Source organism: Diadema setosum, chromosome 8, assembly GCF_964275005.1.
Source record: "Diadema setosum chromosome 8, eeDiaSeto1, whole genome shotgun sequence".
NCBI lineage: Eukaryota > Metazoa > Echinodermata > Echinoidea > Diadematoida > Diadematidae > Diadema > Diadema setosum.
The window spans coordinates 28,666,181-28,802,268 of NC_092692.1; the positions used below are offsets into that span (position 1 = coordinate 28,666,181).

The 136,088-nt window shown below is 38.8% G+C and overlaps 3 protein-coding genes across 3 annotated transcripts; 1 reads left to right on the forward strand and 2 right to left on the reverse strand.

The window, feature by feature from the left end:
- Nucleotides 1–32,527: 32,527 nt before the first annotated feature.
- LOC140232187 (endonuclease V-like) lies at nucleotides 32,528–107,911 on the reverse strand. Its single transcript, XM_072312324.1, has 9 exons — nucleotides 107,852–107,911; nucleotides 105,825–105,916; nucleotides 104,052–104,226; nucleotides 89,884–90,018; nucleotides 89,098–89,137; nucleotides 87,985–88,097; nucleotides 75,153–75,221; nucleotides 55,696–55,824; nucleotides 32,528–32,929 (listed from the first exon to the last, which is right to left on the reverse strand). The coding sequence occupies exons 1-9, from the start codon at nucleotides 107,909–107,911 to the stop codon at nucleotides 32,528–32,530; spliced, it is 1,215 nt and encodes a 404-aa protein (XP_072168425.1).
- Nucleotides 107,912–108,067: 156 nt separating this feature from the next.
- LOC140231652 (dynein axonemal light chain 4-like) lies at nucleotides 108,068–113,829 on the forward strand. The gene is made up of 3 exons (XM_072311806.1): nucleotides 108,068–108,268; nucleotides 110,427–110,510; nucleotides 111,767–113,829. Exons 1-3 carry the CDS (start codon nucleotides 108,191–108,193, stop codon nucleotides 111,929–111,931), a joined length of 327 nt encoding a protein of 108 aa, XP_072167907.1. The 5' UTR covers nucleotides 108,068–108,190; the 3' UTR covers nucleotides 111,932–113,829.
- Nucleotides 113,830–125,076: 11,247 nt separating this feature from the next.
- LOC140232304 (uncharacterized) lies at nucleotides 125,077–127,483 on the reverse strand. The gene is made up of 2 exons (XM_072312432.1): nucleotides 127,375–127,483; nucleotides 125,077–125,512 (listed from the first exon to the last, which is right to left on the reverse strand). Exons 1-2 carry the CDS (start codon nucleotides 127,481–127,483, stop codon nucleotides 125,199–125,201), a joined length of 423 nt encoding a protein of 140 aa, XP_072168533.1. The 3' UTR covers nucleotides 125,077–125,198.
- Between the last annotated feature and the right edge of the window lie 8,605 nt (nucleotides 127,484–136,088).

The following is a 136,088-nucleotide window of genomic DNA, read 5'->3' on the forward strand; positions in this document are numbered from 1 at the left end:
CAAAATGTCGCGACAATCTGACAGCTGGGAAAAGTATCAGCGAAGAGCTATCGAAATTCTGTCTAAGAAAGGAGGATGATATTGGCCAAGAGATGAAGGCTAGCTGGTTATTTGACAAGTGCACCGTATGTTGATGAGGACTTGAGAGAGATACGCATTGCCACAGAATCAATAGTGCCTTTTCAATAAGAAAAAAGATATTCGGTGAGATTGAGATGTAAATGTGTATAATATTATGCTTAGTATACCACACTTAAATAGTAATTCGGGTCAAGTAGATTTTGTGAATAATTGATGTATACAAATATACAATGGTGCTGCGCTTGGGGTGATCAACTTGTGATTGATTGTTTGTTCAGAGCCTGTTGTGGCTAAGCAGGTGAAGTCATGTATGACTGCCGGTATGTTATCATCAGTTGGGATGTTTAGAATGTTGGTCTGTATCAGGCTCATTGCAAAGCCAAACTCTTGGCGGGGATGTGCATGCAATACGGATAATGAAATGTCACACGCCCTCATGTGTATGAACGACAATGACTGCATCATTTGCAAAGAGAGGATTCGAGAGATGGACTGGCTGTAGTTTGTTCTTTGCTCTCAGTCTGGTAAGGTCCAAGATGCCGCCAACGTTTCTTCTGTGGAGGCCGTTGGACCTGGTGAAGGCGGGTGGGAGCAGAGGAGAGGGGTTTGTCCTTCATAGGGTAGCACTGACTAACAGCCATGCTTCTCCACATGCATAACTGAGAGTAGGTCTATTAAAGATGGATCCGTCTTGTCGCATTCCTCACTACATAATAATCATCCATAAGGACTTAACGAGACTGCGAATCAAATCGGGGGGGGGGGGGGGCTGGTCTTTCCTATGAAAGTAAAGAAGTCTATTCTGCTCACCATACCGATGGTCCTCGCGAGAGCTAAAGGTTTAGTCGTTGTCTTTGCTCGCCACATTATTTCTGCAGCTGTTTTACCAAGATGGCAATTGTCAAGCGCTTGGCCCCGAACCCACTATGCTGGACCTCCGGGTACATTATCTTTCAAGCAAGTCTGCGAAGTTCCCAAGGACCACTCGAAAACCTACATAATATTTGCCGTCAGGTACACTCGCTCAGCCAGACGTTGAAGTCTGCCAATGTCTATACTCAAGACATGTCAAAGACACTCATACCTTGGTGGTCAGGTTGATGACCATTTCTTCCTGAAGCTTCATCTTGTGGCAGATGTTGTTGAGAAGTCAGTCCACACAACGTGGGTCGTGACGCTCTTAAATGCTGGCGAGGCTGGTAGTGTGGTGTCTTTATGACACCCATGAAGCGGTTCTACCTCACCTCTGCGATGACTGTGAGTACTTCAGCAAATAATTAGCTCACAGCTCTGGCTTTGAAGTCAAACAACTGTTGTGTGACTTTTGTTCAAGGATCAAATGATTTGCATGGGCTGAAGTTGCACCTTGCTACCAACAGTCAGTGGTCCCACGTAGTGATAAATGCTCGTGTTGATAGTGATCTTGGCAGTATTTGGAGACTAGGATGGTCATCAGCATGGAGGAGAGGAGTTCGAGGAGTCGCTGCTCATATTAGTTTTGCTCTCCTACGCCGACTTGGCTGTAGGTGCCAGGAAGTCATGATCTGCTTTAATGCAGCCTCTAATGTCCCCAGAACAGGTTAAGAGGTCTAGCTTCCTTGTACGAAATATCTTCGATGATTGCGGCAAGGTTCTTCACAAAATACATCCTCGCGTCTCAGCAGAGGATGATAATAATAAGAAGAACACGGTATTCTTTATCCAGGGTAGCCTCTTCAGTGTTGCCACTGATCTACCAGCTGCCATGATACCCATTTTTACACATAGGTCAAGAGGAACGTGGTGGTTAAAAACATCTTGCCCAAGGACGTAGACACGTGACAGGTTTCGAAATCGGGAGCTTCGATTGAAAGTGAAGAATCTTACCTACGATGGCACCACTGAGCCCCCACTGATCGTTTAAGCGTACAAGTGACTTGGCCCTAGGAAGGAGATAAGGAGAGGGGAGGATCAGGGCAGACCCCCTTATGAGAAGGTTTAACGGATCAGGATTCCATTCGCCCCCATTATGATCCCATTTGCTCTCATTTAACGAGAACGCTGAACCTTCGATGGATGATGGATACGTCGTTAGTCTGCTGTAAATTCTGTGTATAATTAAAATATGCACCTGACTACATTTTTTTTTTTGAGCCTACTACTGTACAAGGGAAACTTTCTACTTTGAACAGCGCTTCGTCTAGTTGACATTGTATGTTCTTCTGTGTCATATGAGGCCAATATATACATTGTATATTTCATTCCCACGCGATCTCGTCCGACGGTGAGAGCTTAGCATATAAAATAGTTTTGCTTCTGTATGTAAGATTTTGAATGCCGCATCTACCATTGTTTAAACCTTGACAAGTCGGGGCAAAATGACTTGGTTCGATGGCATGTGATACATATATATTCAAGGAGTAAACAGGGAAACTATGAAAATTCTTTAAAGGCAACGTTTCCTTCATGTTTACACTTACGCAGAAGTCTTACAATCCTTTTTTTTTTTCTTAAATTAACAAATACCATAACGTAAAGGAACCTGTCAAATCTTTACAAATAATCTGGTGGGTACACAAGTTGAAGGAGAGTGGTACATTATTGTGTAAATACACACACACACACACACACACACACACATACACACACACACATTTATTTATATGTACTGTACTAGTATATTACTTAGTTCTATGACATCGGCTCCTTCGACAATTGCTCCCATGAAATTCTATTATACACACATACATACATAACCCTAACTCTAATCCCTACCCTCACATCAAACACTGTAAATATAAAACCCTACAACAACCCTAACCAAAACCCTAAGTCCTTGGAGAAAACAAGACTGGAACAAATGTCGAAGGAGTAAATGTCGTGTCACCATATCACTTATAAGTATATATATATATATATATATATATATATATATATATATATACACACGTACAAGTATAAACAACACTCAAACATTCTAACGGTGTTTGGGTCGTTGTTATTTATTGTCTTCAATGTGTTTGTGCTTTCTTTCATGACGTACATCCTCATTTTCAAGATCTATGTTATAAAAATATGCAATCAATTAATAATGATAACTTGCAGTTTCAGTGTTATTACATTTTCTGATGTATTATATTACAATTCAGCAGAAACTATCATCGATGAGTTCGCACACGAAGTTGTAATTTTATGTGTTGCGTTTGTATGTGGTTTTGACATTTGTAAACTGATTTACCTTGTAGCTTATCACATATAAGGAATTGAACGTGTATTAACTATGTAATGATTCGTTTGCAGTTTGATTTTTATTTTTTGTTTCCAGTCAATGGAATGTGACCAAAACCCTGTTTCATAAAGCTGTTCTTAAAGTTACGCATGATTTTACGAACGGCTGGAATATGAAGTGCCAATATGTGTGCCCATTTACGTTCCAACGAAGTACGACATTACGTCATTATTTCATCTACGTTGGGGTAAAAATACACTTGCAACTAAAAACATGTGTTAACATGAATGAGTAATATTTATCATCTGCTAATTTCAACTTAAGCCATTGAAATTAATTAGCAATGATTAGGAAACCCACTTGGCTTGCCATACTAAAGTCGCTCTTAAAGTCATGCGTAACTTTTAAAAAAAAGTAAAAAAAAAAAAAAAAGCTTAATGAAACAGTGCCCAGGCCATATTATTTGCAGCTGTCATTTAACAAATGCTGTAGGCATTGTAAAGAAAATGATATGTGACGGTATATAAGACATTTTGTTGATAAGCAAAATTGGAGGCAGTCTAATCCTAATGGCTATCAATTACCAGGAATGACATGTACACAACATATTGGTTGTACTGTAGGTGATTATTCACGACTACCATCAGAAGACTACTCTGTCCATTTTCCTCATCAATTTATCAAAAGGAGAAGAAAAGTCGTAGGAAAGGACACGAGGATGAAATGTTTTTTTTTTTAATTGTCAATATTGTTATTATCATGGCATTCTATAGAGTCTATTCTCTCTGCGGCAACCTTCAGACTTCGGGCTGGCAGAAGATGACTATGATTACGTAGTGTGATCAGAACTTCATATTGCCCTAAACTGAGCAAGACTTCATAGACAAAAGTGTACTTGGCATCGGGAATGGAAGTCCCGCGATACGCTGCAGTGGGATTTAATGTAGTATTATTAAATGTGTTTCAAATGCTTTGTCCATTCAATATTGCTGTTGCGTCATGTGAGAGAAAATGAAATAAAGTCCTTGATGAAAAAAAAAATATGTATACGGTTTGCCACTGTCTTCCATTCCGCTATTGGCTTGCAAGTCCTGAAACAGTTCGACTTATCAGTTGGTTAAAGCAACATTAAAAAGGCTTTCATTTGGTCAAGCAACCACGTATCTCCATGTTTTTGCATATTCTAGGTATAAGATAAGCTCACGATCAATGACATTCTGATTCGGGTTTGAAACGGGACAATTAAAAAAAAAAAATCTGTAATCAACTTGGATACTTTATGCGTGTAAACATACATACAAATATCCACACAGATACACATACATACTCACGCCCAACCCCCACAATGTATATATATATATATATATACGTATATATATGTATATATATATATATATATATATATATATGTATATATATATATATATTATATATGTATATATACTATATATATATATATATATATTATATATATATATTATATATATATATATATATATTTGTATTATATATATATATACATTTATTCATCTAATATACATTATATATATATATATATATATATATATATATATATACATATATATATATTTGTATTATATATATACACATATATTCATCTAATATACATTACATATATATATATATATATATATATATATATATATATATATATATATCCTGTTTGAATTTTGTGCATATTAAGTTTCTATAAAAAAAGAAAGTAATGTGTGATGGTACAAAAGAGTATATTTTGGTAGCTCCTCATTACTGAAAGCAGATGCCAGAGATTTTATTTTTCTGGTGTATAGTGCCTATGTGACATTTATTGTCTTCGGTCAGGAGCTAAATCGTCAATCGTCCGCACAGGGACTGCATGATTTGGAAGACTAACAATACTGCATGAACGAGCAGGGAAAAATAACGAAATTGAAGACGAAAGCGAATGCGTTGAAATATGATCACCAAAAAAAAAAAAGACATTGAGAACAATATTACGTCCTTTGCAATAAAGTAAAGGTCCGGAGGGTATTGTTTTATTATCCAATCTATTATTCATTGTTCATGATAATCTGTCATTATATGTCATTTTATGATTATAAAGTTGAATATTTTCACTATACTACATGATACGGCACTGCTAATTGGTGCAGAATTTAGCGACTGTTAGAAGAGAGTGAGGGCGAAAATAATCATATCTCTAATTTGTTGCTCAGTTTGCATTACATTATTCTGCCTTAACATCTACATATCCTAACTCGATGCTGGCTGAAATAAATAAGGGGGGGGGGTGGTAAATGACAGTAAAAAGCGGGTGTTATACGGTAAACATTACAATTGTCATCTGCGTGAAATCTGGGTCAAATTTGTTACAATGAAGTAATAATGTCGTTTTGCTATTAAAAATGCGCTGTACTGCTGCAAAGCAATGATAGTCCTTGGTGTTGAAATTACAATTTGGATCGATAGGATGATAGGTTGTTTACTTTACCCATACAACCTCCCACAAACTCCCTACTCTTTTATTTTAGCCAAAGGTAGAACAAATAAGAAGAACGTGAATAAGAATATGAAGAACATTAACACATCTGAACTATGATACCTATGATTATGTCAAGTCTGCATTCAATAATAATCAAGGAAACTAAGAAATACCTTTGGTGACACTAAGCATCAATTCATTTACAGAGCAGAAAAAAAAAAAAAAAACATCTTTTCGGAATCAAAATGCTTTTGATGCGGTACGTTACTCCTACCAGTACACATTGGTGGAAGAGCGAAATCCGTGTGGTTTCTGCGGTACTGGTAACTATACACAGCCCTGTCGCTGTACACAAGTGTAAGTCGCGACAGGGCTGTACGGTGTGGACACTCCGTAATCTTTGTATTCCGGGGCGCCGACGCGATTTTGAATTTACTGCACCATATTTGTTACTAAGACTACATAAGGTGAAAACTTTATCTATTTAGCTACCGTTTTCAGCTATTGATATTGATATACTCATTTTATAACTTACCCAAAATTGCATCTTTTTTAATCCTGTACGCTGCAGAAATCGTAGAAATTGCAGAAATGATTCGAAATGTCGGCGCAGCACTGGGCAAAGAGGGCGCTGTCGACTTCGCGGGCGTACAAACTCTAGCAGCGCAATTTGCATCGTTCAAAGCTGGGAAAGGTTTATTTTGAATGGCCGCGCGATGATCACAGCATTCCGGGTTAAGATTGGACTTTTTGCTCAGTGTATGTTGCGTGAGGGCTCACTATGAACTGAAATACCATGCTCATAGTCCAAGTATCTCAATTCACGTGAGTGATTCGTAAAATTTGTGAAAAGAATGTAGAAATTTTCAATAGTTTTGTTGTTGTGTGGTCGTGTTCGAGGGGTTTAGTAGATATGCGTATGGGGTTCCGTAGATATGTGTATCACACACCGTCAGACCCCGTGCTAGCTTTGCGCACGGGGTCTGGTCGGGCTACGGTACTGGATGACCTATTAGTCCTCATTTGAGAAAAATAGAAGAAAAAACAAGACAGAGATCGTTCATTCTCCTGTCTGAAATCAAGCGGGTAAAGTTATTGATTGATTAGATCAGATAATGGACTTCAGTGGTTCTCAATCTTAAGTTTACAGACGGTACACATCAGCTATCAATCACCACATTTGTTTTTTGTTTTTTTCTCAAAGGCCTTTTACGTCACTGCCTCGGTTTACCAGGCTTCATGCTTCGCTCAATACGTAGAATACACTTTTTCTTGTCTACGTGTTGACCGTATGGGGAATAAGATGCGATTGCTAGAAATTTGATCATTTCTGTGTTGAAAGTATATTAATACATAAACGTAACAGAAAAATGTGAACAAAATGTCTTAACCAATTTTAGCCGATATGCACAGCATGAATGAATGAAATAATTCGTTTATATGTGGCATAAACTAATCAGGCTATTTTCACAGCTTTTCCCTGTACATAGGCCTGCTATGTTAGGGTCATAATCTTCTGTATACTTTCCACATTGCTGAATCCTATAATACAAGCTCTTGTTTAAGGATGTCGGCAAATGCATCCATCCTATGTCATTATACGATGTATATCGATATAATATGTAAATGGAATCAAATTCAAAGCGAACTTCTCGATACCCGGCTCTGAAGGGCAAAGGGGGATCATAGAGTCATCTAAGCTTGTCCATCCTAGCAAAAAAGGTTTCACAAGCGGAATCTGATTACACTTCTTTTTTTTTTTTCTTCTGAATTCCTGACCCCTGCAGAGTGATTCTAACCTAGTTCCACGCTGCGGTTCGAATGCAGCAATAACAACATACCCGTATATGTTAATGATCCCTCGGAGTAACAGTGGTTATTCATTGATCTGAGTCGGCTGATTTTCGTAGTGACAAAAACCCCCAAACAAACAAAAACAATTAAAAAAAACTGCCTTTTCTTCTTACTGCCCTGAAAACAGGTAAGTTTCGCATTGGAACTTGGGTTATCATTTTCCGAAGAGTTAAACATGAAAGCTCCGTTGGAACATGCATACAAAGAGATTAAACCATACTGTGTATTACGCTTCACCGTTTAATTCATCTGTGTTTGTTTGGGTTTTTTTATGTCTTTTCCTTTCCCTTGTGTCCCCGAAGAAAAGCGAGGAGGATGGTATACTACAAGCCTCCAATAAATGCTGACACGAAATCGCTCGAGCAAGATAAAAGCTCTACCTTTCGTTGGTTGTAATGGAGGCAGCCTGCAGATATGTGTATAATGCGTAAGCACATTGCAATTCAGTACGGGGCTCTTTCCTAAAGACGTATACCACTAAATACTGAACCATGATATCTTGAAAGTAGTGTATCATGGGAAATCAAGATCGCTTCATGACTTGGATAAGCACTATCCATATCCGGAATCGAAATTCAATGATTTAATTACCTTTTCTTTTCTCATCGATAACGCTCCAGTTGGCCGTTTGATCAAAAAATAACTCCACCTGAATTTTTCATTTTGTCACTGGTGGCTAGAATTCAATGAAGATTTTGAATCAACGCAACAGGGCAGATACTAGGTAGTAGATAGCAGAGAACTGCGTACAAGGAGTGACACTTTGTGAGCTTGGGCACGCAAAATCCCGAGTACAGCGATGTCACCGAGAACCAGTATAACAAATTGTATAAAGTTAAAATTCGCTCATTGGCAAATTAGCATACATGTTTGACATAATGATTATTATTTGAGGTACAAAACATGTTGGCAACCTCAGGCAAGTTTAGCTCTAATCATGCAATGTTTTGTTCATGGACTGTTCAACTCCATATTTTTCACTTGCACATACAATGTAACAATGCAAATAAGAAAACGAGATGTTGGAAATCCGTGGCAAGTTACGACGATTTTGTTCTAATCATGTTGTAACTGTTTCACATGAATGTTTCGTTCATAATCAGTTCAATTCCATGTTTGTTCGTTTTTTGCCTACACATAACAATCAAAACAAGAAAACATGATGTTGGCAATCCGTGGCAAGTTACGACAATTTAGCTCTGATCATATTGTAATTGCTTCACATCAATATTTCGTTCATGATTTGTTCAAGTCCATGTTTTTTTTTACCTGCACATAACAATCCAAACAAGAAAACAAGATGTTGGCAATCCGTGGCAAGTTACGACAATTTAGCTCTAATCATGTTGTAATTGCTTCACATCAGTATTTCGTTCATGATTTGTTCGAGTCCATGTTTTTTACCTGCACATAACAGTCCAAACAAGAAAAGAAGATGTTGGAAATCTGTGGAAAGTTACGACAATTTAGCTCTCATCATGTTGTAATTGCTTCACATCAATGTTTCTTTCATGGTCTATTCAAGTCCATGTTTTTGCCTGTGCATAACAATCTAAACAAGAAAACAAGATGTTGGAAATCCGTGGCAAGTTGCGACAATTTAGCTCAAATCATGTTGTAATTGCTTCACATCAATGTTTCGTTCACGGTCTGTTCAATTTCATGTTTTTCACCTGCACATAATTAAGCAATCCAAAAAAGAAAACAAGATGTTGGCAATCCGTGGCAAGTTACAACAATTTAGCTCTAATCATGACGTAATTGCTTCACATCAATGTTTTGCTCATGATCTGTTTAAGTCCATGTTTTTCACCTGCACATAACAATCCAAACAAGAAAAGAGATGTTGGAAATCTGTGGAAAGTTGCGACAATTTAGCTCTCATCATGTTGTAATAATTGTTTCACATCAATGTTTCGTTCATGATTCGTTCAACTCCATATTTTTCTATCTGCACATAACAATCCGAATAAAGAAGACACTTGTACTACTACTTTACCCCTTTCAGAAAGACATATACGGACATGTTTCAACATAATGACAGTCTCTTTGTAGCTTTCTGGACATGAATTTCCAATATATCATGAAGTCTGTGAGTACAATTGTTTTTTAGCGAGTGTCATATCAACTGCAAGACTTCTTAAAATTGTGTATGAAACCCACACAAACCACACACTACACCCACACGCAGCCGCACACACACACACACACTTACACTCTAAATTCTTTAGATTGAGATGAGGGACCAAACCAAATTTAGATTGAAAATCTAAATCTAATAGATTTAGAAGTCAATCTTTTTCTCAATCTAACAAATTATTTTGGATTGGTCCCTCACATCAGTCTTATAGATTGATTTCTAATCTAATGAATTCTTTAGAGAGCATACGCGTAAAACGTAATCGCAATACTGGTATCTAGTTAAATAAAGATTTATTTATGTATATTTTACGCGAGAATGACATTCAGAATGTCAAATAATTTTCATGAACTCTTTGTGCGTTTTTATTTGTCCTCACTGCTTATATATAAATTGTAATTACGTAATTTTAAAGAAGTCAGAGGTCAAAAGTATATAAGAATTATTTCTGCGACAAACAAGACTCTTTATAAAGGCCCGGTCCCACTGCACTTACGGATGCAAAGAGGATGTAAAGCGTACAAAAAATCTTGCCATCCGTTGGAAAACGCTACGAATCCGCTGTGTACCCATCGCATACGTGTTTCATCCGCTCTATCCATCGAGCATCCGTCCACTGTGATTTCATCCGCGCAAAAAGTTTTAAGCTGCTTAAAGGCCCGGTCCCACTGCACTTACGGATGCAAAGAGGATGTAAAGCGTACAAAAAATCTTGCCATCCGTTGGAAAACGCTACAAATCCGCTGTGTACCCATCGCATACGTGTTTCATCCGCTCTATCCATCGAGCATCCGTCCACTGTGATTTCATCCGCGCAAAAAGTTTTAAGCTGCTTAAAACTTTTAGAACGGATGAACTTTCCGCTGTGTACGATGTAAATCCGCGACATACGAGCAACAAACGTTGTATGTCCGTGCGGCATCCCTTAAACGTCCGCTGCATCCTCTCTACATCCTCTGGGCATCCTCGCAACTCACATCCGCTGCAGCTAAAAACGGAAAGAGGGAGGAAAAATATGGTACGTGGAACGTCTTTACATCGTTAATAGCACGTTGATAGAAAGGATGTAAGCGTATGCATCTCGTATATAAAGCATTTCGAAAGCATCCCCCCTGCATCCGCTCTGCATCCGCTCTGCATCCACTCTGCATCCGCTTTTTCTGCTATGCGTCCGTTTCGCAATTATCTCCGGTAACCCCTTCGGAGCTGTCATCCCCTTCCATCCGATTTCATCCGCTAGGCTTCCGATGAACATCCGTTTAACATCCCCGCTACATACTACCCACGTCCGTTCTATTTCCGTTCTGTTACCGCCAATTTTCGCCAATTTTGTTAATTTCTGGAGCGGATGAAAGCGGATGAAGCCATCCCCGAAATTTTGCTCGTCCGCTGTGTCCTTTCTGCATACGCTTTGTGTCCGTCGGCCAGTGGGACCGGGCCTTAAAACTTTTAGAACGGATGAACTTTCCGCTGTGTACGATGTAAATCCGCGACCTACGAGCAACAAACGATGTATGTCCGTGCGGCATCCCTTAAACGTCCGCTGCATCCTTTCTGCATCCTCTGGGCATCCTTGCAACTCACATCCGCTGCAGCTAAAAACGGAAAGAGGGAGGAAAGATATGGTACGTGGATCGTCTTTACATCGTTAATAGCACTTTAATAGAAAGGATGTAAGCGTATGCATCTCGTATCTAAAGCATTTCGAAAGCATCCTTTCTGCATCCGCTCTGCATCCGCTCTGCATCCACTCTGCATCCGCTTTTTCTGCTATGCGTCCGTTTCGCAATTATCTCCGGTAACCCCTTCGGAGCTGTCATCCCCTTCCATCCGCTTTCATCCGCTAGGCTTCCGATGAACATCCGTTTGACATCCCCACTACATACTACCCACGTCCGTTCTATTTCCGTTCTGTTACCGCAAATTTTCGCCAATTTTATCAATTTCTGGAGCGGATAAAAGCGGATGAAGCCATCCCCGAAATTTTTCTCGTCCGCTGTGTCCTTTCTGCATACGCTTTGTGTCCGTCGGCCAGTGGGACCGGGCCTTTAAGTCATAATAGGTTTTCAAATAAACATAAGTATTATCATAGACAAAAAATAAGCAAGCAATGATCTATTTTGCATGATTTAAAACAAAATTGTCGAAATTAGAGTAATATTGCTGTACCTTCCAGGAAATAATAGGCCATTATGTAAGGAATCGTCAGTTGCTAAGGGGTTAATAGAAGACAGCCGTCACCTTGACCCGGCTAGTCGAAGCCGCTTTCATATCCAGTTCACCCTACCCTATCATTACAACGGCGGAGGAGAGTAAAAAGCATGGGCTTGCAGAATAATTTCCTTTTAATAGAAATCCATTCTAGAGTCCTAATTGACGGCGAAACGCATTTCCAATATGGTAAAATGGACAAAGAGCGCGCCCGGTTTATTTTTCCCTCCTTTTCTCCTTTTGTTTCTATTCCTCTGTTTAGATACTTTCCCCTGATGCTCTGTAATGAGAAATACATATGCCATGCGCCATCAGTGAAATAAGCTTGTAACCGGAAACAGAACCATCATCGTGTAATACTCCCTAATTACAATCGACGGTGCCCTATCCCCTGAATAATGGGCTATTCATCGTTTCCATGAACGCTGCCGGATTTTAATCAGATATGTCCTATATTGGGGAGAAAGAACCATACCAGGCGTAACTAGCCGAGGGTATAGGAATTCCTCAGAGTGAAACATTACCGTAACTGTGCACGAGTCCGTCTTCAATGCATATTCATTCTTTTTCACAAAGGTTAATCGAAAAAAAAAATCATATCAACATAAAAGAATGGTAGATGGTTCCCTTTTTGCTTGTCTTTTTTGTTTGTTTTTGTCTTACTTACAAAAAGGGAACGGCCTTATTGATTCATCCGGAAATTACAAATACGGTCTATTCAATGAAAAATCTACTAACAGAAGAAAATGCATTTTTTATTTAAAAGCAAAGCAAAATTAAAGTGTTTAGGTGTGTGTGTGTGTGTATATATGTGTGTCTACAAAAAAATAAAGAAGTCCTTTTATTCAGTCGAGGAGCTCCACTTTAATAACGAACATATTGAGAAATCCGATTTATTTTGTTGCAAGATTTAGTTTACACTGAAGAACGCTTAATGCAGTTCGGTTTTGTATTAAACACACAATCTCTACTTATTTTGCCAACAGGGATCTGAAACTTATTTCCATCTTTCTATTTTTATACTATGATATGGTTAAGCCCTTTGGGAATTTGCAATAATTCATTTTGGAATGCATTGATATTAAAGACACATGGTTTGGAGGGATAATATTCTGTAGAATTTCGGGTTATTCAAATGGATCGAAGTGTATAAACCGTTTGATTATGCTAACAAAACATGCCTTTTTCAGATTTGGGGTAGCAAAAAGGATGCCTAACCTCCCCCCCCCCCCCCAAAAAAAAACAAACAAACAAACAAACAAACAAACAAACAAACACAAACAAACAAACAGTACGAGAAATTATCGTCGAACTAATAGACGCGGAAAAGAATTTAGCGACCAAGGCTGGAAAGTTGCATTTATATTTACAGAAATGGGAAACTTTACACAATCTGGTAATATAAAAGAATATGAAAGACTCCCTATTTTCAGTAGAGTCACGGCCACAGCGGAGCTCCTGGCAACTGAAAGACACATTGCTCAGAGCTGATGGGGGAGTGGGCTTGTTGGGTCTTGCATGTCACATGATTCCACTCTGTTTTACTATACATTTTTTTTTCTATTTCAATCATTACCAGTCGGACAAATGAGATGCTATTTGCTTGTGTTTTCAAGTGATAATTTCTTATTCTGAGAAAAAAAAAAAAAAAGTTGTTCAGGGGAAGGAAATAATTCTTTCTAGTTACTTGCGTCCAAGTTATGTTACTTAATTACAACAGTACCAGTGTAAGACATTGCTTTTGCTTCATTTGAAAAGAAAGTGTTCGTGTGTGCGTGCGTATTGTGTGTGTATGTGTGTTTGTTTGTGTGTCTTCATTCTACTTGATACTTGAAGAATGCAATGGCCATCAATTTGTGATTGCTGTTGGATGACGGAAATACATTAACTTGGCGGACGTCTTGCATTTCTAACACAATGAGGGGCAAAAACCTCAGCAGACATCTCGTTCCGATTCTCACAGTCAAAAATAGAAAGTTGCTGATGGTTCTGGTGCAAGTTTTCTACTGGCAATCAATCCCAGCACAATCCTTCCTACCGATATCACCCCGGGATGTTAACCACGAATATCAGTCAACCCACTGTCCCTGATACCCTCTCCCTCCCAGTAAACAGAGTAAAAGCGTACATTTCCCCACAATCTTCATTCCGGACAATCACTCTCGGGAGAAAAGAGAAGCTGTTGTAAGTATCAGCCAACACCATCCTGAGCCAATTATGTTGGATTGAGCACCTGTGGGACGTTTTCTAAATTTGGCCGTGGTGGTTACTGCTTTGGCTACCGTTTACTGTTGAGGTAAACGTCGTTGGAACTCCCTGGAGGAGGCACAACTCAAACCATTCCATGACCATGTCTATCGGCGTGAGATCCCATGAGCTTTCCCTATCGAATCAGTTAATGAAATGTAATTGCACTACATTTAGAAAAAAAAAAGACAACACAAACGAAGTTGGGTAAGAAAGGGTTTGTTATTTCGACAACCATGAAACACGCTGCACTGGTTCTATTTATTTTCGACGACGAATTTGCCAGAGGACGATTCAACCACAGCAAACGTGAGTGTTTGGCCATACGCGTTTCTGGTCTGTTTGGAAATCTTAACTAAAATACCTCTTTTTCAGTAGATTAATTGTCTTGTTGCTATTGTCACATGAGAGCCTCAGTTCGGTAATCATGGAAAAACAAAAATTTACATAATACGAAGAACATGTTGACACTCAACTGCAAGGAATTCGACGCTAACGAAATAAAAAGCAGTACAGTTCCTTCTGAAGCATTTTCTGATCTATTTAATTACACAGATCTTTTTTTAGATGTTTGGAGATGATTTTAATACGTAACAGGAGGTTACGACTTCTACAAACTTTAGACACTTAATTTGTACTATTATTTTTTTTTTTTTTTGGGGGGGGGGGCGAGCTTTCGTCCACTCCTGTGGACTTTCTCAAGAAAAGTGTTCTGTACCTAGCAAGTTAACCCATTTCGAACCTGATGGCCTGTGTATTAAGTCGTTGGGCATTTCAGAATTCAATATGGAACGGATTAAGTAAGAGAGCAGGTGCCAAATACTGAGTTTCAAGTACAGAAAAAGTGCATGGTTTCTTCAAGGAATAAGCAGTCTTTTCATAGGAACACTTGCCAGGAATTGATATTGGAATACAGATATTTGCTGCCTCTAAAGGTTGAGTAAAGGCATACGAGGAAACGTTTTAATTGGACAAAACCTTCAAGAAAAGAATCCACTCCGCAGTATCACTCGCCGTCTCCTACATAAGGCGGGAAATAAAGACTTTCTCGCGCCACTTCGCTGGTACAGCGGTCAGATCACAGAGGAGGATAGCATCGCACAATCAGTATTGGGGGATGTTCGGCAGAAATATCATATAGACGGTGTTAGCAACAGGAGTGTTTCCGTTCCCGAAAGCAATTGCTTAGAAATCAGTAAAATAGATACAAGAGACCCAGTGGGTCTAATATACCTCTCATCTGACTATGGCATGTTTGCTGGGTCACAACGGGGACAGCCCTGGAACAAACTTAAAACTACATTAAAAATAAAGTAGTTACTAGCAGCATTTTAGCGTTGTCACTTGTTTTTGGATATATTCTAAGATTCTCTAATTCGGCGGTTCTTGTCCACCTGCCTTCATCCTTTCCCTAGCCAAGAAAGGTGCTGGTTTTCTACAAATATACTGTCATCCTAGCAATACTATGTGCCAACTAAACATAGCAAAAATTTGACGATGCGTTTTCCATCGAATAAGCGATTGATTATTTATAAATTAGAATTGTTGTTTAATTCACAGTGTCTTTATGACACCACCAAATGCATCCCTATAAATTTTCGTTTTAGCAAATAACTTTGAGTTTGAAATTTATCCATCATTGTTACACTTGTTCATTTCAAGTTTCAGGTCAGTTTGCAATCGCAAAATGACATTTTCCACACATCTAATAATGTACCGATGGGTCTCCGAGAGTCCAAACCCGTCTCATCGTGAGCGGCCTAAGACGGCACAGTCTCGGCACAGAGGAACAGAGGATCAAGGGATGTTCAGCCAGTTTTCCTCCGTTGAGACCGGTAAGTAGGCAACTACGAGGACGCTTTTTATAACCCTCGGAATATAATTCGGCTCGAGGAAAGGCAGTTTCATCAAACGTTAAAGATTAAAGCAAAGGTCTCGAGATTTAGTGAACCCGTCAGTTAATATGTGGCAGCGTATTTTTCAATATCGTACAGCCTCGTGCCATTTTAGGAATCATTGTGATGAATTTATCCGCGATAAACTGATAGAAAAAAACAAACTATAGTGATCCTATTCATTCAAGCGTACGGCACAGTGTGCCTGGTTGATACTGTTTGCTCACTATTACTAGTCACTTGTGGGGCGAACCACGAGGGGTCGGCATCATTCGCCCGTTTTCTTGTGTAGGTGGGTAGGGATCAAGACCACTTCACCGGGTTGGCACCCTGCTCATTGCGACGAATGAATGAAATGGGATCTTTCACGAACGTGCATGTATCGTGACTAACACACACAAGGGACCTCAATTTAATGTCCTATCCGAGGGACAGACTGTTTTTGCCTCTTACTAGAGGCTTCCAAAGTAGCTGAATTACAGGCGCATGCCACAACGCCCGGCCAGTGATCCTATGATTTGGGGAGCCCTCTTCATGGAGACAATGAACCAGAGCATTATGGTAATTCAAGCTTCGATTTAGCAGTACGGGTTGAAATGGCTAGGAATGACGGAAGGGTTTCAAAGATGCCAGAGAACCGCTACTAGCGTGAGACAGCTCTTATCGCTTAAGCCCCTTTTACACTTTCACGGATTGCTACACGGATGACCACGGGTCGTTGTCCGTGGTGTTCCGGCATGCAAAATATCGATTTTCATCTCAATGACGGTGTGAACACGATCCCAACTGGGTGTCTACACGGACAAGTACGGAGGCTACACGGACAAGTACGGTGCCTACACGGACAGACAAGGAATGAACGCGGACCACAGCGGAAACGATACGGAGGCAACACGGATATCAATTAAAGGAAGAGCGCGGATGCAACTCGGTCCCTTCACGGTCATTACACAGATATCCCTAAAATGTTGACAGATGACATTTGCTTTTGCTTTTGATACTTTATCATTCTCGGGCGACATGCCTCCAGAGCTAAATATAACAAGCACACCAGAAATCTGCAGCAGCGTACATACTTCTCTGCTTGTCGACACCATTAAGGCATATCTCTTTGTTTCAAACTCTCATTTTTCTGGAAAATCAAGATATAAACAAAGCAAAACAAAACAAATCAAAACACACACAAAGAAGAAAAAACAGCAAGGAGGTATGTGTGGGTCACTTAAGCTTCTCCGGCGACCACTTATACGAACAATATGAGGTGTTGATGGCTGTACTGATGGGGGAAGATGTGAGCAAATTTCACGGACTTTATGAACTTGTATTGGCAAAATACACGATTTTCATCCCGGATGGCGCCGATGCTAATACGGACGTCCCGATGTCTTCACGGATTGTCCCAGAATGAGTACGGAGGCAACACGGCGTAGCCAATGCCTACGAGGAAGGAATACGGAGGCAGCACGGAGTAGACGGTGCCAACAAGGAAGAGTTTGTATTGATTTTCATCCGTGATGTCCGGGATGAAAAATTAAGCAAGCTCATTTTTCCGCGGACATGCCGGATGATCAAGGATAATTCCGGATGACTTCACGGAGTCAATACGGTCATGCCGGAAACAGTACGAATGATCCCGGATGACGATCCGTGGTCATCCGTGATGCGATCCGTGAAAGTGTAAAAGGGGCTTTATGCTAGGAGTGACTCACCGTCAGAGGTGCAACGTGTACACAAGACAGCTCCTCATGCAGTAAAACGGACACAGCTGCGACCACAATGCGGACATTTATATATGCCTAAAAGCATGTTATGCTTTGGGGGAAAACTGTAATACATACCACAAAATGCATCATTTCGTGTAGATCCACGTAGAGAGAAAGCACCAGTTCCTCAGCTGGACAAAACGGTTACTGCCAAAACACTACAAATTGCGAGCTATAAGTATTGTACTATAATGTATATTCAACTGCTTATAGGTGTAAAAGCAACGTGTATTTTTACGTCATGTAACCGACCGTTGTGAAAGCCTCATGCTTGCAGCCTCATTTGATGCACCCGGTTTTCAGTTTCAGGAATAACCACAGGCGTAAATCCACTTGCTTGACTTGGATATCGTAGAGCAACTATCCTTCATGGCTTGACGGATTCTAGAATGTACAGAGTATTGTTATTGTAACTCTGTAAGTGGACTGCACCACGGGGGAGTGCCTTCAATGAGTTAAATGACGAGATTGTCTATTCATAGATCCTCGTTCATCGCGACCCTAACGCGCCTACACATGCTGCAAACGGACAAACTATGGGAAGGAACTGAATGCCCAACCAAGAACTCATCGAGGGGCCCACATCAAAACCACCAAAACCAGCAGGAGCCACACACCAAAAGCGGGGGAAATTCAAACTGAAGCGGGAGAGCGGAAGATTTTGCAAAAGTGGCCTTAAAAGGAAAATCTCCAGCCGAAAGCGACAGAGTGGGAGTCTCTGGATGAAAAAAGAAGAAGAAGAAAAAAAGATACATCCGGATTACCATATTCAGACTGAGGCACACCCAAATCACTACTATTCTTAAGTACATCAAATCTCGGTGAGCATTTGCTTATATTTGTTTATTCACATGCACATAAATATATAGTACAAGGTGATTGTTCTGAAAAAAAAAAAAAAAAAACGTCGCGGATGTTACTTGAGTGTTTCTTCAAACTATTAGGCAAAATAGATGTAGAGAATAGGAGAAGACGGAACAACAAAAAGATCTATCATATGTAATTATACCAAAAGAGCAAACATGGTCCAAGGCATTTGATTGTACCTGGTTTGTCCCATGTTTTTTGCAGGCCTGAAATACATCTGCATCTACCCAGAGGGTCTACAACTGGGTTCCCCAAACATTATCAGTGCTATAGCACCTGGAGGGGTAGTTATGCCTACGATCAATCCATTTCGCTTTTCCCCTTCACATGCCGACAATAGATAAGAAGAAGAAAATGAGCCATGTTTTAAAACCTTCGGGAGTCGGACGGAAAGAGGACAATCTACGGATGATTTTTCGTGGCAGGTGCGACTGTTTTGACAGGAAAGGCTATCTGAGCTTTAACAAAAACCAAAACAAATCAAAACAAAATGAAACAAATCAAGAGGAAGGGCAGACTGCAAAGTGTGTTGTCAAGGATGTAGTCCGATCAAAACTGAGATCATTATCGCTCAGTTTCTGTTAGTGCTTAACCTTTGATTTCTTATTTTTAAGCTCAATTTAACTGCAATTTGTTGAAATAACATTCTGTGTCAAAAACCTTTCTGGCACCCGCTGCGGAGCTCATCTGGGTGACATCTAACTCAGTGAAGTGTTTGTTACATCAGGCAGGTGTTATAAATGGAGTAGAATGAACGGTCGAAAAAAAAAAATCGAAATTTGGATGGCGATTGAAATTTCGATTTTCTTTGTTTGTGAACGGGCCTAGTGCGAGTTGGATCGCGATAAGGATCGCGGTAATTAGTGAGATTTTTCTGTCCACACTGGAAAAAATTTCGAAATTTTGATCGCGATAAGAAAATCGATTTTTAAATCGCACTTTTTCCCTTGTATGTGAACGGGCCCACTAACTGCTCTCCTTCCAAGTCATGCAAAGAGCCGCTGAGAAGTTATGCGCTTTACTTCAAGTGGAACCCCAGGTGCTTCGACAAAAGAGCGCATTAGTAATTAGGACTGGTGCTCTCACACCAGAAACGACCTCACCTGCAGAAGTTCGCTCGGCAACTCTGTCTTATGTGCCGGGAGCAATGAATGTGTGTGCTTTGAATGGAGCAGCAAATCAATAATAGGCCCGTTCACACACAAGGGAAAAAGTGCAATTTAAAAATCGATTTTCTTATCGCGATCAAAATTTCGAAATTTTTTCCAGTGTGGACAGAAAAATCTCACTAATTACCGCGATCCTTATCGCGATCCAACTCGATCCTTATCGCGATCCAACTCGCACTATTAGTGCGATTTTTCAGAATAATCGCGATTATTTTGCTAAGCGTCGTGTGTGTGAGCGCGATCGAGATTCGGAAATTGGTATTTTTAGTCCCATCGTTCGTAGCGCGTGCGAAACTCTATTGGGACTGCGGGGTCAGTCTTCGGTCATGCAAGATTCGCGCATGCGCAGTTTGGCCACTGATCGTTCTTTCCTTGCTGCGAAGTGCGATTTTTCCCTGTGTATGAACGGTCGGAAAAAAATCGAAATTTGGATCGCGATTGAAATTTCGATTTTCGTTGTTTGTGAATTGTAATGTACAGATCACACTTTTGACTGCAAAAACTATGAGAAACCGTTGGAACATGGTTCAGCGGAATACTTCATTTGTAAGATCAAATGGAGAGTACTACCTCCATAATTTCAAGTTCTAAGGAAAATTTGATTTTTTTTTTTATTAAATCATATTTAGCAATTTTAGATGGGAATGATACTTCCCCCATTGTACTGCTATATGATACAACACTAAACGCATGTTAACGCATTCTGATTCGCATTTCCATCTAGATAATACCACTTGCGTTACTTCAACTGTAGAATTACGAACTGCAGGTTAAAAATTTCACAGGTTCAAATTTTTAGCAAATTTGAACACACCAGGTGTGAATGCACTCCCACTAAATTACGACCATTCCTGCGCCCTTTAATACAACCCGTGCAGCGCTCTAACGAAAGGCTCTCTGGCCAAAATGTTTTTGACTATCACGGTCATCACTCTATTCCACTCAGAGTTACAGTCGGATATGATAAAATAATAACGAAGGGCCCGACTACGAGTTTGAAATTTGGCCAAAGTTCACTGTATTGTTGATACATTTTAATTTTTGCCTGAACGCAATGACCGTCTGTAATAAAAATCACTTTTTTCCCCCTATAGTGATGGAAATGTGAGGAACCCTACAAAGGAGATTTTGCTTTTCCCGGAAAAGAAAGAAATCGCTAAAAGCAATGAGATATGTGGCAAAACAAATACATTTTTTTTTTTTACGTAGGTGGAAAGAAGTAAATCTTTCCTTCAGAACTTATTGGATCTGGTAGCCGTAGGTGCTGTATCAAAATTTTCTCGTCACCTCTGTAGTCAATTTTCATCAATTTCAGTTCAGTTTCATTTGGAGACCCTTACTGCGTTCAAATCCTACGTTTATACTACATGTATTGTCAAACTGTCATTGGGTGATCCGTGTGATTCACATTACTTTTTTGTCAATGAAATTAGGACATTAACCCTTATACTAGACATTTGCTCGTTGTCTTTAAATCATGGGCGTAAATCCCGGGGGGGATGGGGGGGATATATCCCCCCCTGAAATGGAGGAGGGGGGGATGGCCTGTACAATCATCCCCCCCTGAATTTTGAAGGAAAAAAATGGAGGAAGCAGAAATGTGATTGTATCAATTTTGGCATATTGCATGACGTTTGTACGCCGGCCTTCAGACAGGTAACAGAGCTGAACAGTATTCTATCTTGTAGGAAATCGAATGCATAATTTTTTCAAGCGCTCGCTCGCTTCGCTCGCTCGCGGACATGGACATACACTGTAAGGTATGGCTCAGACGTTGACAACGTCAATAGTGTAGGCCTACATGTAAACATGCTAAGACGAGAGTAACTTGGGACCATCTGCAAAATATGTACGAAAACAAACAAACAAACAATAACAAAACTATATTGCCATAATTGAACCCCCTCCATTTCCTGAATCATTCATGAGGAACGACAGTGACTGATAATTCAGTCAAGATACATCTATGGGTATACCCAGGGAAGATCAGGGGCGTCGAAAATATCTCGGGGGGGGGGGGCAAAGGGCATTTGCCCCGCCCTACGAAAGTGTTTAGGCAGGCAAATCATTTATCCCCCAAGCAATTTCCGAGATGAGGACAAATTTCGAACTTTCTTAATGGAATTATTATCCAAATACCGCCAGAACTATGCACCAAATCGTTGAATTGCAATCATAAACATGCAAAAGCTCCGCTATACTGGATCCGGCCTTTCGATAAGTACACTGTTGAGATTGACGTATATTTCCCTAATTTGTCAAAGAGTGTGCAGCATATCTTTCACTTAACAAAAGGTCCCTCATATGCAGAGGCGTCGATGGGGGGGGGTGGTTCCCCCATAAAAGTGGGACAAACCAAATCGCAAAAATATAGCTAAAAACGGCAGTTTTTGGGGTGTAAAATGTCAAAATTTTAAAGCTCGCTCGCTCCGCTCGCTCACATTTAAGCGCTAAGCCATTCCCCTGATGTTGCTACCAGTGATTGACAGCAGTTGCGCCCGGTGCGCCCCCCCCCCCCCCCCCCCAATCTCCAAAGCAAAAAATATAGCTACAAATGGCAGTTTGGGGGACTGTAAGATGTCAAAATTTTTCAAGCTCGCTCGCTTCGCACACTCGCATTTAATCATTATGCCATTCTCATGATGTTGCTGCCATAAATTGCCAGCAGTTTTCGCCCGGTGCTCCCCCTTAATTTCCAAAGCTAAAAATAAAGCTACAAACGGCAGTTTTGGGACTGTAAAATGTCACAATTTCAAGGCTCGCTTGCTCCGCTCGCTCGCATTTAATCGCTATGGCATTCTCCTGATGTTGCTGCCAGTGATTGACAGCAGTTGTGCCCGGTGCGTCCCCTTTAATTTCCAAAGCGAAAAATATAGCTACAAATGGCAGTTTTGGGGACTGTAAGATGTCAAAATTTTCAAGCTCGCTCGCTTCGCACACTCGCATTTAATCATTATGCCATTCTCATGATGTTGCTGCCAGTAATTGCCACCAGTTTTCGCCCGGTGATCCCCCTTAAAGGGAAGGTAAACCCAAAGAGCAATGTGGATTGAGTGAAAGCAGCAACATTAGTAGAACACATCAGTGAAAGTTTGAGAAAAATCGGACAATCGATGCAAAAGTTATGAATTTTTAAAGTTTTGGTGTTGGAACTGCTGGATGAGGAGACTACTAGAGGATATGACGTATGAGTGGACAACAATACAAAGAGAATATAAAGGATATTCAACAAAAATTCACTTTTCTAGAATTATGAAAGAGCAGTGGACGAACCGCTTTCAGAAAGCAGGGGGAATAATTGCTTCCCTTAACATATGTCAATATCAAGTTGATGGAATTTGTAATTTTCATGAAAAATGGATTTTTGTAGTATTTTCTTTATATTTTCTTGATATTGTAGTCCACTCATACGTCATAACCTCTAGTAGTCTCCTCATCCAGCGGTTCCAACATCAAAACTTTAAAAATTCATAACTTTTGCATCGATTGTCCGATTTTCTTCAAACTTTCACTGATGTGTTCTACTAATGTTGCTGCTTTCACTCAATCCACATTGTTTTTGGGGTTTATCTTCCCTTTAATTTCCAAAGCTAAAAATAAAGCTACAAACGGCAGTTTTGGGACTGTAAGATGTCAAAATTTTGAAGCTCGCTTCACTCACTCGCATTTAATCATTATGCCATTCTCCTGATGTTGCTGCCAGTTATAAGCCAGCAGTTTTCGCCCGGTGCTCCCCCCCCCCCCCCTTAATTTCCAAAGCGAAAAATATAGCTACAAACGGCAGTTTTGGGACTGTAATAAGTCAAAATTTTGAAGCTCGCTCGCTTCGCTCGCTCGCGTTTAATCATTATGCCATTCTCCTGATGTTGCTGCCAGTTATTGCCAGCAGTTTTCGCCCGGTGCTCCCCCCTTAATTTCCAAAGCGAAAAATATAGCTACAAACGGCAGTTTTGGGACTGTAATAAGTCAAAATTTGGAAGCTCGCTCGCTTCGCTCGCTCGCATTTAATCATTATGCCATTCTCCTGATGTTGCTGCCAGTAATTGCCAGCAGTTTTCGCCCGGTGCTCCCCCTTAATTTCCAAAGCGACAAAATACAGCCACAAACGACAGTTTGGGGGACTGTAAAATGTCACAATTTTCAAGCTCACTCGCTTCGCTCGCTCGCATTTAATCGTTATGCCATTCTCCTGATGTTGCTGCCAGTACGAACTGCCAGCAGTTGAGCCCTGTGCGCCCCCTTAATTTCCAAAGCGAAAAAATACAGCCCAAAACGGCAGTTTTTTTTTACTGTAAAATGCCAAAATTTTCAAGCTCGCTCGCTTCGCTCGCTCGCATTTTATTGTTATGCCATTCTCTTGATGCTGCTGTCAGTAATTGCCAGCAGTTTCACCCGGTGCCCCCTTAATTTCCAAAGCTAAAAATAAAGCTACAAACGGCAGTTTTGGGACTGTAATAAGTCAAAAATTTTGAAGCTCGCTCGCTCCGCTCACTCGCTCAATCATTATGCCATTCTCCTGATGTTGCTGCCAGTAATTGCCAGCAGTTTTCGCCCGGTGCTCCCCCTTTATCTCCACAGCGAAAAACATAGCTACAAACGGCAGTTTTGGGACTGTAAGATGTCAAAATTTTGAAGCTCGCTTCACTCACTCGCATTTAATCATTATGCCATTCTCCTGATGTTGCTGCCAGTTATTGCCAGCAGTTTTCGCCCGGTGCTCCCCCCTTAATTTCCAAAGCGAAAAAAAAAAGCTACAAACGGCAGTTTTGGGACTGTAATAAGTCAAAATTTTGAAGCTCGCTCGCTTCGCTCGTTCGCATTTAATCATTATGCCATTCTCCTGATGTTGCTGCCAGTAATTGCCAGCAGTTTTCGCCCGGTGCTCCCCCTTAATTTCCAAAGCGACAAAATACAGCCATAAACGACAGTTTGGGGGACTGTAAAATGTCAAAATTTTCAAGCTCACTCGCTTCGCTCGCTCGCATTTAATCGTTATGCCATTCTCCTGATGTTGCTGCCAGTACGAACTGCCAGCAGTTGAGCCCTGTGCGCCCCCTTAATTTCCAAAGCGAAAAAATACAGCCCAAAACGGCAGTTTTTTACTGTAAAATGCCAAAATTTTCAAGCTCGCTCGCTTCGCTCGCTCGCATTATATTGTTATGCCATTCTCTTGATGTTGCTGTCAGTAATTGCCAGCAGTTTCACCCGGTGCCCCCCCCCCTTAATTTCCAAAGCTAAAAATAAAGCTACAAACGGCAGTTTTGGGACTGTAATAAGTCAAAAATTTTGAAGCTCGCTCGCTCCGCTCACTCGCTCAATCATTATGCCATTCTCCTGATGTTGCTGCCAGTAATTGCCAGCAGTTTTCGCCCGGTGCTCCCCCTTAATTTCCAAAGCGACAAAATACAGCCATAAACGACAGTTTGGGGGACTGTAAAATGCCAAAATTTTCAAGCTCGCTCGCTTCGCTCGCTCGCATTATATTGTTATGCCATTCTCTTGATGTTGCTGTCAGTAATTGCCAGCAGTTTCACCCGGTGCCCCCCCCCCTTAATTTCCAAAGCTAAAAATAAAGCTACAAACGGCAGTTTTGGGACTGTAATAAGTCAAAAATTTTGAAGCTCGCTCGCTCCGCTCACTCGCTCAATCATTATGCCATTCTCCTGATGTTGCTGCCAGTAATTGCCAGCAGTTTTCGCCCGGTGTGCCTCCCCTTAATTTCCAAAGCGAAAAAATGCAGCTACAAACGACATTGTCTGGGATTGCAAAATGTCAAAATTTTAAGGCTCGCTTGCTCCGCTGGCTCGCATTTAATCGCTATGGCATTCTCCTGATGTTGCTGCCAGTGATTGACAGCAGTTGTGCCCGGTACGTTCCCTTTAATTTCCAAAGCGAAAAATATAACTACAAATGGCAGTTTTGGGGACTGTAAGATGTCAAAATTTTCAAGCTCGCTCGCTTCGCACACTCGCATTTAATCATTATGCCATTCTCATGATGATGCTGCCAGTAATTGCCACCAGTTTTCGCCCGGTGATCCCCCTTAATTTCCAAAGCTAAAAATAAAGCTACAAACGGCAGTTTTGGGACTGTAATAAGTCAAAATTTTCAAGCTCACTCGCTTCGCTCGCTCGCATTTAATCGTTATGCCATTCTCCTGATGTTGCTGCCAGTACGAACTGCCAGCAGTTGCGCCCTGTGCGCCCCCCTTAATTTCCAAAGCGAAAAACATACAGCCCAAAACGGCAGTTTTTTTTTTACTGTAAAATGTCAAAATTTTCAAGCTCGCTCGCTTCGCTCGCTCGCATTTAATTGTTATGCCATTCTCTTGATGTTGCTGTCAGTAGTAATTGCCAGCAGTTTCACCTGGTGCCCCCCCCCTTAATTTCCAAAGCGGACAAAATACAGCCACAAACGACAGTTTTGGGACTGTTAAATGTCACAATTTTCAAGCTCGCTGGTTCATGGTAACAGTTTGTCAGAAATATATCACTCTCCTCCCACTTTATATTTCATGCAAAAGAGTGAGACATCCGATCCCTGTAAAGTGTGTGTGTGTGGGGGGGGGAGGGGGGGTTACCAAGCTTCTTTCACCCCCCGTCCCCCTCAAGGCTGCGCCGGTTCGGTTATGGGCTTGTAATCGTGGTGATGGTGACTATCGCCGATCATCCCCCCCACTCCTCAGTATGGATTTACGCCGTTGCTTTAAATCACACACAAACAACGCAAACGAGGTTGCAGAAAAAAACAACAACAAACAAACAACATATTGTACCAGAGAAGACCGTGTAATCGTGGCTGTCTAGCTCAAAGAAGACAGGAGGGGTGTTCGGCCGAGAAGGAACCCCCTTAATCAAGGTCAACCGGGAAATGAGGGATGAGATAGCACAATCTAGATTCTGGATGGTATACCCCACCTCTCGCTCTCGTCGACATTAACGGAAAAAACTGCGGAGTCGTCTATAGCATAGAGGCAGGCGATCTCAACCAGCATCCTCATTGGCACACTCGACAAAATACTGATGACCACCAAGCCTGCTCAAGGCGTAACCGGAGGCAAGATGGCGCCTGGATTTCTGGAACAGCGAACCGAGTATGCCCAGTTGTTTCTCGAAGACGACGTGCTAGGGCACTGCATCTGCATCGGCGAGTACGGCTTCAATACTTGGAGTCAAACAGGTTGCAACAGAGAACCGACAGAATATACGCAGCCGGGAGGATTGTCCACAACCAGCGAGAACTGCAACAGGGCAGTGAGTTAACTCATGCAGTCGGTAGTGCGTCTGCCTCGTGATCCAAAGGAGCCCGGTTCAGTTCCCCGAGTCCCACTAAGCAATGTTGTTGTAATCATACGGTCCCCTCTAGTAAGAGGCAAAACACTCAGTCCCTTGGATAGGAAATAAAATGCAGGTCCCGTGTGTGAGAGAGTCGCAACTCATGCACGTAAAAGATCCCGTTTCATTCATCACAAAGAGCAGGGTGTTTAACCCGGTGATGTGGTCGCGCCTTATACCCAACTGTGGACTCCATGGAAGACCAGCTATTGCAGTTGAACATGGGCTATCCAGCCATCTTCTCAGGTGGAAAACGAAACAAACCTCAACTTGGCGATTTCGAACGAAATTGGTGTGGAACATCATTCTGTTTGGGTGGCAACGACAATGCTCTAATGTTTCCAGCAATTTGAGCCGAGATGCCATTCCTGTAACTGATGGAGGCTGCTGTGTAGAGCGATCTAAGTCTTCCAGAGTGGCAAGCAAGAAGAGGGACCGTGCTGCTTCTATGCCTACAGGGGTCAACCTCCAAGTGCCAAGAGTAAGATGTCTTCAGGAAGTGGCGGGGCCAACGTCGAAGCCTAAACTGCCGACACGTGTATCCCCATGGTTGTGCCACACCCAAACCTACTTTACACGGTGTTAACACGTCGTGAAATAAATTGCAGGATAGAAGGCAGTAAAGGGGAACATCAAAGAATTGAGAAAATTGTCTGTGTGGTGATACATTTTACGTTGATAAAGACTTTTAATTCAACCTAGAATGTTGAAAAATCCGTCGTTTTATGTATATACATGTACATTGTATTAGAATAAACTATTTAATTGGAAATATAATGCTTCAACAACATTTTTCTCATCACTTTGCTTCAATTGGATTACCGTGTCACTGTACATGCTTGTGTGAGCACAATGATGTGTGTCGGTCGACTCGATAGGTGTGAGTCTGTGTTGTGAAAGGAAAATGACTATGTTTTTTACGTTCGAGTAAAGCGACGTAAATGTGTTGAGTAAACGATTCGATTAATGCAATGATAACACCATTATGCCGTATATCTGGCAGACGATTTTAAGTGAAACTTTGATGAAAATGAATGGCAACAGACGAAATTGATTTTGCCGTCTCGTGCACAGCTATTTAATGTGACCGACAACTTTGAATTGCAATTGACGCACATTGGTGACAAAGCACGAAATTGAATTGACACTGTTTTAAAATTGATCGACTAAAAGTGAAATTAAAATGAGCATTCGCACATTTCAGGGTGTCCGGAACGGAATTGAAAACGCATTTCTAAAAATTTAATGAAATGATGACAAAAGTGGGCGAGGAAAGTTATAGGGCCCTACTCATTTATAGGAGTTACTGTGGCACCTTTTAACACATTCTACGGCTGATATATTACGGTTTGCGTTATTTTATCTTTTTTTTATAGAAAGACTATCACCTGATATGAGGATGACGAATACGCGAGCATTAGACCAGATGCAGGAAATAAACACAAAATAGGTCACCACGATTGCAACCATTGTAAATGAAGTTAATTCCATGTTGAGCGAGGAAGCTGCGAAAAAAAAAAAAAATGAGTCTTGAGACTTGAACTGTTAAAGGGGATGGCTAGTAACTGATCAGTGGGAATCAGTGGGGATGCTGGAGGATGATTGTTCCAATCCTTGTGGGATTCATTTAAGAGTACATTATATATCTATTGTGTGAAAATTATTTGCTTCAGAATGGTCTCATATTCAAGTAATGTGCAGTTTAATGTTTCCAGGTTAGCGTGCCTGGTCAGTGACGGGGCACAGTTTTGTTTTTTTAAATCATGGCGACACATTGTATTTGTAGAGGGTGAAAAGTGGATCGAAGTGGTATCTGGTATTGAGAGATACGCATAACATATACTTTCTATACTCTTTACTTTCTTGTGCAAATTCGCCAAGAAATGCAATACATGTACACTAAAGCTGTAGACGGAAAATGATTAAAGGAATAATTTACCATTTGCAGATGAAACTAGAAATGTCGCTACAGCGACTGGTTATACCCCCGCCAAACAACATTTCATAAGCTTTGGTCAAAAAACTGAGGAAGTAGTTAAATCCGCAAGATTTTTCCTTGATCTTCTGCCATTAATATGCCGTTACCATGGCAACGTACTTTCGGGTACTGTCGAAAAATGCGTCTTGTACATCTACAACTAAAGGCACACATCTGTACCAAGTTTCATGGAAATTGGGCAAAAACTGAGGAAGTAGTTTGCAACACAAAATTTTCCATCATTTTGGCTCATAATATGTGAGCTGTTACCATGGCAACATACTTTTTGTCACTGTCAAGAAATGTGTCATGCTGACCTATATCCTAAGACAAACATTCAATATGAATTCCATGAGAATTGGAAGAACACTGATGAAGCAGTTTTGCCATGAAGCATTTTGCCCTATATTTTACCAATAGCATGCCGTTACCATGGCAACGCACTTTTTGCCACTGCGGAAATATGTGTCTTGCACATTAACATATTCCGATGAACATCTGTACCTAATTTCATAAAAATTGATCAAAAACTGTGGGAGGAGTTCGCGACGCAAGATTTGTACCCATTTTTGCCCATAATATGCCGTTACCATGGCAACGTACTTTTGGGTACTGTCAAAAAATACGTCTTGCACATCTACAACCCAAGGCACACATCTGTGCCAAGTTTTATGGGAATCGGTTGAAAACTGAGGAAGTAGTTCGCGACGCAAGATTTGCAACGGACCGACCGCCCGACCGACCGACCGACCGCCCGATCGCCCGACCGACCGCCCGACCGCCCGACCGTCCGACCGACCGCCCGACCGCCCGACCGTCCGCTGATTCCTATATACCCCCTTCAAACTTCGTTTGGCGGGGGTATAACAAAAACCAAGCATTAGTGCTTCAGAATTGTTTTAAAATGTGAGTTAGGGATAGAAACAATGTCAAGTATGTATGTATGTTAAGTATGGTTAAATATACAAAACGTGAACAATAGTTATGATTGAAATGTTTCCAGCCTAATTAAACCGTCTACAGTATTTGATAATTTGGAAAAATAGTGATATTTCAATAGGCTTTATTGCAAAATTTTTATATGGTAGGATGTTTAGTGATACAACTGACCTACACTTATGCATCAAATGTGATATCTCGAACATTTCTTAGGTCACTGTTTCCGATGGTAAACAGGACCTTTCAGGTGCACCAAATAAACATGTAATTCTCTCTTTCCCGACGAGTATCATTTTACTCCCACTTCTCAAGTTTACTAATAAAGTTTGAACTTTTTCCATCTTGGGTCATAATAACATGTACTAATTTGCAAATCATGGTTCTATTATGAACTTGGGGAAATGCGATACATGTATGAGCAGTCCCTTATACACTCTCATATTGATCTGATACTAGGAGTAGACCACTAAAGTAAAGTCGTGATTGAAACATTTGATACAACTATCATTATGTACTTGATTCCCTCATGCAATCTTATCCCCTCACTTTTGTAAAGTAATCAATATTCAAGAAAATGATATTTTCACACTCATTTTATAGAGCCTTTTATAAACACCTTCATGCAGAGGCATTTTTGTCTAGCACAGCTTGCTTTGTAAGTAGATAAATAGTACTGGCTGGAAATTTGCACGTAAGTAGGGCGAGTGCCTCGACAAAATATATTTCATTTCAGTTGTAAATTACCCGTTGTGTATAATGTGTAATATGGATTTTGGTCCCAAAGGTAAATGATAACACACATGAAACGAAAAAAACTGACGATCATGCCATCACGAGGCTCGCAACAAGAAGACCAAAGGTTGATGTGTCGCACTTAGTTAGACCCAGAACCTATAGGCCTACCACATCAACACTCAAAGACATCAAGAACTCAGTGCGTGGAAGCCGAGTAATGATCTACGTCAGTTGGCGCAAGAACGTGACCAACTTAACAAGTGGCGTACCGGAACCTGGTGGCCTGCGTAATAAGTCTATGGGCATTCCAGAATTCAGTACGGAACGGGTTAACACGTTTTGAGCGTAAATAGGAGAAATATGGGAACTTTCATCTCATCTGCATGAATGTGCGAAATCGCTCGATGGGAGGTTCAAGTTCACGCGAAAAGCCGTAAAGTAAGTTCTGAGGACGTTTGAGTTGATCTAATGTTTTCCCTGCTGGAAAGAACACAGTGCCTCACAGTGTGTTCAATGTGTTCACATAGTCGACTATGTAAACGCTCGAATTTAACTGTGAACATGATTCCAAACTGTGGCTTTTTTTTCACATGGTAATGTCTTGTTTTATACGCTGTGAATTAATTTACAATGTGTTCACCCTGTTAAAACGCCTGAATTTAACAATGTGAACAAATTTCACACTGTGTTTCACATTGTATTTCCAACTGTGGGTCACTGTGTTCTTTCCAGCAAAGTCGACATCGAGTAGAGTTCAAGTATACAAAGCGGCGCGTGTAGAAAAACACTGAAGAAAACAAAGATTGGACTGGGAAGGCAATCGCAACCTATCGTCTACGTATTGTATCTGACTTTTATGGAAATTAGGAGACTTGAATAAGTTGTTGCAAGCTGCTACCATGAACATGCAAAATAACCTCTACACGTTTATATCTTACGTCACTTTATATACACTGTTTAGACTTTATAAAAGTCGCGTTGGAAAGAAACATTTGCGCAACGCATTTATCTATTTATCTATTTATTTTTTGATATATTTTATCTATGAAGGATATCTCGATCAGCATGGTGATTTTCATAGAGGTCCTGGTACACACAACAGTATTATAAAATGTGAACATTACAATATGATAAAAATTACTCCAAATTAGTTGGAGCTTGTATTACAATAAAACAGTTCAAATCAGATAGATATATTTTCAATAAATACATATAAAAATGGAAAATGTAGTTAATTGCAAGGAATTTTCTTCAATCAATTTCACACTGAAACCAGGAGATGACTTATACGGATACTCACAAGCATACATTTCATACTCTATATACAACTGCACAACAAGGTAGTCGTTTTCATGAAAGAATGTGAGGTTAAACAAGGATAGGATGTATATCTGATAGAACAAAACGAATTATTAATGCAGACATTGCTTTAGACTATCACATAATGCAATTGATACAAAAATATAAAGATGATTTTGAAAAAAAAAAAACACCCACGGATAAAGTTCGTTTTATGTCAGCTCGACTCGAAATGCTCGAGACGCAGCTGACGATGTGCTCGCAACATCTAATCCGATATATGTGCTTTGGAAATGTGTCAAGTGTCCACGCGGCACGTGGGGGATCAACTACAAGCACAGCCATAAGCCCTGGTGGGCGACTCCGAGCCGTCTGGTAATCTCACGGCATTCCTGCTGTCCTCAAGTTGTCGCTCGTCAGAATTATGTCCTTCCTCGGCATGACGCTCTTCCCCCTGTTTATCCTCATTCGGCAATACCGTCTGTTCCGCCGAGCCAAGCCGGGTTGCTTCGCTCTCTGTTGATTCCACTCCATCTGCATCTGCGCTTTGAGCCCACTCGCTCCCTTCTGTCCGTCTCGAAGGAACCTGGTCGCTTGAGTTTCTACCTGTTGCTGATGCTCCGGAGGTTGATTTCAGCGATGTGGTTGCCCCTTTCTTTCCAGAAGCCGAAGCGGGATAGTGCTCGGGAAAGGTCTGTCGTAAAAATTCCCTTGAACGGATATCAGCCTACAGGATAGAGAGGTTCGAAAACTATTATGACTATTCTGATGGAATGTAAGTTAAGAAAAAAAAAATAGTGCGTTACAGCAAAGAACACGTAAATCTAAATCTGACAAATCATTGATATCCATGACTTGTAATCTTTGTAAACCTCTGATGATGTCAACATAAATAGACAACTGAAGAGAAAGAATAGATTGAACGTTACAGTGCTATGACTCTCAGCATGCAGCTGTGTCTCATGGCATCCACATAGCAGGGACCACATTGTAATTATTGAAAAGTTCGGAATTTCCTAACCGTACAGGGAAAGTTTCCCAAATTATGAATATGGATTGAGTGCATGCAGCACTATTTAGAAAAAAAAAAGTAGTGATAGTTTGAGGAAAATCGGAAAATCCATTTAAACAAATTTTGGTGCTGCCAATGCTGGATGAGAAGACTACAACAGTTGATGACGTCACTGCAGAATAACGATATAAAGAAAATCTAAAGAGAGTTTCACAAAATTTCCATTGTCATGAAAAGTACACATTTCTTTTATTTGTTACTGACATATGTTTAATATGATTCCACCTGCTTTCTAGAAGAGGTAAGTCAATTGTTCTTTCATTATGGTAAAAAAAAAAATTGAAATTTTGTGGAATTCTCTTTTAAAAATAAACATAAATACCGATGTCTGCATTGATGTCATCCAGTAATGGGGGCACCGAAATCCTTATATATCCTAACTTTTAAATGGATTGTCCGCTTTTCACTGGTGTGTACTAATATAGCTGCATTTACACAATTTACATTATAATATATATATATATATATATATATATATATATATATATATATATGTGTGTGTGTGTGTGTGTGTGTGTGTGTGTATATATTATATACAAATATATATATATATATATATATATATATATATATATATATATATATATATGACAATGAAAATGTCGCCAGACATAGATTTTTAGTAAAGGGCAGATTCTCAAAAAGCAAGCTCTAAGCTTTAAAATGACGTATAACTCAATTCAATTTAATAGACTCTCCTAATCCATCTAAATATGGGAAAGAAGGCACACTCTTTGGAATAGCGCGAACTGAGAAAAGAGGCTCTGATTAATAGGGTCTATTCAAGCGCTTCATCTTTACAAAGTTGTGCTTGCTGCGCAGTGAATGGGACGTAAATCAGGATGTAAATCACCGTAGCAACAACAATGAAGGGATTATCAGATTAAGCAGAAATTATGCATGCTATATTAGCTCATTCTGTCCATGATTAATGCCAACTTTCAGAGCAGTAGCATTATCCTTTCAAAGGTTAATTAAGTTGACGGCGAAGAGAGACTGAAGAATTTTTAAGAAATGAAAGGGGGCTTCGAAAAGACTTACCTAATAACACTACTCTACCGAAAAGGGGTGTAAAAAAAAAAACAACTGCTGAAAACACACTTTCCCATTCGTTCTATAATCCAAAAGAAATGAAAGGGGGCTTCGAAAAGACTTACCTAATAACACTACTCTACCGAAAAGGGGTGTAAAAAAAAAAACAACTGCTGAAAACACACTTTCCCATTCGTTCTATAATCCAAAACTTACGAATGATAAGAAGAATACATATAGTTTGGTTCTTTTTTTTTCAGAAAATATGAAAAACTCGAGATTGACGTGATTGACCCGTTTCACCTTTTATCAGTCCTCGCGTAAAATCGAGCGGTGTGACTTTGTTGGTTTTGTGATGCACGGTCACATATATATGATATATATATATATATATATATATATATATATATATATATATATATATATATATATATATATATATATATATATTCATCTTTGGAAAACATTATTTTGATGATTTCTGTCAAATCTGATATGAATTGGGTCATCACTGTAACTGAGATGAGCAACTTACTGTATTTTTTTTTCTGGGCCTCCACATCTCCCAAACGTACATACTCTTCGAAATTATATGCCCAATCACTTTTGACGGAAATCAGACCGTGGATTTTATAATTGTTTATTCGTCAAATGTTTATGAAAGACTTCTGGGACGACGTACAACGGACGGAAAGGGAAAGTAATAACAAGGAAAAGGATATGGATGATATGTCATTCGGTATTGACTGGGAAGATGCTTACAAAAGTGAAGAGGAAGGATATGTACAAACCATTAGAAGGAATTTAATAGTTGGGATATGAAATGACGAATATGATATTTACACAACTGCCTGTGGAAACCATCTAGTTATCAATAAAGATGGTCCTGCACTGATATTGATATGATTGACGTCCAGAAATGTAACTTCTAACACAATAATTGCTAGACAGGTAAAGAAGAGTACAACTTCGATTAAAAGCACTGGCAATTAGTTATAGCTTCGCTACCAAGTAACAGGTGTAGATTTATATTATCTGATACCAATCCTGTCAAAATTTATGTTATCTGATACCAAACCTGTCAAGGCACAGAGAAATCTCAGATCATACTAATATTTAATCGTGTGTCATTTCAGACAGCCATAATGACTTACGGCGGTTCACACGAGTAGTTTCCAAAAGTAGAAGTCTTTGAACGAATTTCGTTTCCTTGGTCACCAAATTGTGACCGTGATAACTCGCTCCGCGCAAGGTGGCCATATACTGTGGCAGTGACCTGGTTTACGGAAACAGCTATCGCTACAGCTATACCGCGATATTACTGTACATTCTAAAGTTCAGCAAGACGACTTTCTTAGAATACATTATTGTAGTAATCGCGGTGATCTCCCCCCCCCCCCCCCCCCCCCCATTTCACTTAACAACATCATCTTCAATTAGACTGGAAATCTCCGGCACTGCAACGTCTCATTCAATTTAATTCAAATTTTGACGCGTTGCTAAAACCATTCGCAATTGCTGCTGGCACAAAATAGTGTGTCATACATGTATATAATGCCTTTCCATGAGCTGCAAAAATGTCTCGGACACGCTGTTTATCGGCCGATGGGACTTTCAGGTCAAATTACCGCACTTAACCCATAGGGGAAAGAGCTCACTGTCATTAATACCAGGAGCTGATAGAGAAAACAGTCTAATGCATTATTGGTATGATATTTCATTACCCCGCCTCGCTACCAAAACATCAATGGGCAGAGATGATTGGAGAGAGAAAGAGGCTACAGAAAGACGGACAGACAGACAAACAGACAGGGGTGACAAGGATAGACCAGCATGATGTGTCGACGACTGCATCAATATTCAATGTAATATTATGAATTCAAGATACTTCTCTTCAAAATCCTGAAGAATGTGAAATTGTAGAACATAACATAAACTACATACTAGTATTAAGCGTCATCTTTCGCATGGCTGAACAGTGCGCGATATCAATAGCGCACCTAAATAATGCCTGATATTTTCATCATGTTTTTAATGCAACTTACAATCAACTGACCACAAGCATGTCTAATCTCTCGGGTAAATGTTAGACTGTGACCATCATGACCCTGAAGTTTCTTACATCTCGACGTCACTCACCGTTTCAAGTCTAGTTCCGGGCAGGAAAACCCCGAAATACTTTGAATAATTATGGGATAACTTCCCTCCCTATAGCTGACATCAAGCTGACAAATTGGTATCATGAACCCCATTCTGCCGGGAAACGCATTTTCAAGATACCACACGACAACAGCTTTAGAGTAATCGCATTCTTAATCAGCGATCATGATGCGACATTGATGTTAAACTTTACAATCCGTTTCTGAAGCAAACAAGCAAACAAAGGTTATACGTCTGCTCCTGACAGTACAGATTTCAAAGCTAACCTACTTGTGATGAAAATGCGTCTATAGTTGCATTATAGTATGCATTATAACCGCACAACCTGTGCTTGCGCGTTTCGTAGCAATGAAGCGTTGTCATGGCAATATTATACGGACATGTACACACACACACACACACACACACACACACACACACACACACATATATATATATATATATATATATATACATATATATATATATATATATATATATAATTTAAAAAAGTAAATTGATATGATAAAAATATATGTAATTACACGTCAGAAAAGTATCCACACCTCCGGAAGATCGGCTAAGCCTCCTGCTCTGACCAACATAAGGGATTAGTAACAAAAACCAAATAGTTATCCCCGGCATGTAATAGCCATAGCTGTTATTTCCTATCATCTGTCTATTACACTAACAAGCTAGGAAGAACCGAATGACGATGGGCATGTATACATGTTTTATTCTCATTTTCTCTTGCTGCATAAAAAACGTAGATAAAAAGAAGAGGAGGAAGCTCCAAAGTAAATTCAATCAACGCAGCTGGCAAGAAACGAATGTGCTTCCTTCTTCAGCCCGCCAGAATAGACTAAAGGAGATCAACTTGATGGAGATCATTACGGAAACCGAACCAAGGGAAGCGCTAAGTGGGAGAAGCTCCCACTGTGGACTGGCGGGAGGGGTGGGGTGGAAAGAGGCAGGCTGAAAAGATTGGGGGGGGGGGTAGCGTAATAGACACACCCCAGTATTCCGCACTCGGCAGAGACGAGAGAGGCGGAGGACGGGCTCTGCACTCTCCGTTGTCATGGCGACGTCTTCAGACAGCTGCTTGCCTGCACTTCTGTATAATCTTATCGTCATGTTCATGTAAGTTATGAGGCGTGGAGACATCGTATCCCTCCACAATTGCAAATCAGCAGATCAGTCATTATAATAGGGAAAATTTTCACTTGGATACCAAGAATCTCATTTTGACCACCACGACATTCACATCTACAGTTGACGAAGATATGGTCCGAAATGACGTGTCAGTATAACGTGTCCTTATAACGTGTTCATTGAGTGATGAGGCATTAAGATTGCGTTTCACACCTACTCCTAGAGAGCCCGTCTATAACTTAGACCGGGAAAAAAAGAAACTTAGGGGATTACGTTAGCATTTTTTTTTTTTTTTTTGTTCAAGTTCGAGGCCAATTTTACGACTGGTTATCGATCAAAACTGTAATAGATCCTTACGAGCTAAGTAGGTGTTGGATTATGGAAAATTCATCAAAACATTGTCATGACACTTCCCTTTTCCCTTGCGGATTTCTTCCATTCACTCTCCTTCTCAATCATTCTGTCAGTCGAAGAAAAAATACGCCGGGAACAAAAACTAAAACTGTGAGTGATACCACTTTCACATCTACCGTAGAAAGCGAATTCCGGAGGGAAGGAGAGTATTTTCATGTTTGTAAAAAAAAAAAAAACCCAATATTATTTTGATGCCAATCAACAAGGCAGTTAGTGTAAAGAGGTATATTCATATTCATATAAGCTAACAAGAATACGCCGGAAACTAAAACAAAATTGTGAGTACTACCACGTTCATATCTACACCAGAAAGGCAATTATGGAATGTAGATTATTTCATGTTTATACAACAACAACAAAAAAACCCCGCAATATTCTTTTGATGCCAATCTACAAGACAGCTAGTGTAAGAGGAATATTCATACAAGATTACAAGAGAACAATTACTACAAAAGTTTCAAAAAGAGGGCCAATAAAGCACTTGCAATCATGATATTGTAACTATACAGAAAGATAGCTGAAAGAGCTGCGATCGTACCATTAACGCTTTGGTCTTGATTTTTGTAGATACAATTATGACTTTGTTAGTCCAGCAACCAATATAGGTTTTCGGTATACCATGTGCCTCTCTCTCTACATGTGCATTCTATATTTACATGGCTGAGCTGGAAATGGCGAAATCGAGCGGAGTTACATGGACGATGACGCTTTTTTGGGGTGACGAGATACTTTCGGTGATGTAGGCAGGTGCTATAATTATAGTCCATGTCTTGGGGGAAGTGCACAGGTGAAATCCTGCGTGTAAAGAGATGGAGAATGTGGGGCAAAATTAGGAGGGGCATAGCACGAGTGATAGTCATATAGTTTATATCTAACATACATATGCCTAATCTAATTGCCAATATCAATCCCCAAGATCGAATATACATATATTTCTATGTATTTTGATACTTTTTTTGTTCAAGGAAATAGTTTCTTTGGAAGGCGTTTGGGAGGCGTTTCTAGGATATGAGTTTCAGGTTGTGAAGTTCGAGTGGAAAGGAATGGCGGTATCCTCTACTCATCGTCTGGCTCGTTCTACCACTTCACACGCTGATGGTCCGTCTTTGCTATTATACTTTCAATACTTCTCAGCGAGAGATCTCATCTCTTACAACTTCTCTATTCCCCCTTCATTCAAACTCAAACCATTTTTTTTTTTTTGTTCCCCCAACTCATGAGATAAAGTTTTTGTACTGTTTTCTTGATAAGCTTGTTAGTATCTTCATGTGCATTCTATATTTACATGGAGAGATTGTCCTAGACGAGGGCTGAGCGGACAGAAAAAGTTCGATCTTCGCGATTGATATTGGTAATTGGATCAGGTGCTAGCTGGAAATGGCGAAATCGAGCGGAGTTACATGGACGATGACGCTTTTTTGGGGTGACGAGATACTTTCGGTGATGTAGGCAGGTGCTATAATTATAGTCCATGTCTTGGGGGAAGTGCACAGGTGAAATCCTGCGTGTAAAGAGATGGAGAATGTGGGGCAAAATTAGGAGGGGCATAGCACGAGTGATAGTCATATAGTTTATATCTAACATACATATGCCTAATCTAATTGCCAATATCAATCCCCAAGATCGAATATACATATATTTCTATGTATTTTGATACTTTTTTTGTTCAAGGAAATAGTTTCTTTGGACGTCGGTGCACTTGTTCAGTGGTTATTTGGAATGTAATTGAATACAGATCGAAATCGAATCTGAAGCAAATTATCCTACACGTCGATACCTAGATCACCGCGTCGACAAGGTTATATACGATTAGCAGGAGACTCATCACGTCCCTTCAGCTGTGAGATAAATGAAGAATTCTCTTCTGTTGTCTATCTTTTTTTCTTTCTCGTTTTAGATGCGTTGTGAGCACGACAGGATTATGACTGCAGCCTAGAAATGTTTCTGCATGTGCGCTTTAAAGGCAGATGCCAAACATTAATGATTGTATTGGTCTTTTTCTGAGGACACACCTTTGGTCCTTTTTTTGAGGACACACCTTTATTTATTTATTATTATTTTTTTTTTTGAAGATGTAAGTTCGTGCAGAGGGCGATTCTGTCATTGAGTAAGGACGCTCCAATAAAGTTTCTGATTCACATCATGAAATAAGAAAAAAAAAGATGCAAATCGTAAGGAACTTATTAGCATGTTTCTATGTACACGATGTAGGTTCATGAGTGTGTAGGTCATATAATATATATAATGTACGTTAAACGTTAAATGTATAATATGTATGTACATCATTCGATGTACAGGCCTGCACTATACTCTACGGAATCCCTTGTTGAATATTTTCCACTCAAATTATCTCATGTGCAGATATCAACGGCGTACAGCACTTTCCCTACGGGAGAAAGGACATAAGTCATAGCCGAACAGGAAAACAAGATGTCTAAAACATACGTTAGCAATGAGAAGACAGTTACATTCGAAAGGGTGCATCCTTGTCGCTCCAGAAACATATTCTCCTTTAAGACAGTTTGCGGGAGGGAACTTGAATCCTTCCACTTATGGAGGGCAGGAAATGTAAATAAAAGTCGACAATGATACCTCCAAAAAAACTGGAGAGCTCAAATTTGCCCTATCAGCGCAAGAATGATAGGCCGACTCGTTGCCCAAAATCCCCCCCCCCCCTTCCCCGCATTATCCTTTTCCTTCTCCAAGCTGCCTATTTTAAAGTGACCATTCTCAATCAAGGGAAAATCACAACCGGCTGTAATCAGCTGCTGGCGGTTGAAAAACGAGGTCAGTTCAGCAGGTTCGAAGGACACTCTGCCGCTTGAGAAGTCATTCCCCTTATACGTTCGTAGGGATTGTCCTTTTCTTAAATAGGCGGATCTGTAATCACGTTAATCCCACATTTATAAGATATCAATAATAGATATACAATAATATGAACTAATATAATATCATACATACATATACATGTATATATACATATTATATATATATATACATTTATATAATATATATACATATCCATATACTAATATATATATATATATATTATATATATATATGTGTGTATATATATATATATATATATATATATATATATATATCCATATATATATATATATATGTGTATATATATACATATATATATACATATATATATATATATATATATATATATATATATATATATATATATATAAAATAACATGAAAGAATACATTAATGTGTGTATATACGTGTTTCTGTATCTGTCTAGTATGATCAGATATTCGGGCATTCATGTTTGTAAGTACATATAAATGTAAAAACACACATTAAGTGGAGAGCTGGTAAAATGTTGGTACATAAAGAAAATAATTCCTGCATTTTAACACAGATGCAGTTCAAGATCTTGTATTAGGTGACATAGAAGGGTGACATAAAGACTTAAATCTGTTTTGATGGTTCACGAACTTGGTTCGCAACATTTCCTTCTTCCACCCATGCACAGGTAGGCAGTTTGCGTATTTCATGACACTATTTGAAAAGTTTTGAACGAAGGTAAATAATGGTTAATGACCTGGTTGAGGAATGACTCCAAGCTGGATAGGAAATTTATGGTGCCGTCGTAAGATAAATTCTCACCGTGCGACCATAATTTTCTTCTCCTGCGCTTTTCCCTCGTTTACACGAAAGGATGTAAGGTTGTCTAGGGAATTCGGGGGGGGGGAGGCGTTTCTAGGATATGAGTTTCAGGTTGTGAAGTTCGAGTGGAAAGGAATGGCGGTATCCTCTACTCATCGTCTGGCTCGTTCTACCACTTCACACGCTGATGGTCCGTCTTTGCTATTATACTTTCAATACTTCTCAGCGAGAGATCTCATCTCTTACAACTTCTCTATTCCCCCTTCATTCAAACTCAAACCATTTTTTTTTTTTGTTCCCCCAACTCATGAGATAAAGTTTTTGTACTGTTTTCTTGATAAGCTTGTTAGTATCTTCATGTGTATTTTTTTTTAACGACGCCATCACTAATTTTATGACACTTTCAATCTATACGTTCTTTTCTTTCTCCTGCAGTCTTTTGTAGTCTGTTCTTATTCTATGTTTTTTTTTTTCAACCTACGTTTGCTTTCCTGTCACTTCGTTTGACTTCCCTCACTCTTGCTTTTATGTCATTTCCTTCTCGATGACGCAATAGCAGAAACTATCGCACCAAAACAGTCACAAACACTTTGGCGAAACGGAGAGGGAAATACATGAAAACTTCACATGACAAAAGTGATGTCCAATGATACATCTCTTCCGGATATAAGAGAGACGGGAGAGGGCCCTGTTGATATTACTCTCCTCCTTTAACTCTCACCTATCAGCTGCCTGTATATGTCAATTCACTTCTCCTCCAGCTCACTTCTGCAAAAGTTTGAAACCTCATCCTTAATTGAAACCCGTGTAACTGTAAACCATCAGATCTCCATTGAAGTTTCCCCCCCCCCCCTCTCTCTCCATCTCTCTTGATTTTTTCCACCCTCGGTGTTGTGGAAATAATCTGCCATTAGGCTGGCTTCAAGTGACGGGGGTAATAGCGTAGTAGTATTGGAGAGTGCTATATGTAAGTACACCGCGAAGTGTTGACGAGGCGCTATGCTATAAACCAAGTATCCTAGTTCTGTCTCTCGCTCTTACAAAAACTTGTAGCTACCTTGACCCCAACGAATTCTCACCATCACACATGTCTCCGATTTGGTGAGTGCACTTTCTTATGTAATGCATGCACGAGTTTCCCTTTCCATCCTTCCGGTAACTACCTCTATCTCGAATCACACTCTACCACCCCCATTCCCTGCAACCACTCACTCCCGGAGATCGACAACTACACATAATGTGCTTGTAATCCCCCTTTCCATTTTACTTCTTTCTCAAATCATCATCTTGTCTCGCTCCCCCCCCCCCCCGCCTCCTCGTCTATGATGTATACTCAATCCTAATTTTGTTGTTGTTATCGTTATTATTTCTGTATATCCGTTTAGAAACGCCAGTGATAAGCGCCATATAATTGTTATTTATTAAGTATACTGTATATATATATATATATATATATATATATATATATATATATATATGTATGTATACATATATTTATATATACACATATATATGTATATATATATATATATATATATATATATATATATATATATATATATGTTGAGAATTCACATTTTGGCTCCACGAAGAAATGAAGAAATAAACTGGTAATGCATTTTTTGGCCATAAAGCACGAGTTTATTCGACTCGAATTTTCAGCGGCCTCCGCTGTCAAGACTCCTGAAGAAGGCGGAGGCCGCTGAAAATTCGAGTCCAATAAACTCATGCTTTATTGGCCAAAATGCATTACTAGTTTATTTCCTCATTTCTACATGTATATGTATATGTACATATACATATATATACATATATTTATACACACTGCTGTGAGAGCAATCTTGTTCATCTGAAGGCTGAGTGACATTGTGGTTTTCCCCTTCTTTTATCTTCATTTCCACGGAAGATATTCCTTTTTAGCGCTTCTGTTGTTTTTTTTCCCCGTGGAGGGATAAAATCATATCTACTCGAGCAATACATGCAGCGTCACACCAAACAACCGTGAAACAAATCTGACATAGAGTGTATGACTTACCGTTAGCCGTGCCGATGTGATGGGAAACTGTTTGTCCGTGGCACGAGATTTGCGTTGTCAGGACAACAGAATCTGATGCAGAAAGGACGGGGAGACCCCTCCATGAGATCGCTACTGACACCAAGAGTGTCTTCATCTCACAGAACTCTTATCTATCACTACCTCATGTGCTCTTGCAGCTCATACGGTGTGCGTTCATAACATCACGGACTTGGTCGAATAAAATCAAGGCGCGAGGGTATACACTGTATAGGGTTATTTCCAATATTTCGACAGTACTAAATCGTTTATGATGCGTGTACAGTGCTCTAATTCTATACGATAAAATCAAAGAAACGCTCCCTCTGAACGTGCCAGGATTACGTTTAAGACCACGTATGATTACTACGGTGGAGCGCATCCGATATGATGGTGCGGCTTGCTCATTACATTGCAGTACCCCCCCCCCCCCGGCCTTTCCTTCCCCTGCCCTCAACTTCCTCCCCTCCCTAACAATCTCCTACCTTATACCCCACACTCCAGCTCAATCTCCCCCACCCTCGATTCCAGCACCCCTTCGTCACGCTTCAATAATCTTCACAATTTCTTCTCCTCTTTCTTCTCCCAAACACGCTCCTTATTTTCCCCCTACCCTCCAACCCAATCTCCCCACCCTGCACTCCAGTACCCCTTCGTCAAGCTTTATACTCTTCAAAATCTCTTCCCCTCCCTCCCTCCATCTCTCCCAGACGCCCTCTTTCCTTTTTCTCTACCCCAGCTCCTTCTCCCGTCGTTTTTATTATCTTCATTAGACTTTATTTTCTCAATCTCCTTAACTTTCTCCTCTCCCTACCCTCCTCAACTTCCTTACCCTACATCTCCAACCTCGACTTCCATTCCCCACTTTTTTAAAACATGATAATAACATTGTTTTCTTTATCCAGGGTAGCCTCTTCACAGAGTTGGCACTGATCTACCAAAAGACCTTGCATTATCATTACTGTATAGCGTTGCCAGGTTAACATTTAAACAACTAGGCCCTGCCGCATACAAAGATGCAATCAATCAGGTCAGGTATCAGCCAATCAGAATTGAGTATTCAGAGACTCATGTTTGATTTTCTGACCCATGTTACTTTGTTCTCAACTTTTATGCAACAGAGCCCTGGGGAGAGAGGAACATGGCGGGTAAAAACATTTTGCACTTTGCCCAAGGACGTCGGGTACGCACTACGTATGGACTAGGTTCGAACTAGGGACCTCGATTGGGGGTCAGGAGTCTTATCCTCTACCCCATAGTACCCATTTTTACCAGGCTTACCCTGTACACGATCTCCTTCCTGATCACCTTCCCTCCCTATACCCCTCCATCCCCCAATATTCCATCATCCACCCACCTCTTCACCAAGGTCTCTCTTTTCATGTCCTATTTTCCGCGCGACACCCAATAGCTCGCTCTTCAACCACAATACATGTATACCATCCCCATCCTCCCTCACCCGTTCACCTCTTCACACCAAATATCCTCTTCCCAAATCTTTACCCTCAGGGATATGTCTCGTCCCCGGGGCTCTTTTATAAGTCTAGTCTCCACTGACAAACAGATACAATGTCACAGAAATCGGTCGTCACCATTCCGTGGAGATATGAGATCGCCGGGTGAACCAGGCGGGCATCGCTGGGGACTTGGGCTGATGTATACCTCCATCCTTACCCACATTGATAACACATTACCTGTCCCACAGGATGTAACGAGTATATCCTCTTTGCACTCTGAATTCCGTTGGAACAGACACACGCAAACAAGTAGATCATTTTACACAACACATATATACAGGTAAGGTCCTAAACAGACGAACACATACACAAAATGAATGTGTTTACGAAGGCCTGCACACAAAACACGCACAATCGTTTAGCATGCATAGAAACAGACAGTTACACACATGCACACACACATACATACAGATACAGACAAAGACAAACAGACACACACATACATACATACATACACAAACACAATCTACATAGACACAAGTCTCCTCATTCCTTCCTGGATGTTGCTTTCGGCTGATTTACAATATACAGGCAAAGAAAAACACATATTGGCACATACAAACAAATAACATACCGCCAAAGAAAGCGGCACAAAGCGATACAGGCATACGAGATTTAGAATGCTTTCAAAAACAGCCATTCGCCCAAGGTATGTCCTTTTTTTTCTACATAGTCTGTGGCCTGCTCGGTTCAAACAAGGACAATTTGAATTCTATCACGGAGCATTGATAGTATGTTACATCGAGTCCCGTCCCAACCCTGACAGAAATAATAGAGCAAATATAGCGACCAAATCCTTGTGCATTGCTCGCCGTTATCATGTAGGCATACAATTTGTTGTAGCACAAGTTAGTGGGAGTTTGCTAAACAAAAGGGGAGGAGTAGAGAAACCTACTCATAATAATAATAATAATAATAATAACAATAATAATAATAATAATAATAATAATAATAATAATAATAATAATAATAATAAAATCGGTCTAGACCAAAGCCCGGATATGTTCAAACCAATGTTGTATTTTTTTACGTCATTAAAACGAGAGAAAAAAATATCCAAGGTGTGGATTAACTCTAACCGCGTGGATCAGATAAAGAACCATGCATGTTCACAAATACTGGTCTCTCCGTCAATTGAAAAAAAAAATGCACTCTTTTGTTGGCGTAAGGTTGCCCCATGTTCTTAATACGAAAGAAAGTGACAATTTATTGCGCTGGTAATGAGCTTTAGTAGAAGTTAATTTTATCAAAGAATTAACCTAGTATACTTTGTCGACATTGAATTCTAATAATTCACAACTACTTTTTTTTTTCAAGAACACTACTGAATAAATTTGAGAAAGAAAAATCCGCTTTCAGCATTTTAACCTAACCTTTGACCCTTCACGTTTGATCATATGACCCTGCAATTCCCATGAGAATCATTGTCAGGCAGTATATGCATATGTGATAAGTTTCATGAAGATACCATTTCCGAGATATGGAGAAGAAAAGTAAACATTTACCATTATGGTCGAGTGACAATGATTGTCACTCGACCATAGACCTTTGACCCCATGGCCCTAAACTTTCCCTAAAGAATCTTCATCTGGCAATGTATGCACTAAGTTTCAAGAAGAAACCTTCAGGCAATACAGGTATGGGCGAAATAATGAAATTTTACGTATTTGACCTCGAGCATGTGCAGCAACCCGAGATAAAAAAAATCACAGAGTGCCGATGTAGTTCACCCTGCATAAAGTTTGCAAAGGGTATACCAGCTGTTTACATGTACTAACTTCAACGTACCCAAACAAACTTCCTGTGTTGAGGATGTACCAAACACCAAGCAACAACAACAACAACAGCAACAACAACAACAACAAAGTTACTTACATATTGATCAGTAGGGCTATAACAGCGCAATGTGTGAAAGACGTAGAGATTTTGTGTAGCGCGCCGCCCACTGCTGGACGACGCGACGGTGACACCAATAGGTGGCGCCATTTAACGAGAGCTTTGCCTGCAGTCTAAATAATTGACGAGGCCGAAGTGACCAAATATCCGTGACATGGGTGTTTAATGAAGACCATACATCAAATGCGACTCATTCCCATTGAGGGTTGTTATGCTCAGTTTAACAATAAAACAAACGAATAATGAACAGCGAAATATAGGGATAAGATGAGAAGGACTGGACATTCCCACAACACATTCTGGTCGTGTGCCTGTGCCTACATTGAATATACACTATACAAAAGTAATTATAATGTGAAAGTTACCTATAGTTACTAAATTCCAGTTTTCCCTAGATATAACATTCGACTCCCCCCCCCAAAAAAAAAAAAAATAATAATAATAATAATTATAATAATCCATAGGTTAAACAATTTCCACACATTTTCCAAACAAAGTATTGTAATCATCAAAGAGAAAAATGCTCTAATTCAAACGGATATACAGAAACAAAACGTCCAACTTTTGACGTAATCACAGAGAAAGGAACAAAGAACTATGACATTTTCGTAGCCTTGTCTCCTCCAGTTTCGGTAAAGGCCTTGAATCTAGAAATATATATATATATATATATATATATATATATATATATATATATATATATATATACATATCTTATGAGGAAAATACTGATGAAAGAGGAGGTGTTTACCCACAATGCATCTGCGCTCATGACTCAAAGGGTATTATTCATAAACGCTCCCGATTCCCAGCCTCTCTCGACCCAAGAGGGGGGATCATAGGATTGCGGGATATACCAGGATAAATAGGGGGAGAAATCAGCTTCTCTTTTCTTTCAACCCCTCCCCCCCCCCCCCCCGTACCTGTTTTGATCGGTGAACTTGTGGTGTGATTTAGGAAAGGGTGCCGAATTTCATGCGGTAAAAACTCTGGTCTCAAAAGCTGGGTGCGTTCAACGGAATCGGGGCAAAGATCTTTGTTTCCGCCTATATATTATACGGCGGAATTTTCTGTCTCTCTTCCCTGCGGTCCCCTCTCGGCCCTCGACGATTTTTCCCCTAAATATTTCTGACAGTTATGAGCAGCATTTAACCAAGCGCCAGTAACGTTCCTGCCTGCGAGCGGATAACGCAATACTTATTAAGGTGCACATCGTGGCCATTTATCTTCAGCCAACATACAACGGCTCCGTGTGAGTATCTGTTTGTTTGTGAGTGTGTGGGTGTGTGTGTATGTGTGTTCTGCGATTCACGAGTATCAGGGAAAAAACTGGATGTTGCATTCCTCCCAAATTCTAGATCCTTTGTTACATTATACTAGAAATGCCGCAATGGCGACTTGTATGCACTCGCTCCGTCCATAGGTGTGTAGTAGACGCTGACAGTGTGAGACAACAGTTTCACATGACATGACAAATGAAATGAACTGACATTTTTGAAAGTTTTAGGTATACAACTTCGAATGTGTTTTACATTTCTTGAATCAGATTTTATTTGGATAGCTGATTGATACAGAAAGCAAGGATTCAGGAATTTGAGCATTTTCACTTGACCTTTGACCCTTGCCCTGTGACCCCATGGCATATACATCTTTCTTCAAATAATCACTGGCTGGTAATGTCCAAATTTCGCCACAATATTTTGAGCTATTTCAAAATTATCAGTGAGGGGGAAATCTTCACTTAACCTTTGACCTTACAAAACTACCATGAAGCAACGCATGCATACACACAGTTTAATTAAGTGTATGCACTGATTAATTTTCAAGGAAAATTATGGAGAAAAAAAAAACAATTTCATCATCAAGCAACAGAATCTTATCATTTACACCTAACCTTTGACTTTGGACCCCATGACATGAAAAAAAATCCCTTTTACGCAGTACATGCATATATCCTTGGTTTCATGAAGATAATTTGAGCCATTTCCGAGAAACGGAGAAAAAGTGAAATTTTAGCATTCTCAGTTGACCTTTGAACTTTGACCCCATGGCCAAAAACTTTCCCGAGTGAATCTTTACCTGGTAATACATGTTTACACTAAGTTTCATGAAAATACCTTCTAAGTTTCATGAAAATACCTTCAGAGAGATGTAGGGAAATGTTGTGATATCTTCAGAATTTGACCTTGACTTTTGGACTCTGACCTTGAGTGTGTGCACCCAAAAGTTGACATGCACAGCTGCGTTCACTCTTACATGCACATTGCATGCCAAGTTTCATTCGAATACCTCAAACGGTGCTTAAGTTACGCTGTCCACAAAATCTAATACGGACAGACGGACCGAAGGATGGACGGACAACCCGAAAATATAATGCTCCGTGGCAGAGTCATAAAAAAAGGCAGAAGATTACAGACTGAACCAGGTTTTCCAGCCGTGGACAGCTAAAGCCAAACAACTTTCACACAGGCAGAAAAGCATTTCACATTGACAGTACCAGTATGACATACAAGTATGTACAGCATCGTGAAATTACGTACACGCCTACAGATAGAAGCAACAGCGTGTGGATATTTCTGCAAAGAAATTGAAATAACCACAAAGAAAAACACTCCCCTAAAAACAAAACCAGGAAGGCTCCAACTGAAATAAGAGACAAAGAGTAAAATGGATGAAAGGCGCCGTTCAAACACAAAGTTTGTCTCGATTACGTTCACACGAGAAGTTTCACCCAATTTCCTTCTTTCCATGCCCCAGTTCCGTAGAGAGGCATCGGAGACTTATCATCGTCGTGTATGTTTGACCATGGTCTTTTCCCGAGCTCCTCAGCTAACCCTCTAAACACCACAGTGTCAAAATGCTAGTGCCGTTGCACGGCGAAACAGTTTGATGATGGAAACGAACGGCTGAAAGCTCGCAAAATTAGATCTAGATGGCTGCCCGTCCCGAAGACAATTATTCAGATGGGAGGCTGAGAGGGGAGTGTGCTGTAACCCATTTTTTCTTTTTCTTTTCGTTGTTTCTAATGAGGTGGGTAGGAGAAGGGGGTGAAATGCTGACAGGGATCGAGGTCACAGAATAACCAATAAAGGTAGATGTATAGCGCGTTCGACAAATCGAATGCAAATCATGTAATAGTTTCACTGGAGCATGGTGAGAAGGGACTGTACCCCCCATGGGCATCCGCAGGCGGATGGTGGGGTGGGGAGAAATCGGAGCATTCCCGCACCGGAAGGTAAGGGAGATGGTCTCTGAAATGCCATCGCAAAATAAATGCACACGAGTGATACATTGTAAACTAGTGTCAACATTTAAAGAGAGGCGAGAATGCAAGAGTCCCAAGGCGTAACTAGGTCTATAATGATGGCACCTGAATACGTCTGACCTTTAATCTACTTTGGGAGTTCCTTCTTTGAATTCTTCCCCTCACCTGCATGCTTCTCCGCATTACTCGTTACCATGGCAACCATGGCAACATCTCCCCATTCTCTTGGCCGATATTGCTCCCTGATCTGTGAGAGGTACGCCACAAACCGAGGGTTGAATTTAAATTTTTTTGATGACATTCTCTTGAATTATGGTAAGTGATGTATTCATGGTAACCATTTCATAATGTAATTCTGATATCGGAAGTGCATCATCATCCCCCCCCCCCCCCCCCACTTTTCGTTCAACCATGAGGATCCACTAAATGCACTCTGACGCATGAAGAGCAAGGCACGAAACACAGCCATTGTGTAAAGATCACAAGCCCCTTGCTGTCATTTTGTTGTAAAACATTGTGTATCAAGGAAACTTTTTAAGTTTGTTAAGTATACGTTTTAAAAATGTGCAAGAGGCAAAGTTTTCTTCACCCTTTTTTTTCTCCTTTGTCTCCCCGAAGGTAGATTCATGTTGCATGCTTTATGATTAGCTGTGTGATGTTGATGATTTATTCCAAATAACTGGCTTTCTTATGGCCTCCTTCTGAATGAGAAAAGACAATAGCAATCGATGATGAGTTATGGATATCACAAATGCTTCTTCCTGTCAAAATGATCTACGGAATAGAACATCCTCCTGTCAAAATATACATAAACAAACAAACAAAGACAAGATGGCGTCGAGGGAAAAATTTTGGCAGCGTGTCAGCTAACTCATCTTTGCGTGATATCATGCATGCAGGGCCTCCCTACGGAGGCAAAACATGCTGTCCCTCGGATGGGGAGGGACATAAATAAACGAGACATTCGGTGTGTTACGTGTGGGGCGTCAAGACACACACTCGTAAACAATCTCAATTCATGCCTCACGAGAGTTCGGCAGAAAAGAAAAGAAAAGAAAAATCTAGGTGAAGTGGTCTGTTTCACACACTTTTCCGGAAAATGGGTGAACGATTACCGACCCCGTGTGGATTACCGCGTAATAGATAGTCAGCGAATCGTATTAAGTAGATCAACCAGACATTAATGTGCCAAACCCTCAGGGGTGAAGACCTGTGATGAAACGGAGAAGATGTAGATGACACAGCAGCAAAAGAAGAAGGAGGAGAAGAGGACGACGACCACTCGACTACGATGAAGGAAAAGAAGAAATAAATGGATAGGAAGAAAAAAAAGAGTGATCGTAAGACTAGAAACAGTGAATGAAAACAGAAAAGAACCCTTAAACAAGAGGAATGAAGACGTTGCATTAAGTATAGCTGATGATGACGATGATGATGATGATGATGACGATGACGATGATGATGACAAAAGAGGAAGAGGACTAAAAAAGAAAAAGAGGAAAAAGAAAAGGAGAAGGACAAGAAATTGATGATGATGATGATGATGATGATGATGATGATGATGATGATGATGATGATGATGAAAGTGGCAGTGGTTGGTTGGCGTGGTGGTGTCAGTGACATTACGTCTTGGTGGCGGCAGTCATGGTGGTTTGCCGTAACGCAGAGTAAATTAACGGCATCATGTTCTCTTATCGGGTATAATGAGAAACTTTTTCTGGGAGCCTGTTGCATAAAACTTGTTACCTGAGAAAAATCAGGTTACTTTTTAACAGATCTTGTTTTTGTTTTTGTTTTCTTGTGCTAAAGTTTATGGCAGAATCATACCTGAGTTTTCATTTTTTACTAGAATTTTTCTCAGCTTAAAAGTTTTATGTAACAAGTAACCTGGCAAGTGGAAAGCAGTTCGAGCTTCAATACGGCGCAAGACTCTTTTGACGATCACCATGTAATTCATATACATCACAATTAGGAGATAATTTCAAAAGAACTCCCAGGGAAATGCGTGTTTGTTACCTACATCTCAATAAGCAATAGTCATTCCAAATTCAAGGAGACATACGTGCACATTTGTAAGGACTTTAAAAAAGAGTGGATGATTTTTCAGAGCGCCTCCGGCAAATCAGGGATACTTGGTAGTTCTGCAAATTACTTCCTCAGGCAAACATTTCCTTTTCACTCGTCATACATATTTTGCCAAAATCATACGCAGACGGCAACTTAATTGGACTCTATTCATGTAACCACTTGGTTGAAATAATAGATAACATTTTTACACAACGTTTTGTAGACATGTTAGATAACGTTTTAAATATCAAGGCAAAGCAATAGTTTGCAGCTGAGGTAAAGGCATAGTTATGATTTTCAACCGATATGCGTTATTTTCAAATGGCCCATCGGCAACCTATTATGATTTGAAAATTCCAGAGTTCGGCCATTCTACATCTAAATGAACTTGTGCTGCAGATGTGTTACTATCTTTGATTACGAGTAATTTTCTTCTTGATGAAAATTAATCCTGTAAAATGACTCCGACTGAATTGTTGATAACTACAAGTCTTTTTTCATACCAGCGAACGGCCAGCGCACTTTAAAGGACAAGTCCACCATCATATACAAGTGGATTGAGTGAATACAGCAATATTTGTAGAATACATCAGTGAAAGTTTGGTGAAAATCGCATAATCCGTTCAAAAGTTATGATTTTTTTAAGTAACTGCACAGTCACTGCTGGATGAGAAGACTACTAGAGTGTACGATGTCACATGCGTACAACAATATAAGTAAAATATAAAGAGAATATCACAAAATTGTACTTTTTGAAAAAAGTACACATTTTCCTAAACTCGTCACTGACACATATTATGGGTAATATCATTCCCCCTTGCCTTCTGAAAGAGGGAAGTCAAGTGTTCTTTTATTATGCGAGAAAAGTGAAAATATGTTGAATTTTCCTTATCCTTTCTTTATATCGTTGTACACATGTGACATCACAGGCTGTAGTAGTCTTCTCATCCAGCAGTGACTATGCAGAAAATTCAAAAATTCATAACTTTTAAACGGATTGTCCGATTTTCCTCAAACACTTGCTGGTGTGTTCTATTCATATTGCTGCATTTACTCAATCCCCATGTCTGTGAAGGTGAACTTGTCCTTTAAAAGCAAGTGACCGACACCCAAAGTTGTCAGGCTTTAAACGGCATGTCACAAACTAGAACACACCATCCCCGCAAAACGGACTGAATGTTTGAATATGTATATGCATGTAAATATATGATATTTTTTCATTTTTGAAGCGCCATGAGCACTGAAAAGTGGACCTGTGCGCTATACAAGTAGCCACTATTATTATTATTATTATTGTTATTATTAAATAGCGGGCGATTAAGCGAGGTGGATTTTCCTCTATGTGCGCGCATGCGCAATAGCGTTTCAGCTAGTCGGCACAGCTAAGACTGTTCTTTGATATAATTGTGAAGAAAGAAGAAATCCGCTGCCCGCAGCATCGAATTACACTCGAACGTCACGTTGTATCATGAAATAATCATAACTAAAACTGGTGGATCACATTGTTGGATATCAAATCGCAGATGACGAACAGGAAGCAATCACCGTCGTGCCGTCGAGAGAAGAAGTACAGGGAGAAAACTAATCGACTGCGTTGTAGGAGCATTTAAAACTTAAAGGCCCGGTCACACTGCCCAAAAGTCACACAATCAATGAATCACGCAAGAAATTTGGTTTTGCGTTCTTGTCCGTCGAGAATTTTCGCTAATTTACGCGATGAAAATCACCGATGAATTGCGCAAGAACTACGGAAAGATCACGCAAAAATCACTAACAAACCACGCACTTTCAGCGCATAGGCACGCAAAGGCCCCAAATACGGCAAATTCGTGGTTCGACGACTGAGGTCCACGGAAAACAACGCATAATCTGCGCATTATCACTAATGAACTGCGTATAAATCGCGCATGATTCGCGCATGAACGCGATAGCAGCAACATTTTCGCGAACGATCACTGATATTCCACGCATATTTCGCACATTGATCGCGTAAGAACTACGCAAACTAAGCAAAAATTACGTAAAACAGCACAATACTGCGTAAACTTTAACGCGAAGCCGAGTTTCGAGCTGCTCAAAACCTGGAATCGCGTAAAGCGCCGATGCGGCGCACATCGGTGGACAACTACGAAGGTTCCACGTCAGACAAACTTATGAAATGCGCAAATCGCGCATGTATCCCGTAAGGCTAGAATTTCTTACGTAATTTACTGGTATGCCTTTACGCGACTTTTGGGCAATGTGACCGAGACTTTATACTACAAATTATCTGTGTTTACACTGCATTTTGAAGTTTGGAGAAGGGTTGCTGCAGGAGTATCTTCACACAGACTACAAGAGATTCTCATAGCTTCCCGACAGGAAAATGCTACAAATACAACAAATAAGTACAGAAAAAAGGCATCCCAAGCTCTCAATGTATGAACATCCTTGCGTTAAAAAAAGTACAAATTTTAAAAAAAAATCAAAAAAGGGAACTATAATATTAGTAAGCCAGTTCGAAGTTACATTTTGTGCATTAGTAGATAAAGGTCATCCGAAAGAACTAAACGCACGATACATAGAGCTGTAATAATCAATGTCATGGACGGTGTCTGAACTGTTTCTTTACGCTGCAGTCAAAAAAACATTTTTTTAAACATTCACGTGAGCTCGTTATATAAAATAAAAGCAAGTTGTATTACGCCAGTTGGTGAAATTTAGCTTTACAATTACTCCTTCGTTTCGATGGTTCAAATTCGGGGTCATTTTAATCATTGCTGATTGGGAACTGGAATGTTACTATATCGCTTCTACATGAACGTTTTTCTGCCGACCACTTAATTCAACAATGCATTGGTGAAATTGGCTCTCTATCGGCTATAGTAGCCGAGAGCATTGTACCTTGTTAGAGCTGCATCAAAATAATTCTTTAACATGACCCAGTATTTTACTTGGGCCGGAAATAACTCGCTGTACATTTGCTTGTTTATTTTACGAGGGATTTTTTTTTTCTGTGCAACAGTTAATAGCTCTTATGGCAGCCAGTATTTGCAGACAAAGAAAAGCATAAAGCTCCGGCGCACAGGACATACACCTTGTATTCCGATGGAAACCCTCACCCCCACCAAAAGCACCAAAAGCAATTAATATTTCCGGAAAAACATGTAACTTTTTAATTTCAAAAGCATATATTCCTTTCTTTTAACACAAAAAGAAAAAAACATCAATGACGAGTTTTTGATTTATTCCAGGTGGCAGTTTTACTCCTACCAGGACCTACCTGTCTGACAGGCTCTGGTACTCGATGTAGGCAGCAGGCCTGGACGAGAGACACCGCAGTGTCCAGTGAGATGCGATGACCCACCGACACGAAGATTGGATTGGAGGACTTGCTACAGCTTCTCAGGGCCTGTATCAATATTAAGGAAAAAACATAAAAAACGATGATTAATGTAAGCATCAAAACACATTCCGTCACTCTTCTCTTTTATCTTTATCAGCACTTGAAGTACATTGTAAACAGTGATTCAAAAATGGAATCCTCTTTCTCTACGAAGTCAAAATGCACGTCGAGCGAATTGCTAACACTGCTGTTTTCGAGTTGTCGATTAGTTCGCCCTAAACCGCACCTACCGCAATTTAAGAGAACCGCTCTGTGAATTCTTTTGGTTCTTTGCCCAAGCAAATTATGCTACATGAAGTGTAGATACGCTTTTAAGTATTTCGGGGCAAAATTCCGAGACAACAGGTAAATGCATGGTTACTTAATTTGAGTTATAATGGTATTTTCAGGCTAAACTTCATCCAGGAATGTACAGTGGTAATGTACTGAATTGTGTAATAGGAAGGGTAAAAATGAATACGAAATCAGTACGAATTATCTAGAAGTGTAAAAACTTAAGGTCAAAGGTCACTATCTTGAGAAAACACACACACACACACACACACACACACACACACACACACATAAGAAAGTCATTAGCAGCCAATGTTAAGCCATGACTGTCCGACGAAGCGGGCGGATATCTTAGTCTGAGAATCTTTTCAGCATCCTACAATGCCTTCCAGCCACCACACGGAAACACAAAGGGGAACTGAAAAAAAAATGAATTACTTACTATCTACTGTAGATTATGCCAACTCTATCAATTATCATTCAAGGGGTACTTATTGTTTAAATCAATCCCCATCTCATTACTTTGCGATAAGTGTGTGACTCCAGCTTGATAGAGTAAAACGATAGCCCTTCCTTTCACATCATTTTCATTTTTTCAAGGGATCTTACAGTTTTGGTTGAGACCTTACTTCAGGTTTCTAGCATTTTGGGTGAGATGATGAGAAACCTTTGATGAGATAATTTATGAAAGAACATGTAATTCCAAGAGAATTTGATGAAAATTGTTTTTTAAATTGCTGAGATATCCAAAACAGAGCGATCCTAATAAAAGGTGGGACCCACCTTTAACATTTCGATTGCTTTGTTTTATTTTGTTTTTGGATGTCTCAGCCATTTCAAACCCGATATTCATCAAATAAACTTTGAATTCCTCTATAGAATGGCATGGTCTGTACTATTTCATAAGAGTTTGCTTGATATCTTGTAAAAAGTTAAAAGCCCAATTCTCATATCCACCAATACGATACCATCCCTTTAATATTTCAGAAAGCCATTTTTGTCAGCGTGAAAAAGCCTTATATAGGACCTGATCTTATATTTTCTCAATCTCGACGTTGTGCTGTTCACTTTCACTGGGTTGTCATTCTTGGTTTTATTTCATTTCTTTGACAATTTTTTTTTTTTTTTTCGGTTTATTCTCAGGGGCTGCTTATAACACCACACGCTTTCGAGCTAGATTTTGACAACGACGTGAATATTTCTAGAATATTGCAACCAAGACAAGAAAATATCAGTGTTTCCACGAATTCAAATTCACGGAGACGTCCTGAGATCGTATCAACATGTCACATAGCTGACCAGGCAAATAGTGACACAGGCTTCGTATTATTATTTTCTGTTCAAAATTATGTCACTGTTTCTCCCGCAAGCCCACTGTCTCACATCATTGTTGTGCTCTGTTCGTGAGATGAGGCGCATGGAGATTGGGTTTTGTTTGTGTATGACACTGCCCTAGAGATAAGTGCGCCGCTCTTTTAAGGTTTCGATAGCTGAAGAGTTTTGTTAAATTAAAGTTCGAGTTGTGCGTTAGGCGGGGGGGGGGGGGAGGGACAAAGCGAATATTGAATGACTTCCATCGACGAACATCCGGCGTGTTTTGTATTTCGCAAGATGTTAAAAAGACAGGCATGCGAGTATATATTTACGAAAGGCAAGTCAAATGATAACATTTATATGCATGTGAGTAATGACTCTGTGTTATACCGCAGCATCAAGAAGATTAAAAGGCTACAAACATTATCTGTGGAAGTATGCGACTAAATGCCTGCAGAAATACTGCGAGAATGCACTCTATTGAAACCTTTTGATTGATGGATGCAAGGCGCGGACAACTCGCAGTGATACATGAATACTTCGATCATAAAGAAGCCTTTTAAATGATACATCAAGGCCTGGCACATACACACACACAAACACACACACATAAAAAAACAACAACAGCAACAAAACACAGGGGCAGTTGTCAGAAGTTGTTACATAACAACTGCGTAACATCTGTCAGTGTAAGAACAAGCCAATGAAATGTCATTCCAAAATCACGCGGCAGATTTTGGCAGACGGTACTGGAAGATTTTGCTGCAATGGGAAGCGAGTATAACCCACTGGCAACATTGGGACCGGGCATACGCCAGCATGCAGTCATGCAATGGTCAACACCAGTGTGTGAGGAAATTATCATCCCTCGGAAAGGAAAGGGTTAATGTTGAGGAGAGAGTAAACATTCAGACGACAGAGAGGAAGAGATAGAAAGATATACAGTAGGACCTCGATTATCCGGCCACGTCGGGACCGGCGGGCGTCCGGATAATCGAGTTGGCCGGATACGAGAGATATGCTCAAATACAGCACTTTCTAGCATATCATGCTAGGGGCATACACATGTTATTACCAATAATTATTATGATTATCTGCATGGCATTGTCATGTTTCATACTTCAGATATTGATACAGAGATAAAACGAAATACAAGTAAAATATCCCTTCGTGTATTTTTGTTTTGCTTGATTGATATTGACCGACAATGAGATCAATATTGCGACTCGTTGAACACTGCCGCTGAGTTGTATTGTAACCATACTGTGCACTCGGAGCAAGTGACAAGTGCGGCACCAGTCATTAACATTGTCTCATGAAGTGACTTAGAAGTGACAGTCCGCTGCGATGATTGGAATATGATCCGTCGTGTATTTGCACGATAATTGTTGAACGTGTATTTGTTTTGAGTGAAATTTGGCACTGAAAATACATGAAAACATTAAAAAAAAAGAAAGTCAGCCGATCGACGTCCGGATAACAGAGAATCCGGATAATCGATGGCCAGATAATCGAGGAAGTATACTGTACTCAATATGTACGAATGTCTCTCTTTTCTACCGTGGACAGTTTAGGACAGTATAACACTCTGAAAGGAAAATGATGTCAACCATTTCATATAAATACGCATTTTGCTGCCAACTCCTGCAGATCAAACATCATTCTGCTGCACAGGATGAAATAATTATGATGATATTCCGAAGACAATACGTCAGGATTTACATTTCCTGATTTGGGATGACAAACCCTGGTATACTATACTAGTAACTGATATCGTACGAGCATAGTGGTTGGCAGTATAGGCTCTGGCGAGGTATTATAATGTCTGAACACTTACTACATATGCATCTCTGAGGAAGAATGAATCACCGTAAAAAATAAAAAAGTATTACACCATGGAAAGTCCGTAAGATTAAAATTGAAAATGGTTGATAGACAGTGCCCTTCCACACTGTGCAATCAAACATCCCACAAAGATGCAACTTTGTGGGGAAGGAGATGACACGTTTTTCCCAGCAGACAGACAATTTATACTGATGACAATTTTCCTAATGGTCGAAATCAACACTTAAACTAAGAATCTAGAATATTTTCATATTTTCTGAGTGATCAAAAGCTGCTCTACATTGAAATAAAGAAAGACAAACAACAGCGACAGGCTTGGAAGTTCTATTGATGGTCATGGGGGAGGGGCGCAGTTTGAGTCATATACCACGGTGTTGGGCGAGCTATCTTCCGGCTCCTTGGCCACACATACAGTATCTTTTAAAGTTCTAAAACCAGCTGTCGAGTATACAGACGGTATTATTACGCTGTCTACTGAGGCATTAACCTTGGCGGATGTCTCATATTCAGCAATGATCCACACATATCAAGGCTTGCATCTTTCAACTCTCAGTTCGTGTAGAACTAGCTCGCATCCGCACGGTCTGCTCCAGTGGACGCCGAGAGACGAGCCACATGCAGGGATAATGATGTGAAGACGTATTGTAATGAGAGTTGAGTATACTATTCGAGAGTTTTACCAAATCTTCCAGGTGTGCGACGAAATTTGAGATAACACGTGCCAACAATTCACGTTGACAAAGCTACCTGTTGCAACAAACAAAAGTCGGCTTTTAACTCTAATACTCCCATTTTCCGAAGGATATCACACACACACAAATACACACATACACACACATACACACACACACACACACACACATATATCCTTGGTAACACGGTTGCAATATTGTAATGGCTTGTTATTCTTCTCTAAGTATCAACACTTGAGAAAGAGCGAATTGCGCGAAAATTAGTGTGCAGAAATAAACTGTTGGTGAACACAGCATGAACTTTGTTTCATTTTTTTGTTCCTTTATTATCTCGCCAATACGTGGGCAACCTACTCAATATATCGATATCTATCTATCTATCTATCTATCTATACACACACACACACACACACACACATATATATATATATATATATATATATATATATATATAATACGTACAGTAAAAGAAAACAAAAATGACTGGTCATCTATTGAAGCAGCATTGGGCAATCATGGTAGATACATCACTACAAAGCGGAATAGCAGAAACATAGTCAGAACGTCAGCTGCACAGAGCAGCATCTTCCAAGAATTGAGAAAGCTCAATACGTGAGGAAACGTAAAACTTTTTTCTTTCTTTTATGACAGTAAGCCACAACGGAAGCCATACGAATTACGGGTGATGTTGCGGCTTTTCCGTCAGTCTCAAAATCCCTCGCCTACTCGATAATTACGACGAGGATGCGATGATGAACAATCACCATTATTATTACAGTTATCAACGTTATCATTATCACATAAGATCATTAGCATCATCATTCGTACCTTAAATTGATAAAATTTACTTTCTGGATATTTTTCTCTGAATATTTGAGATCAACGTACATTAATCTTCCTTGGTTAGCGGTAAGAAGTATAATGCGTTGTTCTTTGTATTCACGTGCTGGAGGCGTCGTTCTCTTTCATTTAATAGCAAAAGTGATGCCTTTATTGACAATTAATCTGGCAATGCTATATATTATACTTTAATATAAACTTGTATAATGATATGACTTATTTTCCCGAAGGTATATTACTTAGCCTCTTCAATGCCAGCATTGTTTTTCCACAGGGCTCTGTCATTATTGCAACATTAATTGCCAGGTACCCATCTTGTACACTTGGGTCGAGAGGGATTATCGTCCATGGGTAAATGCATCTTGTCCAATGACGTAAGCACTTGGCCGGACTCGAACTCGGGACTTCCGTTTCAAAGCCCAGAGTCCTATATATCCACTGTACCATACTGCCCCCATGACACGGCTTCAAAATCTTGTCAAAATTCTTATTTTTCTTTGACAGTTGCACAGCTGAGGTATACTCATTCAAAAGACTGCTAATACCTTTCCACCATATACTTTAAATGTTTTCTCTTGTCTTCTTACGTTTATGAAATAATATCTATATAATACAATGAAGAATCAAGAAATAAACTACTAATGCATTATTTCGCCAATAAGAATGAGTTTATTGAACAATCAAATTTTCGGTGGCCTCCACCTTCTTCAGGAGTCTCGACGGGGAATGTCAATACCAAAACATAAATTATGCTATTACTAGTTTATTTCTTGATTCTTCGTTATATTGGAGCCAATACGTGAATTCGCAACATAATACAATTATATAGGCTTATATATTGTTGTTGTTTGAACGATGAGTATAGTCATTTTACTGTGCTAATGTCCCGAAAATGTTGTGGAATCGTATTTGGATCTTTATAATTTTGTTTGGTTCTATTTTACACGAGGGATGGGGATAATTCAAGTTTGCATGGGCGATTGTATCTTGAGAGACACGTTCCAGAGACACTGGCAACATAACAACATTTATTACACTGGAATGCATGAGAGGCGGGGCATTAAAGGGTTTAAGGACGACGAAATTCCACACGTCAATATGCCCACCAAGCATCTGTGCAATAGCTGTTTGACAATGCCATGTGGCTCATTTCTTTTTGCATTCCAATGAATATATTCGACGAATGAATTCGAGGCTAGCTTGTGACGGTACAGAACCGCAAATGCCAAACAACTAGGCTCCCATGCTTGTTCACTCACTTGCCAATAGCTATTAGTCTTGTTTAAGCCGCAACAAAGTGTCTGATATAAATCTCGGCCAAATCTCAAGAATACTTACTGTTGGTTTTCAACTACGAGATCTTTCAATGATCTCTCTCTGATATCTGCATAACTGGGGCTGAAATTCACCAAAATAATTCGCATTTGCTGACAAATTGCTGTGAGATCATAGAATGATTGGTGAGACCATTATAGGCGCTCGTTGAAAGATCGTTGAGTTATATCCATTGGGAGCTCGGTTCCCTCAGAAACCACTGGAAGACTACTTTGAACCAGACCACAATTTGACTGAGACCATTTTGACCATAGCCTTTTGTCAAGGCCCTCTCGCTGTATGGTGGTGAGCGAACAGGGCGATCGAAGTGCGCTCAGCTTGCGCTGTTGCGCTCGGCTGGGATCGCTTCGCTCGCCCGTCATAGCCATCATACAGAGAGAGGGCCTTAACAAAAGGCTATGCTAACTATAGCATTCGCTGAAAGGAAAAAAAAAAATCAATGAGATATCATGGAAGACCTTGGGGATCATTAAGTGCCCACTGAAAAACAAAGAAAATAAAACCACTACTGTTATGACAGATACGTCAAATGTTTTTGAAAGGGAGGTGACGTCTCAATCGGGCTCGCCTCTGCGGCAACAATTGGGCAAGGCGAGAAATAAGGAAGTCATTTGCGGGCATGGGTATTTGACGCAACGGTGAACAACATGGCAGCATTTTCTGGCACGTGATCTGAACACCACATGTCACATAACTATCACTCTGCATGAAGCTGGCCGTTTATTAAACCGAGTCTTCCAAAAACGTCCTTGAAAGCTTTGCGTTCCGTCTCGTCACGACTTTAGATGAACGGAGATGGCATAAACTTGTTTACTGTCTTCATAATCAGCGATGACGATTTTAACATCATTGCTTTACCCCCCCCCCCTTATTTTTTTACAGCACTTTTCAACAACACTTTCCGCCCACAATATCTCATCTCCTGAATCCCAGCACAAACTTTTCTGCTGATTTATTTAGCATCTTATTATTCTTTGTCAGATCAGCATGCTGTCAAAATAAAGACCAATAAAAAAAAAACACGCACACACATGTGCGCGCACACAAACACCGCGGCCCCATTTCAATAAAACAAACAAACAAACAAACAAACAAAAATGCTATGACAGCTACTCTTGCTGGAATGGCAATGGATTGTCATGGTAACGACAAGAATCCAGCTTCCTGATTGGCTGTTGCTACGGGAAGTTGCTTATTCCAACAAGAGTTGCCATCCTAACATCTTTTTATGAAACGGGGCCCTGAACACACATGATGATACTGAATAATTATATTATATAGGTACTCCAATTTCCTTCTTGTTTTTGGTCTATCTTCCTTTAGTCTTGATCATCCAGGCTGCGTCTCTTTTTTTTTTCTCTTTACCTCCAGACTGTTCCCCAGGCGATACTAACATTATTCTAATATCTGAGTTTAAGTGATTTGTCGTGCACGTTATCCGATTGCTCTCGTCCAATTCATTTCGTCTCTACAGCCATTATATTTATATGAGAATCAATACGATATGACGCATAGATAATATGTCTTGACTGCTTGAACTAGTTCAGGATTTTTTTTTTTTTTTTTTTTGAGGGGGAGAGGGGTGGGAGAGTTGTGGATCTTTTTTCTTCGAAAGATGTTTCATTTTTTTCTTTTTTTTTTGCTTCTGTCGTGTGCGTGCATAATATGTGTGCCTCATTAATGATGACTCTTTTTATGTGATCATCTATTCATTCATTGAAGTTAAAAATTTGCTCTCGGCTTACAACTGTTTTTCAGTATGTCAATATGACGCTTCAATTTCAAACTCGGCGCCAATATGTTCTTAAGAAACAAACAAACAAACAAAGCTTGCCTGTCTACGTAGATCCGGATTCATCCATTTATCACGCGTGCTTGACCCTTACCCCACCCCCCACCCCCATTCCGAATTACACTGTCCAACGTGAGAATTTTCGTGATAAATTAGAAATTACTTGTGAAGGTCTGATATTGACATGCTTTCAAGCACCTCTCTTTACTTACTCTCTCTAAAAGAAAAGTGAAGATGCTCACTCTAAAAGGAGTGAAAGTTAGAAAAGAGTGAATTTAGAGTAAAATCGTAGTGAATTTGGCGTGAAAATATATATTCTTTTAAAATTATTATTTCGGAGTGACCTCAGGGATAACTCGAAAACCTTGGATTGACCCCTGAGGTCACTCCAAAATTAGTTATATGATAAACATTTTCACCCAAAATTCACTACAATTTCACTCTCAACTCACCCTTTTTTGTTATTCATTCCTTCAAGAGTGAACATTTTCACTCGTATCTTTTTTCTTTTTTTCTTTTTTTGAGAAAGAGAGACAGAGAGTATCGTATAGTTTCTATGCATGCTTGTCGGCGTCATTTTGCACTAAGCGTCAATAAAACTGATAAACAAATAAATGAGAACAGATAATGTATAGACATAGAGATCGAGAAAAGAGATCGAGGGAGAGAGAGTTATAGCTCGGATTGTAAATGCCGATACATCTCATGGGAAACCAACATACCTCTAAGTGATTTTAGATGACAGAAAGAGACGTATACACCTTATACTTTCAAGATAAAACTTCGCCAGTCAAAATTCCCCCGAGTACAAAATTACAGAAAAATCGAATCAATCGCTGATTGATTTTTGTCTCATTGCGCATCTCTGATGCATATAGTGTCTGATTAAATACCTAACAGCATAATTTTTTACTCTGACTTATTTTCCTCATTCTGACTTGAAACTTACAGCCGCGCGCGCACGCACGCACAGACACAGACACACAGACACACACACACACACACACACACAAGTGGGCGGATACACCAGTGACTTCTGCTTTCATTCTGTGACCATCCACATGTCATGTGTAACATATGAAAGAAAATATCGCACCAACAAAATAATTTTGCTCCAGGAAACACGAACGACAACAAGCCTAAAAACATGATACCTCCAGCAGACCAACAATAGTACTCAAAATAATGATCGTATTCATCAGATTCGTAATAATGACAGTGATAATAATAATAATAATAATAATAATAATAATAATAATAATAATAATAATGATAATAATAATAATAGTGGTGATGATGATGATGATGACGATACGTACAATAACGCAACACTAATTATAATCTGGGAGTAATAACAATGACAATGATAAGAGATAGAATAATGATTTGTTCCCTTTGATAACAATCTTCTTACGGACCTGCACATACTGTCTTCAAAAACAAATTCCATATGCTTGTGCAAAGTGAAAAAAAAGCAAAATAGTCAACAAACACAATCATGAATTGAAAAAGTAGACAAGCATGCAGACCAGTCAGTGATACGAATGCACTGTCAGGTAGAGGGCGCTACAACACAATAGACGTCAGCAGACCAATCTTCGATGAAAGGCACACGAAACGAAACTGTACACCATCAACCGGTATATAGCTGCAATTCTAAAATATGCAAAAGCCTAAAACAAGGAAGTGAATTTTATATTTCGCAAACTCCCCTAATTCCAACAGTACAAACAGTGCACAATGATGGTAGAATATTTGCTATTCTTTACCTTTAAAGAACATTCAATCATCAAAATTACTCTGTTATAGGACGTATACGTAGTAAGAATTGTGCCAGCATTTATGTACCATGATTTGATGAGTGCTGTTGTTGTTGGTGTGTGTGTGGGGGAGGGAAGGGGGGGGGGGGGGCAACCAAGCAAAATTCACAAAAGTTATTAGCCTCCGACATGAATCAGCTATACATCTACAAACAATGCATCTGAGGACAGGCTGTTCTTAACACCAATCATAATTTTCACTTCTTTACCTAACAGTAAAAACAGAAAGGAAGCGGGAAATAGAAGAGAAATACGAAGGCGAAAACATTTCTGCTGTCCTCAAGTACACCCATGCCTCGGTGCTGCACAAACGATCGTGTTCTTAACACTTTAACACGTAAACCACGAAATACCAGCTTCTTGTCCCGTACGAAGTGCTGAGCACTAAACCAATGTAGAATTCACAAAGTCCTTTCATCACTCTTCGCCCGGAACTATTTAGACAATTGCCAGATGAATAAAAATTCAAAAAGACAAGCGCAGAAGGATCCTTTGTTTACTCACGCATTCCCTTTTCGTATGATTTTGGAAAGTCTTGAAATGTACAAGGGAAGAACAAAACAAAACAACATTCCTGCTTTATCCCTTTGTAGACTGATGACCAGAATCTTCAAAGAGTTTTGTGAGACACAAAGAAGAAGAGCAAAAAAGCTGGAGATAGGGAAAAGCATACCTCCAGCATCCGAGGTGTGGACGTGCACAAAATGCATTCTAAACTGCCGCTGCCTTATTAAGGCAGTGTTCTTTATTTTGTGCTAGAAACCATTCCTACATCTGCGTATAAACACGTCAGTATCCAGTCATTTGTGCAGCGCTCAACACAAATTAACACAGTCTACACACAAAATAAATATGAATTGATGTTCCCACCTTCGAAAAACTTCCCCTGCTCACTGCGATCAACTCAAAATAGGCTTGATCGATTTGTGTTCAATTTTCCCTGCTAGGCCTGTGAAATCCATCGAAAGCGTCATGCTGACCTTTGATCTCTGAATAGTCATCAGTGAACTCTGACCCCTGACCGTGTGCATACATGGACAGTGATGTATAACTTTGATATGACTGTCCAGAGAGTTTGATCCTGTTAATTATAACTGAGGAGAGAGGACGACTGTACACGTATACATTCACACATCAACATCTACAAGATGTGAAATCGGGATACACTATACAGTAGTTTTCCTACCGGATATAGCGTTTTCATTGTCGTGCTCGTACGTCTTTCTGCGATCATGACAGTATGGCGCAGCAGATGACACAAAAGAATGGCGCTTGACGTACACGATTGTCATTGATCTCAGCGCGTTCGAAGTCTGTCCACTACATTTACCACGTTCAGAGTTGGCACCACACGCGACGGGGTCATCCCATGAGTCCGGCATCCACGAGTTATACGGCCCACGAGTTTGACATCGAAAAAAGGTCCACGAGCCATACAGCCCACAAGTCATACAGTCCATGAGCTCGACAATGGGCAGATAGGCCCATGAGTCCGACACTACGCAAACAAGGCCCATGAGTCCAACACTATAAGCAAACAATGCCCATGAGTCCGACACTAGGCAAAAAGGCCCACGAGACCAACGCTGCGTACATTAAGCCCCGTGGTGTAATGAGTTGCAGACTTGTGGGCCTTACTTGCCTAGTGGGCTGTATGACTTGTGGGTTTCAAACTCGTGATCGACGCGCACACCATGTGACATGCAAGCTTAAAAATCGTGGACAAAAGACAGAAAAAAAAATGTCCCTCTCGGTTGCTATCATTATCATACCAGGCAGGCATAATATAATATCATAATTTTGTATTTTTATATGTAACCTTCTATGTACTCTTTTTCTTTCTTACCTCTTTATAACTGGTCCCCACGGAAGACCAGCAGCACCAGAAAAGTGCAGCTGATTATGGGCCATCCAGCCATTATCTTTATCTTGAAGGCAAAAATCTCACTACATCAGTGAGTCAATCTTGCTCTAAAATCTCACCCCGTCAAACATCATTATTGCACCATTTTTCACAGGACGGTCACTCCATTTTCTGGGATATAAGTGGCCTCTATTTTGCTTTCTCTATCCTTGACCCTTTTAAGACATGCGGTAATCCACTTTCAACTGCGAGTCAATATACATTTTCTCTTTGTATTCCTTTAATCATCAAGCTTGTATGGCACGAAGACATTAGGCAGTATCTATTTCCGTAAAAATAAATGAGTGCACCGGAAAAGCTTCAAATATAGAAAACGAAAATGCAAATATGACTTGTACGACGCGAAGAATATTTGAATGTGCAAATGACCACAATTTCCGTGTCCTCAATTCCTGTCTTTCATTCTTGGATAAAGAGTAACATAAAAGAAAAACTATTAGGTAACAGTAAGTAGGGACTAAATAAAATTGGGAGTATACCTGATACGTGAAGGCTGGAAATCATTTTTTCTTTCAATCTGTGAGATCTTAGAGACTTTCAGATTTACACATATTGGACAAAATCCTAATGTAAGTGACTTAATTCCATTTTCCAACTCCTCAACCCTATATAAAAAAAAAGAACCTTTTCTTGTATTTGTGGTACAATATCTAACAGAGTCGTAACCACTTCAGAGCGAATATGACAGTGAGTGGTCTGGTTGCTCATGTAATGATAATATTCTATTGCTCAGCATTCGGGAAATCAGCCCGCTAATTTACAGCTTCCAACGTCTCCTTGTTTTGCAAATTCATGACTTCCGGATGCCACAGATATGTCATTCAACCAATCTCATTTTTGTCTCTGCCAATTTGCACGTGATATTGGTCTCTTAAAGGGATGGTACCGTTCCGGTTGAGATGGGGCTACAGGTTTCCAACGTATTCTTTTATGATTTTTTTTTTATATAGATAATGTGAAACCTCTTCTGAAAAATGAAAGGGCATAATGGAATTCAAAATTTATCTGATGAAAATTGGCTTTGAAATGGCTGAAATATCCAATACAAGCAATCCGAATAAAAGGTTGGACCCACCTTTTATTGGTTTCGCTCTGTTTTACTTTGTTTCTTTCGTAAAGTGTTTTTAAGTATCTTGCATAAAGTTAAAAGCTGAATCCTCAACTCAATCAATACTATACTATCCCTTTAATCTGAGACGTTCCGTCTTTCCTGTCTTGATGCTTGTGTGTGTGTGTGTGTGTGCGTGTGTATGTGTGTGTTAAAATCAAGGTATTCTAACGCTTCCCCTTCTCTAAGAAAACACTTCATGAATTCCGTAAAAGAGAGACGCCAATCAATCAGTGATGAATCGAACGCCAATTTATTTTAGTATGATGAAGTTGCGGTCTATTGGACCAAAACAGTCAAGCTCCCATTCCATTCTCATCTGATCCCCAAGATTCAAAGATTTTGGCGTTCCTATGATTTCCGATGAAATCTGATCCGACAAGCTCCGGAGACTCACACCAAGGCTCACCGAGGATGATATACCAATACCAGACATGCCAGAAGAGCCCCAGAACCAAGACTCAAGTTTACTTTGAGTTGGCTCAGTCGGTAGCGCGTCTGCCTCCGACCCAAGCGACCCGGGTTCAAACCCGAGTCTGGATTGAGCAATGCTGCTGGGTGTAATCATACCGTCCCCTCCTATAGCAAGAGGCAAAACACTCTGTCCCTCGGATAGGACATAAAATGGAGGTCCCGTGTATGAGAGAGTCACAACTCATGCACGTAAAAGAACCCGCTTCATTCATTCATCCCAAAGAGCAGGGTGTTTGAAGTGGTCCCGCCTCACATCCAACTGGACCCCATTGAAGATCAGCTTAGCGTAGCTGCATGATGGGCTACACTATCCAGCCATCTTCTCAGTTGGAAAATGAACAAACAAATAAACCTACGAGATGATTATTTAACTGTCGAAAACTCAACAGACTGTCATATAGGACGGCGGTTGGACACGTCCGATAGTCGCCTAACACAAGTCTAACACACATCGAACACTTATCGAACTGACTCGACACTTATCCGACACTGGGGGACAACACTGCTGCAATATCAGACGTTCTGTTCGAAGGATCCATGATAAGGATTCACTGTATATATGGATAGCAATTGTATCGTGTATAAAAAGTTGTGGCTGTTGATTTTTTTTTTCATCCACAACTATATTCACAACAGGCATTTTTGCACATGTTTCTGAGACCCGTTTTTTATCGAAGCCTGTTCAAAAACAATGCAATCTACCCGTGAATTATTACAGCATCAAGATTCTTTCTGTCTCTGATGTAAGCGACACCCATCAACCCTCACACGAAAAGCCTTTGAAAAACACTATAAGTATTCAGAATGTCTGTTTGTCTTTCTGTTTTTGTTTTTGCTTCTTCTTTTTTCTTTTCTTTTTTTTTTTTTTGGGGGGGGGGTCTTTCTGTCTCTCTTTGCTCGTCCTGATCAGGAGTTTTAAAGTAAAAGTTAACGCAAAAGACACAACTACACTAATTTACAATACTAGGGGAGTTCTATATCTTTCACTTTTCGAAAATAAAAGCGCAAACAACTTAACTGCCCTTGGGCATTTTGTGAGTCTTGAAATGGAGACAAAGGACAATGTGCTGGAAGCCAAACAGCATTCTAATAAGTCATCTAAAGGATAACATATAATTTACTGTGTCCTCGAAAAAAAAAATAAAAAAGACTTGTTTGTTTGTTAGCTTCATTTTCATCTGAGTAGATGGCTGGATAGCGCATATTCAGCTGCAACAACTGGTCTTCCATGGGACCCAATTAGATGTACGGCGGGACCACTTCACCGAGTTACACACCCTGCTCTTTGCGATGAATAAATGAAGCGGGATATTTTACGTGTGAATCTCTCACACACGGGACTTCCATTTTATGTCCTATCCGAGCGACAGAGTGTTTTGCCTCTTACTAGAGGGGGTGGTGTGATTGATTACACACAACATTGCTCAGTGGGACTCGGGAATCGAACCAGGGTCCTTTGGATCGTGAGGCAGACGTACTACCGACTGAGCTAACACACCGCCCTCAGTTACCAAGAAGCAGTTTGAAACTTCTTGCAAATTCACTCATTTATGTCCCTCTTTGAATATGTTGTAATGCCTGGTCAAACTACTCACAAAATACGAAAGACGTAATAATCATACAACATAAAAAAAGATGGCACGAGTTCTCACATGTGCTGATGTTCGATCTCCGACTCGGGCAATATTAAATGAATTGAGATGGGGTACACATTGAACAAAGGTGGACGTTTCACAAATGACCATGCTGAAGGGCCACATGTGTCCCAGCGAAATATACAAATTATGAACGGGAAGAGCCGTTCTCCATCCATCTTTATCAAGACACCGAATCCTGAATCGCCATATCATCTGTCAACCATGCTTGTCCGGTCTCGTTAACTACAAAGCCACAGAATTAGAAGCACAGTATAAAAATATGGGTGTGATCTTGCCAAAAACCTGGACATACTTGGGAAAAGGGAGATTTTCCCACTATGCCGTTTTAATCTGGAACCAAACAGGCACCCTCAAAACAAGCTTTTACCAATCTTTAATGCAGAAGATCGTGAGACAGATATAAAAATGAGCAAATACTATGCCTTTGATTGCCTCCGAATTCCTTTATTCATTCTGCACTCTTACTAACAGAATGTTGAGGGAATATATCCTCAAAGCTGCCACTATAATATTATAGAGGTTGTCTGATGCTACTTGTAGCGAAAGTGTTCATGACATTCGATGTCTTAATTAAGGATGGATGGATGCGGCTCTTCAGGTTCATATATCGCTGGGACACATGTGGCCTTCTTCCACTGATATTTTTTTTCCTCTGTGCATGTGATGGATTCTATATAAGAGACTAATCATTAGGCGTAATGCACAGACGGCATATATCTGTCACGTCATATGTCGGCCCTTACGGCGAGCACATTGCACAATATTTCGATCTGCGTCTTTTTCGTCACAGTTTGTGAAATCGATGAAATGAAATTGAATCCAGCTGCGCACTGGTCCATCAGTTCGCAGGTGGACATATCCTTACTTGGGGATACGCTATCTCTGATATGTGAGAGGAAAATCCATCCAGGTTCAAATTTCTTCCCCCGCTATGGTTTGTCTTACAACAATAAATTGAAAAGGATTAAATTTCCCATCTGTAGAAACCTGTCGTGAAGGACAAACCTTGACAAGTGCATGAAAATTACATATCTATTTTTTTTTTTTATTCCGGTCGGTGGGCTTCCGCAAAATGAACGATGGAATTATTTGAGTTTAATATCAAATTGTGGCAAAGAAGAGCTTTTCCAACGATCTATATTGAGACTGGATAACAGTTCTAAACCATGGGAATGTGATGAAATTAGTGAGTGTAAAAATGCCTCTTTTCACAATGCAAGAGTGTCGGACGTTTTGTACGTCACAAAACATGACCTACTTCCTATCATGTACAGATTTGCAATGTACTTAGTGAGAAACTGATTCATAACATCACGTTACAAGAACCCCAGAAAAAGAAAATGATGTTCACTATTCAGCTATGTATTAGCCCGTATCAACTTCGGTATTATCCAATGTATGCTTTCTGAGTTATTAACGATCAAAAGTGTATCATTTTTCTAACACCTAGATGCAATTAAGCAAAATGCAGGCTCATTTCTCCACGTTTGTCTCCACCTTTTCCTTTTTCATTTGAGTAGTGAAATACAACATAAACTTGTGGAACGATCTAGCATACTTAGAGAATTATTATAATCAAGGACTACAATACATCATTTGGGCTTACTTGAGTGTGTTCGTGTGTGTGTGTGTGTGTGCGTGTGTGTGTGTGTGTGTGGGTGTGTGTGATACAAAGATTTTCGTTAGTCATTCCACTTCCAGCTAACACAATTTCTGTTTCATTCTGTATTGCGTAAAGTGTACTGTCTCATAGCAGTTGTCGTAAAAAAAAAAAAAATTAGAAATGTCGCTATGGCGACTGATGCCTCCGCCATAATGCATGATTCTCCCAATAGGTGTATGGTACAATGTCTTCACAATGTGTTATGACAGTTTCACAAACCTGACAAAATATTGAAATGACAGGTTTGTCAGAAATATCTTGAATGTTCACTTTCCTTGAACTAGGTTTGCTATAATTGTCTAAGAGTGCGGGTACCTGTATTTGGGGAATTGAGAACTTTTACTTGACTTCTGACGTACCCTTTTATAAGTTTATGCATTGAGTAATTTTCAAGGTATGAAGAAAGAGTGTAATTACAGTATAAAAAATATATATATATTTGCATTTAAACCTGACCTTTTACCCTTAACCTTTGACCTTCTGGCTGGAAATTTCTCAGAGAATGTCCATTAGGGAATACATGTATTTATCAAGTTTAAGTTTTAAAAATAATAATGTAAGCATTGCATATACTAGTATATGAGGGAAATAGTAACATTTTGAGGGTTGACCTTGACCTTTGACCCCCTGACTAGTGACCCATGACCATTACATTCCCTAGAAAATCCCTGCCAGTCAGTACATGTGTATGTACCAAGTTCCATGAAGATACATTGAACCATTTGCAAGAAAAGTGAAATTGTAACATATTCACCTGACCTTTGACCTTTTGACCTTTGACCTTATGACATGAAACTCTCTCTGGAGAATCTTTATGCAGTAGTACATGTCTACAATAAGTTTCAAGATAATACCTTCGGGCATTGCATGGATATGGGGGAAATAGCAATGTTTTTAGCATTTGACCTTGACCTTATGACCTTTGACCTCTTGCCAATGTCACTAAAATCTACTCAACTAATTGCCCCATCATACATCATCCTTGGACCAAGTTTCGTGAAAGCTGCTTCATCCAGTTTAGAGTTGTCACGTAAACAGATAAATTTTAGGATTTGACCTTGATCTTTGACCTTTGACCTCTGTCCAATTTCACTCAAAACCTAATCAAGTGTCCCATCATACATCATCCTCAGACAAATTTTGGTGAAATTTGCTGAATCCAGTCTTGAGTTATCGCGTAAACAGATACAATTTAATGATTTGACCTTGACCTTTGACCTTTGACCTTCGGTCGATTTCACCCAAAATCTAATCAATTAATTGCCCCATCATACTCTATACTTGGACCAAGTTTGGTAAAATTCCAGTCAATATTACTGAAGTTATCGCGTAAACGAATGCGGACGGACGTACGTACGGACGTACGGACGTACGTACGGACGGACGGACAACCCGAAAACATAATGCCTCCGGCACCACTTCGTGGCGGAGGCATAAAAAAAAAAAAAAAAAACCGCCAGCACTGTTACAACGATAAAAATATCCATTTCTTTCTCTGTTTGAATCATTCGTACATGTATATTAAAAACACAATATTCCTGTAAGTGTATCTATCTTGAAACCCGTAGATGAAACAAGAAATGTTTCTTCATATTTTGTTCCCTCTCAAACAGAAATCACGATGCAGTTCTCTTCCTGCTAACTGAGCTTTACACAATGTTTTTTTTTTTAATTGTATGTTTTATTAACTCATATCACAAACATGATCAAATTATTTACAAATGATTTGCAATGATTAGAGAAACATATGAATAAAACACAAAAAGAAAGAAAAAAGGGTGACAAGACGTTGAAAATAACCTCAAATATCAAGTAAGCAATACGCGTGTACCAAGCCACCGACAGAGTAAATAGACTACATACCTAAACTTAAACAACTAACTATATTATCACAAAAATGGGTTCTTCAAACAGACACCGTACTGGCAGCCCAGCTTTACACAATGTTGCTGCATGTATTTTTGTTTTTCCTTCAAACACATGTCAAAATGCTAATACATGCAATAAACAGATTGACTTTGAAGGAATCTCACAAAGAAAATCACGAAGTCTTAGCGGGTCTCCCCTCATCCTTCTGGACATCCTGTTTATTAGAACTCAGCACAATGCAGCAGAGAAAGAGTGCGCGGGTGGGGCAAAATTCTATTTGAACAAAACATGTTTGTTCGATCTGCTAAAACATGAAACTAGATTAATTATTGGTCCATTATTCGTCAGCCCACAGCGTTTTCGCCCACAAACTGTGGATGAGACCATGGATTCTAAATCTTGAGACCCCGCTGTTGAAATTGTTAGCAATAGTCATGTTTGCTCGTAGTCCTCCAGCCGGGACGGGCAGGTCAACAATCTCGTGGTTTCATGTTACAATGAGCAGTTGATTAACCCTCTGCGTGACAGAATGATTTTTTTGTCCATGGATACGTCTGTAGATTTAGTGCATATCATTTACTCACTGGCATGGAAATGGTTAATTCCCTTTTCCATCACGTAAAATCATTCCAAGCTCAAACCCAACACAACTGTGAGATAATGGCCTGCTCTTCTGCAGAGTTCTCCGAGATCATAGGTCACCTCAAAAGCAAAAGAAATAGCTTACCTTGCCCCAAATCTTGCCGGATGCCCCCAACAAATCAAATGAGTCGCCACCTGACTCTAGAGAGGCGACCTACAGAAAAAAACAAAGTATTTAAAGAATTTAAGCACTAATTGTAAGTGTAAGTTCACAACATGTTAAAGTGGAATTCAACCTGATAAATAAAAGAAGATGAAGAGAATCGTAAAAGCTTCATCACAATCAGATCTGGCATTATTAGACAGTCATTGCCTTTTAAAGTTTGTCATGTTTTAATATAACCATAGCCTTGACTCACTGATTGATTGATTGATTGATTTAATTTCTGAACGATATACATGTAGTAAGAATATTAATATTCAAGTCACAACTCACTGAGTGGCGATAAAGAGAGAGAGAGGGGGGGGGAAGAATGAGGAGAAAAAAGAAAAAAAAAAGAAAAAAGTGCAGCCGTGTGTTGCGCAAAATGCGAAGTGACTCATTAATCAATCAACCAAGCGAAACTTTCTTGCAAAAGCATAATACACACGAGTTCGTATTCTGATATTCTAAAGCGCGTATCAAAAAAAAAAAAAAAAAAAAGTAATCCAACTTTGGAGGGCTACTATGTCATCATTGTCAGCTATGGAGAGCTCAATGTTGGTTGTATAGAAAGGGGAACTCTTCCTCTTTCCATTGATACCTAATTATGTCGACAAATGTCATGCATGACTGAACACATGAACTTTAACGACAACAATACCAAATTGCACTTTTTCCAAGTTTGCGTGTTATTGTGAAGGAACAGCGCATGTCTCACTGCATGGATGAGATCTGTAAATGAAAGTGGCCCAAGTAGGCCAGCATGTACGAATGTAGGTTTGTGTTTAGGGTTTGTGTTTGCGGGTTTTTTTCTAACATTTTATGGTCCAATAATTTGGTCGCTCCCACAGAGGCCAACCCACACAGTCCATTTTTCTCTGTTCATATTCAAGACATAGCTCCCAGTGACAAATCATGTCTTGAATACGAAGAGAGAAATATGGATAATGGTTTGGTCTCTATGAGAAAACCCAAATTATCGACAACGTGGCCATGTTGCAGGTTATGAACCATAAAAGGTTCGAAGAAACCCTAAACACGAATCTGCAGTCGTGCAGGCTGGCCTGATGATTTGAGCACTTTCACTGACAGATCTCATCCATGCAGTGAGACATGCATCGTTCCTTCACAATAACACGCAAACTTGGAAACAGTGCAATTTGTCATTGTTGGCTACACAGTATACACTTACACGCACACACACTCACACACACACACACACACACACACACACACACACACACAAAACCAGAACAAATCTTTCTTCCAACTGAACAGCATCGCAAAACCGCAGTACTTTTATTCAACCCTCCAAGGAAGGGCTTCTATTTGTACACGTCAAAATATGCACAATGTTTCTCCACAGAGGAAAATTCATCAACCTGTCTGACTAGTTAAACTTTCAACAACGCTGGCATTCTGCATGCACTATACAGTATATACCACACAATAGCAAGACATCTATGGAAACTTATCCCACCAGGAAATAGTAGCCCTTTAACAGTTTGGGCCTCGAGCATTAAACTATGAATGAGTGGGAAACGGCGTTTCGTGGTTCAGCATCTTGGGGTGCAATCAGAATCGGATATCACACGGAAATACAAACAAAGAAAGATAAATGAGTCGCATGAGACATACACATCGTTGAGACCGAAAAGTGATTCATCAATTATTGAATTTCAAAGAAAAATAAAAGGGTCACTCTGTGTACATATTGTACAAACGATATGATTATATACCATCAATCCCTTTGCGCAAGAAGTAGGGTGGAACAGATTGAAAATGGTGCCAAGCATGGGTTTTATAATTTACTGCAACGCTCTAGATACATCTAACCTAGTTCGATAAAGAGGCTGAGGGAACAGCTAGTCACAAGTTGAAAGATTAAAGCCACTATTTATCATTTGCAGATGAAAAAAAAATCAGCTTTAGTGCTTCAAAATAATTCTAAAATGTGAGGTAGGGATAGAAACAACCAACGTAAAAATTTTAATCAGTATGATCAACAAGTATTGTTGGATTATGATACAAAATGTGAACAATAGTTTTATCAAAATTGTTTCTAGAATAAAGCTGTCTTCAGTTATGGTTTATTGAGAATATCAGTGATATCTCCTTATAACTGCGGCTTTATTGCCAAATTTTTATATGCTAGAATGTTTTGTGATACAACTGATCTAAACACACGCATCAGATGTGATAATTGGAACATTTTTCAATCACTGCTCCCAATGGTAAACAGAGGCTTTTAGGGATAAACATCCCGTTTTCCATGATTTTTTTTTTTATTTCAGCTTCATCAAGGAAAGCAAAGAGTGCATCAAACCTGCAAATTTTCTTCACCTTACAAAGAAGAAACGAAATCATCAAAGACTTTAACTGCCACTGTCAACAATCAATTTGAACACATCATGTCACAGGAAAATTGTACTAGCGACTTAGGCAGCATTTACTATTTAAAAACAACAAACATTCATAAGTTACTGCTGAAGATACCAAGACAAATGAACAACCCTTTACCCTTAGCTCCCTACCAAGAAAAAAAAAATCTGGTGTATTTTGTAATTATTCATTTACCACTCGTGGGATGGATATCCCTTTCAGCAAATTGCTGTTTTTCGAAGGGGTCCAACCAAAGTAAAAACAACATAATAATACACAAAACATTCAGTAGGGGAGAGTAGTAAAAAACAACAACAAACAACTAGAAATGTCGCTTTGGCGACTGGTATGCCTCCGCCATAATGCATGATTTTCCCAATAGGTCTAGATAGTACATGTGGACAATGTGTGATTACATTTTCACAAAATTGGCAAAATATTGAAATGACAAGTTTGTCACAAATGTGTTGAATGTTCACCTTCCTTGACCTAGGTTTAATTGGATGAATAGGAGAGCATGTATCTAGGGATTTAAGGACTTTAACTTGACTTTGACCCATTCATACATTTAGGCATTGAGTAATTTTCAAGGTACAGGTGTGGAGAAAAAGTGCAATTTCTGAATTGAACAGTAAATTGTTACCATTTTCATCTGGCCCTTGACCCTAAAATTCATAAGATAATCACTTTCAGGTAGAACATGCATAATATGTACTAAGTTTCAAGATAACTTGAGCCACTTCCGAGATATGGAGGAAAAAGTTAGTTCAGCACTTTCACTTGATCTTTGACCTTATGACCTTTGAGGCAAAAAAAGAAGAAAAAAGAAACTTTCCAGAGAATTTCTATTAGGTTACACATGTATGCATACACCAAGTGTAAAAAAAAAATAACCCTGCTGGCATTGCATGATAGGAGGGAAATAGTAAAATTTTGAAGTGTTGCACTTGACGTTTGACCCCTGACCTTTGACCCCATGAACCCTACATTCTCTAGATAATCACTTCCAGTCAGTATATGTATATACTATGTTCCATGAAGATACCTTGAACAATTTTCCAAGGTATGGAGAAAAAAAAAAGTTTTAATATTTTTACTTGACCTTTTGAACTTCGACCTCATGACCCAAACTTTCACCAGAGAATCTTAATTGGGTAATACATGTATACACTAAGTTTCAAGAAAATATCTTCAGGCATTCAATAGATATGTTGGAAATAGTGAAATTTTATGTATTTGACCCTGACCTTTTGACCTTTGACCTTTGACCTCATGACCCAAACTTTCACCAGAGAATCTTAACTGGGTAATACATGTATACACTAAGTTTCAAGAAAATATCTTCAGGCATTCAATAGATATGGTGGAAATAGTGAAATTTTATGTATTTGACCTTGACCTTTTGACCTTTGACCTTGAGCATGTGCACCCAGACGTTGATAGGCACAACTTCACCCCCTAATACACATACATGCCAAGTTTCATTAGGATACCTCAACGGGTTTTGATAGTTACCTTGTCCACAAAATTCATTACGGACGGACGGAAGGACGGACGGACGGACGGACGGACGGACGGACGGACGGACAACCCGAAAACATAATGCCTCCGGCACCACTTCGTGGCGGAGGCATAAAAAGAAATGACTAAACAAGAAATACACAAATTTAACTGAAACAGTAAACAAATAACAATATACGCAAGGTACATGAAGTCAATGAACTCAATAGAGTAAAAAAAAATCAAAGGTAGGGAGAAAAAAAGAATAGTAACTCGTACATTATTACCAAATCAAAATGCCATAAAATCAATAATGTAAGGCATTCAGTGTAATTGGAATGGTGTTCAAATGTATGCGGTTCTTGTCAAGAATTTTGTATTTCAAAAAATGTCAGAAAATATTAAGTGATATTCAAGTGACCTCGGTGTGAGAAAACTATGAGGCTGAAACAAAAATAATAATAAGAAGAAGATAATTTACAATAATAGGAGACTGAAACATCGGGAGCACGGCAAATGCATGATTGTCATTTTGTAGCAAAACGGTAAAAAAAAAAAGGATAAATGATGAAGTCCCGTGACATGCATTGTAGAAGGGTGTCTCAGAATAATTTGTCCCATTTTTAAGCAATCAAAAATGCAATGCCATTCCATGCGGAAAGTAACACCATTTAGAGTCACACACGGCCGGGTCACATAACGGATTTGATCCGGGTAAAAAATGAGCCGGATTAGTCCCGGAATGGAGGGTAATTTATGCTACAATCACACACGGCCGGATTTCGAATCGGGTCCATAAGAAATTGAAACCGTATCAACCCGGTTCGAGCTGTAGAGACCGTATCGAACCGTATAAAAATCTGCTTTAAATCCTTAACTGAATCCTTTTCGACCCCTATCGACCCGGGAGTCAACCTGCTTTGATCGACCCGGATGGAAACCTTGTCATCATTCGTTGCATGAAGGTAATGCGGTATACGGCAAGGATCCATACGATTTTACGCTGCGGGTTGCAGCGGGTCGATGCGAGTCAATGCGGTTCGAACCGGGTCAATTCGGATATCGATACGGAATTGAAATCCGTGGGAAATTTTGAACATGACCAAAAAATTTTTCACCGCCGTATCGTAGCCCCCGGAATCCATCAGGAATTGAAACGGCTTACGATGCGGGTCAATGCGGGTATCTACGGCTCGGACCAGGTCGATACGGTTCTAGTTCTTTATGGACCCGGTACGAAATCCGGCCGTGTGTGACTCGAGCATAAAGAAAGTATCACAGGAAATATGCGATTTTATCAAACAAAAATAAGGGAATTTAAAAGGTGACATTTTCGAAGTAGTCTTGTTTGTAAAGTAGACCTTCGTGCATTCATACATTTTGATTTGCTACGCAAGCCCACGTGAAGGATGACGTAATAGCAGGAGCACATTGACGGAGCTGAGAAAGCACGAAGTTCTACGAGCCGCCGTGGAATTCTTGCGAGTAAACCCCACTGAACTCAATGGTAAACCCATATGCGACCTGGCCAAAAAAAAAATCCGCCACTACTGCGATGTCACAAACCCGCATGCGTGTGCTGAATGCATGACATATTGCAGCGGGCGCGAGGGGGGGGGGGGGGGGGGGGGGGGGGGAGGGGGGAGGGGGGAGGGGGGGGAGGGGGAGGGGGAGGGGGGTCGCAGTTACCATGCATTCGCATCATAATGCCCGCGCGCATGGGACCTTTGTGCAAGGGGTCCGTTTCATAAAGACTGATAGTAGTATTGATCTTAAGAGGGTATCATATTGAATGGCTAATGTTTGCGAATGTTTGCGAATGTTTGCGAACATGGTGAAATTCAGGTGTCGTCATTCTTCGTAATCAGTTGCAATCATGTTCTTGTATTGCTGTAATCAAATTCGCAAACACTTTTTCTTGTCGCAAAAAAAAAAAACACCAACTGAAAACTATGATGCGAGTTTGATTGTAACTCTTTACTAACCATGATGAAACCTAAAATTCGCTACGTTCACAAACATTTGTCGCATAGTGAGATACCCTCTTTACGGTTGACGCGATTCAAAAAAAAAGTTAAGCTCGATCTCCAAATGAATCTGTGCTTTAAATCAAGCGTAAGTATTTTAATGAAAGAGGTTTACGATCAGTATTTGGGGTATTTGATCATACCCTCGAATTCACTGACTTACGCTCACTAAATCGAGCTAAAGACCACGCGCAACTCTTTCTGAATCAGAAAGCGTCCTCGAGTGTGCCCCCTGAAACATACCTTTAGTAAACCTACATTTCCCCTTTCTTCTATGATTTTTAGCAATATAAGAATAATTTCTATTGCTCGAACAATGCGATCACGTTTAAGCTTTTAATGAATACATTTCAGACGAATGGCAAAGTGAAAGTGGCTCGCTCACTCTTTTCATAAGTTATGATGATAGTCCTTCGCAGTGACGTTTGTTTTACTACGTTTAATTTCCTAGAAATTTGAATCAAAATGTTCTATAAACCCGACTTTCACACTCTGTTCTTACAAAAAGTCCCTATCGTGATAGCCCCCTCCCCCGCTTGGTCACTTCGCTCCCTCGCCGAGGATCTTACACCGTCACATAATGTACCCCCGTATGTTATAACCGTAGTCCATCACACTAATTTTTTTTTTTCGCCATGTCTAATTCCCCACAAATTTGCTTTTAAATGCTCTATAAACGCGACTTTTGTACTGTTTTTACAAAAAGTCCCTACAGTGGGAGGGGGGTATACCCCCTCCCACACCCTACCCCTGCTCGGTCGCTTCGCTCCCTCGCCGAAGATCTTACACCGTCACATAAATGTACCCCCGTATATTATAATCATAGTCCTTCTCACTAAATTTTTTCCACTATGTGTAATTTCCTCGAAATTTGGTTTTAAATGCTCTATAAACGCGACTGTTGTACTCTGTTTTTACAAAAAGTCCCTACCGTGGTACCTCCGCTCGGTCGCTTCGCTCCCTCGCCGAGGATTTCACACCGTCACAGTGTGTGCCCCCGCCAAGATTTTGCCCCCTCAAAACTAAAAGTGTTCCGGCGCGCATGCTAATATCAGACGTAAAATAGAAAGTAATGGATATTTTCAGCCTTCAGGTTGCTAGTTTCCACATATAGTGATATTGACCATAACCACATACCGATATAATACCCACCTACGTGTATATGCTGTAGGCTATTGGACTGTTATGAAAACATGACATTATCATCCAACTCCTTAAATATGCACATGTGGTTTAAAAACCAATATCAGTGTTTTGTGAAAATATGTGAAACATAAGAATTACGTAGCTTCTAAACTTCATGTTCTTTCTATTTTTCCAAGAAACTTCTAATCTTCTGTTCGTTTGATTGCTGTATTCACTGAAGTCGCTTTGAGGTTGAATGGCATGGCATTAAGGTAGTAACTAAGGTGGGAAGAAACATATACCTCCTAACTTTGGTAAAGAGAATTAAATGACAATCCATATAAATCTGAGTTGCCAAAGCTCTTAACATGCTGTACTTGGATGATGAATTTTAAGTAGAAACATTCATCCCATGAAGAGACATCTAGGTCGGCAAGTCCAAATTTCTTGACGCTAATGCGAGTGTAAATATATATGACTTTGTGGGGATACAACGCGAAAGCGAGAGAGAGAGAAAAAAAAATCCTCGTCGCTTTCTTTCTTTTTTTTTTTTCTTGGCCAAAATAGGCAGAAGCTCTACCGATTTGTCTTCGTACAATATTTGAGATGGAAAAAAAAATCAACCCCCCCCCCCAAAAAAAAAGAAGACCAAATATACTGCAAAAAAAAAAAAGTGCAGGAGGTTTGAAAACACCATCGTAACAACTGTAGAAAGATAAGATATACACCCAGCAAAAAAAAAAAGTAAACACTTTTTCTAGTGTATATTTTTCATAGATTTGATAAAAATCTTTGTGTCATATACCATATTAAAGGTTATTTAATTCCCTATGGTCCTATAAAGTAGGGTAACACAATAGGACATTTTACACATGAGTGAACCCAGTCTGTTTGTCTTCCAAGGCACAAAAGTAAAAATTGCAGAATTTGATATTTAGTCAATCATTTGTAAATGCACTTTAGGATAGCAATGATAACAAATGACCAATTTAACACAATTCTGAATGAATATCAAAAATCAGTTTTCGTTCCCTTGCATCTCTTCATATCCTTTAAAAAGAAAAATTCAAGAACCAGTTATCATTTTCAATGTGCTTAATTCAAAATAACATTTTGAATTTCTACTATTTTGTTAATATTGCCTCTTCTGTAATGTCATTTGAAATTGGATTTGACAGACGATCCTGCAGTGACTTTCTTTATCTGTGGGGGCTACAAAGACATTATAGAGATCAATGGGTAATTTTAGTTTGTGTTTCTTATGGTGTTGGATTTGTCTTTTGTTCTGATTGTTATATGGAAGAGCACATACGCATGAATGAGAATTTGTCTATTTTTGCATTTTTTACTTTGGTGCCCTGGAAGAAAAAAAATGAATATGCTTACTCATACGAAAGTTTCCTTTTTATTGACATTCCAGGTTGATAGCCAATTAAATTGCCTTTAACAGGGTCTATACCCCCATCGATATGTGTAGCCTATAATATTCTATGAGAAATATGAGCCTGAAAAGGTGTTTACTTTCTTTCTTTCTTTCTTTTTTTCTGAGTGCATATACTCATATCAGACAATCTGACAATCAGACTCTGCTGAAGAATCAAGGGTGATTAACCCATTCTATACGGGACCTGGTGCTCTGTATATTAAGTCTATGGGATTTCAGAATGAGGTATGGAGCGGGTTAAGTCTCTGCCAGACAGTGAATAGCATACTTGACATTTGCAACTCACTTCTTTCTTCAAATTAATGAATTATTTTGTCGAGTTACATAAAAACATTTATATAACCAAACAAAAACTAGAAATATCACTTAAGGTGATTAATACCCCCGCCCCGTGACGACAGTCTTACCCAAGGAATGATCTTTCCTTGATCTTCTGCCATTTAAATGCCGCTACCATGGCAACGCAGCTTCCAACACGTCCGAAAAATATGTCTTGCACATCTTCCCACCAAGACTATTGTGTGTGCCACATTTCATAAGCTTTTGTCAAAAACTGAGGAAGTAGTTCAAACCACAAGATCTGTCCTTGATCTTCCGCCATTAATATGCCGTTACCATGGCAACGCAGCTTCCGACACGTCCAAAAAATATGTCTTGCACATCTTCCCACCAAGACCAATGTGTGTGCCACATTTCATGAGCTTCAGTCGAATACAGAGGAAGTAGTTCCATCCGCAAGATCTTTCCTTGATCTTCTGCCATTTATATGCCGTTACCATGGCAACGCAGCTTCCGACACGTCCGAAAAATATGTCTTCCACATCTTCCCACCAAGATCAAGGTGTGTGCCACATTTCATAAGCTTTGGTCAAAAAACTGAGGAAGTAGTTAAATCCGCAAGATCTTTCCTTGATCTTCTGCCATTAATATGCCGTTACCATGGCAACGTACTTTCGGGTACCAAAAAATGCGTCTTGTTCATCTGCAACCAAAGGCACACATCTGTACCAAGTTTCATGGAAATTGGGCGAAAACTGAGGAAGAAGTTTGCAACACAAAATTTTCCATCATTTTGGCTCATAATATGTGAGCTGTTACCATGGCAACATACTTTTTGTCACTGTCAAGAAATGTGTCATGCTGACCTATATCCTAAGACAAACATTCAATATGAATTCCATGAGAATTGGAAGAACACTGATGAAGCAGTTTTGCCATGAAGCATTTTGCTCTATATTTTACCAATAACATGCCGTTACCATGGCAACGCACTTTTTGCCACTGCGAAAATATGTGTCTTGCACATTAACATATTCAGATGAACATCTGTACCTAATTTCATAAAAATTGATCAAAAACTGTGGGAGGAGTTCGCGACGCAAGATTTGTACCCATTTTTGCTCATAATATGCCGTTACCATGGCAACGTACTTTTGGGTACTGTCAAAAAATACGTCTTGCACATCTACAACCCAAGGCACACATCTGTGCCAAGTTTTATGGGAATTGGTTGAAAACTGAGGAAGTAGTTCGCGACGCAAGATTTGCAACGGACCAACCGCCCGACCGTCCGCTGATTCCTATATACCCCCTTCAAACTTCGTTTGGCGGGGTTATTAAAAAAAAAAAAGAAAAAAAAAAAAAAAATCAAAGCCCTGTAATGACTGAAGCCACATTTTCAGATTCGCCGAGAGATGCTGGGCGACGGCTTCACTTCTACGACGGGAATAAAGGAAACACTTGAAATCAGTGCTACTCCAAGGTTGCGCATCAAACTCAGCGGCATCCAAGAAAATACTTTGGTTTCTTTGTATTTACGGCAATTGTTAACCTACCTGCCGCGAACTGATGGCATGACTTTTTTTTTCCTGAAAGGATCAACGTAATGAGTAGGTCCACAAACTACCTCCTCGTGCGATTCAAATTTGTGTCCTGCGTAAATGACAGAATCTACGTGTATCTTGGTCTGATAAGAAAATAACATTTCTTGCCAGGAAATGAAATTTCTTTAGTTATTTCTCTGATTTTCATGATCATAATCATCTAGACATTTATGAGGGAGAAGTAAGTGTTTCAGTCGAAATATGTCCTGATTCAGAGGTGAAAGCAATTGTTATGTTAAAAAAAAAAAAAGGTTTAGTAGAAATACATGGAGTTTCGGTGTTCCTGCTAAAGCAGTTCCTGATCTTTGACTGAGCACTGTATATTTCCATGAGTGTCTAACCATTAAAAAAAAAAAATAGTCACACGATTCTCACGATTCTTCTTCTTTTTTTTTTTTTTTTTTTTTTTGCTTTTACATATGTACTTGTTAGATAATTTGTTCTTTAACTTAAAGGAGAACTAAAAATCAGTGCGACTCCAAGACCAAAGGTTGCGCATCAAGCTCAACAGCAACTGATCAACTGATCAAAAGATTGTTTTTTTTTTTTCTGAACGGATCAAACTACTGAGTAGGTAGACAAACTACCACCTCGTGCGATTCAAATTTGTGTCCTGCGTATTAAAATGACAGAATCTATCTTGGTTTGGTTAGAAAATAGCATTTCTGGCGAGGACATTTAATCTCTGTGGTTATTTTTCTGATTTTCAATGATCATATATTATTTAAACATTAATGAGGGACAAGTAAGTGTTTCAGTCGAAGTATGTCCTGATTCAGAGGTGAAAGCAATTGTTATGTTTAAAAACAAAAGAAGAAAAAGAAAACGTTTTGTACAAATACTTGGAGTGTTTCGGTGTTCCCGCTAAAGCTACTGATTGTTGCCCGAGCACTGTATACATGTATTTCCACGAGCATGATCACTCAATCTATATTCACGCGTTTATTTTCTCTGTTGCTTTTGCTTTTACGTATGTAAACATTAGATGATTTCGTCATTTACTTCGCTTTAATATAGAATTCAAGTGTATAATCCCCCTCCTAATAATACGCATTTTGAAAAATGAGAGCACAACACTGTCAGGATTTATATCAATTTCACTAAAAATTTTAATTGTTAATATTATTAGCATCATTGTCATTACTATCGCCATATCATCATATCGTTGTTGTTGTTGTAGTTGCTGTTGTTGTTGTTGTTGTTGTTGAGTGTCACTAAAATCATCATGATCTCCTGTCAATAATAAATCTTCAAACATTACCACCTTGACAGTTGATTGAAACTGCCTCCAAATCATGACTTTTCAATACAAGGAAAAGTAGAAATTACGCGGTGCGTAATATATGTCCCCGCCGGAAGTAGCATTTAGCAGCAAAATGTACAATATAGGTAAAAAGATCAAGGTCAAAGGTCAAAGAAGTCAAAGGTCAAAATTCTATGTAGAAGTTTTGAAGCCCTCACCTAGTGCCATCACATAAAGCAAACGGAATCGAAATCGGGTTAGAAATGGCGAAGGAGTAGCATTTAATAGCAAAATGTACAATACAGGTCAAAAATCAAGGTCAGAGGTCAAAGAAGTCAAAGGTCAAAATTCTGTGTAGAAGTTTTGAAGCCCTCACCAAGTGCCATCACTTAAAGCAAACGGAATTGAAATCGGGTTACAAATGGCGAAGGAGTAGCATTTTGTAGCAAAATGTACAATTTAGGTCAAAAATCAAGGTCAAAGGTCAAAGAAGTCAAAGGTCAAAATTCTGTGTAGAAGTTTTGAAGCCCTCACCTAGTGCCATCATATAAAGCAAACGGAATCGAAATCGGGTTAGAAATGGCGAAGGAGTAGCATTTTGTAGCCAATGTACAATATAGGCAAAAAATCAAGGTCAAAGGTCAAAGAAGTCAAAGGTCAAAATTCTGTGTAGAAGTTTTGAAGCCCTCACCTAGTGCCATCATATAAAGCAAACGGAATCAAAATCGGGTTAGAAATGGCGAAGGAGTAACATTTTGAAGCAAAATGTACAATATAGGTCAAAGGTCAAGGTCAAAGGTCACAACTGAAATTCTTTATAGAAGTTTCAAAGCTCCCATGTAGTGCTATCATATAAAGCAAACAGAATCAAAATCGGGTTAGAAATGGCGAAGGAGTAGCATTTTGAACATTTTGATCACACACGGACGCACGGACGGACGCACGGACGGACACACGGACGCACCGACGCACGGACGGACACACGGACACACGGACACACGGACACACACACGTACGGAGCCCGTTTCATAGTCCCCTGCTCGAACTCGTTCGGCGGGGACAACAAGATTATGAACACTACAGTTATAAACTTAGGCTCCTCAATCAAGGCTATTTATGCATTTTTTTTCGGGGGGGGGGGAGTGGGGTTATCAAAATGATTCATCTTTACCTTGTCAGCATGTTGTACGTCCTTTTGCATCCCATCCACTTGGGTAAGCTTTTTGGCGATTCCAATCGTAGGAATGTCCGACAGAACCCCAAGGTGACAAGCTGTACCAAAACCTGGAAACAGGTGGCAGAAAAAAAAAATTAACTTATAGAAAACTTGAGTAAATCAATGGAACGCATAAACACTAGAATATTTAAGGGACCTCATTAGTTTATAATCATGCCGAAAAAATAGGGCCAAATGTGGATAAAAAGCTGATTGATTTTCCATTCTTTTCTTCTTCGTTTTTTTTTGTCTTGTTTTGGTTTTGTTTTGTTTTTGTTTTTGTTTTGTTGTTTTTTTAACTACAAAGCATTTTATTTTCTGCCTATATTTTTGTTGTGTGCCCGGGATGTGATTATTGTTGGACTGGGTAATGCTTAGCAAAAGCTATGTATGTGCGTTAGTATATGTATAAGTCCCAGAGAGAGTCGGTTCCTTTTTAATCTTGGCCATAATGTAAATGCACATGTGTTAGTGTAAGTGTTGTTTTATACTTTATGCATCAAATGCATCAAATGCATCAAATGCTCTCTCTCTCTCTCTCTCTCTCTCTCTCTCTCTCACACACACACACATACACACTCGTTGCTGATGAAAATCAAGGTAATGATACATATGCGGCAATTTTAATGATCTAGTTTTATTCATGTTGGATATTTTTTACTTTTTTTTTTGTAAAGGAAACATGTTCTCAAGTCTGGTTAACGGGCTAGGGCCTACATCTTATTTTTTTTTTTTATCTTCATGATACTCTGTTCCATTTCATTGAAACAAGAACACACAAAAAATGTGATGATAAACATTCGACATTGTTTATAAATCTCCAAATGGCTTAGAGAAAGAAACTTGCTACCGAAATAATTTCCTAACATGCCACAGGGTTTACAATATTACAATTGGGAATGACTTGTAAGCATGCCTGTTAGTGCAGAACGTCAGAAACAAACAAACAAACACACACACACACACACACACACACACACACACAATGACACACATAGAGACACAGACACACAATAACCTGCGGGATTTTTTTTTTAATTTTCTTCTTTTTTTTTCAAATATTCATACCTCTTGGATGAAGAATTCCATTTCCATCAACGAATATTACCTAAAGAGAGACAGTACAAAAACACATGCAACATTCAAAACATGATAGTAGGGCCTACATCATTCATATTGCCGATTCCACTTACATGTAAAGTAGCTACGTATTCCAAAGGGAAGAACTTGAAATCACTACATAGCCATTCAATCATTAATAACTGCATTTGGCCCATTTTAGGATACTTCTTCACAATCCCTCAATTGCAAGACGATAACTGAAATCTTTCACATTATAGTATGCTATTAGGGTGTACTACAGTATACCCTGAAGATTAATGCGCTCCTACTCAAAAGCTGATATCTACAAGGTACCGCTTTTAACGAGGTTAATTTGGCGCTCCCGATTTTCTATTACCAGTACTGTATTCAGTTGATCTATTTATTGTTTATGATGTATAACCGGTTATATATGACTTAACATTGGCGTCCGGATGACCCCGCTATAATCATTCATAAAATACGTCAAAAGTTTGAATCCCCTTGTTCTATTAATCAAATCACAGTATAGAGCAAAATCATTCAGAGGCCTTTTATGTAGTATTTGTGAGTAATGTTATTCTTAGGGTTCACGAATAAAAGAAGTAAAAAGCTTCATTCATGCATCTGCAACATAGATCAGTATAAATTGATGGCAATTACATGCAGTCGGATATTAACTGTGTGGTATATAGACAATGATATCGCAGCAAATATCGACCATAGAGTGAAACGAAGGGGTGGGGAAGTGTGGAATAATGAAATCAATGGTACCTGAGGTATAAGGTCCGGTTTAGACTCTCTCAGTCTTTGGAGGCGATCCAGAAAAAACGGAACCTCCCTGAACGCTAGAAAACCTGAGATGTACGGTTGAGTCATGTTAACCGTTTGGCTGTCTTCATAAACAACCTGCCGGGAAAAGAAATGAAAAATAGGAAAGAGCTACGTCAGAGGGTCTTGTCCCCATTTTACTCTGCTCATTGTTCAGTTAAAGCCCCGGTAACACAGCACTCCACGCCCAAATCACGTACAAAAAGTTATGAAAATCTGGTGGACGTGGTCGTAAGTGGTGATTTTTTTGGTCAATTTTGGTTTGGCCGTGCTTTGTACTGGGTATGGCCATTGGCGGCTGTTCCACTGCTGAAGCACTGCCTAAGCACGACTAACCACGTCCAGCCACGTGTTTGTAAGCGGAATATCCATTTGTCAGCGATAAGCCGCTAAACACACGCTATTTCCCGTGCTACCAACGCGTAACACGCGTCAGATGATCGTGCTGTGCCCGTGACAGACCGCTAAACTTTCGCGTTTTTACCGCGTCTCCCCAAGTTTTGATCACTGCCGAAACACGGATTATCACGTGTGTTTCACGTGTGTTGCACGTCTTTACCACGTGTGCCGCCCGTGGTTGTCCGCGGAATAAAACTTTGAGCAGTTCAAAACTTTTTACCGCGTCCGACGCCGTTCCGATTTTCCCTGCGTCCTGCCACGTCTATAAATCGACCGTAGCTCATCTTAAACTCGACATCAACGCGAACATCGTCTGCTTCACGGGAGATCATTTTTTGACGTGTTTAGGCCGTGATTAAGCCGTAAAGCGCTGTGTGACCGGGGTTTTAATTCTACAACATTCTCCAAACTGAATTCTATGTCAGACAACAGGCATGACAGGCCTTGCCTGGTAATGTGAATGCAGTGTTTTAACCTCTGTCCCGCTGTATTTCCCTCTCGCCTTCCCCTCTCCCTCTCCCCTGCCTTTAATCTCTAGGAGCAAGTACTGTCAAATATGTATTTTGTCGCTGATTGATGTGTCATGCCCTGACTATATTTGTTTGCTTTCAAGTATCAAGTATACACGGAGCTGTTAGTAGAACAAGGAGCTGTTAGTAGAACAAGCTTAAGCAACACTTCTTCCAATATTCTTTTGCAGTTGTCCCTCATAATAACATGTTCCTATAAGAATGTGTTATTTGAGTAAGTTTTCACGCAAACTGTATAATAGTGTGTCTTATTTTGATCGAGGCAATTAACTAATAAAGCGTTCATTCATTCTACCTCCATCCATCCATCCATCCATCCATCTATTCATCTCAAAATAAATGACACAGTCAAATCGAATAAAAAAAAGACAGTTTCGGTTTTATGAAAAAGACACCCAATAAAAGTCCGCAGACTAACTACATTCCATGCATTCGGTTCACATCATAATCTGACAACAGGATAAATATTTCATGTAATACAACAGAGACGGAAAAGAAACTAAAAGTAAAAACTCTTTTAAAACCCTATCTTGCATGTCTTTCAAGTAACTGTGGGTTTTTGTTTTTGCTTTTTTTATTTTTGCTTTGTCTCACACGTTAGGCAGGTTTTCAGCTAAAGGTATTGTTTACCATTGGGAGCAGTGATTTAAAAAATGTTCCAGTTATCACATTTGATGGGTATGTGTAGGTCGGTTGTATAACAAAATACCATTCCATATACAAATTTTAGCAATAAAGCCTAAAATATAAGGAGACATCATCATTTTTCTCAATAAACCACAACTGTATGACAGTTTATTCTAGTAACAACTTCATTATCTATTGATCACATTGTGTGCAATTTAACAATACTCAACATTATACTCATTAACATTTTACATTGGGTGATTCTAACCCTAACTCAAATTTTAGAACTGTTTTGAAGTATTAAAGCTGGGTTTTTGTTTCATTTGCAAATAGTTAATACTTGAATTCCTTTAACGGCATGGGGAAACACAGAGACGGAAAAGACACGAATCTGAAACTAAAAACTCTTTGAAAAAAAAAAACAACAATCTTTCTTGCATATCTTTCAATGAACAACTTGTTTTTTCACACACGTCGGGCAAGTTTTCAGTTAAAATCTTCTTCAACATGGCCCGGGAGTTTAACATTTTCTTCTTCATTTGAACATCAACCCTGCAAATCACCTCAAATAATTGATGATTACAAAAAGAATATGACCAAACCGATGGAAACAAAATCTATGCATCAACTGATAAAAGTTTCATCACAACACTGGGAGAAGTCCATGGCTGAGCCAAATATCACGCGAACATTAATCCTCAAATTCACAAAACGATGGAACTATATCATTGATTAGCGCTCATTAAGGACCAACTTTGCCTCATATACTGACATCAAGCCATTAATCACCGCGTTGCGTAATCCTCGCATGTTCTTTTGATAGGAGAAAGGTATACGAAACGAACTCAAGCGCTCGGTATCGTCTAACGCTGACGTAACATTAGCATACTTGTTTTTAGAAAATGAAGAAAAAAATATCTGCGAGAGTTTATGTCTGTTGATCCAACTTCTTGTCGAAGATAGAAAAAGATAAGAAAACAAACAATTGAATCACACACAAAAACTTTATTTGAGTGTTCTGACTAACTTACGATAATCACGATCGGTAAGGACAAGTCCACCTTCATGGACATGTGGATTGAGTGAATGCAGCAAAATAAGAACACATCAGTGAGAGTTTGAGGAAAATTGAACGACCCGTTCAAAAGTTATGGATTTGTGGAGTTTCTGCTCAGTCATCACTGCTGGATGAGAAGACTACTACAGCTTGTGAAGTCACGTGTGTACAACGATATAAAGAAAACATACAGGAAATTCAACATATTTCAATTTTCTCGCATAATAAAAGAAAACTTGACTTGCCTCTTTCAGAATGCAGGAGGAATAATATTACCATTAACTTGCATCAATGACAGGTTGAGGAAATGTGCACTTTTTCAAAAAAAAATCATTTTGTGAAATTCTCTTTATATTTTCCTCATATCGTTGTACGCATGTGACATCATACACTGTAGTAGTCTTCTCATCCAGCAGTGACTGCACAGATAATTCAAAAATTCCAATTTTCCTCAAACTTTCACTAATGTGTTCTAATAATATTGATGCATTCACTCAATCCACATGTATATTTTTATATGGAGGTGGACTTGTCCTTTAAATTCTTCATTTTTGTTATGTTAACGTAATGTTATGATTATTATCATTTGTTTCTGTGCGGTATTTCGAGTAATAAGAACCCCTGAATGGCATGTTAAAGTGGGGCGATATCCAAGAATTTGTTTTCGAGCCCCCCCCCCCCCCTTTCCCCCATGAGATATGAGACTCTATACCGCTTTGGCATCCTAATTCGTTTGATATTTTTCATCGACATAAACACCCACACACACACACACACACACACACACACACATATTACACACACTCAGTCAGATAATATCATGTAAAACGTACACATACCAAAGAGATAATTACAGATAACTACGTAAGTGGGAAGTCAGTATCATAATCACCGTTATCACCATCACTTAATACTTAAATGTCTTCGCTTCTTTGTGAATCTTTTGCTTGGACTTTGGAAGAGTTTGCCAAAGATTTATGCGGTGTCATTTTGTTTTCATAGTCCGCACAAGCTATATACAGACTACTTTTGTCACTTCGATGACGGCATGACTTGTGGTATTAGCAAACCCATACCAGCACATAAAAATAAAAATTATAGACTATCGAAAGGTGTTCTGAGGGGCGGTGTACAGTTCAACCACATTTTTCTCCGCAAAAAAAAAGGTATTCACGTCATATCTTCTCCTTGTGGTTTGGTTGAACGTATCTACAACTTTAAATCGGCAGGAAGGACGGACTAGCGCACCACTCGGAGAATCAACTGCAATAATTTGTAATCTTCCTCCCAGATTCGCTTGCGAAAGTCAAGAAGGCGTGATAAGTCTTTTCTTCTCAATCTCACTTCGTGTTCTTTTAAGTCAAGAGATTAGATGAAATTAAGAAGACGCATCATATACTGTCCAAAGTGGGATCAGAGCTTATAACTATGCTGCAATCGCGTTAGGCTGTGACAATGTTCAGGTCAAATCTATGTCCAGCTCGGATGGGTAAGAATATATCCGTCAGAAAAACTTTGCGGCGTATGTACTGCTTTTCTGGTGATGTGATCTTCCCCGTCGGACATCAATACCACTGTTTTTTTTTTTTTTTTTTTTTTAATGAAGGAAGGAAGATGGAAAGCAAAACTAGGTGAAGTTAGAACAAAAAAAAAAATCCACGATTGCATTATTCAAATCTTACTCGAATCATTATTAAAAGCAATGATCGGCTGATGGTAAACTCTCCTTTTTTTCCGCCGATGTTTCTCTGGAATAACTTCTCGGGAGGTCGTGCCTTCTATCATTACGGACTGTCGGCTGCAGTCGCCTGGCACTGACACTGTAGAATCATGATCCGGATACTGTGGCATAGGCATCTAAATCATCGTTCGCCGGAAGCCTTCATAGACTCTAAACCAGTTTTGATTATGAATGCCGACACGATGATGCTATGCGTTACAGTTACAATGATGACGCGGGGGGGGGGGGGGGGAGGGAGGGGGAAGGAGGGATGGGGGAGGGAGGAAAGAAGGGACAGAAAGAACTAGAAATGTCGCTATGGCAACTGATGCCTCCGCCATAATGCATGATTCTCCCAATAGGTGTATAGTACAATGTCTTCACAATGTGTGATGACAGTTTCACATAACTGGCAAAATAATGAAATGACAGGTTTGTCAGAAATATCTTGAATTTTCACTTTCCTTGAACTGGGTTTGCTATAATTGTCTAAGAGTGCAGGTACACGTATATTGGGGAATTGAGGATTTTTACTTGACTTCTGACCAACCCTTTTATAAGTTTATGCATTCAGTAATTTTCAAGGTATGAAGAAAGAGTGTAATTACAGTACAACATAGATTTTTTTTTTTTTTTTTGCATTTAAACCTGGCCTTTGACCCTTAATCTTTGACCTTCTGGCTGAAAATTTCCCACAGAATCTCCACTAATTAGGTAATACATGTAGTTTTAAAACTAATAATGCAAGCATTGCATATACTAGTATATGAGGGAAATAGTAAAATTTTGAGTTGACCTTGACCCCCTATTGACCCATGACCCCTAAATTCCCTAGATAATCCCTGCCAGTCAGTACATGCTTATGTACCAAGTTCCATGAAGATACATTGAACCATTAGCGAGAAAAGTGATTATAACATTTTCACCTAACCTTTGACCTTTGACCTTTGACCTTATGACATGAAACTCTCTCTGGAGAATCTTAACGCATGAGTACATGTTTACTCTAAGTTTCAAGAAAATAAATTTGGGCATTGCATAGATATAGGGGAAATAACATTTTTAGCATTTGACCTTGACCTTTTGACCTTTGACCTCATACCAATGTCACTAAAATCTACTCAACTAGTATTATTGCCCCATCATACATCATCCTTGGACCAAATTTGGTGAAAGCTGCTTCATCCAGTTTTTAGTTATCACGTAAACAGATAAATTTTAGGATTTGACCTTGATCTTTGACCTTTGACCTCGGTCCGATTTCACTATAAAACTAATCAATTGTGCCATCATACATCATCCTCGGACAAAGTTTGGTGAAATTTGCTCGATCCAGTCTTGAGTTATCGCGTAAACGGATACAATTTCATGATTTGACCTTGACCTTTGGCCTTAGGCCGATTTCACCCAAAATCTTATCAAGTAATTGCCCCATCATACTTTATACATGGACCAAGTTTGGTAAAATTCCAGTCAATATTACTCAAGTTATCGCGTAAACGAATGCGGACGGACGTACGTAAAGACGTACAGACGTACGGACGTACGGACGGACGGACAACCCGAAAACATAATGCCTCCGGCACCACTTCGTGGCGGAGGCATAAAAAGAAAAAGCAGGCACAGAAAGAGTGGGGAGGGAGCAGAGCAGTTATCAAGTGCACTTGTAAATTACGTCTTCTGCAAATTACAACCGCTTATGCAAGAATGACTACTATGTTGCCAATGGGAGAAAAGTATGTAGTGCCTATACATACAATACATTACTTCATATAAAAATATTTTGTTTGCTTGTCTGTTTGTTTGTTTGTTTTCTGATCAGAGAAATTTCCGCAGAAGGTGTAATGCTCGAAAATCCTCTACTAGTTAAGGCTACTTAGGTTAACGGATTGATGTTCTCCTGCCTGCCGTTTGTTTATAGACATGAAAAACAGTCCTTCGATATCTATTACCCAGCACAACATGCTCGACACTCAAAGGGAACGCAGGAAAGTCGGCCTTTGCAAGACTTTATAACACACTTATATTGATACTCCCGAGAAGTGGGGAAAATACCGTTTGTACTGTAACAAAGAGGCAAAATGTGAACACCTGCATGAATAATCGAAATCGGGATTTTCATTTCCGTCGCTCCATCTTTTGGTCATTGTTTTTTGTTTTGTTTTGTTTTTCTAGTATGTGCTTGTGAGTGTGTGTATCTATATCTTCCTCTCCTCTCTATAATCTATTTCTTTTTTGTAATTCCCGTTTTATTCTTATCCGTCTCTGCCACCTTCCTGTATGCTACTTCAAATTCTCGCCCCCCCCCCTTTCTCTCATTTTCTCTCTCTCTCTCTCTCTCTCTCTCTACACAAACAAACACACACACACACACACACACACACACATATATATATATATATATATATATATATATATATATATATACACACACACACATACACACTATATATATATATATATATATATATATATATATATATATACTCCTTTCGCTATTTTTCTCTTTCTACCGTAGACGGGAAGACACCACGTGACTCTTACGTGTTTGCTAACGAGCCAATGGAGAGCCGTTATGTTCTGATTTATGATATTGTTTTTCTTTCATCAGATGCCCGCGGCGGGGACACAAAATTGCATCAAGGGGAATACATAATCCCCACACATGATGCTCAGGAATAACTCCTCCCTCAATAACATTAAATGATATGTATAATAAAATGAAACAGACGAAGTCCACTGTTAATATGTGCTCCACGATATTGTCTTGAACTATTCCGTATAGTGTAAAGACAGGAAAAATTGTGATGTAATAATAACTGCATCTATACCCTTTATTAGTCTTGAACTGCACTTGTTTGTTTGCTTAATTTTCAAAACAGTACACTCATTATGCAAACAATAATCGTAGATAATAGTAAGTTGAACATGGCATTAAATCAAATGTAAATTATCAAAACATGATAAAATATAGACTGAAATGATGTACCATAACGGACACACCTTTGGTAATTGTACTCACAAAACGCCTGCTTCAGTTTACTCAAAACACCCCCCCCCCCCTTCTCATCATATATAGGCCTCTGTTATAACACAGGTCATGGCTATTAAGATTAAAGAAGCTGATGTTGATAATCATAATGTACACGAAACAGGTAATTCCTTTTGAATAATTACGACTAATTGTAAATTACATAAGCATAGTTCAAGATCTAAAGGTAAATGCCTATTGATTTACTCGTTGGCAGATCATCCTATAGTTTGCTCCCACAAATCTGAAGTGTATACGTTTGCAGTTCTGCGAATCAGGATTGGGTAAAGTACATTTCTCACTTTGCCTTTGATAGAGAGTAACCGATGATTTCATCATAAAACTTATTTAATCCAGAAAACTTATCTCGTATAGCAAGTACCAAGGTGCCAGATAATCGCGAAGAATAGTACAATGTATATTACATCATCGAATGAACATGCCTTGGACTTCGATTATAATTTTCCAAATTTGGGTAATCATAAATTTCGCTTTTTGATTTGTGTGTAGATGACTTTAAGCTGTGAAGTATAATCCTCCCTGCTCTATTACAGTATGGAGTTTCTGTAACACTCTGCCAGATCACATCACCATAAGATGGTATAGGTTATAATGAATTATACAATGGTTTCACATTTGATTCGTTGACAGGTCCTCTCAATCTTCCCAGAAAGTTTATCATCTCACTGAAATTGTAACACAATTCCCCAACAGGAAAGTTCTTGTGCATTTCAGGTGAATCGATAATAACATTAAAGATTACATGAAACTTCAAGCTTGAGATATAGGACTGATTTTCATTCTTAGATTCAGTGTGTTAAGTTTTTAAAAACATGAATTTTGTACCAATTAACATGCAAACAGTTTTTGAACATTTTACTTTTAACTCATTTATTGTAATTCTTTAATGCGTCAACTTTCTTTATTTATTCATTAAGTCCATTAAGTCCAGTTGCAATGAAAACATCTCGATGGAAGAATTTCATGAATTTGAATAATGATATTATCAATAACAATAGTAGGAATAAAACAATATGTATAATAGTAATAGTGTGGTAATAAGGATAATGATAATTTACAGTACGATGATATTAAATGGTAATGACAATGAATAAATGAATAAGAAAATGGAATCTATCTCAAGATCATTCATTGCATCAAAGTACCCTCTCCAAGGATTCACATTCTCTAGTACCCTGCAATGTCTGCTTTGCAAGCAGGTTACATTCTCTAACCTTGAACGTGATAAAATCGATCATTCAGCCATGTGCAACAACAATCCATTCAATCTCTTTGCCTGAAGGAGAGATGCTACACAAACCAGAGGAAGGAGATGGACAATGAGCATGCTCTCTTCAGGTATTCCCCCCCCCCCCTTCCAGTGAGGGTGTAGAACAAGAAAACATGACGTGATTCTCATGCTGTCACTGATGACCCCCCCCCCCCCCCCCCATCGTAGGGTCAAAAGGTCAAAGGATGTCTGCAGGATATCATGGGGTATCAACATACCCCTGTAAGCATGTAAGCGATCCTGAAAAGCACTCAGTGGAATTTGGGTTCTCCGCTTCGCAATGTCTCTGCTTAATTCGCCTTGGGGCTTACACACTTATCACGTGTCACCTAGATTGGCATTCACGTTTTGCAAAAACAACGCAATTCGCAAGGCTTTTGAGGTTGATGGGATACGTAAGTGTGAGAAAACACTTGCTAATCATCATCTGGGTCATTCTGTTCCATGAGTACTATCAGACAGCTAAATCTCAATTGTATGAACCCAAATATCAGACCCTAAATCAATGCAAGGGAATGGGAGTGGAAAGACTCCAAGTGAATTCTATAAATAAGCACTTTTGAGCACTACGATGAGCTATTCCACTGGGCATTATTACCATTGTGCCGGCAAGAGCTGAGATGACTTTCATTCATTTTCAGAAGTCTTCTAAAAAAAATGAAGGTAATACAGGTTTTCCCATTCATTTTCAAACTTTTTTCATTCAACTTAACACAGTGGTTCAATTTCGTCCCGAGAGATCTGGAATATGCCAATCCTAGTTTTAAATTTGTCTTTTGTCGATCGTTTTCGAACAAAGTCTATTCAATTTAGTCATTCCTACTGTCACACATTTTCGTCATTTACAATTCAAATTCGTCCGTCACACTCGCTGCACTCATAACAGCAAAAGCAATTTCGTCTTTTGGCAATCATATTCGTCAAATTTTCCCTCAAACTCGTCTCATATCTTTTCTGTTGTAATTTCTTGGTTGTTTAATTTTTTCCTACAACCATTCACTTTTTCCACATTTAGGAGTAGCATACACACACGTATACCGTACCCCTGCAACATTACACAAAAACCACAAACATGCACACACACACACACACACACACAGACACACCCTTCTCACAGAACACACAAAAACAAATATTGTGTACTGTCAAACAAACGAAAACAGTGATCCACGATTTCCAGACAATTTCACATGTGTGTAGAGTTTAAGCCCATTTTAATGTGTATATATATATATATATATAAAAAGACATCAATTTTTTTTTTGCCGTTAATCAGTTTGAATAAAGTTTGTTTCATGCAATAACATAAAATCAGGAAGTAAAAGAGCTCAAGTCCAAAAGTTTTCACAACATGATTAAAAATTGCCTTTACTGTTTTTAATGTTCTCTGACTGCTGTTTATCCTTCAATCTTCTGTGTGTGTGTGTAAGCCTATATATTACATATATATTGTCAAGCAAACGGTTTAGGAATAGTGGGTGATTTCAAGTTCGGTGCTAGTGCTAGTGCTAGTGCTAGTGCTATCTCAGCACTAGCACTGGCGATAAAACCGAACTTTAAATCACATCGGTGTTGGGAGTTGACCTCAAAATTATGACGTATTTCCGGTAGTTGGTGCTGGGCTCGGTGCTGAATGTCGTCTGCTGAACCAAGCTCTCCGCATAATCAGGTAGGCTCGGGCAGAGTGTTTCTTACCCGAATAAGCGAAGTACCCAAGTAACAGAAGAACACGTCTCATTCACAATTGACACACACAATGTGTATGTACATGCATTGTACACTGCACCAAACGCCTACACTGTATGCTCAACACTTGCACGGCACTTTATACGTACCCTACACTTGCTCAGTCACGAGCGATAATTTACACTCTTTTTATGGACAAATATGTCTTCAGAAGACTTTGTTGTTTGACTATAGGGGCATTTCCGTGAGTTGTGCGACATGACCACCAAAATTTTACCCGCATATTTCAGGACAACTGATAATCTTACTTTGTTAGCCATAGTTTGAAGTGTGTGAAACCAACTTTACCTTTAAGAAAAGTTCCCTTTTGTGCATTTTTATACCTTTTGAAACCAGAAAGCATTTTTTGACCTAAAAATCCCGAAAAATGCATTTTTGTTGCTCTTTGTGATTATTTTTTATATTTGAGGCTCAAATCAAACTTTGTTTGGTTTTACAAATCAAAAATATATTAATCTAGCAGTAAATAAAGTGGAGACCTCGATATAAGATATTACTTCGGACACCAGCGTGCTCTTACATAGCTCGAGAAGCTGCTGTAACGTGAGTTACCGAAACATGAACTCTTTAACCTAGCAATTTTACTATGCCCAACTGAGACATGGTATTTTGGATTATCAAATAACTATGCAGCACACATCCAAGAAATATGATGGGACATATAGTCTTTGCTTCAAATTCTCATAACAGAGGTCTCAAAATTGTAACGTGAGTTACCATGTAACGTGAGTTACCACAATGTAACGTGAGTTACCGACATGATTTTTTCTTTAATACCAAGAAATGATATGAAGGTTGTGATTGTAAGTAACCAATGAGCACATGATTACTGAACTCTTGTATTAAGATTCTATTTCCAGTAGATTGTTATTCTCTTGGTCTCTCTCTATCACCAAACCAACTAGTCTACATGTACAATGTATTAATTACACATGTTCATCACGTTAACTTCTGAAAGAAACTGTTCCATATTTACTATTTAATATTACAGTGCATGTATACTGATCTGTTACGAAAGTTGTTAAAAGACATTTCTTCTAAAGCTGCATGAACCTTGTTCCAGCAAATTATCAAAATTTTGTGATAACTATTAATAGCCTCCTGATTGGGATAATCACTGCATGATTACTCTTGAAAAGTTCTTGTTTTTGTAATTCAAGTGATTACTATTTGACATTTCATAGTTTATACCTACCTGTATACATGTAGACCAAAGCCATTGTTTATGAGGCTGAAATATTTACATGTATGAACAGAATTTTAAGATTGGAGCTCGCTTCCTGCTGCTTTTTCTGAGATTTTTGAGAACTGAACATTGTGAATTTGACACGCTTATGTGTTTTATACTATTCTACTCTGAGGTTTTAGCTATATTGTTGCAAAATCCTACAATGAAACTTTTCCATGTTTACTGTAATTTACTTTCCATGCTGATCTATTACCAAAAACTTGTTGAATGTGAACCTCATTATCAGACATTTTCTTTAAGAGCTGGACAGTCATGTACCTTAAAGCAAACTATCAACATTTTGTGATACATGTAGCAATAGTTAGCCACCTGATCACAAAATATTTACTATTCATGTTTTTCATTGGGATTTACTGCTTCAGTCTGCTTGATAGTACTCTAGAAAATACTGGTATACTTTTTACATGTATGTACAATTTAAATAATGGCTACTTGACATTTCATAGACCAAAGCCATTGTTTTTTAAGGCTTAAACATTTATGAACATGTTTTATTAAACTGATCAATACTGGTAGCAGATAACTAAAATTTATCTGCAGTTTCTGTAATTCAATTCTAATTTCTGTACCAGTTTAGTATAAGAATTTGTAAACAAATCAAACATACTAACAATTGATTATTGAATGATTCAAACAATTATCAAATAATTGGAATATAAATTGCATTGTTTAAAAGTTAAAAGATTTATTGAAATATTCATTTCTGAACCTTTAAACTCTCCACAGACTACATGTACAGGCCTCTAGTCTCATGACTCAGTGTATTATTATGGAATAGTTTATGGATGACTTGTTTTATCTAGATAGCCTGAAACCCATTTAAATCTAGTAAAATAAAAAAACGAATCAAATCAAACTCTCAATTAAATCCTCAATTTCTGATGCATTTGTTAACTGGAAAAGAGTGTAATTTAATAAAATAGACTCTGTTTCATATCATTTTGTTGAATACAATTTTTGTCTCAGTACAAATGAAAGCTTTGAAAACGACTCAATTAAAAATGAAATTTATCTTCAAGTTGGTATTCTAAATGTAAAGTTTCCTGCCTTTTGGTAATCTCATGGATAAAATGGGATTAATTACTGTCAGATCAATGTTCAAATCAATTTAGATTCTTTATTCATGGAGTTTGTTTGTGAAAAAAAGTTGTCTTGGTAAGTTTTCTTTGGATTATTAAGACAAAAAATCGTCTTGTGATCATGTGGACAAACTGTAACGTGAGTTACCGTAACGTGAGTTACCGCTTCACATGACGATACCTGGAGAATGTAAGACAATTTGAATTTTTACCATACTCGGTGATGTATGTTGTTAGTCCATGACTTTGACACAATAGACTATAAAGTCTCTCTGTTTCTTGTTTAAGGAACTTTTGAATATAAGACATGCCAAATTTTTGCATGTCCAAATTATGTAACGTGAGTTACCGACATTTGTAGTGTTTTTTCTCACAGTTCTCATAAGAGTCTGTGGATGTAATATTGCTGTGAGGTAGGATGGAGGTGCATGATACTCATTCACATATAGTAACTTATATCACTAATTAGGTTTTAAGGATATTGATCTCAACGACCTGATTTTGAGTTCAAAATGTAACGTGAGTTACCGTGGAAATGCCCATAGACTCCATGCTAACACGCAGGCGTTTTCCGAAATGAACACGTCTCTTTGCGTGCACTAGTCACGTAGAACGTCGGGTTACTTTTCGAGAAGTGACTGGGGAAAAGCAAAATTATGGAGCTGGTGCATGGCCTGATTTTCATTGCGAACTTCTCGTATTGTGAATGTTGTTTCGGAGCCAGGGAGGAGCGCAAGTGTGTTCAACTCCTGTCTGTCTAAGCAATTGTGAGTGCCAGCTACATGTGTAATGTTCATTTACGTGTGGCAAGTCGGTATTGCTATGTGTTTTCATGTTTAATCACTCCCCAAATGATCGGACTTCAGAGAATGCGATTAGCCATGGAAAATTTGACATTCATGATTTCTTAAAGTGTTATATCTGCGATAAAATGTGGGTAGAAATTACATTAGAAGAAAATTATTTACCCATTTATGCAGAGAGGCAACCCGATTATCAGGTAATTTTAATGTGCATTGGAACTGATTTTGACATTACTACCCAATTAAACAGAGTACCCTTTTAAGCGACACCCGATTACGCGGAGAGTACTGTACACAGAAATTGCTTTACGACTCTTCCAGACACAAACAATAAGTATGGTACATGAAAATACATTAGTCGAAAAACAATGATGCAACAAAAACATAGCAATACAAACATTGTTATGACGGTTGCACATATAGTTACACCTGCCTAGATACACCCGCAAAAATCAATGTAATCCAATCTGTTTCAGAGATGCAAATATGTTAGACATAGAACTTCTCTTTCACAGGAAGTAAGCACCCTGTGACTGATGTCAAGATAATTTTTAGGTTAGTCATTAGAGTGAAACTTACCTCTAGATCAGGAAAGCTGCATATAACTAGCGAGGCACATGCTAGACTGGTGCTGGTTTTCACAAAGGAAATATCCACACCTCCAATGTACTTGAGACCTGAGAACTGAGCATCTGCTGCCTGCCAGTCTTCAGTGTCACACTCCACCAGTTTCTCTCTGAGTTCTGCCTGTTCTCTGGAAAATAAGGAAGTAAACAACCAAACAGAAATTCATTAATCCCTTACATTTTGATAGTGGCATTGTGGGTAATAGAAGTTACCATGTACTGTATATTCAGAGAGTTTTGGCTTTCATTCATCTGACTTGTACAGCATTCCTAACAAGACTTTTATGCAGAGAATAATAAAAAAAACACACACACAAATGTATACTGAATGATAATATATTTTACCCTTTTGGGATAAATTGAGGGTTTTGTAGTGAGGGCATGTTGCAATTTCACATGGTCTTAAATATATCCGTACAAGTACATTATCTACTCATGGAAGGCTACTTAAAATATATCAGGTACAGTTCAACACCTAGATTGAACATTTATAAATGGTAAAGAAACTGAACAAATTTTCTAATTGCAAAAATTTGGTATATAATTACAGGTATTTTTTTCTGGCCTTAATTACACAACTTGCTTGCATATCAAATGCTCATGTGGATTGTCACTAACTGACTGTTACTGAAAGTCTGTAGCTCTTATTCTTTCTTTCTACCTGAATTTCTTTTCTTTCTTTCTTTTTTGTTGGGGGGATTTTTCTCAACATTGTAGATTTGAACCAATTTTAGTGCATGTATACCATCTATCACAGAATTAGAAGGGCTCAAGTAAAAGGCAGATGCATAAAATTCCATGTGGGCAATATACTTCTCACATTAAATGAACATCTCAGCAGAATCAACTGCTATTCCTCACAATGAAGTCCCCTAAATACAAATTAATGCAAGCCATCTTTCTTTGACTTTCTGTCCTCACATTAGAAAAGATTGAATTCATTCAGCATAGTGTTCATTTCCAGAATGGAAAAAAAAATACTTGCAGATTTGTTTGTCACTACAGTAATGCCTTGCAGAAGTGGGAAAACATGTATCAGTGGAATCTAGATTGTGGTGCTAAAGGCATATTCTACAGAAGGAGCAGGTATATCATCATTAACCCATTCCAAGTGCAATTCTCTGACAGCCTTCAATGTCCCCAAACGAGATTTGTTTTGCCCATCAACAGAGAATAGACGGATTGGTACTCGGCCTCTGCACAAGAAGTCAAGCATTGCATGTATCTCATTTTGAATTGCACGTGCCATTGAACAATGCTATATCAATCAGACATGAGTTATGAATAGAGCATGTGCTGATGGCTCACAAATTCTTTTGCTAAAATACACTATACGAACACCCGAGTGGGGTCAGCCAAAATCAATATTTAGTGAACTCATCCTTGATGGCTATGTACATCTTCACAAAAGTTTTATAACAAAACAAGCACACTACTATGTTGGAAAAGGGCAAATTAGACATAAATACTCTCTATGCAGTTTTTGATACAAAGAACTGATGCCAATAGAAGAAACTCTAATCTTTTCAATCAGTTTTGTAGTTTTTCCGGTCAGTATAACACAAATAAACATAAACTTAGGCGACAAATGCAGACAGTCTTGCCTACATTTTGGGAATCTGGTATACGATGTTCCTGTATATGAGTTGACACCACAGGAACTTGCACAGGTACGTAGTACACCAGGTTCCCATAAGAAATGGCTTAATCTAACAGTTTGATGTACCTCTCCCATGCTCTAGCCGTCTCGTCATCGACAAGTCCTTGGTTGTGACTGCATTTGTCAGTGGATGCCGATTCATTGATCTCCTGAACAGCCTGTGAATAGAGGATCCAAGAGAGGGCAGTCTTCATGAAAAATACCTTCAGCAGCATTGTTTTTATGTCTTTAAGGATTACAACACCCATACAGGCTTACATCATTATTCAAGAATATCAAGATCTTCTAGTGTGTGTATAAATATATCATGTATATTCAATATACAGAGAGAGAGAGGAATGATAGCATAAATAGACATAAAAATTAATGATAATTTCTTGCCAATCCACAAAATGTTCAGGTATAACAGAAGTTGGACTGCACATGGAAAGATGGAGACAGATAATGGATTCTGCAAATTAGATCACTGCAGTCAACATAAAAGCATTTGTCTGAGATTAGAAAATGAATTACTTTGTTTACAAAATTTTTAAAGTGAATGAAAACACACAAAATGGTTTTGGTGCCATTAAAATCAGACGTTCTAATGATAAAGTGAAGAAACCGTGAAGTTTCACACATTTTTCACACAGCAGTGTGCACAGTCATAATAACCCAATGCAAATTAGATGGGGTGATAATGTCACGGTAAGAGTCCCAGTGTATTCACATAAATGGGGATAAAATTATTTGATCAAAATTTTGTTACATGCAGTTGCATGAACAGCGAGCATAGCAACAATGATTTCTAAGTTAGGAAAGGAAATTTGTAATGGTTTGCCAAAATTAGACCCAAACAATGGCTTTTATGATATTTTGTGCACAAACCAATGGAAAAGTTTACTAGATCTAGACCGTCTTCCCGATCACCATGCTATGAATATGATGGCACTAAACGTTTATTTTTATTATGTTAACTCTTTATGTGCCACGTTCGCACGTCCGACTCAGTCGACGGCATGCCAACTTCGCATACTCTGCTCAACAAACAAAGCCACCAAAACCGATTGATAAATCGCTAATCCCGCGGTACAACGGTACAATCAAAGCGTTTCTCGCGCTTTTGTTCCTCTCACATACGACTTGCATTCTATGTGGTGAATGACTATCAAGAGGTGTTCATAACTAGATTTTGCATGTACACTTTAAGTTTCTGTCACTATTACCTTATTTGTGCAAAAGTCATTCCTTTACAGTAATGTGCAACTGGTAATTCAAAAGAAAAATTGAAAATAGAATTGTTATACATTGTACATGTATATGGAAGCAAAGTTTGGCATTCCTCTTTAACTTTGCTCACTATTATGTCAAGCTTTACAGAAATTTGTAGAAGTTATACAGATTGGAAAAACAGAATTCTTTCTCTAAGCATGACTATCGTCATGTCTCAGAATAACGTGGCACACAGGGGGTTTCCACCATGGCACATAAAGAGTTAATTCATACCTCTCAACAACTGCTCAAAGATGAGCAATTCAAGTCAACGAAGAACAGGCACAGATATCAATACTTTAAATTACGAATTCAAACTTAGTCAGTGTCAAACTGCACTCCAAATTTCAGTGTGTAATTAGAATCTAGTTCTACAGTAAATCAAGTGTTTACATGACATGGCCAGAGTAGAATTTAGATCTTATAGGGCCTAGGGCCTATATTTTTTTTTTTTTTTCAAATTTTGACCATCATTATTGAAAGCTTTGGCTTTGCTTGAATTTAACACCTCTCTCATAATTTCTAGACTGAAAGTTGATAAGAAAGTTAGGTGGAACCAAATCTAGTTTAGAGTAAGAGTAACTGAGACACTAAAATAAAACTGACAACTGATCAGAAATATACATTTTACTGTCCATACACAGTATTTAACGTGTCGGACTAGGATTATCTTCACAGAGTTTCCATGCATATCATGGTTGTCCCTACGCATTACTCTTATTTAGCACTTCCCTCCACAAAATTTCATTTCAGTAGCATGAGAAACCAAGTTTCTATCCATACAGACGGTACTCTATGAAAATCGAATTGAAACTCTTTGCAGAAATAGGAGTAAAACTAACTTCGGGAGCTGTGACCTCCGGGACTTTCTCACTTCCTTCTGCTACCATGCGCGCAGCCATTCTGATTGTATAGATTTGACTTACAGTTGTTTGTAAGAAAATATACTAATCACAACGCTTCGAACGTACGACTTTGTTGTATCAAACTCCTGGGTATTCTATTTCCTGAGACTTGGGAATGTACTGCGCATGCGCAATCTTTGCTACATAGGTTACCACAACAAATCAGCTGCTTGACCGAGTATGTGCTGAGGGAACACGATTTTCCACAATTTTACGCAATAATCAGGATTTGTTTTCGTCTACTTCCATTCGTGGAGCACACCAGTTAACTCTACCATGGAAGATCAACAAGAAGGAAAGAAAGACGAAAAGGAGACCGATTACAGAAGGCTTCAAAGTTATCCTCTCATTCGGGTAGGCCAGTCTGAGTTAGTCAAATGTGATTTTACATCGTACATTTTACATTGTCACAGTACATTACAGGTACCTCCGGTGCCGGTCCCAGGTAGGGCACCGCCGCGCCACCGTTTCATGAAAGTTGTCAGTCCTGACAAGTTGTCAGTCACTGACAATTGCCATAGTATCAGTCAGCGACAAGAGCGTCTCAACCAGTCAAAACCAAGAATTTTACTGAAATTGTCAGAGACTGACAACTTGTCAGCGCTGTGCTGACTAACGTACTGTACTAAGCAAGTAAATTGATGAAACACCCCCATATCTACAGCACTGCTGCCCAGGCCGGCCAGCAGCTCACTGAACTCTGCTCCGTTGCTGGTACACGTGTACACTACAAAGTGTAGACGGAGTGTTTTGTTGTGTAAATTAGTAGGCCTACTGGTACACAAAAATATGGAAATACGGCACCTGCATCTGGCATAGAGTGGCATGTTGGTTATTTCAAATCACTTTGATGCTCGACTAAGTTTTCTGGTCCGCAATTCTAGTTTGAAAGAGTGGAAGATCTGCCTGTAGAACATAGTCATGGTAGTAGTACGTAGTAGTCTACTGTAACGTACGTCGTTAGAACTCTACGTTTAATTTGTCATCTAGTATTGGCTAGTAACATACGATAACTAAATATGTACAAATCCGTTGAGGACGAGTCCTGAGTACATACTCGGGCAAGTGTCTAGGGAAAATGCATGTTATACTTTGTAGCAAAAGCTGGCCTTCTTGCCCACAAGCACTCATGAGTGAGTATTTATGCCAGTTCTTGCTCTTTGTCTAGACTTGTCCTTTCATTTCTTTTGATTTCATTTCTTTTGGTGTTATTTTTTGACTGGTTGTCTGGCTCTCTTCTGTGCTCTCGGCATTTTCTTCTAGACACGTTGTAGATTTCTAGGCGTTTATTAGACTCCACAGCTGGGATATTCAGTTGCAGGCGCAAGGTGGCAGTGCATTGAAAACTGAGATGTCATTTCCAAGGGTGTAGCTGTGTTTGGGGTTGTCTTGGCCAGTCTGTAGGGCTGAGTACTTTTGCTCAATTTATTTTTTTTTTTTTTTTTCAGTTCAATAACAGATTTCTTGTTCAGGAATGCTGACTAATTTACATTGTATTCAGTTTAGCCTTTTGATAGGAGAGCTTCTGATGTTCTGTCATGCTTTCATCAATCATGACAGAGATTTACAATGTGATTAGCTCCTTGACCTACATGTAGAAGAGGAGATGGGAAAGACTTCCATATGTCCCCCCCCCCCCCCATCTTGCCTTACCACTCTACACTACCATACCATTGTTAGCTTCAGACACACGGATGCACACTATCCCTGCAACTTGCCAAATAATGTGCATGCGTGTATACATGCGTAAGCTAACATCACACAGGGGTAGGATAGTGAAGAGCTGCATATGACAAGATCAGTGGGGGGGGGGGGGGACAAAGGAAGTCCTTCTGAGATACAGTATGAGACATTAAATATTATATAATGACATCTCTAGTCCACTGTGCAGAATTCTATTCTGCAGCATGACAGCTTCAGTAGGTAGACATGCATTAATTAATCACTTGTGAGCAAAATTTTAAAGGGATGGTACAGTTGCAGTTGAGCTGGGGTTTGAGGTTTCCAACATGTTTTGTTGATGATTTTTTTTTTTTGTAGATCATGAGACACTTTTCATGAAATTGAATAGGGCACATAATTCTATGAAGAATTCAAAGTTTATTTCGTGAAAATTGGTTTTAAAATGGCTCAGATATCCAAAACAAAGTAATCCTAATGAAAGGTGGGACCCACCTTTTATTAGGATCACTTTGTTTTACTTTGTTTCTGGATATCTCAGCCATTTCTAAACTGATTTTCAGGAAAGTAAATTTAAATTCCTCTTTATATTTTTTTTACAATTCATAAAGGGGATTTTAGGTACTGTATCTCACAGAAAGTGATAAGCTGAATTCTCACCTCAACCAATACTATACCATCCCTTTAAGGGTGATTCGGCTCATGGTGTATGACAGTCCACTATATTATTGTATGGGTACATGCAGTAATCTGACACCAGAAGCACTTGTAAATTTACTCACAGTACATGTTAAAAACTTGTGCTCCTGTTCTTTTCCATTTGAATTATCAGCACTCTGATATGAACGAGGAAATGAGGACAGAAACCATGGAGTTGTGTGTCACAGCCTGCGAAAAGTTCTCTTCAAACAACGAGGTAAGAATAAACTCATGTAGTTTATTATTCATCTGATGAAAGTGTAATCTCCAAATTCTTATAAAACAGAAATTGGACGTTAAATTACGTCATGCAACATTTTGCTGATTAATAAGCAGTGACTCGTGGCATCCTTCCAGTGGAAGAATGGTCCTTATATGCGTGAAGTTGTCCAGGAATGTCATGTACTGATGCACTTCCAGTGTGTGAAAGACAGCTCAAAATCTCTCTGATTGCCTGGTCCCAGGCATATGATAGGTTGAAACGGAGGCCCCAATTCCTGTTGAGACTAGGTTCCTCCACTCACTCCTGAATGGATTCTCCGACACCTCGCTCAAACCAGCCTGCCTCCCTGTCAGGCACAACCACTTACATGAATGGTTGGTCTCTTTGAGATGTGAGTAAACAACTGATTCCATCTTTCACACACCGGAAGCACATTAGTGCATGACATTCCTGCACCACTTCAAGCATATAATGATCATTCTTCCACTGGAAGGACACCAGAAGCTGATTGTTAATCGGTGAAACATCGCACCATGTAAGTTTCAAATCCAGTTTCTGATTTATAAGAACTTAAACGAGGTAAAAATATCATTGGAATACACTCTGATGATATGAGTGTGCACTCAGCCAATTGCAGTGCACAGTTTGACTTGAATCTCCACATCTCCATAAATGCTACCTTCATATCAAAAGGACAGTGTCAAAAAGAATTGTTGGACATGTCTACTTCTCTTCTACGGGGAAAAATGCTTATCCTTGTGTAAATTCATAATAATAATGATAATAATAGTAAGTTTATTTAACGCTTGATACTGACGTTTCAAGCACATCAACACAGAAAAAATATTACGTTCATTATAAAATCAAAATACAGCATTATGTATATACATATGATAAAACAACAGCAAATATTAGGATTGAGTAAATAAATAACACAAAAAAAGTAACAGAAAAAAAGGAGACAAACAGTACTAAACACATTTGTCAGCTGCTGTTGTAGGTTTAAGGGAAAATGAAACATATTTCTGTTCAAAAATGCAGAAATTGTCTCGTACTGCATACAGGTTTGTCAGTTATACAAATATTGTTTTCGTCATTAGTGGATTGAGAATATCACCTCTTGGAAGATATTTGTTTTTTCTTTGCAAACAGAATATTTCAGAGCACTGCATCCGCTACAGAGAAATTATCTTTGTGCCTTAAATATGTCATTCACTTCGTTATCTTTATTTACCCAAAAACCTTTGCAGACTGCAGCAAAGATGATCAAGGACGCGATGGACAAGAAGTTTGGCTCGTCATGGCACGCCGTCGTCGGCGAGGGCTACGGCTTTGAGATCACGCACGAGGTGAAAAACCTGCTCTACATGTTCTTTGGAGGCAACATGGCCGTGACGGTATGGAAGTGCTCATAGTGACAACGTGACTTTCCTTTCCGGCACATTGTACACAGTCTTGTAAATACCAAGTATTCATTCTGCTTAATTGTTGTAATGCATCCTGGTGGCGGTGAAGACTCATAGGCGAAGTCTGCCCCCGATTGGGCGGTCAAGATGACACACACAATGAGTTGTGTGACCAGTAGACCAATACATGATGCTTGACCAAGGGTCAAAACTAGCCAGGCAGCCAATGGCTTCTGAGTAAACCAAAGCAAAGCAGAGCAGAGAGAAACTCCTCTAGTAGTATTCAAGGTCAAACAACCCAACCAAACAAAGCGAGAGAGGGGTTAAAAGTTTGCTGATAGTATTGAAGAAAAAGTAGTACTGATACTTTGAATTGTCTTGTATGCTACCTATAATTATTTGTAGGTAATAGTGTCCATCTGAGTAGGGTGAACTCGTAGATGGAGCATTTAAGTTATCCACACATTAGCTGATTCACATGATCAACCAACATTATGGAACATTGGATTTACCATTTCTGTTCAAAAAAAAAAAAAAAAAAAAGTATTGATGGAATCCAAGAAGGTATGATCTATGTACCTGTAACTGATCCCTGCTTTTTTTTTCTTTTTTTTTTCTCTCTTTTTTTTTTTTGCTGAGAGTGACATTTCATTAGAGCACAGATGAATGAATTAAGGTATTTTAATTCAAAATTAGTCAATGAGAAGAAAAATATGCTCACAGAAGGAATCTCATGACTGCTTGCCTTAGTACGACATGTGCTTTTTCTCATTTGTCATTCCAAAGTGTTTTGATGGCCGACAAAATTTCACGTAAGTTTCCCCATTAAAACAGAAGTGCAGTACTGTAGTATGGTTAGTCCACTGCTATTCCCTATGACATGGAAACCAGCCATGCATGGCGTTGCAAAAAAGAATGAATCTGTGGAGTTGTAGATATTTTCTTAATTGTAAGATTTTAGTGTATTTATTTGAGGGAAACAAATGAGAGTTTTGTATTCAGAGGTATTATTGATAACACAGTGCACCTTGTTCTAAGACAGAGATATATGTCCATTTACTCTAAAATGTATCCCATGTAATGTTCAGTGTAATTGTTGTAATTAACAACATACCAACATTATATATCTAAATAGGCAAGACGTTTTGCACTTAATTTACAGATGAGTTAATTAGTCGCCTACCATTAAAAAAAAAATAATAATAATGATAGTGAAAATGACACAGATTCTGCCAAAAGGAAGGTGAGGCTCGTATAAAATATGGTGCAAACTTTCAGATTGATATTTGTCTCAATATGCATTTTTTTCTTATAGCCAGAAATGATATCTATTCAAAAGCTGTCAGGCATCGTCGCAAAAAGTCTGTGTTAAAAATGATAATAATAATGATAACAATAATAAAGCCTGTCTTTTCCAGCTTTACATTGGCTTCTTCAAAGAGTCCACATCTTTTCATTTAGAGTCCCACTGACAAACATGTAATGGTGTACAGCAATTGTGGTAGACTTTACATTTATTTATGACATTCCAGAGAAGTTTCTATTACCAGTTGATGCGATTATAGCAAGTATTGCGACATCATTGAGTGAAGCGTTTCTTAAAACAAATAGTATTTGGTTTATAAAGTTGTATCTCCTACATGAAAGTTGTATGGGATGTTCATGTAACATGTATGCCATTCACAGCGTGTTTTGGTATGTACACTGTATAAAGTGCCATTTACAGAAGCCTGTGTTCAGGTTGAGTTTTCCATTGATACATTGCTATTGTGCATTTCACTGTTGGATATCCAGTCCAAGAGAGCGGAGTTACATAATATTTTGTTATTTTTGTGTCTCTGATTGTGTCTTCTCATTTCATTAAATCTCCCAAACAAATGTGGACATGATAATGTGTCCATTGTAAATATTCATCTTGCAGTGTCTTTCTGTTGGTTGTGGGTGAGTTAATTGTGCAGCACTTCTTGTGATATTCTATGGAAGTGCAATTTTCTGTATGATGCATTTAATTGTACAGATATGTAGTTGCTATGATGAAGCATGGTATGCAGTCATATACAGTGTACTAAGTAATGTAACAGGAATGATGTCTGCTGGGTTGTAGGAACCTGTGACCTGAGGTCTTCATCAGCTTTATTGTCTGTTTATACAAACAGGGATGGAATGGAAGTCTTGAGCATAACAAACCATATGGAGAAATGGAACATAATGAATCGAGTGTGATTTCAGCATAAACTGTAACGACTTAAGGACATATTTGGAAACATATTTGGCAATTTCAAGACATAAACCCATCAGACCTAAACCACCTGCCAGACATGCACCACCGCACAACACACACCATTCTTCCCAGTGTATATCACGTGATTCCCCATCATGCCGCCACAGACAGCCACAACACAAGCCCAGTAACGTAAAGGTCTGCCAAGCAACTGTAACTACAATATAAAGTATAGTTATGATATATTATGTTTGTTTATTTCTATCAGTCATTTTCCGGTACACGATATGACCAAAAAAACAATAATAATGAATAAAGAAATAACACGTGTCCTTTGTTTATTTACAGTAACTACACTGTATCTGCCATTGTTTTATGTCACAATAACAGGAAATGTCAGATGCTTGCAGTGATTAGGTTGGCAATAGTTTTACTAAAACTAGGGACAAGACTGTAGTAATTCTTACTTTTTGCATTATGAGTTATCAACAATGTCGTCATAATATCCATCATCATCACAAACATCAAAATCATTATCTCCGTCGTTGTTTGTGTATAAACTTAGCAAATGCCCTCGGTTTATGGCCTGAAAAAAGAAAGGCTTCGCTGAAACAGCTAGAAGAGGGAGCAGCTCATTGATACAGAATTAATCGACCTCATAAAGTGTGGCCCCACCCCCTCCCCTTTCTCCAAACATCAGGAGAATTGGCACTTAGCTCAATAAATCACTATCTTTGCCCCCCCCCCCTTTTTTTTTCAGATTGGTCTCACAATATTATGTTGGTTACACACAAGTTGAGAATTAAAGTAATAAATCGGCAAACATTGATATCCGTACTTGACCATGCTGATCAGAATAATTTGTGTGTATGTGTGTGTGTGAGTTTGTTTGTTTGTGTGTATGTGTGTTTTTGTGGTGTGCTTATTCTAAGTGTTATTAGCATTAGGGCACATTTCCCACACCACCTCATATGATGGTACAGAGGAGTTTTCAAGCGTTTAGTAAATACTGACAAACACATGCACCAAGGTTGGTAGTGACGAGATGCTAATTGTTTTAAACGGCGCGGAATATTCGTGTGGTAGTCTACTGAAACTATAAAGCTAACAATCCATCTTTGTTATCTTTGATGTATTCGCGGTGTCTGTTTAATGGGCTCTTTTTCAAAGCTCATTGGTGTTGGATGTGTTCGCAGGTTTGGTCCTTTTCAAGATCATTCACATACTTATCACAAGTTAATTATGAAAGACCAAGCTATATTATAACATTCATGTGCATAATTTGTTTTGTTTTGTTTTGTTTTATTTGTTTTGCTTTGCTTTGCTTTTGGATTGGCCAGACTATAAGATGGATATACGCGCAAGTTGAGGAAAACAATCGGCAATCGTTAAATATAATCCTCTCAACCAACAATGATCACCAGAACAGCATTTGCGTGTGTGTGTGTGTGTGTGTGTTTTTAGAGGCAAAAGACGCACATGTTAGATGTTTCTACAGGAGCCTTCTTTGCTCAGTCTGGGACTCCCACAATCGTAGGCAAACAAGGCCCATGAGTTCGACATTAAGCCAAAAGGCCCACAAGCTCGACACTAAAAACGACCCACGAGTTCGGCATTACATCACGGGGCTTCACTGTGTCGGTCTCATTGACCTTATTTGCCTAGTGTCGAACTCATAGGTTGTATAGCCCGTGAGCTGTAGTATGACTCATGGGATGTGTGACTCGTGAGCTGTATGACTCGTGAGCTATATGATTCGTGGGTGTCGAACGCGTGACGTGCACCCCTAAACTCATAATAACAATGATGGTTACTTTCATTGATATGCACAGATCATGCTGAATGTCTAGCAGGATGACAATGTTGATGATGATTATCACGAGCAGGATGACAATGTTGATGATGATTATCACGATGGCTATATGTTTAAGATGGTGATGATGTTTGTGATAATAACAGCACTTCTTATTACCTATTAGATCTCCTCTCTCAATAGCAAATAACTCATACACGTACGTGACCTTCGTTTCAATATGAAACGAAGCAAGTTTATGATAGTTACGTGAAGATGGGATATAAACTATGAAAATATCATGAAACACAATATGACGGATTTTCTTGCAAAATGGCCTAAATCCACTGTAGGTTAATTTTTATAAAGGATTAACATTTCACACAATTCTATGTTTTAAGTGAAAAAAAAAAATCTACTATGTTCAAGAGTCATCACAACAGGTAACCAAAATTATAATTAAATATCAGCAAATGTCTTGAATCTAATTTGATTATATATTCATTATATATTCACTTAGGACTTTTTGGGAGACAAGTCTTTGAGGGTGATAGCTATACACACTTTAAAAACTGTTATTTCAAAACACGAGGCCGCTTTTCTTATCCCCTACCCTTTCTTTGTCAGTAAATCTACTCAAACTGACCAGGTCTTGACTACTAAAGATCTTCTGTGCAATATCAATCAACAGTTGAGCTTTCCTAGCCATTTCTGCTGTATATTTAGGTCGTCTATTGTCAGTACCGTATAGACATTCATCACCCTGTCTGCATTACCATAAAGCAGGTAGCAATCTCTTCCAAAAGGTAAATGAATAGATAAATGAATGACTAAATGAGTAAATTAAAAATTAATCAATAATAGATAATGCATTAAACAAGTGCATATACTTTTTTACCTTTTGTACCGCAGTATTATGTACAAATTAGTCTAAATGTGCGCAAATTCCACTCATGGGTACAGCTCGTTATTCCAAAGGTTCGTTATTCCGAAGGCTCTTCAGTCCGAAGATTCGTTATTCCGAAGGTTCGTTATTCGGAAGGTTCGTTATTCTGAATTTCATTTTCGGATTAACAAATCTTCGGAATAACGAACCTTCGGAATAATGCCACAAATGTTCGGATTAACGAACCCTTTTTCATTTTCGGATTAACGAACCTCTAGGTATAGGGAATTTGTGTGTTTCGGATTAACGAACCTTCGAAATAACAAACCTTCGGAATAGCGAACCTTCGGGATAACGAACAGGACCCCCACTCATACATACGGACAGGGAATTAATGGAGCAATTATGGTTTTCCACTTATGGCCCTCATTAAAAAAAAAAAAATGTGAATTTCATATCATTTTTTTATAAAACTTACTGAAACCTTTGTGAGTTGAACTATGGTGAATATCTATTTAATCATTTGAAATACATTGTACTACTATATTATACCAATGGATTTAGGCCATTTGCAAGTGACACCTTCACATCAATCGCAATTGAATTCATGATACAGGATAGCACATTCTGCGACTGCACAAATCGATCGATTGTAAGAGATGGGGTACACAGCTCCTGGATTGGAAATGCTCAACTCTCATGGACAGTGCATTTTGCCCTTATTGGATTGTAGACCTGATATACAATATGACGGATACTTTCCTCTATGTGGTATCTACATTAAGATCAATATACCTATTTTATGTCCACTGAAATGTCGTATGCACTCAAAATGATTATATTAAACAATTCTATGTTCATATATTCATGTATTTATTATGTATATTGTATATAATACATTAAATACCATATAATTATATATATATATATTACACATTATGTACATATGTGCATGTGTTATAATATAATAGAATGAAACGGTAAGTTTTTGAACCAAGCAGGTTTTTTTTCAGAAAGAAAAACACTAGGCACACATATAAATGAAAAGCAGACATTTTTATGTATATTAGGCAAAAACAAACAAACAAACAAGCAAACAAAACTGCAATGGAACTAGATGAGCAAATCAAAATAGGATCTGCAAGACGGAAATGATATTATGGAAGATCACGTTAAAGTGAAGCAACAGCAGAAAGTGAACTAAAATGTATAGCAAACATAAAGATGCAGAGTGTACAAAATGCCGCCTGCACAAGGCCTGTGTCTAAATAATGTATCTGTGTTTTCATCACTTAAGCTTGCAAATCCTGTAACTGTGCCTCTTTGAGGATTTCACGCCCTTTACTCTTACGCGTTTAGATATCTGAACTGCCGTAAACAGCAGGCAAAGTCGATATCTGTTTTCTCAAACTTTGCTTTATAGACACAGTATGCGTTCTTCTCAACATGTTCAAAGCTTTCCGCTTTATTGACCGATAGGCGAATTGTATCGTCCATGGCGGTTGTATATCCATGCAATGATTTCTTGCATCTGTCATCGATTTCGGAAGCGCACTGAAAGGTGGGTAAACCATATTGCCCCCGTTTTGGCACACAAAACACTGAACAATCTGATCAATGTATTGAACTCACTCTATACAAGCTGTAAACAGTAAAGTGGGATTTGCCTACCATCGGTTTCACACGAACTGATGATGAAATTTAACGAGAGCGTTTTGCACTCCTTCCTTCTCTTCTACTCCCTCCCCCATCTCTTTCTCTCTCCCTCAACTCTCTATCCAATTGTAGTGTAAAAACTGCCTTGCACAGGCGAAGGATTTGGGAAGCAAGCCTGTACCACAAGTCGCTTTTAAAATTAATATTTTACGACTGCTATGTGTCAACTTGTATATAAAATCAAAAGAAATAAAATTGTTTTGAATGAAGTTGGCGAAACGGGACACACAGATCCCCCCCCCCTTTTTTTTAGAATTAAGCAAGTGGACAAAAGCGGCCAAATGTATGATTAGCTGAGTTTTATAACTCAGCAATCTATAAAGACTGTAGGAAAAGGTGTCCTGGGAACATGCATGCCGTTAACAATCAAAGTTTCTTGCCGAAAACTTCTTTTGTGTTTTGTCCATGAAGATCATTGATTCCACATTTTCTTTTAAGACGCCAGGGTTAAACAAAACCAGCATGGCATCCTCAACAAGATCTTAGTCTAATTAAAAAAAATATATATATAGATAGATATATACATTCGGGTACGCAATACAGTGTGCACAAGCTTGGTGAGTCAGTATGTCAACATTGCCTACTAAAATGTATACCAGTTACCGAAGTTGCCCAATTGGCTTAGACCTCTGGGAAGTGTTAGGCGTGATCCACAACCGTTAAGAATTATGTTTGCTGCCATCTCTTGGTCTGGTCACTTCATTTTCTCTCTCTCTCTCTCCCGCTCACCACCCCCTCCCCCCCCCCCTCTCTCTCTCTCTCTCTCTCTTCTTTATGTTATTGTCTTCCCCACTTTTTTTTCTTGTTCTCCATCCCCTTCTCTCCTCCCCTCGTTATTATCTTCTCTCCTCTGTATAATAATGCTAGTTGTGTGGTCTTGTTTTGAACCCTCCATCAGGAGTTTAAAAATCCTGACGTAAAATCCAGAAAGATGTGATAAAATACATATAGATTGTTGTGACACAAACGCGATGAGTGCTATAAGGTCGGAAGAAACGACATTGTCGGATTCTTGTAACTTTGACATATCATATCCTGAATCAATTTACCTGAGAATAACAATGACCATGCAAGGACTTTTTTTTTCAATACAGCCATGTATTCCGCAGTTTCATTTCATTTTATTTTCAACAAGGAATACAAAACATATCGTGTAATATATATATATATATATATATATATATATATATATATATATATATATATATATATATATATATATATACAGTATCATCCTGCACACGATTGGTTGTGAAGCTAAGATGCCTGATATTTACTAAATAATGTTGAAAATGGAGGGGAGTTAAAATGCAGAGCTTGTAATATACAATCCCCTCAGAGGCAATTATTAGTAAGGTACAGTCACATGACAGTGAAATGTTGGCTACAAAGAAATGTATATAAACGGTGACAGCAAGCGGTTATTTTGAGTCTCATGGCAAGCTTTCTTCCCAAGTTTGTAATATTGTTAAATTTTCCCTCTTTCGGCATGGTTTATCCCGTCTCCCTCATTCTCACTATAACACTTTCTGTCAATATATAGGCCCCCTACATTTTGTGGGTGATGTTCGGCAGGTTCGTTATTCCGAATGTGCGTAATTCCGAAACACACAAATTCCCTATACATACATTCATGTTTGTTCATCTGAAAATGAAATAGGGCTCATTACTCCCAATGATTTGGAGTTGTTCCGGAGGGCCGTCAATCCGAGGTGAAATAGGGTTCGTTATTCCGAAGGTTCGGTAATCCAAAAATGAAAAGAAAGTACGTGAAAATGTACCTTCGAAATTAGAAACCTTGTTTCGTTTTCGGATTAACGAACCTTCTGAATAACTAACCCTTTTTTTTTTTTTAGTTTTCAGATTATTTGCTCGTTTATATTATGTTTCGTCCATCTTAAAGTGACTATTATAATATCATGTTGTATTTCCATCTTGAAATCAAATACTAGTAGAACGTAAATTTGTATGAAATGTGGAATCTGAAATAATGGACTTTAACACGCACGAAAAAAAAATGCATCACACCATTGAACAAAATGAAAACATAAATGAGCTCGATTGCACAGACCCACCCACACCCCCCCACACACACACACACATACACACACACACGCCTCATCCATTATACAAACAGCACACATGCAAATACGATACACACCAGCACACACACTCAAGGCTTACGTGCATTTCCACAGTATACCGTGGTTATCTGCACCCATTTATTAAAACTCTGTTTTTTTAAAGGCATTATTTACCATTTGCAGATGAAAAAAAAAAGACAGCTTTAGTGCTTCAAAATAGTTCTGAAATGTGACTTAGGGATAGAAACAACCAATGTAAAGTTGTTAATCGGTATAATCAATGTTAAGTATGTTAAATATATAAAATGTGAACAATAGAAATGATATAATTATTGTTTCTGGAATAAATCGTCTTCAGTTATGGTTTATTGAGAAAAATAGTGATATCTCCGTATATTCTAGGCTTTATTGCGAAATTTTTTATATGGGAGAATGTTTGGTGATGCACTTGGGCCCCATTTCATAAAAGATGTTAGGATAGCAACTCTTTCTGGAAGGGCATCTCCCACAGCAACAGCCAATCAGGAAGCTTTACCAGTTGCTACTGTATCAAATTTTTGTGACATGGGGCCCTGTACTACTCATGTGCACCAAATGTTATAACATTTTCTAAATCACTGCTCTCAATAGTAGACAGTACCTTTAAACAGAATACAATTAAAAAAACCTAAAGACAACTAGAAACTTAACACTGTTTTGTAGCCGAAGGAGACATTGCTGCTGATTATATTCCTCGTCCATTAGATTAAAAGAAGTTTCAGAGTTTGTTCCTTAAAAGGTAAGTTGCTTCCTGTTCTAGACTTACAAATTACATACTATTTCACCTAAAAGTACCAAACACACGTGAATGCACACACGCTCACACATACTCACGACCGCACACGCATGCACAGCACACACTGTCATGTAAACACACATATTATCTTTGCACCTGTTACCGCAATGAATCCAAATACAAACAATGCAACGGGTGGATGGTTCTGAATCGTAATCACGACATTTATTCAAGCAATGAGATAAAATTGCATTCGTTACTATACAGAACAGGTCTGTCGCGATAATTCTGATAAAAATTCTTAATTCTCAGCAAGCGAAATCAATAACTACAATAAAGGTGGCGATATTATTTCAGTTCCTGTGGCTGTACGGTCATATTGAATCCATTAACAGGCCATCCTAAACTATATATTTCATTCATTTGCTTTATTCATCTAATTCATGGTTTCTGCAATTTTTCATGGAAAAATGCAACGAAAAGTAAAATACATATACAAAATGTGTTTTTAAATCGTAGTACTAGGTTCTAGCTTGAAAGAAATGATTACAATTACTCAATATAAAATAGAAATATGACATCATATTTAAATCACTATATATTTACTTATTTACACTTCTTTTACACTATTTTTAAAGAAGACAGGAGGTCTATCTGCTTGTGGGAATTTGGTAATGAATTCCATAATTCAATGGAAGATATTGACTCTCCTCAGAGGAACGTGAGACACAATTATGCAAAGTCCATCAAGGTATTGTCAAGTTAAGGAAAATGTACGACATAATTATCTGTTAACAAAGCCCGAAAATAGGGAACACAACAAAACAGAATAAGGAGAGTTAAACGCTAGATCAGTTTAGAAAGGTTATGGATTTTATTATCGAGTATTTGTGAAAATTAAAATGTACAATAGAGTTACACCGGTAACTACTGGAGAACGTAAGATTTTGCATGACTCTAGAGTCGAATGGCTTGTAGCTGCCAAAGCGTTTTCTAAAACACTTAAAAATGGAGTAATGCCTCAGCTGATTGAAATTGCAAACTATATTAAAAAAAGAATGAAATAAATATAAGTAAAATCATCGTAAGTTATAGATCAGAGCTGGCATCATTTAACAAATGCTTCCTTCTATGAACTTCATAAATAAGCATCTTGTCGCCGTTGCGTGAATAGACCCTACAAGCACACTTCTTTCATCTGAGTTTACAGCAAAATAAAATGGGGATGCTACATGGCAACAATAGGGAATCCCTAACTTTGGGGGGAAATGGAAGCCTTTCCGTTTATTTATTGAGGATTTTTTTTTTTTTTTAAGGGTGCAGTAAGAAGAACAGCAAATCAGATTGTTACATTAGTTACATTAGATAAGAACCAATCTGAGCACTAACTTCGATTTACCATCCCATGAATTTAAAAAACAAAAAAGTTTCCACGAATATTGGATTCTCATCGCATATCCTGTTGACAAAATGCTGCTGAAATGAATTGAAATGAGTCAGATTAGCAATGCATAAAGTCCTACATGGAAACAGTTAATGCGGCATGAAAATTTATGGAACGCCAGTGTTTGTTCATTTTGCTCGTTCGGTTCATAAAGAAGTCAATTATTTCCTTAACAGAAATTATTCACATCAGAATGTTTCCGTTACATTAAGGAAAGTGCCGTACTCTTAAAAACTTAACTACTGTACATGATGCTGAAAACGGACTCAGCGGTGATAAGCTCTCAGGAACATCGAAAGTCTGGTAGATTTACTTGAAGAATATATATATTTATAAGTGAGGGAAAGCTATGCGCATACTATAATAGAAAAAAAAAAGCCGACAGAAACACAGACACTCTCTACATAAGTATGCAGATATTGATATCCTCAAACACCCTGTACGTACATTATACGACTTATTTTACACACAATTACGGCTTGATAGTATTATTTTCAGAGAGGAGTCATTATCAGTAAACCCAATTATTGTTTTCCTTTTTAATTTTTGAACGGGCCAGAAGGTTGCAATTTAAAACATAGCTGATTTCCAAGAAGCATAAAAGCAAAGGCGGTTCTTTGTCTACTTTTCTTTGTTTTGTTTTTTTATGTGTTCTCTTTCTATTTTCGATATCGTCTCTTTTTGTACAGAAATATCCCCAACAAGAATATCACATGATCTTGTAAGAAAGCAAGAAAATCTTCTTTCCTCATATTTCGAACTTAAACTTTAATCAAACGTGCACTTAAATTCAGGTCCTGACATTTTAGATAATTATGATGCATGCCCAGCAAACACGATCGATATACAGTACTGTATCTCATTTAACGCTGGCCTTTAAACAAGGCTTCGGGGTTGAGCATTTTAAATATGTAGAAAAGACTATTAGGCGTCCCTTAGCTGATAGCTTTGCTATTTCAATCGTTTCTTTAAATGTTTAGCACAGTACGCTTGTCAAAAGGCTAAAGGGCGATGTTATCATTCCGTTGACGAAATTTGTATGTACATCGGACAGGGTTGAGGTAACTGTAAACATGAGTCCACAATAGGGGGCAAAAAAAAGCAAAACATCAAAAACTGTTAGTCTGCTTAAGAGGGCAACTATAGTGACGTGTAGGTCGCACCACTTTGGTGACGCCAGTTGAGTTACGTAACGCGAAAACTACAGTTACTTGACATTTCCAGTCAACAACGGTCAGCGCAAGATAACAATATCACATTAAATTCCCGGATGTGGATAGGCGTGTGTTCTTTGCAAGTCATTACGCGTAAAAAGAAAATAAACGGATGGCATACGCCATACGGGACATAGGCGTTTACCAAGAGCGGAAAAGAGGGAAAACATAGTAATGATTAATGACTTGGTTTCAGATGATACCGTGTTACCTATCGCACATTTAAGAATAAAGTTTTACGTCTATACTGTTTCACTTTCCAACATGCGATCTTTCATGTTCGTCATCGCTTTTTATCGTTAAAGGGCGCGTTTCTTTCTGTGACGGTATACACACACCACTTGATATATTCAAGTGTGTGTGTGTGTGTGTGTGTGTGTGTTTCTTTTTGCAAGGAAACGTAAGAAAATTAATGGAAAGGGACCTGAGGGGCTGTTCCCGCTCCATCTTTTTTTTTTAATTCTATGCACTAAGCAAGCACTTTGAGTGACAGGAATAAATTGCAATTCTTCTAGCTATACCTTCGCGACGCAAGCATTGCACACAGTTGACCCAACAAATATTTACACATGTCGGCCCTTGCAATTTTGATCAGATCCTTAATTACATGGTATTGAAGGAAAGGAGGACACGCCCTGCCATTATTTTTGTTGTCGTTTATTCTGATTTGTTTGTTAGCTGAAATGTTGGCATTATTGATTGTTGTAAAATGGTGACACGGATCCTCCCAGTGAAATGATTGGACCGAAGGTCGAGTGTAGAGATGACCAAGCATTAACTAGGCGAAGCAAAATACATTTTGTAGCTATTCCCATCTGCCGATCATTAATAACTTACTTATGCAGTTAGCTATAATTTGAACTTTGAGTGGAGACCGTGACATCTCTACCTATAACGATTCGCCAACAAAGTACCACTGTGTGACATCGACTGATGTTAATCCATGTCGCCATTTTACAAGAGAAATAATCATGCTCAAAATACGATGAGAGCTTAATACCCATGGGGCCCATACACATCATGTGGATAGTTCTTTACACGTTCTCACCGATATTCATTGTCTTGTACGTTGACATTTTTGCTTTCATAATTGAAAACACATAGTTTGTTCCGGTTACAATTTCAATACAATGCTCATGAAAATCTAGCGTCCGTGATAGATGGTGCCACACACGGGGCATATCTTGTGTCTTGACATGAGGCAGCAAATGATCCCGAACGGGAAAAAGAAGATGGCGCAGAGGATGCCAAAGGGCGTGAACTGCTCCTGCAGGTTTCCCATCTTGCAGTTGGGACACTGGTCGATGAAGGCGACCATGGTGGTCGCCGGTGGTGCTTGGTGAGTCGTCACCGTAATCGTCTGAGGAGGCGGCGCCACAGCCATCTGCTGCTGCAGGTGCGGCGGCGGTGGCTGCATGGGCATGTCAACTCCCGGTTGCTGGGGCGGGTAGACACCGGCTGTGAATGTGTTTGTTTAGAAATACAAAAGAATAAACACCAGTGTGATATTATCTTAAACACTTTTTTGATATTTTCTTAGGGTGTCGTAACCTTTAAAAACATGCTGGTCTGATATAATGTCATTCCGTTGGCGGATGTTAATTACGATCACAGTGTTTGTCCGTATCTTATAAGTGTTATAACTTCAAAACATTGCCCTCATATTTTGCAGCTAGCTTTGGTCTGGCTTATAAATCAACTTAATAGACCTATCTTATTGCATGATTGTGTTTCCTAACGAGCACAATGTTCATATCATTTTCAAAAGTGTTTTGATGTCAGTTATTTCCTTTGACAAAAGCCAGCCGCGTATTGGTGAAAATGAAGATTATCTGTTTTTTCGTACTTCAGGCCAATTCAAAATTATTCATTGAATTCCTAACATTATGTCAATTATTTAAATACTCTGTGAATTACCAAGTAATGGGGGTAGTGTATAAAAAAAAAAATATTTATCGTCCTAATTTTTAACATTCCAGCTTTTGCTAAAAGAGCAAGGAATCCTTTTTTGCATTTTTTTTTTCTGGTGCAGAATATCAAATATCAGAATATTAAAGATCGCCTGAGAAAGGCCAAATTTTCTGTTACCTGATGTAATGGCTTCTATTGAAATACTTAAGCTAAAAGTGTACTTTTTATTGACGATGTATATTTCCTTCCAAAATATGAAATCCATTTTTTGAAATAAACTGTAATCGTCTACGTGAATTATATCTGCCATTATAGAATTAGTTATACACTCCACGGGTGTCATATCTTTGACCGTTCTAGATTAAGTCAGGATTTGTCACGACATTGCAGGATATTTCTTTGAGGGCTTCTATTGTCAGTTAATGAAGCATATTGCTGCTTAAAACGTGTGTGCACTTCCTAATGAAGTTGAATATCCTGCCACGCAAAACGGTGTAACTGAACAGATGTGTTCTTTTATTGTAAGTATATAATCATATAGTTTGTTTGATACACAGTTAAACTTTGGTCGGACGTTCACTTGAGGTTTATCTAGCAATATTCCATCAGTCAACAAGCGCTGTTCGGTTTGCCAGTTAAAGTGTCATCGACTCAAGTTGATAATTCCTAACAATATAGGTTATCGACAGTGCTATCATATCATTTTCTTTAAGAGATCCGTTCAAAATGATATTTCCAGACCAAAGTTCGCAATCATATCGACCAGTACTTGTCATTACTACCACTTGACTACGGCACAGTACTATACCATGAGAAATTGATTCAAAACCTTTCTCAAATCTTCAACTTTGAAGTACGTGTATAGTTGCATAATATTAAAATTCAATGAGCAAATTATGCATATTATGCTTTCATTTTTCAAATTCTTTCAATGGTGTTCCTCTCAAAAATCATATTTATGTCTCCAACGGTTATACAATGATCATCCCAAATAAACTGACATGATGCCCGGGGAACGCGATCATTTTTTTTTTTTTTTTTTTTTTTGGAGTGCCACTTGTATTCCAGGCAACTTGATTAGTATAATTCGTTTTCAGAACTACCAAATCATGTCAAGACTGTTACATTTGAAAAAGATACATGAGAAAAAAACAACAACATCAGAAATGATAAATGGATAAAGGGTGCGAAAAGAACAAGAGAAGGAGAAAGAGAGAGAGAGAAGAAGAAGAAGAAGGATGAGAACATGAGGAAAGTGAGTGAGCGTGAAAGGGGACAGATGACAAAGGAGTGGGAAAGGAAAATAACAAAACAGAATTGGGGAAAAAATAGAAACTATTTAAAAGAAATACTTTCTTGTCAACAGATTGACTATCCTATGGCCATGAACTAAAGATGATTTTACTCACGATTGAATCCTGGAGCTGGAGGAGGGTAGGCCATCTGAGCTGCTGCATCGCCGGTGGGTGGAGCGTACGGAGGGGGAGCTCCGTAGTCGGCGGGTTTGTCTTCCGACATAATGGTTGTTAATCCTCACTAAAAGTTTGGGATGAAATACCAGATGCAGTGGCACAAGGCTATATCCGAACTGGATAGGAATGGTCTGGGATCGCCTCTTTGCAACGGAAACCAGTTTTATGAAAAAGAATAATTCAGCACCAATGTCATATAAACTGCTTTAGTATTCAAAAGGGGTACGTCTAACTAAAATGCTTAATAATGAATATACAACACAACTTAAAAATAAATGTGCTGTTATCCAGTCGCGTCTAAATCCTTATAAAGTACTGGAATATCTTTCGCATATTTTGTCGCTGGATGAAATGAATCACACGATACAAAGTCCCCGTCCCATAGAACCACCAATGGGTTATGTCTCAAGTGTATCACCACTTCCTTCGCACGGCTGACCGCAACATAAGTACACTGTAGTTCGTTCCACGTGACCGTCGATTAGAGTACTCGATTTTTTTTCCTCTCATATAGGTGTTTCTTCACATGGTTTTGCGCTAGGAGTATGTCCTGCTTTACTTCCAGATATTCACGAATGAATCGCGAGGACCCTGTCTGGAGCTAAAGCAGTCTTCCACCACTGTACGCCTTGATACTGACACACGTTCTCCTTATTGCCCGCTCAAGGTGTTATACCAAGAAGCTCCTTGGTTATACCGAATCGAACTGGATGCGGTCTTCCTACCTTGGCCCAAGGTGGTGACGTAATCGGTTAATTATTAACGGTGTGTTTATGATCAACCACGGTTAATCTCGATATACTATTAGAACCTGATGCTTGCTATCGGAGACAATTCAGATAGAAAGAGAGGCCACAAATTGGAGGCGGGAACATGATGAATTGCAGACATACGTGTTTTCTATCATTTATATAATCATTACCTAGAGACGGAATTCTGATTGTTAGCGGGTATACTTCCGTGTCTTTTGCTATCATCAATACAGGTGTACGTGTGAAGCAAGCAAGTCACAGAAAGTGAAACTTTTGTCGTTAGGTGTGCGTTAGAACCATGATTGATATTGTCTTCGTCGTAATATTTTACATTTCACTTCGTCAATAAAGCAACGCCTGAGAGCAATGCTGTCACGTCCGCCGCTTGTGACATCATTGGCCCTCAATGTTTTTCCACCAAGATGGCAGTGGATGATTTAACCACAATTGATAACAAACATACCTGTACCACGTCACGTAAAGTGGCAGGCAACACTTCCCCCTCCAGTTTTTTTTTTCTCTCTCTCTCCCTTAGAACCAATCACGAGCGTTATAACCTTGACACCCACTAAAGACGTTCCACAGCTCCTTGTTAATTTGAGATATTTGCTATTAAAGCTACCAATAAAACAAAGAAAAGGAAAAGAAAATGTGGGATATTTTTAGTCATAACTTCATGAACATTATTCCTTGCTATGTAACAAGTGAGGTAACACTGGAAAGTTTTATTTTGCTCTGTCTGATGATGAACTTGTTTAAAACCTTTTTAAAATGGGGCTTAACCCGTTATGCGATTAATCGATAAAACTTATATTATCATATTATATATATATATATATATATATATATATATATATATATATATATATATATATATAAAATCGGGACAATAACGAGGACAGAAGATGTTGCAGGATGCCGGCTGGTGGAAGCTTTCGACCTTGGTTCTTCAGCTTTATTGTCTGTTTATACGAAATGAAATAGATGGTTTGAGCATAACAGATCATATTAACGGACAAGTTCACCTTCATAAACATAAGGATTGAGAGAATGTAGCAATGTTAGCAGAACACATCATTGAAAGTTTGAGGAAAATCGGACAATCCGTTCAAAAGTTATGAATTTTTGAAGTTTTAATGCAGTAGCCACTGGATGAGAAGACTACTGCATTGTATGAATAACTTAGATGTCACATGCGTACAACTATATAAGGAAAATACAAAGAGAATTTCACAAAATTTCATCTTTTGAAAAAAGTACATATTCCCTTGACTCGTTACCGACATATGTTAGGGGTAATATCATTCCCCATGCCTTTAGAAAGAGGCAAGTCAAGTGCTCTTTTATTATGCGAAAAAAGTGAAATATGTTAAATTTTCTTTACATTTTCTTTATACTGTTGTACGCATATGACTCACAAGCTGTAGTAGTCTCCTCATCCAGCGGTTCCAACACAAAAATTGTTAAAATTCATAACTTTTGCATCGATTGTCAAATTTTCCTCAAACTTACTCTGATGTGTTCTACTAATATTGCTGCATTCTCTCAATCCTTATGTTTATGAAGGTGAACTTGTCCTTTAAATATATATATATATATATATATATATATATATATATATATATATATATATATATATATATATATATATATACATACATACATGCATACACAAAGTGATGTATGTGGGGGTGGAATTCAGGATGAAGGTCATTTGGCGAAGTGGTCACTCACAGATTCCCACAGGTTGTTTGCTGTGACGACATGGTTGCGTTCATGAAGAGAGAAAAAGAGCGCCGCTTTATGATTATACCTTTTCGAAGACTTTCTGCTCGTTGGGTGTGCTGGGACGAATCTGAGAACAGTCGGCACAAAGTTCATGTTTGGAAACGGACGCGATTGCCTACTGCCAAAGCTACCACCCTACATAAATTGGGGACGCGCGAGACAATGATGTCATCTTTAATGTTAAAAGGAAACCGTGACGTAATACACGCATGGCTCGATCTATTCATCGAGAACAACAACGGAGAGGTCAATTGGCCAACGTGTGAATGATCTTCTTTTCCATATTCGTATAGCTTTTGGGATTCTTGTTTCACGTGAAGTTTCTTCACATTGCTGCTCCTTCCTTCTGCACGATATACGACGCAGAACAAAGTATTAGAAGTACTGAGTGTATAGGCTTAATACCAGTAATTGCCGAACTTCAGGGGGGAAACAATGTGATACATACTTGGGGGATGGTAGATGTGTTACATATTCACGGAAACGAGGATCTATTCAAAGAAACCAATTAGAGGTCGCACAATATATAGACTGCCCTATAATCTGTATATCACGAACAGGAAGAATGATTGTCTTGATCAGTGGGCCGAAAACAAGTAAATGCAAATCTTATGCATACAGTACATTTATACCTTGACTGTTTTTTTTTTCAGTTTGTCTGCCCTCTGAACAAATGAAATTTGTAAGATCGCAACTGCTGATCTACATTTTCAACAATGTTCCCTTTGTCGGAAAAAGGGAACATTGTTAAGAATGTAGATCAGCAGTTGGGATCTTGTAAATTTCATTTGTACGGACGACAGACAAATTGACGAAAACTTATATCTCATATCTTCACCCCTCTGCTTAATGATGATATCTTACTTTCAGTTTATACCTTATTTGAAATGACATCATGGTTGTTGCTGACAGCTAGAATTGTCTGCGTTCCCTCTAAGCGACAACTAATTTATGCGAACTAGTTTCCAAGTATCTAAATGTATTATATAAATCAAAGTCAATATGCAACTTAATAAAAGGTTACAAAAAATATATCAACTCAAATACGGTGCATAATAATAACTGTAATACTATTACAGTCCACCTTTCTACTGTATCAAATGCAAATTCATAAAGAACGTCTCTCTCCCCCCCCCCCTCTCTCTCTCTCTCTCTCTCTCTATATATATATATATATATACATACATATTGCTCAAAGTTTTCACTATATATGTATGTATGTATGTATATATATATATATATATATATATATATATAATATATCACGCATATGCCTTTGTAGTAGGTTTGCTGGTATTGTGAGATTAATGATGACAGGGCCCTCTGGAAGAGCAGTGACGTGAGCAATAAAGGCGCTCTATAATCATATCATTTCCATCCTCATCGATGGGCAACACACGTTTCATTTTCATTCTCATAGTTCTTTTTATGACGATTGTTGTGTTAACGAAACCTCCTATCAACATGACAGCTTGCACACGTAGACATAGACTCACACAAAACAGAGACACCCGTAGGCCTACTAACCCACAGCATTATAAGGTGATTTATTCTTTGTCAGTAAAATGTTAGATTAGGTACACAGATCTGAAATGGTTTAAAAAAAAGAATGATTTTGAATTTAGCATGATATATGATTATGACAACATGGGAATTTCGGTTGGGCCTTTGTCAGATGACATAAACGCGACATTTGGATTCTACACGTATCGATCACCGTGAATTTATATTTTGGAGTGCTGATTTTTACCTCTTAGTGAATCATCAATAAGTACATCACGATTTTTCTCTCTCTCTCCTTTCGTTCTTTAAAACAACAACAACATCACGATTCAGCGGAGATCGAAAACTTGCATGTTAATATTAAGGGACTGTTTATCTAAGCAATCACACTGAAAATACTGTTAATAGTAAATCGTATGAACATTAATTCCATGTTTATTTGTACAACCATTTTTAGCGTCAATAATTATGGTCGTAACAAAATTGGGGGCTTGTCCGGGTGAACTATTCTTTATCACTGCAAAAGTAAATGTCACAGAAGTTCAGGTACATATATCTCAAATGGAAAAAAAAAATGAATTTGAAGTAGTATGAAAACCCATGATTCTTAGTTTAGTCCAATACAGAGCTTTTCAACTGTCCAGGACACTCATAAGGGGGGGGGGGGGGAGGGAGGAGGAGATAAATGCCATTCTTACATGTTTTGCTGTCTTGGTGGTGTTGTAAAGTCCAGTTACAGGACTTTCCTTTGAACTGTTCATCTCCTGCATGAAATGTCCATTCCTTGTCTTGTCTTTTAGTGACTGTTATGTCCAATTTCTTTGATGTCATATAAAAAGTCTTAGTCTAATCAATTTGTGTTCAATCTCTAAAATAGTCAAATTGGGTCATGTCCAGTTCCTACAAGTTTAACATCCCATCTGGACATATCCAGCTCATGTTAAGTCCAATTCTTATGGTACTAGTAGCTAATTCCTGCAGCCGGAGGGAGTCCCTCTCCACATACGCATGTCCATCTGCAGAAGGGACCGACTACCATCTCGAGCTAGGTCGTGGGTGTGACTTTCTTTGACTATGAGAACGTTCTGTATTTTAGCCCCTGTCAGTTTGCCACCGAGTACCCTTTGCAACTAGCTCAGTCGATTCATAAATCACATTTTAATAAATTACAAGTACATGAAAGAAGTCTTGGTGTGCTGCATATACAGTGTACAGTTTACCTTGTTTACAATGTTTTGTAAGGCCTGGCGTCCACTGGAGCGCCGAAATGATTTAAAAAGGTTGCGGAACCATGTCGTTTCGACATTCTTTGTTGCGTCAGTCGTCGAAAAAGTGTGAGAACCATCGTTTCTTGGGACATTACACAATGATCCTCTGTGTAATTACTGCAGGAATACCTGGAAGTGTCCTATGAGAATCAATCCAGAAGGCCAACTCCTGCTGAAATGTCGACTCATAACAGTTCACACATCCTCTGTTCTGAGGAATCATTTATGAAAGCCTTTTGATTTTTTCAGTCGAAATTGCACTTTAGAGTGGTGGATTCGGGCGGGGGAGGGGTCCCCTTTAATTGTGTAAAGCCACCCCTCCTTTACGGAATTCCTGGATCCGCCCCTGCTTCTGTGTTTTCTATCATCAATGCTGGATCCTATTCGTCTCAAGCTTGGTTAGAAAAAAAAAAATCATATGGACATAATCAGAAATACACAAGTACTGTAAAAATCTCCTGCACCCTGCCAATGCTTATTTCCTGACTTTTTTTCCTGAAGTTTTCTTCCTTTCTAAAATCTTACACATGAAGTTAGAGAGAAGTGAAAAACATCACGTTGAATAGCTTTCACATCTACTGTATAATTTACCCACTTGTATACTCAAATACTAAGCACATGTACAAAGATCATTCTTGCATTTGTGTTACAGGTGGTAAAAGATAAAAGCTGTCTAGTACATCATCAACTTAATCTGATGATGAATTCATGGTAAAGGCTATCAAACGTCCCACACAACATGCAAAACGAAGACAAACACAAAATTGTACACATACATCCAGTTTTAATTTTATTCCAATAGGCCTATTTGTATCTCTAATCGATACATTACCAGGCCTGCCAACACACGTCGATGAGCAAGTGTGGCATCACAAGTCAAAATATGAATATCTCTCTACATATTGCACTTTTCTTTTTTAAACAATGAACAATTCAGATATTAAGTACGTACATACAATATAGCTCCACATAATTTTCTTTGCATAACAGATATAAACATAAATGTAAGACAACACTTTGGAAACCTCCAAATGATTTTCAGACTGTTACATCTGAACAACTATAAATTGGTTTTACTGGGTACAGAGTTTCAGAATTTATCATGACTGGGATGAAGAATTGGAATGTTGTCAAAATCTATCACAAATCACAATGAACAAGAACAATGACATGGTAGCTTCAACATAAGAATGCATGAGTGGGGGCTAAAGGAAGCAGTACAAAACAAGAAAGTATGCATAAATTCTACACAGGTGAACTTGTTAAGCAAGTGGTATTTTAAAGGAATAACAATCCTGCATTTCTGAAATATGTGAGCACTCCATGTCATCATCCTTGTTCAGTGTAGTTTGTTTTGCAGTTTTCAGAGTATTTCTCTGCTCAAGGACCACAATAAATTCCACAAATCCGTACATGGAGCTGTCAATTTATGTACTACTTGATGTGAAATTATGAAAATCTTCTGGAGTTTCCCTTCAATTCATACTTTCCTACATGTTTACAGACATATAGGGAGCCAATCCAAGATGAAATGACGGATTTCACACCAAAATCAACCTGTGACACTTGGCGCCCCATAGAACTTATCCTCGAGGTTGAGGACCACTGTCTGAACTTAACTAATAAAACTATTGAGAATCCAACCCCTAAACCTCTTAAATAGAATCTATAGCATTCAGATCATGCATCAAGCTTTGACGTATTTATCATTTGAAAAAAGAAAAGGAAATTACCTCTCAGTAATGGTAATAAACCAAAACGAACTTAGTGATGCAGTGAGAATCTTTAAATTGACATGGACATGATTCACATACATTTAATTTCATAGTTAATATTATTTTATAGCATGCATTCAAGAACTTTACAAAGAAAAAATTATATCAGCTATACTGCCTGGTGTAGCTTTCTTGCCTTTTTGTTTACATAAACCAAGAGAGAACTTTCTCTATGGGCATAACCCTTGATGGCTTTCAAGAGTTTGAAGCCACACAGTCTTTTCCAATTTAATTCAAATCATGATGAATTATTCATTGTAACCACAATCGTCTGTAAAACTATTATATGAAAGTGATGTTGAGGTGAAAACATTCAAATAGAACATAAAAAGAGAACTCTTAATGCTTGCAAGGCTGGAAGAACAAAGACAACTTTTTGATGTGATTCGAACCAAATACTTGGCTGAAAGGCAAACATGTGACTCGGTTTTTACTGTTACATGTACTACGAAAAACTGAACATAAATGCCCAAGGCAATTTCATTAAAATTTGCAGTGTAACTTTTGTGTATGGGCAAGAACAGGTGCAATAGAGGCATACCTTGCATGCTTGCATGACAGTTTGTGTTCGATGTTGGATGCGTTATTGGATGTATCACACGCACTTCCATCGTCAAAATTGCACACAAGTAATCCGTGGCCTAGTTTCAGCTTTCCTATGCAAATTCCAGTCCATAATTATGATTAAAGCATTAGCGTTAGTTAACCATCTGTGGTAACTTGGCAACAGTCCAAGAATTATCGTACATTAATGATTCCTAATGTTTTGTAGTACGTGCCCACAGAACAAATATTTGCCGTACTTGTCGTGACTAATAGACATTTATACACACACAGCTTCCTCTAAAAGCAGGTACGTTGTAGTCCTCAGAAGAATGGCATTATGGCAATCCTACAACACTATGTCAGATGGTTGGAGCCTAAACTAAGTTCACCCTTGTAAGCTTTTTTATACTGTGGAGCCCAGGGTAATTGTATCAAACTTGCAATGGCAGACTGAGCACCTTCTCCTGAAGAAGGTGCCTTGACGCTCTCAAAGAAAACAGAAAGAAATTCACTGAGTTTGTTGATCTATATAATGATAGTAAATAGGAAGAGTGAAATTTGCGTTGTGATTGGTTGGATAGCATCACGTGATTGTAGGAAAATTCCGGTATAGTGGCACAACCGTGCTACTATACCGAACGCTTACAGCGCGTGCCTACGCTTTATGTACGCAGAGATTCGCGCAGGGAGGGACGTTCTAGCAAGGCCAAGCATTTCAACGTATGCGCGCGTAGAGCACTACTGGACGCAGAATGTAAGAGATTATACGCGAGTCTGCTCTGTGATGTGCAATACGCATACGCGGCTGTACTAGCGTCATGTGCTGTGTATGTACAGTAGGTTGCGGTTAACTCTAGCTGCGTGCAAGAAATTAGTGCCGGTACGGTGAGTCTAATGTTAGAAAATACATGTAGATCGATGGACCTATTTACTATAACAATTAGTGCATGTTCTATTGATGCACCAGTACTGGACTATAGAACTCCAAATACTAAATTATCCCTCGTGCAGTTCTATTC

Excerpts from the sequence above, each read along its gene's own strand:
- LOC140232304 (XM_072312432.1), bottom strand. The coding sequence starts at position 127,483 with ATGTCGGAAGACAAACCCGCCGACTACGGAGCTCCCCCTCCGTACGCT. Across the intron at positions 125,513-127,374 it reads TCCAGCTCCAGGATTCAATC|CCGGTGTCTACCCGCCCCAG; the intron begins GTGAGTAAAATC and ends ACACATTCACAG.
- LOC140231652 (XM_072311806.1), top strand. The coding sequence starts at position 108,191 with ATGGAAGATCAACAAGAAGGAAAGAAAGACGAAAAGGAGACCGATTAC. Across the intron at positions 108,269-110,426 it reads AAAGTTATCCTCTCATTCGG|CACTCTGATATGAACGAGGA; the intron begins GTAGGCCAGTCT and ends TTGAATTATCAG. Across the intron at positions 110,511-111,766 it reads AGTTCTCTTCAAACAACGAG|ACTGCAGCAAAGATGATCAA; the intron begins GTAAGAATAAAC and ends AAACCTTTGCAG.
- LOC140232187 (XM_072312324.1), bottom strand. The coding sequence starts at position 107,911 with ATGGCTGCGCGCATGGTAGCAGAAGGAAGTGAGAAAGTCCCGGAGGTC. Across the intron at positions 105,917-107,851 it reads CGGAGGTCACAGCTCCCGAA|GCTGTTCAGGAGATCAATGA; the intron begins GTTAGTTTTACT and ends CTCTATTCACAG. Across the intron at positions 55,825-75,152 it reads CCGGCAAGATTTGGGGCAAG|GCCCTGAGAAGCTGTAGCAA; the intron begins GTAAGCTATTTC and ends ATATTGATACAG.